Raw genomic sequence first — 144,179 nt, 5'->3', positions numbered from 1 at the left:
TTCTCACTATCAGGTGTCTTGAGGTCTTTCTAGATTCTATGATCTTGGGGGGAGACCTTTCTGCCTCTAGGACATGAATGCTGGTTCCATTCATGAGATTGGGAAAATTTGCATGGAGAATTTGTTCAACTATATCTTCTAGTCTTCTTTCTTTCTCCTCTCCCTCAGGGATTCCAATAATTCTGATGTTGGAATGTTTCATGGCATCATTTATTTCCCTAATTCTGTTCTCGTGGCTTCTAAGCTGTTTGTTCCAGGTTTCTTCCTGATCCTTTTTCTCTATCTGTTTGTCCTCCAGATCACTAATTCTATCTTCTGCCTCAGCTACTCTAGCTTTTAGAGAATTTAGATTAGATTTGAACTCATTGAGAGCATTGTGAACATCATCCCTGGTAGCTTTCACTTTTGCCCTAATCAATTCCATTTTGTCATCCATGGCTTTCTCCAACCTAGCTATTGCCTGGATAGTTATTAGCTTGAATTCCCTTTCCAACATACTGTCTATGTCCATATCCAATAGCTCTGATGCAGAAGGCCCAGTCTCTGAATTTTTCTTCTGTTGGGCATTCCTCCTCCTAGTCATTTTGGTGAGAGATGGCTGAGCAGATGTGTAGCTGAATGTATCAACCATGGTGCAGGCAAGGTGCACCCTGGAATTCTTCTGAGCAATCAAGAGTCCCCACCCAAAAGAAAGAAAAAGGAAAAATAAAAGAGAGAGAGAGAGGAAAAAAAAAGGTAAAATAAAAGAGAAGGCCCAGCTGAAATGGGCTCCAAGGTAAGATTTATGAAGTATACAAACAGAAACAGACAAACAAAAAGACCGACAAAAGTAGATGACAAGAGAAAAAAATATATATATATAAGAATAAACAAACAAAAAAGAACCTCATCACAAAGAACCCCAAGTATAAGATTTATATACTACCAGGACAAAAACAAATACACAGAACCACTGACAGAAGAAAAAGATTGGAGAGTGGTTATAAATTCCCAGTGTGGGTGAGGAAGGTTATTTTTGTTTTTCCTGGATGTATCTTGATATCTTTGTTAAAGGACTCAACTTTCCTAAGATAAAGGGGGATCAAAAACTGGTTTATTACCCATAGGGATAGCATTAATTGGGGAAAGGGGATTATCTTGAAACTTATCTCTATATGAATATTAAGAAATAATAATAAAATAAAAAAATTAAAAAATAGAAAAGCAAAAGAAAAACAAAGGTATATATATCAAAAAGTTCAGGTTAAAAGGTTATTATGGAATTTGATGTACCAGACATCTCATTGTGATGGTAAATAGGTTAAAAATTTATACATATAAAAAAATAATAAGAACCAGGATAGTGGGAATGAATTAAAAGTGAAAGTTGCATCTATGAAGTAGTGGTGGTTTTCCTCTTGTCTTTTTTTTTTTTTTTTTTTTTTTGGTTGGCTTTTTGGGTGAGGGGCCTGCCATGTGGGTTTTCAGGCAATGATGTTCCTAGAGTTAAGTCCTCCTGCCCCCATCAAGGGGGTGGGCTCTGAGGAAACCGGTTTTTCAGGCTTTTGTTCTCTGGAGGTTTTTTGTTTGTTTGTTCCTTTGTTTTCTCTCCCCTTGGTGACTTTTGATGGTTTTTGGAGGTTTAGAGGAAAGCAAATTATAACCAGACCTCCCTCTCAGAGAGAAGCCTCAGTCTGTTCCCCTCTGGTTGCTCCAGAGCCCATAAATTCCCCCTCTGCTGCTGGCAGAGGACATTCCTAGTCGTGGTCTCTGGGATCACAGGAACTCCCACTTGTACCCAAAACCACAAGAAATACTAGCCTTGGCTGTCTGGGCAGGTCCAGACCACCAGAGAGGTCCCAAGCAGCGATAGCGCACTGAGATTTTCATGCTGGCCAGGGCTGGAAGTGCTCAGACTCTCCAGTCTGAGAGAGCACAGACTGGTGCCTGCACATGTTCCTCTTTCAGGGGAGGGTGTGGGGCACGATTTAGACTCTGGTCACGCAGCGCACGCGTGGACAGTGCAAAAGGCTGTGGTTCTGCTGGCTGGCAAGCCTCCAGCGGCCTCACCCTCATGGGTGCAGCCACCCAGAAGCTCTCAGGGACCAAGACCTGGCTCAGCGCCAATGGTGGTTGTCCTGGCTCGGTGGACTTAAGCCCTGTCCCTAACTGCCCGGTTCCCACAATTTCCCCCTGATCGTTTGCTCTTTTTGAGTGCTTTCAACCAGACTCCATGTTAATGCTGGTCCCCAATCACAGGGCACTCTCGTATTGGGGTATTACTTTCCAATGGGTGGCTTCTGATGGCTCCCTCCCCCTTTTGTTTATCTTCTGATATCAGTCCAATGTTCCCTCTCCACTTTACCTGCCCACTGGCATCTTTTGCCCCCGTAGAGATCCAGAAATGTATAATTCTAATTTCAGGCTGATTTCATGGGTGATCAGAGTTCTTTGGTAGGTAATCAGCTCACTTTAGGGGACAGGTTGAAACAGTGCCTCCTCCTACTTCTCTGCCATCTTGTCTCTCCCATAGATGTCTTTCTATTTATGTAGTTGTTTTTTATTTGTCTTGAGTTTTTATCAATCAGTGGAAGAGATAGGTTTCATTGGGTTTACTTTATCTTCTTTAAAACCAGAAGACTTGGGAATTTTTCTTTGAATTTTCATGAATATTAATAGATGCAGGAATCTTGAAGCACAGCTGAGTCTTTGCAGAATGCCTAGTGATCCTTCTGGAACACTAGAGGATGGGAGACTTATGAAGTGCTGCTATGAGACCATCTTCTACTCACCTTATCTCCCTTGGGAGGCTGTCATGAAACAGTTTTTCATTGCTTACTGGAGTCTGATGAGATATGGGCTTTGCTGTTCTGCATCTCCTCAGAATAGAGCTGCAGAATGTAGAATCACTTAGCTGCAGTCAAGAATTAGCCCCTCAGCAATGGGATATCTCACAACTTACCTTGCAGTCATCTGGTTCTTTTTATTTTGATGTCATCTTTTGGTGTGTGGGACAAGTACCACAGGGAGCTGGCACTTATGCCAACACTTCTTTTTGCTCTTTATGTAAGTAATTATCTGAATCTAAAAGTGGCTCATTGTATCTTTATTGACTAAAGTTGTCAGGCCTTGATCTTTGCTTTGTCTTGTCTTGTTTGTGCTTGACATCAGTTGTTATTACAAATGGCATCAGATGCTTACTAAAACCCATAATTGAAGATTAAAAAATATTTTATTTATTTATTTGACACACAGAGAGAAATAGCAAGGGAGAAAGCACAAGCAGGGGTAGTGGCAGGCAGAAGGAAATGGAGAAGAAGCCTCTCCACTGAGCTAGGAGTCCAACCAATCCCAGGATCCAGGGATCATGACCTGAGCTGAATCAACTGAGCTTAACTAACTGAGCTACCCAGGTGCCCCAAGTTGGACAATTTTTTAAAAAACATTTTTTTTTATTGTGGGAAAATACATATAAAACAAAACTGATCATTTTAACCATTTTTAGTGTGCAATTCAGTGACATTTATTATGCTTTAAATGTTAGGCTGTTATTACCACTATCCATTTCAAGAACTTTTTCAACATCCAACACAGAAAATCTGTACCTATTAAGCAATAACTCCATTCTACTCTCCTTTCATCCTTTGGTAATCTCTACTCAACTTTCATCTCTGAATTTACCTCTTTTAGATGCCTCAATATAAGTGGAATCATACAATATTTGTACATATATATGGCTTATTTTGGTTAGTATAATGCTTTCAAGGTTCACTTTCTTTGAACTTTTAATTTTGACAGAATTTTGGGGTGCCTGGGTGGCTCAGTCTATTAAGTGTCTGCTTTTGGCTCAGGTCATGATCCCAGGGTCCTGGGATTGAGCCCCACATCAGACTCCTTACTCAATATTAGGGACCTGCCTCTCCCTCTCCCTCTGCCCACTGCTACCCCTGCTTGCGCCTCTCTCTCTCTGTCAAATAAATAAATAAATAAAATCTTTAAAAAATAATTTTGACATAATTTTAAACTTAAAAAAGTTGCAAGAATACTAGTCCTTTATCTGATATGTCGTTTGCAAATATCTTCTCCCATTCTGTCAGTTGTCTTTTGATTTTGTTAACTGTTTCCTTTGCTGTGCAAAAGCTTTTGATCTTGATGAAATCCCAGTAGTTCATTTTTTCCCTTGCTTCCCTTGCCTTTTGCGTTGTTCCTAGGAAGATGTTGCTGCGGCAGAGGTCGAAGAGGTTGCTGCCCGTGTTCTCCTCAAGGATTTTGATGGATTCCTTTCGTACATTGAGGTCCTTCATCCATTTTGAGTCTATTTTTGTGTGTGGTGTAAGGAAATGGTCCAATTTCATTTTTCTGCATGTGGCTGTCCAATTTTCCCAGCACCATTTATTTTAAAAAAAAAAAAAAAAAAAAAAAAAAGTTGCAAGAATAGTACAAATAATTCTCACACACCCTTTACCCAAATCTTCCAAATATAACATTTTATCACACTGGCTTTTAATTTTCTCACATTCTCTTTCCTCTCTCTCCATATATATGTATATGAGTGTGTATATACACACACACACAAACACACAAATGATTTTTTTTCTGGCCCATTTGAGAATTAATTGTAGGTATGATACCTCTTTACCCCTAAATACTTCAGTGTGATTTTCTTTTTTTTCTTTTAGAGAGGGAGAAGTGGGGGACGTGCAGAGGGAGAGAAAGAATCTTAAGCAGGCTCCATGCCCAGTGTGGAGCCTGACATGGGGTTTGATCTCACAACCCTGAGATCATGACCTGAGCTGAAATCAAGAGCTGGATGCTTACCCAACTGAGCCACCCAGCTCCCCCTATGGTGTAATTTTCTAAAAGTAAGGACATTATTTTTACAAAACTACCACAAATCAGGGATTAACATTGATGTAATACTACTAATACTACTAATTTATAATTAAATTATAATTTAATTTATAAATATTAAAGTAGTAATACTACTAATTTACAGACATTACTCATATTTTGGCAAGCATCCCAAGTGAAAAGAAAAACCCAGATCATGTGTTGCATTCAGTTGTCACATCTCTTTTTCTTTTCATCTTGAGTAGTTGCTTAGTCTTTGTATTGCATGATATTGCTATTTCTGAAGAGTAAAGACCAATTTTGTTGACCTGAGAGAGTTTTAAAAACTACTCCTGGCCTTCCCTTTACAATTTTCTACTAAATTGGGTAGGGGTGAGACTTGCACACTGGTATGTTAAAACTACAACAGATACAACTGAAATTTCCAGTTGGTTATAATATGGAGTCAGGCTGAGAAAGCCTGGGCTTTGGGACTTTAGAATAAGGGCAGAATCCTGCAGGGTGGGGTCGATTAGGTAAGGTAGGACTTTGACTGGGCCTTGAATGGTGGTTAGTTGGGCCAAAGGCACAGACTAAGATATAAATTCAGATGACAGCTATGCCTCTTACTACCTGTGATTTGGGGGCAATTTACTTCACATTTCTTCATCTGTGAAACCTGGTAATAAAGCTTACCTTATAGGATTATTGCAAAAACTAAACTAACCAATATATTGAAAAATGAGGTTGGGGGAAGATGAACCATAAGAGATTGGACTCTGAGAAACAAACTGAGGGTTTTGGAGTGGAGACGAGGGGAGATGGGTGAGCCTGATGGTGGGTATTAAGGAGGGCACATATTGCATGAAGCACTGGGTGTGGTGCAGAAACAATGAATCTTGGAATACTGAAAAAACAAAATAAAATGAAAAAAAATTAAGAGTGATAAAAAAGTGAAAAAAAAAAAAAAAGACTAGCCTAGTGCCTAACACACAATTAGTAGCTGCCATAATATTAGCATGGTAGGGTTAGTATTTTCTTTCATTATTGGATGGAAGAGCATCTGAGGAGGAGTAAAGCTGTTGAGGAAGGAACAGTGAGTTATATAAGGAACATTTCTCCAGTAAGATGAGGGCTGTATATAGTTGACTCATCCTTGGTTTCCCCCAGCTGAACGATATGCAAAGTGTGTTCAGGACAGGCTGGTGAGAATCAACAATGGGGTAGTTAAGGGAAGAGTGCTCTACCAGAGGAGTAGTGTCTAAAATTATTGGAAATGGGCTTCATGAGTAGTAATCAGCTGGTGTTGTGAGAAGTTGTAGGAGGAGCATGGGGACCCTTTTTTAGGAGTGAGGGCACAGCAAAATGTACCAGACTCTGAGAATTCTTTTGATGTGTTTCTCTTTTAAATACATACTGGGAGACTATGAGAAAGTTTATTTAAATACAAACCCACAAGATTATATGGTGGCCAAGAGTTTCTTTTTCAATTCATGACTTTTCACAAGACTATGGGACGTGACTCTTCAGCATCTGGCTTGGCTGCCTCCTCCTGACTGGATATGGTTTAAGACAGGTCTGTTAGCTGCTCATGGCTTCCCTGCCCCAGGAGGGTGAATAGTGGGTCCCAAGGATATTCACATTTGAATCCCCAGAACCTGTAAATGTTACTTTATATGTGATTTTGCAGATGTAATTAAGGATTGAGTTGGGGAGATTGTCCTGGGTTATCCCAATGAGCCCAGTGTCATCACAGGTCTTCTCATAAGAGAGAGACAGAGGGAGACTTGACACAGAAGACAGCAATGTGGTCACTGCAGCAAGATGGTCAAAGCTTTTGGCTTTGAAGACGGGAAAAGGCACAATGAACTGCAAGTAGTGAAGTTCTAGAAGCCAGAAAAGGCAAACAAATTCCTCTGGAGAAATTGAAGTCCTGCTGATAGCTCGATTTCATCCCAGTGAAACTGATTTTAGACTTCTGACCTTAGGGTCAAAATTGTAAGAGAATAGATGTGTATGTTTTCATTTTCAAATACAACTAATAAAAGAAAAATTTTTATTAAAAAGTGCTGAGTAACAAAATCAGGGTACAAAATTAAATGTACATAATTTGCTCCCCAAATTATAATTATATATGCCTCTGTGTGTGTGTGTGTGTGTGTGTGTATGCATACAAGTTGGGGGGAAGTTATATGTGCATACAATAACATAAATAAAACCTGTAAGGAAAATAGTAGAGTTTAACTTTGGATGTCAGATGATTTAAAAATACTTTTCAATAATCATATTCCATACCCTATGGAAATACTCAGCCACAGTTTGACAGTTGACATAGACTAAGCAGAGATGAGATCCACAGAATGAGGGATTTTTTTTTTTTTAAAGAACAAGGGCGTCTTGATATCATTTGGCTTTCTGGATCCAGTCATGCATAAATCTAGCTCCCTTATTGCTCCTCCCATGATTTTGTTCAATATACAAATATGTTGTTTACACTTTGTTTTTTGCCTGTTTTGTTTTGCTTATATAGATTTAAACTGGGTTTTATCTCTTGAATCTAATCTCTGTGTTGTTTTAGATTACCAGGTTTGTGGTAATTTGTTATAGCAGTTATAGGAAACTAATACATGTGCCCACTGCCATCTTCATGCTTCTTCCTTCTTGGAGCAGCTGATAGTCAAGATGCCACTTTTGCATTTGTCAATCATAACATTGACTGTGGTTGAGATCTGGCCTATTACTTCTTCTCTAGGGCCACGTGCAATACTGAACCGGTTAATAAATGGAAAAGAATGAACCAGATATTTTGGGTTATATGATGCAAATAATTCAGATGGATTCAATGACTTTTTTTTCCCTAAGTAGCTAATTTAATGGGTTAAACTATAGTTAAGAATACTCTATTATAACTTGAGAGTTGCTTAGAAAATAGATCTTAAATCTACTTTTGTTCTCAGCATGGTACAAAATGGTAATTATGTGAGGTGATGGAGGTGTTAACTAACTTTATTATGTATGCCTCTGTGTGTGTGTGTGTGTGTGTATGCATACAAGTTGGGGGGAAGTTATACGTACATACAATAACATAAATAAAAACATATTTATTATGGTTATCATTTTGCAATATATACATGTATCAAATCACCACATTGTACACCTTAAACTTATACAATGTTATATGTCAGTCATATCTCAATAAAACTGGAAAAATACTGAATCAACAAACTTGACTAGTATTATATTAATCAGGACTTTCCCCTTCAAAATGATTGTTTTAAAATGTAATTTATTTGTTTCTCATCAGATTAATCAAATTTATACTCACTGATGTTGCTTATTTTTTTTTTTTAAGATTTTATTCATTTATTTGACTCAGAGAGAGAGATTACAAGTAGGCGGATAGGCAGGCAGAGAGAGAGAGAGAGAGAGAGAGAGAGGAGGAAGCAGGCCCCCCGCTGAGCAGAGAGCCCGATGTGTGGCTTGATACCAGGACCCTGGGATCAGGACCTGAGCCGAAGGCAGAGGCTTTAACTCACTAAGCCACCCAGGTGCCCCTGATGTTGCTTATTTTTACCTTGAATTCAATGATTGCTCCTGTTCCGCTCCAGTGCTCTGTGAATAGACTCTGAGACCATGTAGCTCCCTGAAATATCTGGGCTCCTCACCTTAGCTGTGAAAAGGAAAATTTCCTTTTCAAAAGGTGTGACAGTGCTCATAAGGTGATCAGTGTTTTTTCTTCAGAGACAGGTTTGACCTGTAGAGGGTGGTGCCAGCCTCTTAGGCCAAATTCTTCCTGAATCGAGCAGGTGAAAACATGCTCCTGCCTGACTCAGCTGGAGGAACGGAGGAGTGCTATCCCAAAGCCTGATGTTCCTTTCCAAATAAAGCATCATGGAACTGGGGGTACCCTCATGAATCATCTGAGCACAATGAGCTCAGGGCAGAAGTGAGACTTTCCAAGTTTATATGCCATGATTAAGAGAGAATCCCAGCTCTGCTCTTGACCCAGGCTGTCTCTTATATGGTAAATACTTATTGAGCACCAGTTGTGTGCTCCAACTTGTCTCTATGCTCCTAGTCACAGCTGTACCTTCTTTCCCTCTAGCCCAGTTAGCTCCCGTCCCCTGGGTCATTATCACTGATCTTTTGTGACACTGCTTATATCACTCTTCTGGGGAGATTTTTCTAACTCCCTGGCTTCCAGGACACAGCCTTCATTCAGTGCCCTATCAGAAAGCTCTAGAGCACTGTGTGGGTGTCTTTTTCATAGCTCTGACTTATCAAACCTGCTGAAGGGTGAAATGGGGGCCAATATCAAGGTGATGGCATGGGAGCGGAAGCCTTGAGTTCTGGTTCCAGGTAAACCAGGAGACCTCATTGGGCCTCAGTGTCCCAGTGGAGATAGTTATGTCCTCTCTAGTGAACTTTCCAGGGATCACATTCAAGCTATGTAATTTCCATGTCTTCAAGGAGCTTAGCGAGTTGTAACCAAGGAAAGCAGATTTATAAATGTAGACCAGTTGGCTTTCTGGGTGCAGTGAGCTGGTTTTCCCAAGACTTTAACTCTGGGCTCCTCAGTGAGGTAACTGAAGATCCATGATGGCTTTGTTACACATGTATAATCAGGGAGCTGTGATAATGGGTATTCAATACTCTGCTCCAATTACACATTTTTGCAGTGGGGTATGTTGGCATGACTTAGATTATCACATAAATTGTGTACCCTCTGAGAGGGGAGTGTGTGGTAAAAGAACCAGACTCATTATGTGATAAGGCTTAAGTTATGAGCCTTGCTAAAGGTCACAGGGAAGGAGCCAAGTGTTCTGAGCTGAGCAGAGCTCCCTGGAATCTCCTCTCCAACCCTCCACCCACAGGCCACCAAGACTTTGGACCCACATCAGAATCTGAGTCTGGTGCAGCTGGAAATGTGGGAAAAGGTGTGGTAGCAAGATGTTGGGATCTCTGAGAGGATGAAGGAGGCCAGTGAATCAAGGAGGTAGGGAGATGCTGGTGGAGCTGTGTTGCTGAGAATTTGATGGTTTCACAGAGGACCAGTAGGTCAGAGAGGGGAAGAGATTTGTTGGAGTGACATGGTGAGTGAGGAGTGGAGCAGGCACTGGAAGCCAACATTCTGAGTTCTTGCCCAGGGCTATTTTTTTCCCCCTTCCCCTGGATACCTTCTCTGGGCACATTTTTAATTTCCTACTCCCTACCCCCTTTAATTAGATATAGTTGACAAAAACATTTGTATATATTTAAAGTGTGCATTGCAATGATTTGATATTATGGGCACATATTTTTAATGTGTGTTTAAGAGAAATGGGTTCAAATTCTAGTTCTGTCTTTTATGAGTTTCTTAATCTTTCCAAATCTCAGTGTTCTTATCTACATATTGGGGATAATATTGTCTATCACATGGGGTGTTGTAAGAATTAAAGGGGGGTAATGTTTATAAAGCACTTGTTACAGTGGTCAATAAACGATAGCAAGCCATTGCTTAATGATAATTCTTTTGTTGTTATTCTAACAATGGTCTCCAGAGAATCATCCCCTGGACCTAAAGGAGTGAAGGTTTGATTCAAGGCCTTGAACTTCATCCTCTCTCTGGCTCTGCTCTCCTGCCCTGTATACTTTATCTCCTTTCTCTTACAGATTAGGACTTGTCCTGGTTGTGGCCATCCCCTAACACACACACACAAATGATGCCAGAAATCTGGAGGGCTCCAGGCCTTCTCAGGTCATATAAACATTTTTGAGGTGGTTTCCATAGATGGTTTCTTGTACTTTCTGAGTCCTGCACTCTGGCCTTGAGTGGGGGCTGCAAAGTGATTTTGGTGATATTCGTGCTACCTCTTCCTTCCAACTTTTAGGGCAATTGACTTCCTCATTTACCACCCCTTTTAAAAGAGAGATTTCTTCCAAATGTTGAGGATCCCTTGTTCTCCCAGCCCTTCTATGGGTGTCACAGTCATATCCTTTCCCTTTTTTTTAAAATTAATTTTTTATTTTTTATAAACATATATTTTTATCCCCAGGGGTACAGGTCTGTGAATCACCAGGTTTACACACTTCACAGCACTCACCAAAGCACATACCCTCCCCAATGTCCATAACCCCACCCCCCTTCTCCCAAACCCCCTCCCCCCAGCAACCCTCAGTTTGTTTTGTGAGATTAAGAGTCACTTATGGTTTGTCTCCCTCCCAATCCCATCTTGTTTCATTGATTCTTCTCCTACCCACTTAAGCCCCCATGTTGCATCACCACTTCTTCATATCAGGGAGATCATATGATAGTTGTCTTTCCCTTTTTGAAGAGAACTGTGCCTGTTCTTAACGGTTCCACACACTCCACCTTCCTTTGAGACTCCCCTGAAGATGGAGAGTTGCTTGCATTTGACTCACGTGGAAACTGAATCTCAGAGAGTTGAAACACTAGCCCAAGGTTAAAAAGCAAGTTAGAAGCAGACTCAGGACTTGAATTCAGGAATCTTCATTCTTATTCCAAAGTTCTTGCCTTGTGTTAAAGTCCTGGAAGAATTCCTGCTACTGGATTAAGGGGCATCCAAGGCCTTTAATAACATAGTCTGGAGTCTGTCTCTCAAATCTTTATTCTCGTTCTCTTCCTGTTCACCTCTCAGGGGGCTTGCATTTGCACTCTTTTTTTAAATTAACATATAATACATTATTTGTTTCAGGGGTACAGGTCTGTGATTCATCAGTCTTGCACAATTCACAGCACTCACCATAGCATGCACTCTCCCCAATCTCCATCACCCAGCCAACTCATCCCTCTGACCCTCTTGCCCTCCAGCAACCCTCAGTTTGCTTCCTGAGATTAAGAGTCTCTTATGGTTTGTCTCCCTCTCTGGTTTAATCTTATTTCATTTCCCCCTCTCTTCCCTATGGTCGGTCCTCTGTCTTGTTTCTCAAATTCCTAATATCAGTGAGATTATATGATATTTGTCTTTCTCTGATTGACTTATTTTGCTAAGCATAATACCCTCTAGTTCCATCTGCATTGTTGTAAATGGCAAGATTTCATTTTTTAAAAAAATTTTATTTCTTTTTAGCGTAACAGTATTCATTGTTTTTGCACCACACCCTGCTCCATGCAATCCATGCCCTCTCTAATACCCACCACCTGGTTCCCCCAACCTCCCACCCCCTGTCCCTTCAAAATCCTCAGATTGTTTTTCAGAGTCCATAGTCTCTCATGGTTCACCTCCCCTTACAATTTCCCTCAACTCCCTCTCCTCTCCATCTCCCCTTGTTCTCCATGCTATTTGTTGTGCTCCACAAATAAGTGAAACCATATGATAATTGACTCTCTCTGCTTGACTTATTTCACTCAGCATAATCTCTTCCATTCCCGTCCATGTTGCTACAAAAGTTGGGTGTTCATCCTTTCTGATGGAGATATAATACTCCATAGTGTATATGGACCACATCTTCCTTATCCATTCGTCCATTGAAGGGCATCTTGGTTCTTTCCACAGTTTGGCGACCATGGCCATTTCTGCTATAAACATTGGGGTACAGATGGCCCTTCTTTTCACTACAAGATTCCATTTTTGATGGCTGCATAGTATTCCTGTGTGTGTGTGTGTGTGTGTGTGTGTGTGTATGTATTACATTCATCTGTTGATGAAATCTAGGCTCTTTCCCTAGTTTGGCTATTGTGGACATTGTGGCTATGAACATTTGGGTGCACGTGACCCTTTGGAACACTACATTTGTATCTTTAGGGTAAATACCCAGTAGTGCAATTGCTGGTCATAGGGTAGCTCTATTTTTAACTTTTTGAGGATCCTCCATACTATTTTCTAGAATGGTTGCACCAGCTTGCGTTCTCACCAAAAATGTAGGAGGGTTCCCCTTTCTCTGCATCCTCGCCAACACCTATCATTTCCTGACTGGTTAATTTTAGCCATTCTGACTAGTGTGAGGTGGTATCTCACTGTGGTTTTGATTTGTATTTCTCTGATTGCATTTGCTCTCTTACCTGGAAGGGCCTTCCCCCAGACATCACATGGCTCAATCCCTCATTCCTTCCATACCATTCATAAGGGGTCCCGCTTGATCACCACCCCGTTTTCTGACCATCTTTATCTCTGTATTCTGCTTTATTTTCCTTTCTAGGACCTATCATTGCCTAATATATTATATGCACTATTTGCTTATTTTTTTCAAAATTTATCTTCTACAACTAGAACATGATATGAATAAAGACCATATCTTCTTCACTGTGGTTCCTCTAATGCCTAGAGCAGTGTGTGTGGCACAGAGAAATTATCCAATAGCAGTTTATTCAATTATATAAACAGATACAGTAAGTTTCCATCCAAACTGGACTATTCATGTTTCCTGGCTTTTGTCCATGCAGTGCCTTACCTGTCATACATGATGAGCTTTATACATAAATTAGCTATTTTTAATTAGATAGATTTCTTTCTTTCTTTCTTTTTTAAAAATTGAGGTATAATTGGTATACAACATAATGTTAGTTTCAGGTGTACAATGTTCATGATTTTACATATATGTATATTGCAAAATGATCATCACAATAAGTCTAGTTAACATGTATGACCACATATAGTTACAGCTTTTTTCCCTTGTGATGAGAACTTTAAAAAAATACTCTCATACTCTCTTAGCAACTTTCAAATATGTAATACAGCATTATTAACTATAGTCCCAATAATGTTTATTATATCCCCAGGACTTATGTATTTTAAAACCGAATTTTGTACCTTTTGACAACCTTTACCCATTTTGTCCACCCCCAAAGCTCCTGCCTTTGGCAACCACCAGTCTGTTCTCTGTGTCTATAAATTTTTCTTTTTGGATTTCATGTACAAGTGAGATCATATGGTATTTTTCTTTCTCTGTCTGACTTCTAAATGGGTATTTTTATGTTGCCTTCTCTGTAAAGCCTTTCTTGGTTCTCCCAAAATACTAATAAATCTGTGTTAAACTCAGAATAAAAAATCAGTCCCTGGGATTATCTTCTGCCTACACCTGTGTTTATATAGGTGTACACTTAGGTACACCTTCCTCTATATAAGGCGTTATAAAAATCACAGCCTTGGTCTCATGAGCCCAAATGTCAGGTTACTTTTTTTATTGATTGCATCAGAACAAATCTTGTGAACAGAATCACTTCTTGTCTTACAGATAGCCCGTTTGACATCCAGCAGTATAAGGACAGATTAGATGCAAGTCTTGTCTATATTCATTTGTTTTTTTTTCTAATTATGCCTGTAATACATAATTTTATTAGGAAAAAAAAAGGCCATATAGACAAGCCAAAAGAAAAATAAAAGTTATTCTTAAGCCCATATCCTATAAGTTGTCACTGTTAACATTTGGTCCTTTCAGACTTTAAAATATGTATTAAATGCAATACACCTACATGTTAAACATATTCATATTTATATTATCTACTTATAAATAAGCATCGCATGTGGACAAAATGAGATTGCACTATGAATAACATTTTGTAGATCTAAACATCCCTTTTATGACCACAAATTATTTTAGCATATTGATATATTTATATTTATTTAATAAACACCTTGGTTTTGGATGTTTAGGCCATTTTAAGTTATCATTGTAGATAATACTGAGATGAATGTCTTTCACACTTGTCTGATAACTTTTTTAAGGATGAATTCCTAAGACAGGATCTGTTAGTCAAAGGGCTTGATTATTTTTAAGATTTTTTAAAAAAGATTTTATTTATTTATTTGACAGAGAGAAATCACAAGTAGATGGAGAGGTAGGCAGAGAGAGAGAGAGAGGGAAGCAGGCTCTCCGCTGAGCAGAGAGCCCGATGCGAGACTCGATCCCAGGACTCTGAGATCATGACCTGAGCCGAAGGCAGCGGCTTAACCCACTGAGCCACCCAGGCGCCCCTATTTTTAAGATTTTTAAGAGATTTTATTTATTTATTACAGAGAGAGCACAAGCAAAAGCAGGGGAGGCAGAGGGGCAGAGGCAGAGGGAGAAGCAGGCTCTCCACTGAGCAGGGAGCCCCAACATGGGGATTGATCCCAGAACCCTGGGGTCATGATCTGAGGGAATGCAGACACTTAACCAACTGGGCCACCCAGGTGCCCCTATTTTTAAGATTTTTATATGTGAACCTAAGCTGTTCTGTGGATGACACTTCCCACCACAGAGTGTGAAATTGTGGGTTCTTGCATATTCTTACCCATAGTGGGATTTAGAATTTTCTTTTTGCAGGAATTTTTCTTTTTTTATTGTGGTAGAGTATACATGATGTAAAATTTACCATTTTAACCATTTTAAGTTCAGTGGCATTAAGTACGTTCACACTGTTGAGCAACCATGACTACAAACCATCTTCAGAACTTTTCCATCATCCCAAACTGAAATTTTGTATCCTTGAACCTAGCTCTCTATTTCCCCTCCTCCTAGCTCCTGGAAACCTCAATTCTACTTTCAATTTCTATGAATTTGCCTATTCTAGGTACCCCATTTAAGTGGAATAATACAATGTTTTTACTTGGTAGTTTTCCAGACCAGCAAGGAAGGCCCATGTTCCTCTCCCTCCCACTTTTATTGTGGCAAAATAGACATAACTCAAAATTTACAATCGTAACAATTTTAAAGTGCAAAATTCAATGGTTTTAACTACATTCATACTTTCTGCAACCATCACCACTCATCAACATAGGAATTTTGGGGAGACACATTCAGATCATGGCATATGCTTCGATTTCTCTTGAACAAATATTTAAAAGTGTAATTATATTTGCTTTTGTTTCCTTTGCCTTTGGAGACATATCTTGAAAGAAGTTGCTGTGGCCGATGTCAAAGATGTTACTGCCTATCTTCTCCTCTAGGATTCTGATGGATTCCTGCCTCACATTGAGGTCTTTTGTCCATTTCAAGTTTATCTTTGTGTACAGTGTAAGTGAAGGTCGAGTTTTATTCTTCCACACATAGCTGTCCAATTTTCCCAGCACCATTTATTGAAGAGACTGTCTTTTTTCCACTGTGTATTTTTTCCTGCGTTGAAGATTATTTGACCATAGAGTTGAGTGTCCATATCTGGGCTCTCTACTCTGTTCCACTGGTCTATGTGTCTGTTTTTATGCCAGTACCATGCTGTCTTGGTGATCACAGCTTTATAGTAAAGCTTGAAATCAGGCAACGTGATGCCCCCAGTTTTGTGTTTCTTTTTCAACATATCCTTAGCAATTCAGGGTCTCTTTTGATTCCATACAAATTTTAGGATTGTTTGCTCCAGCTCATTGAAAAAAAACTGGAATTTTGATTGGAATGGCATTGAAAACATAGATTGCTCTAGGCAGTATAGATATTTTAACAATATTTATTCTTCCTATCCATGAGCATGGAATGATCTTCCATCTTTTTGTGGCTTCTTCAATTTCTTTCACGAGTGTTCCTCAAGTACAGATCCTTTCCCTCTTTGGTTAGGTTGATTCCCAGGTATCTTATGGTTCTTGGTGCTATAGTAAATGGAATCGATTCTCTAATTTCCCTTTCTGTATTTTCATTGTTAGCGTATAAGAAAGAAACTGATTTCTGTACATTGATTTTGTTTCCTATCACATTACTGAATTTCTATATGAGTTCTAGTAGTTTTGGGGTGGGTCTTTTGGGTTTTCCTTATAAAGTGGATAAAGAAGATGTGGTGCATATATACTATGGAGTATTATGCCTCCACCATAAAGGATGAATATCCAACTTTTGTATCAACATGGACGGGACTGGAAGAGATTATGCTGAGTGAAATAAGTTACACAGAAAAACTCAATTATCATATGGCTTCACTTATTTGTGGAGCATAAGGAATAACATGGAGGGTATAAGGCGATGGAGAGGAGAAGGGAGTTGGGGGGAATTGGTGAGGTAGACAAATCATGAGACTGTTGACTCTGAGGAACTAACTGAGGGTTTTGGAGGGGAGAGTGTGGGAGGTTGGGTGAGCCTAATGGTGGGTATTGTGGAGGGCACATATTGCATAGAACACTGGGTGTGGTGCATAAACAATGAATTCTGGAACACTGAAAAGAAGGAGAAGATATTTGCAAATGACAGTACAGACAAAAGGTTGATATCCAGGATCTATAATGAACTCCTCAAACTCAACACACACAAAACAGACAATCACATCAAAAAATGGGCAGAAGATATGAACAGACACTTCTCCAATGAAGACATACAAATGGCTATCAGACACATGAAAAAATGTTCATCATCACTAGCCATCAGGGAGATTCAAATTAAAACTACATTGAGATATCACCTTATACCAGTTAGAATGGCCAAAATTAGCAAGACAGGAAACAATATGTGTTGGAGAGGATGTGGAGAAAGGGGAACCCTCTTACACTGTTGGTGGGAATGCAAGTTGGTGCAGCCTCTTTGGAGAACAGTGTGGAGATTCCTCAAGAAATTAAAACTAGAAATTCCCTATAACCCTTCAATTGCACTACTGGGTATTTACCCCAAAGATACAGATGTAGTGAAAAGAAGGGCCATCTGTACCCCAATGTTTATAGCAGCAATGGCCACGGTTGCCAAACTGTGGAAGGAACCAAGATGCCCTTCAATGGACGAATGGATAAGGAAGATGTGGTCCATATACACTATGGAGTATTATGCCTCCATCAGAAAGGATGAATACCCAACTTTTGTATCAACATGGATGGGACTGGAAGAGATTATGCTGAGTGAAATAAGTCAAGCAGAGAGAGTCAATTATCATATGGATTCACTTATTTGTAGCATAACAAATAGCATGGAGGACATTGGGAGATAGAGAGGAGAAGGGAGTTGAGGGAAATTGGAAGGGGAGGTGAACCATGAGAGACTATGGACTCTGAAAAACAGTCTGAGGGTTTTGAAGGGGCGGGAGGTGGGAGGTCGGGGTACCAGGTGGTGGCTATGATAGAGGGCACGGATTGCATGGAGCACTGGGTGTGGTGCAAAAATAATGAATACTGTTATGCTGAAAATAAAAAATAAATTAAAAAAAAGAAATTAAAAAAATAAAAATTAAAAAAATAAAAGTGTAATTATAAGTCATAGGATAGGTATAGTTTTAACTTTATCAGAAATTATAAATTTTTTTGAACAAAGTTTTTGGAGAAGACAGAGCACTGGATTAGGAATTCAGAAACCATGCTATAGATTTGGACAAGTAGCTCTTCCTCTTTGGGTCTCAATTTCCACTACAGAATGAGAGGGTCAGTTGAATGCTTTTCAACCAAAAGAGTCTATTATTCTTAGAGGTTGTAGAAATGGAGAACCTGACATATGCCCAATTCAGGCATTACAAAACTGGTTCTTAAGGCTACTCACTAGCAGCATCCTATGGTCAAGAAAGTACAAACAGTCCTCCCATATCAGGGCTATGTAGGTATAATCATGTTGTATTCAAAGAAGCCTTTGACCCAAAGAGCTCACAACTCTTTCACATGGACTGTGACTTTGGTGAATACTGAAGGAAATCCTCCCAGCCCAGGTGCTTTCCCAAGGAGTGGAAGTGGGAAAAAAGTGGGTAGTGACTCAAAGAGAGTCAAAATAAGACTTTGAAACCAAGACCTGGAATGACTATTGCTGGCTGGAAGGCAGAGCAAATGGGCTTTACAGTGGCCCTCCATTAAAAATGAAGTCCTATGTTTGGGTCCATGGCAGAAGCCCATATAACAAATCCTGTCTTTTCCACTCTGCCCAAGCACAACCCCTAAACCAAATCCCTCCCCTAATATCAGTGACAGTTTTATCAAGGACCAATTCCTTGTCCTGCCTTCCTCTCAGAGCTGAATCTGGAAGGTCAACCAACAGGCACTCCTCCAATTACGGAATCAGCCAAAGACAGAGATTTTAGGATTTTGTATTTTGAATCATCACGGAAGTGTAGAAAATAAAAAATTAATGGTTCTTTGTCTCAGATTTATATTTTGTGCTTTGGGGTTGACATTTGTGTATATGCCTATATAGGTATATATGTATTTCTGTACGTACAGTTTCACTCTTAAACATGTTATATAATAATTTAATCAAAACCAACGACATCTTTGTCATCCAGGGTAGTGAAAATGACACTTTTTTTGCTTCCTGGTAGGATTTCCCAAACTTGGAAAAAACCCATTGAGGAGTTTGCCCAAGACTTTTAGAAAATCCAAGAGATCAGGGACACTTGACTGTGGGTTAGGTTTTCCCCTCTTGTTCAGACAGAAGATCATTTTTTAACTGGGTCTCTGCTTTATTGTTTTTCTTTAGTATTTTTCATGTCTCAGCAGGAGCAGATGAATCATTGTTTGGAATGGTGTGTGTGTGTGTGTGTGTGTGTGTGTGTGTGTGTGTCTGTGCGCGCGCGCGCGCATGCGTGTGAACAGTAATTATTTATAATCACTCATAAATAATTGTATGAGTATAGGATGAAGATAGTATTAAATAGCATTGAGAGATCTTTTCTTTGGCTGGCAATGACTATTAGCAAGTTTTCTATGGGGCGCCTGGGTGGCTCAGTGGGTTAAGCCACTGCCTTCGGCTCAGGTCATGATCTCAGGGTCCTGGGATCAAGTCCTGCATCAGGCTCTCTGCTCAGCAGGAAGCCTGCTTCCCCCCCCCCTCTCTCTGCCTACTTGTGATCTCTCTCTGTCAAATAAATAAACAAAATCTTAAAAAAAAGTTTTCTAATGTGTAGGAAAGGAAAGCTCTTTCTGAGAAGCCAGTTTTGTGGTTATCTCCACACTCGTAAATATTGTGTAATCAAGTCCATTCCCCTTGCTTTATTTAAGCCCAGGGGAGATAATGAAACCAAACAGGAGCCAATAGACCTGGGTTTCAGCCCTGACTCTTCCACCAACAAATTGTTTGACCTTGACCAGGGTCCATCCATTCTCTGGTCTTAGTGCCTCACTGGTAAACTGTAAGGCCTTTCCCCATTAGATTGTATATCTTTGTACCTTTGCATCTTGCTATCTATGGCAGCTGGAACAGTGCCAGACATGTACAGGACACTTAAGATAAATTTTTTGAGTGAGTGAATATATTACTGAGTCAAGTCTGAAGATCTCTGAGGTTCCTAACTGCTTGGATATTCAGTGATCCTAGTGTAGTATTTATTCTCCTTCTCTCTCTTGACTTTCTTCCCTACCTTCCTTCCTCCTGCTATCTATTGATCCAGTAAACAATAAATTTCCATGATTCATAAAATACATAAATATATATAGAGAAAGCCTCCAAGTTATCCAACTTTTCTCCCTAAAGCCAATCAATTTTGCCAGTTTCCTGTGTATCCAAGAGATTTTTAATGTACTTGTAAGCAAATCTGTACCTATATTCTCCCCACCCTCTATTTTATACTGTTAGTATACTATATATATTGTTCTGCAAACTTTGATTTTTTTAACCTAAAAAATCATTTTGAGATCGATCCACATTCATACACAGAGTTTTCTTTTCCTTTTTTTTTTTTTTTTTTTAAAATGGTTGCAATGTATCCACTAAGTGGATAAACCATAATATATTCAACCAGCTGTTTATGGTTGGGTGTTTACATTGCTTCTAATCTTTTTCTATTACAAACAGTGATGCAATAAATAATTTTGAACACAGGTCATTTTATCTTTATGTAAGCCTATCTGTAGTATAAATTCTTACAAGTAGATATGGTCCATATATACAATGGAATATTATGCCTCCATCAGAAAGGACGAATATCCAACTTTTGTATCAACATGGATGGGACTGGAGGAAATTGTGCTGAGTGAAATAAGTCAAGCAGAGACAGTCAATTATCATATGGTTTCACTTGCTTGTGGAGCATAAGGAATAACATAGAGGACATTAGGAGAAGGAAAGGAAAAGTGAAATTGGGGAAATCGGAGGGGGAGATGAACTATGAGAGACGGTGGACTCTGAGAAAAAAACTGAGGGTTTTGGAGAGGGGAGGGAGTAGGGGAGTTAGGTGAGCCTGGTGATGAGTATTAAGGAGGGCACATATTGCATGGATCACTGGGTGTGGTACATAATAAATCTTGGAACACTGAAAAAATAAATAAAAAATGTTATCTCCTGATTCCTCAAGAAATTAAAACTGGAACTTCCCTATGACCCTGAAATTGCACTACTGGGTATTTACCCCAAAGATACAGATGTAGTGAAAAGAAGGGCCATCTGTACCCCAATGTTTATAGCAGCAATGACCATGGTCGCCAAACTGTGGAAAGAACCAAGATGCCCTTCAACGGATGAATGGATAAGGAAGATGTGGTCCATATACACTATGGAGTATTATGCCTCCATCAGAAAGGATGAATACCCAACTTTTGTATCAACATGGACGGGACTGGAAGAGATTATGCTGAGTGAGAGAGAGAGTCAATTATCATATGGTTTCACTTATTTGTGGAGCATAACAAATAGCATGGAGGACATGGGAAGTTAGGAGAAGGGAGTTGGGGGAAATTGGAAGGGGAGGTGAACCATGAGAGACTATGGACTCTGAAAAACAATTTGAGGGTTTTGAAGGGGTGGGGGGTGGGAGGTTGGGGTACCAGGTGGTACTATAGAGGGCATGGATTGCATGGAGCACTGGGTGTGGTGCAAAAATAATGAATACTGTTATGCTGAAAATAAATAAAAAATAAATTAAAAAAAAGAAGAAGAAAATGTTATCTCCTGAAAAAAATTCTTACAAGTAAAATTTTTGGGTCAAAGTTTTTATATATTTATAATTTTAAAAATAGGCTTTATATTTTGATCAGTGTTAAGTTATAGGAAAATTGAGTGAAAAGTATAGAGTTCCCATATTACCACCCCTTACCCCATTCTCAGCCTGTGTCACCATCAATATCCTGTATCAGAGTCATACATTGGTTATAATTGATGAATATACATTAACACTTCATTATCACCTAAAGTCCATAGTTTACATTAGAGTTCACTCTTGGTATTGTACATTCTACGAGTTTTTTTAAAATTATATTCAGTTAGCCAACATATGGTACATCGCTAGTTTTTGATGTAGTTTTCAGTGATTCATTAGTTGCATATAACATTCAATGCTCTTTAACCTATGAGTTTTGACAAATGTATAATTACATGTATCCACCATTATAATAGCATACAGAGTAATTTTACTGCCCTAAAAATTCTCTGTGCTCTGGTATTCATCTGATTTTCCTCTCTAACTCCTGGCAACCATGGATCTTTTTACTACTTCTATAGTTCTGCCTTTTATGAGATTTTGTATAGTTAGAATTATACAGCATATAACTTTTTCAGATTGGATTTTTTCACTTATTAATACACTTTTAACATTCCTCCATATCTTTTCATGACTTGATAGCTCACTTTTTTTTTTTATCATTGAATAACATTCTGTTTTCTGCATGTACCACACTTTACTTATTAATTCACCTACTGAAAGACATCTTGATTGCTTCCAAGTTTTGGCAATTATGAAGAAAGGTGCTATAAACATCTGTGTGAAAGTTTTTGTGCAAACATATTTTCAGCTCCTTTGAGTAAATACCAAAGAGCACAACCTCTGGATTGTATGATAGGAGTATATTTAGTTTTGTAAAAAACTGCCTTTCTTTTCTTTCTTTTTTATTTTTTTGATTGATTGATTGATTTTTATTATGTTCAATTAGCCAACATATAATATATCATTAGTTTTAGATGTAGTGTTCAATGATTCATTAGTTGTGTCACACACATGCCCTCCTTCATACTCATCACCCTGTTAATCAGTCCCCCTACCCCCTCCCTTCTGTAACTCTCAGTTTGTTTCCCAGCGTCCAGGATCTTTCAAAATAGCTGTACAATTTTTCATATGTACCAGAAATGAATGAGACTTTCTGTTGTTCCACATCCTTGCCAGCATTTGTTATTGTCAATGTTTTGGGTTTTGGTCATTCCAATAGGTGTGTAGTGGCATCTAGTTGTTTTAATTTGTAATTATCTGATGACATGATGCTAAACATCTTTTCATATGCTTATTTGCATATCAAGATATCTGTATATCTTCTTTGATGTGGTGTCTGTTTAGATCTTTTGCCTACTTTTTAGTTGGGTTATTCATTTTCTTATTGTTGAGTTTTAAGAGTTCTTTGATAGTTTGGTTTGCAGTCCTTTATCAGATATGTCCTTTGTAAATATTTTCTCCCAGTCTTCAAATTGTCTTATCATTCTCTTGATATAATGTTGTTGGATATTCTCAAATTATCCGTTGGAGATGGTACCAAGTCATCCTGTATGTGTGCAAGTATATGTTTTCTCTTATAACACAATGTATTATTAATTTGTTTGTGATTTTTTTCAGTCTGATAGGAAAAAATAGTATCTCACTGTAGTTTTGCATTTGTAATTTTGGAAAGAATTTGGCCATCTTTTAGTATGTTTATTTGTCATTTGTGTTCCTTTTTTTTTTTTTAAAAGAGAGATAGTGTGTGGTGGGGGGAGGAGATGCAAAGGGAGGGGGAGAAAGAGGATCTTTTAAAAAAAGATTTTATTTATTTATTTTAGAGGGAGAGAGAGAGAGAGAGAGAGAGAGAATCTCAAGCAGACTCCACACTGAGTGTGGAGCCTGATGTGAGGCTCAATCCCAAAACCCCAAGATCATGACCTGAGCTCTCAATTCCACAATGCTGAGATCAAGACCTGAGCTGAAATCAAGAGTGGGACACTCAATCCACTGAGTCATTCAGGTGCCCTGAGAAAGAAGATCTTTAAGAAGGCTCCATGCCCAGCACAGAGCCTCATGTGGGGCTTGATCCCATGACCCTGAGAACATGATCCAAGCAGAAATCAAGAGTTGGCTGCTCGATGGCCATGGTCGCCAAACTATGGAAAGAACCAAGATACCCTTCAACAGACGAATGGATAAGGAAAATGTGGTCCATATACACTATGGAGTATTATGCCTCCATCAGAAAGGATGAATACCCAACTTTTGTAGCAACATGGATGGGACTGGAAGAGATTATGCTGAGCAAAATAAGTCAAGCGGAGAGGGTCAATTATCATATGGTTTCACTTATTTGTGGAGCATAGCAAATAGCATGGAGGACATGGGGAGTTATAGAGCAGAAGGGAGTTGAGGGAAATTGGAAGGGGAGGTGAATCATGAGAGACTATGGATTCTGAAAAACAATCTGAGGGGTTTGAAGTGGTGGGGGGGTGGGAGGTTGGGGTACCAGGTGGTGGGTACTATAGAGGGCACGGATTGCATGGAGCACTGGGTGTGGTGAAAAAATAATGAATACTGTTATGCTGAAAAAGAAAAAAAGAGTTGGCTGTTTAACCAACTGAGCCAGCCAGGCACCTTTGTATTCCTTTTGTATAGACTATATATATATATATATGTGTGTATATATATATAGAGAGAGATCGATCTAGGCTGTTTATATTTTTTTGTTTTTCCTTTGGGGTTGGTTCTTACAGTTGTTATGCATGATGAGATTATGGAGGAACAAATCTTGTGGTCAGTTCAGAGTGGAGCTTAATATCCTCAAAATCTCCTCTCTCTATATCCTGCATTTATACATACTTCTTGGGCATTTGGATCTGTTTACTACCAGTGTTGTCTTCTGCTTCAAGGTCCTGAATTTTTGGTGACTCTATCATTGTTATTTTTTTAAAGTTCTTCCTTCTTTATATTTTTAAAAATATTTTCTTTGACACACAGAGAGAGTACAAGCAGGGGGAGCAGGAGGCAGAGGGAAAGGGAGAAACCGGCTCCCTACTGAGTAAGGAGCCTGATGTAGGGCTTAATCCCAGGACCCTGGGATCATGACCTGAGCTGAAGGCAACTGCTTAACTGACTGAGCTACCCAGGTGCCCCTGTTGTTGCTATTTTGACTCATGTTTCATATTTGATACAGAATGTGTTTTTTTTTTTTTACCCAACTAGAATCTCTTCCTTTCTTTCCAGGGTTACCACTCTTGGAAACCCCATTCTTCTTAGTCAGCAACACCTTCAAGTCTGGTACATAATCCTTTTACTGACACATGCCAATTGTGATCATGAAAAAGCACAGAGTTACTCATCTTTTTATTTTGTGAATGGATAAAGAAGATGTGGTCCGTATATACAAAAGAATATTACTCAACCATCAGAAAGGACAAATACCTACCATTTGCATCAACATGAATGGACTGGAGGGGATTATGCTAAGTGAAATAAGTCAAGAAGAGAATGACAACTATCATATGGTTTCATTCATATGTGGAACATAAGGAATAGTGAGGAGGACCATAGGGGAAGGGATGGAAATCTGAAGGGGGAGAAATCAAAGACGGAAATGAACCATGAGAGACTCTGGACTATGAGAACCAAACTGAGGAATACAGAAGGGAGGGGAATGGAGGGATGGGTTAGCCCAGTGATGGGTATTAAAGAGAGCATGTGTTGTGATGAGCAATGAATACAATGAATGAATCGTTGAACATTACATAAAAAACTAATGATGTTGGCAAACTGAACATAAAAAATATTTTGATATTCTCTTTAACACAATACTAATGCCATTGTTACAATGGGGGGCACTGTTACTTCACAGTATCCCTGACATCTGGTGTGTCATGGAGATGGAGAGTGTCACGGTCAGGATGGGAAACAACTCTGCTTGTGGACTTCAAAGCACTTAAACTTATCTATCCATCCATCATCCATTTATGTATCTATCCACCCTCTTATCATTATATCCATCCATTATCCATTTATCCACTCACCCATCCTCTGACTACTCTTACTTCAAAAAGGACTAAGAAAGTACTCATACATCATGTTCATAACAGCATTATTCAGAATGGATGAAAGATGGAAACAACCCAAATGTTCTTATCCATTTATTGAAAAGACTGTCTTTCCACTGTATACTTTTTCCTGTTTTGTCGCTTCAATAAATGGTGCTGGGAAAACTTGGCAGCTATATGTAGAAGAATGAAACTCGAACATTCTCTTACACTGTACACAAAGATAGACTAAAAATGGATAAAAAACCTCAACGTGAGACAGGAATCCATCAGAATCCTAGAGGACAACATAGACAGTAATCTCTTCGATATCAGCCACAGCAACTTCTTTCAAGATATGTCTCCAAAGGCAAAGGAAACAAAAGCAAAAATAAACTTTTGGGACTTCATCAAAATCAAAAGCTTCTGCACAGCAAAGGAAACAGTCAATAAAACAAAGAGGCAAACCACGGAATAGGAGAAGATATTTGCAAATGACAGTACAGACAAAAGGTTGATATCCAGGATCTAAAATGAACTCCTCAAACTCAACACACACAAAACAGACAAGCATATCAAAAAATGGGCAGAAGATATGGACAGACACTTCTCAATAAAGACATACAAATGGCTGTCAGACACATGAAAAAATGTTCATCATCACTAGCCATCAGGGAGATTCAAATTAAAACTACATTGAGATATCACCTTATACCAGATAGAATGGCCAAAATTAGCAAGACAGGAAACAACATGTGTTGGAGAGGTGTGGAGAAAGGGGAACCCTCTTACACTGTTGGTGGGAATGCAAGTTGGTGCAGCCTCTTTGGAGAACAGTGTGGAGATTCCTCAAGAAATTAGAAATAGAACTTCCCCATGACCCTGCCATTGCACTCCTGGGTATTTACCCCAAAGATACAGAGGCAGTGAAAAGAAGGGCCATCTGTACCCCAATGTTTATAACAGCAATGGCCATGGTCGCCAAACTGTGGAAAGAACCAAGATACCCTTCAACGGACGAATGGATAAGGAAGATGTGGTCCATATACACTATGGAGTATTATGCCTCCATCAGAAAGGATGAATACCCAACTTTTGTATCAACATGGACGGGACTGGAAGAGATTATGCTGAGTGAAATAAGTCAAGCAGAGAGAGTCAGTTATCATATGGTTTCACTTATTTGTAGCATAACAAAAAGCATGGAGGACATGGGGAGTTAGAGAGAAGGGGGTTGGGGTAAACTGGAAGGGGAGGTGAATCATGAGAGACTATGGACTCTGAAAAACAGTCTGAGGGGTTTGAAGTGGCAGGGGGTGGGAGGTTGGGGTACCAAGTGTTGGGTATTATAGAGGGCACAGATTGCATGGAGCACTGGGTGTGGTGAAAAAATAATGATACTGTTATGCTGAAAATAAATAAATGAAAAAAAAAAAGAATTTGTTTGAAGCAGCAGGGGGTGGGAGATTGGGGGGACCAGGTGGTGGGTATTAGAGAGGGCATGGATTTCATGGAGCACTGGGTGTGGTGCAAAAACAATGAATACTGTTATGCTGGAAGTAAATAAATAAATAAAATGAAAATAAAATGGGCAGAAGATATGAACAGACACTTCTCCAATGAAGACATACAATTGGCTTTCAGACACATGAAAAAATGTTCATCATCACTAGCCATCAGGGAGAGTCAAATCAAAACCACATTGAGAACCACATTATGCTGAAAATAAATAAAAAATAAATTAAACAATATGTATATCCATACAATGGAATTATTTAGTCTTAAAAAGGAAGGAAATTCTAACACATGCTACAACACAAATGAACTCTGAGGACATTATGCTAAGTGAAATAAGCTAGTCACAAAAGGATGAATACTATATGATTCTACTTTTTAAAAAATTTTTTTAATTTTTTTGAAGATTTTATTTATTTATTTGATGGAGAGATCACAAGTAGACAGAGAGGCAGGCAGAGAGAGAGAGGGAAGCAGATGCGGGACTCGATCCCAGGACCCTGAGATCATGACCTGAGCCGAAGGCAGCGGCTTAACCCACTGAGCCACCCAGGCGCCCTCTTTTTCTTTTTAAATATGATTCCACTTCTGTGAGATATCTGGAGTAGTCATATAGACAGAAAATACAATGGTGGTTGCCAGAGGCTGGGGAGTTATTGTTTAACGGGTATAGAATTTCAGTTTTGCAAGGTAAAAGGAGTTCTGTGGATGGATGGTGGTGATGGCTGCACAACAATGTGAATGTATTTAATGTCAGTAAACCACACATTTAAAAGTGGTTAAGATGGTAAATTTTATATTATGTATGTTTTACCACAATTAAAAAACACACACAGTTAGATTCATTTAGCCAACAGATATTTATTGAGCTTTATATATTCCAGGCCATGTGTAATAGGCACCAGAGATAGAACCTTGAACAAGACAAAGTCCTCTCAGGTGAAAATAAGCAGTAAGCAAGTAGCAAAGAAATCAGCAAGATACTTAAAATTTTTTTTTTTTAAAGATTTATTTATTTATTTATTTGACAGAGAGAGATCACAAGTAGGCAGAGAGAAAGAGAGAGAGGAGGAAGCAGGCTCCCTGCTGAGCAGAGAGCCCGATGCGGGACTCGATCCCAGGACCCCGAGATCATGACCTGAGCCGAAGGCAGCGGCTTAACCCACTGAGCCACCCAGGCGCCCCAAGATACTTAAATTTTGTTATAAGTACTATGAAAGTCACTGAATTGGAAGAGGGATGAGGCTGTTTTAGTTAGGGTGGTCAGGGAAGGTGCTGGTTCTTAATTTTTTTGGAGTCACTGATCTGAGAATCTGACAAAAAATGGAAAACATAAGAAAACACAAATCTGACCATAATTGTACATGCAATTTTAGAATCCATGGAAGTTTAAAATCCATCTCTGATGGGCGTATGAGGTCAGAAATCCCTGCTTTACTGGCTTCCCAGTATTCTATGGGAGAATTCCAGGATGCTTAATATGCCACAAAAAATCTCCTGTGGTCTAATTTCTGCCCACATCTCTGGCCTTATCTCCTGCTATTCTACCCAGTCATGCAGACCACAACTACTTACCATTCTCTGAATGTGCATACTGTGTGTTCTCACATCTCAAAACCTCAAATTAGCTGTGTTACCTCAGGAACTCCTCCTACTTAGCCCTAAAGATTCAGTGCAAACATACCGTCTTAATGATTATTTCTCTCACCCCTCTCTCCATATCCCTTAGCAAGATAAAGTAAAGCATGTTCTGTCTCACCTTCCCTTACTGCTAGAGCTTCTATCACATTACAGTTGTTCATGTTCTTTGTTTTAATTCACATATGCACCCAACTAATATCTATTGAGCATCCACTATATGCCAACCCCAGTATTAGCACAGTGATGGCTAAGAGACCCTGGCACTTCCCTCATGATGCTAATAGTCTTGTGGGATTCATAGACAGTAAATACAGCTATGCAACTAAATGTGAATTATAAACTGAGACAGGAAGGATGAGAATAAGTCTTGGAAACTGAGTTCTCTGAGACTTTCAGGCTAAGGGAGGGATGCCGGTCAAGAAGCTTCTTGGAAAAAATTTAAGTTAACATGAAAGAATTATGACAGTTAGCCAGGTGAAGAGCAGGAAAGAAAGTGTCCTTGCATAGAGAACAGCATGTGCATATCAGATGTAAACTTTCTTTGATGAACTGGAAGGGCCCCAAGGCAGAGATTGTTTCTTTTTTTTTCTTTTGGCTAGTGTGTATTTTCTTCTTTTCTCTCCCCTTACTTTCTTGAGGTGTAATTGGTAAAATTGTATGCATTTAAGATGTACAATGTGATGTTATATATATATATATATATATATATATATACACATACATATTAAATGTATGTATGTACTAAATGTGTATATATACTATATATACACATATTAAAATGTCTACTATAATTAAGTTAATTAATACATTCACCACCTCACATTATTTTTTATTTTTTATTTTATTTCTTAAAATTAATTAATTTATTTTCAGCATAACAGTATTCATTATTTTTTACCACACCCAGTGCTCCAAAATAATTTTATTTATTTATTTGAGAGAGAGAGAAAGAGCATGAGAGGAGAGAGGTCAGTGGGAGAAGCAGAATCCCTGCCGAGCAGGGAGTCTGATGTGGGACTCGATCCCAGGACTCCAGGATCAGGACCCGAGCCGAAGGCAGTCTCCCAACCAACTGAGCCACCCAAGTGCCCACCTCACATTTTTAATATCTAAAAAATGTAAGGGATTCTGAGAGGTCAACAAGTACATGAAGTGTGCTTGACATCACTAATCAATGGGGAAATGCAAATCAAAACCACAATTAAATATTATCTCATGCTTTTTAAAATGGCTATTATCACAAAAACAAGAGATAATTGTTAGTGAGGATGTGGAGAAAAGTGAAACTTGAGCACTACTGTAATGTAAATTGGTGTAGCCTCTATGGAAAACATGGAGTTTCCTCAAAAAATAAAGAATAGAATCCACATATGAGTAAAATAATATGGTATTTGTCTTTTTCAGTTTGACTTATTTCATTTAACATAATAATCTCTAGGTCCATCCATGTTGTTGCAAATGGCAAGATTGCATCCTTTTTTATTGTCTGTGTAATATTCCAGGGCGTGTGTGTGTGTGTGTGTGTGTGTGTGTGTGTGTGTGATGCACATCACATCCTTATCTGTTTGTCTATTGATGGATACCTGGGTCACTTCCATATCTAAAATACAAAACAAGCGAGAATCAGACCTATAGATACAGAGAACAGACTGATGGTTGCCAGGGGGAAGGAGGGTCGAGGAATGAGCAAAATGGGTGAAGGGGAGTTGGAAGTACAGGCTTCAAGTTTTGGAATGAATAAGTCACAGGAATGAAAGTCACAGCATAGGGTGTATAGTCAGTGATACTGTCAAAGTATTGTACGGTGACAAATGGTAGCTACAATTGTAGCTAACATAGAGAGAAGTTAAATCACTATGTTAGAGGGAGAGAGAAGAGAGAATCCCAAGCAGATTTCACGCTGAGTATGGAGCCTGACTTGGGGCTTAGTCCCAGGACTCTGGGATCACAACCTGAACCAAAGCTGAGAGTTGGATCCTTAACTGACTACACTACCCAGGCACCCCAACCCAAATAAAAATATTTTTAAAAAGATAAATATAATAAAAATAGAACTGCTATATGATCCAGCAGTTCCACTTCTGGGTATATATACCAAGAAAGTGAAATCAGTATCTTGAAGAGATAGCTGCACCTTTATATTCATTGCTGAGACTGTCTTATTCAAGGTTGTAACCCCAATATAAGTTGTAGAATGGATACTGAAGGAATGCATGAATGAAGTTTCTTAATGTAGAATTATGAGGGCAAGCCATTAGATGGGAGAGGATATTCTTTTGATGGCGAGATAAATTCACCTTTTCATTCCCCTCAAATGACTAGTTGAATAAATGAATGAAACTCATGAAATTTTAGGACCAGTCCATAAGTTGGGAAGAAATTATCTGGGAGGGAATTGACTTTTTATTGTCTCCAGGCATAGTGCCTTGTGCATGATTATGGGTTTTTATTTTTTATTTTTTAATTGAGGTGAAATTCACATAATATAAAATTACTCATTTGAAAGTGAATATTATTCACTGTGGCATCAAGTGCATGCAACTGTTGCTTCTGTCTACTGTCATCATCCCAAAAGGAAACCCCATGCCCACTAAGCACATGCATAGATTTTAAGCTCCTGAAAGACAGGGGCTACATTGATTTTGCTTCCTTTGTACCTCTGATGTCTAGACAGATGTGCAACTAGTATTTGTTTAATGAATTAATGATTTGCCTTTCCCACTGTTACCTTTGTGGATTTTCCAATGCCCAAGGATTTTTGAGCCTGGTTTTCATGTTCCTGGAATCCTAGCCTCAGTGTGGATTGATGGATGGGTGGCAGTTAGCTGTGTGGGGATAAGGTTCACAGGTGAGAACACTGGCTGAGTTCCTCAGCCAGTACCTGCAGGCCTCTGGCTACCTGGGAGTTGCTGCTTCATTGTCTCATCTCTTAGAGGGAATTAGAACACAGGGGGTGATGGTCACAATGAGGTGTGGCTGTCAGAAAGCTCTCAGAAAGCCTTCTCTGGGACTTGAGTTACAGTTAACTTTGCTACGTCACCTGCTCTCATTCTGGGCTGTGGATTTTCAGGGTGTTTGGCAGAAGATAGTGCCTGTAATATTGCTGGCTTTTGCCTGCATCTGTTATAACTAGTGACTCAGTGAAATGTCTCACACCTACAGGGAGTTGGGGCCAAATGCCAACCCTGGATGAAGCAGGGGAAGAATAGAGGGATGCTACCTGGGGAGTAGGCTTGGAATCAGGGCTAAGGTTTCACTTTCTCTTCTTCTCCCCTTCTTTACCTACCTTCTTGTCCAGTAGTTAAAATATAAGCTTTGATGTTACACTACAGGGGGTAAGCCCCAGCTTGGCCAAGTTACTTAACCACTTTTGAGTTTCAGCGCTTTATCCATAAAATGGGATAACAATAGGGTCATTGTAAAGCTTAAAGTTGTACCACTTGTCCCAACATAGAGTATAAGTTTTCATTTTTATTTAGATCTGTCTTCTCTCTTTGAGGGCAGGGCCCCAGCTCAAATTCCCATGACTTTGAGTCTAGATAAGTGATGAAGTCGAAGATTAAAGTTAACATTTGATTAAGCACAAAATATGTGCTTGGTAGTGTGCTGAAATATTTTCCATACAAGGCACAATTCCAGCCAGGTAGGCTTCCCACACTGCTTTAGAGCTTTAGGATGAGGTGGGATTGGCATGCTTCTGACATGCAACTATCCAGGGCTTACTATCCCCAGTTTATAAATGAAAGATGGAGGTACAGGGAAATTCAGGGCCCTGACAGGAGTCATAGAATTGGTACCAGGATCTTTCTTAAGAGACAAGTTGGTCAAATTCTGCCAATTTGATAGTTAAGAAAACAGTTTTAGAGGGTGAAGTGACTGTCTAAGGCCACTTGGCAGAGTAACCAGTGTCTGAACCCAGGTCTCCTGATTCTGGGCCATGTGCTATTCCTGCTGCCCTGGGCTAAGGACCAGGGCTGATTCAGTACCCTGTGAAAAGCTCTGGGGAAGGTAGGCTAAGACCTCTTGCAGCATCTAATCCTGCAACTTCTTCCTGAAGCTTTTCTGGGATTTGGAATATAGAGGAAAGAGCTACAGCCCACCACCAACCAACCTGGGTTTTGGTCCCAGCCCAAAGCTGACATGCATGGTGGGAACTCAGCAAGCCTCTATTAGTTCAAATTGAATCCCCACGGTAGAGGTGATTCCCAACAAACATTGGGGGCTTTCCCAACATGACCCAGCATGGCAGAGGCCTCGCTAGGGCTCAGATGATTGGATGGAGACCACCAGGGGTCAACTCCTTATTGATTTCAGCTCTAGAGGGAGGACCAGGAGCATTTTGTCCTTCTCTTTACTCCCTTCATGCCCAGATACCAGGTTAGGGGGCTGTGGAGGAAGGGCAGGCAGCCTGGGGCCACCTCACTGATTCCCTCTCCTAGCCCTTCTCACTTATCCTCACTTCCTCTTTGCCTGACAGCTTTTTGGCTTTTACACTTCTGGACCTTGACTTATCACCTCCAGCAGTGCCCTCTTCCTCACTCCACCCTTCCGAAAGCATCTCCAATCCTACTTCCTCCATCAAATCCTTCTACATTCATACTCTTTCACCATCACTGATTGCAGTAACTGAATAATGGCCATCCAAATATACCAGGTCCTAAATGTTGGAACCTGTAAATGCTACCTTATTTAGAAGAAGGTCTTTGCACATATGATTAACTTAAGGATCCTGAGATGAAGATAGATGATCCTGAATTATTGGCGGACCCTGAACACTATTACAAATGTCCTTAGTGACCAAGGGAGATTTGACAGATGAGGAAGAGAAGACAATGTGAAGATAGAGTAGATTGTATGATTCTTCTTGTGTAAAAGTACCTAGAATAGTCAGATTCATAGAGACAGAAAGATGAATGGTGGTTTCCAGGGGAAGGCGAGAAGTTAGTGTTTAATTGATGTTTCTGTTAGGGATGATGAAAAAGTCATGGGGTATGGGTAGTAGTGATGATAGCACAACATTGTGAATATATTAATGTCACTGAATTGTGCACTTACAAAGGGTTAAGATGGGCAATCTTATGCTATGTGTATTTTACACACACACACACACACACACACACACACACAAACACACACAGAGATTGAAGAGATGTGACCACAAGCCAAGGAATGCTGGCAGCTACTAGAAGAAGCAAAGAAGGATCTTCCCCTAAAACCTGAACAATACAGCCCTGTTGACACCTTGGTTTCACTGGTATAATCAGTTTTGGACTTCTGACTTCCAGAACCCCAAAGGATACATTTCTATTGTTTTGAGCTGCCACTTTGTGGTAATTTTTTAAAAATTTTTTATTTTTTATAAACATATATTTTTATCCCCAGGGGTACAGGTCTGTGAATCACCAGGCTTACACACTTCACAGCACTCACCAAAGCACATACCCTCCCCAATGTCCATAATCCCACCCCCTTCTCCCAAAACCCCTCCCCCCAGCAACCCTCAATTTGTTTTGTGAGATTAAGAGTCACTTATGGTTTGTCTCCCTCCCAATCCCATCTTGTTTCATTGATTCTTCTCCTACCCACTTAAGCCCCCATGTTGCACCACCACTTCCTCATATCAGGGAGATCATATGATAGTTGTCTTTCTCTGCTTGACTTATTTCACTAAGCATGATACGCTCTAGTTCCATCCATGTTGTCACAAATGGCAAGATTTCATTTCTTTTGATGGCTGCATAGTATTCCATTGTGTATATATACCACATCTTTTTTTTTTTTAATTTTTTTTTTTTTTTTAGACTTTAATTTTTTTTATTTTTTATAAACATATATTTTTATCCCCAGGGGTACAGGTCTGTGAATCACCAGGTTTACACACTTCACAGCACTCACCAAAGCACATACCCTCCCTAATGTCCATAATCCCACCCCCTTCTCCCAAACCCCCTCCCCCCAGCAACCCTCAGTTTGTTTTGTGAGATTAAGAGTCACTTATGGTTTGTCTCCCTCCCAATCCCATCTTGTTTCATTGATTCTTCTCCTACCCACTTAAGCCCCCATGTTGCATCACCACTTCCTCATATCAGGGAGATCATATGATAGTTGTCTTTCTCTGCTTGACTTATTTCGCTAAGCATGATACGCTCTAGTTCCATCCATGTTGTCGCAAATGGCAAGATTTCATGTCTTTTGATGGCTGCATAGTATTCCATTGTGTATATATACCACATCTTCTTGATCCATTCATCTGTTGATGGACATCTAGGTTCTTTCCATAGTTTGGCTATTGTGGACATTGCTGCTATAAACATTCGGGTGCACGTGCCCCTTTGGATCACTACGTTTGTATCTTTAGGGTAAATACCCAATAGTGCAATTGCTGGGTCATAGGGCAGTTCTATTTTCAACATTTTGAGGAACCTCCATGCTGTTTTCCAGAGTGGCTGCACCAGCTTGCATTCCCACCAACAGTGTAGGAGGGTTCCCCTTTCTCTGCATCCTCGCCAGCATCTGTCATTTCCTGACTTGTTTATTTTAGCCATTCTAGCTGGTGTGAGGTGATATCTCAATGTGGTTTTTTTTTTTTTTTTTTTTTTTTTTTAGTTTTTTTAATTTTTAATTTTTTATAAACATATATTTTTATCCCCAGGGGTACAGGTCTGTGAATCACCAGGTTTACACACTTCACAGCACTCACCAAATCACATACCCTCCCCAATGTCCATAATCCCACCCCCTTCTCTCAAACCCCCTCCCCCCGGCAACCCTCAGTTTGTTTCGTGAGATTAAGAGTCACTTATGGTTTGTCTCCCTCCCAATCCCATCTTGTTTCATTTATTCTTCTTCTACCCACTTAAGCCTCCATGTTGCATCACCACTTCCTCATATCAGGGAGATCATATGATAGTTGTCTTTCTCTGCTTGACTTATTTCGCTAAGCATGATACGCTCTAGTTCCATCCATGTTGTTGCAAATGGCAAGATTTCATTTCTTTTGATGGCTGCATAGTATTCCATTGTGTATATATACCACATCTTCTTGATCCATTCATCTGTTGATGGACATCTAGGTTCTTTCCATAGTTTGGCTATTGTGGACATTGCTCCTATAAACATTCGGGTGCATGTGTCCCTTTGGATCACTACATTTGTATCTTTAGGGTAAATACCCAATAGTGCAATTGCTGGGTCATAGGGCAGTTCTATTTTCAACATTTTGAGGAACCTCCATGCTGTTTTCCAGAGTGGCTGCACCAGCTTGCATTCCCACCAACAGTGTAGGAGGGTTCCCCTTTCTCCGCATCCTCGCCAGCATCTGTCATTTCCTGACTTGTTGATTTTAGCCATTCTGACTGGTGTGAGGTGATATCTCATTGTGGTTTTGATTTGTATTTCCCTGATGCCGAGTGATATGGAGCACTTTTTCATGTGTCTGTTCGCCATCTGGATGTCTTCTTTGCAGAAATGTCTGTTCATGTCTTCTGCCCATTTCTTGATTGGATTATTTGTTCTTTGGGTGTTGAGTTTGCTAAGTTCTTTATAGATTCTGGACACTAGTCCTTTATCTGATATGTCGTTTGCAAATATCTTCTCCCATTCTGTCAGTTGTCTTTTGATTTTGTTAACTGTTTCCTTTGCTGTGCAAAAGCTTTTGATCTTGATGAAATCCCAATAGTTCATTTTTTCCTTGCTTCCCTTGCCTTTTGCGTTGTTCCTAGGAAGATGTTGCTGCGGCAGAGGTCGAAGAGGTTGCTGCCTGTGTTCTCCTCAAGGATTTTGATGGATTCCTTTCGCACATTGAGGTCCTTCATCCATTTGAGTCTATTTTTGTGTGTGGTGTAAGGAAATGGTCCAATTTCATTTTTCTGCATGTGGCTGTCCAATTTTCCCAGCACCATTTATTGAAGAGGCTGTCTTTTTTCCATTGGACATTCTTTCCTGCTTTGTCGAAAATTAGTTGACTGTAGAATTGAGGGTCTATTTCTGGGCTCTCTATTCTGTTCCATTGATCTATGTGTCTGTTTTTGTGCCAGTACCATGCTGTCTTGATGATGACAGCTTTGTAATAGAGCTTGAAGTCCGGAATTGTGATGCCACCAACGTTGGGTTTCTTTTTCAATTGTGGTAAATTTTTAACAGCAGCCACAGGAAGATAAATCACTGATCAAACAGTCTGCTTCCCACAACTGAGCTTGCAACAAGGAAAAGGAAAAAGAGAAAATCATAGCAGCCCTCTCAGTCCCTCATCTTTGCCTTTTTGTTGTCAATGAGGCCTCTTTGCACCTTCCTCTCATTTGGACCTCATACATACAGAAAATAGTCTTTGTCTATGACATTTTACAGATGTTCAAATGGAAGATCATAGGTGTCAAATGAGCTATCCATGGTCTGCTGCTGGTTGATGACTGAGCTAAGATTCAAACCAGCCATGTGGTTTCCCCTCTTCAGATAACTTCCCAAACTCTTAGCCTCTGTACATAGACCGTTCATTTCACAGTGTGGCAAGAATTCAGAGGCTGGCCATCACACCATGGGATTTCTTGCCATGGAGAACAGTTTGGTCAGTGAGAGGTGGACACTGAACATTTGAGGCCTGCTGGGGAAGAGCTCCTGGGCTGACAAAAGTAGGTAGGGACCCCTGTGGGACCTGGACAGATGAGTAGTGTGGAAGTGAGGCCAAGAAGAGGAAAGAGAATTTCCACTCAGTGATGAGTCACTATGCTTCAAATCTGGTTTCCTCCCTTGCCATCTGTAGATGTTACCTTAGTGACCTCAGAGTCATTTGAATAATCTTCTTTCAACAGTCAGGTTTAATTTTTAATCTGTGAGCACCTGGTTTTTCAGGCTTAGGACTCCAATCTGACTCAAGTTTGTGAACCTGTATGGACTCAGATGAGGTCAGCATCTTGCTTTTAAGTCTATCTTTCCTCATCACCCTCATCTTTCCCACAGCCTGTCTGTTTGGCCAGCTTTTTTCTTTCTCTTGGTATTCTGGTAGTAATGTCCCTTTTTGTGACCAGATCCTGATTTGGGTTGGTACCAGTGAGGGGAGGAGAGAGGCCAAAATGATCTTTACTAATTAGCAGTGGTCCAGCAGCTCTGGCCAGCTTTAGGGGGCATGTAGTACATCATATTGTGTCCCCCTGGAAGCATCTGCATAGGAGAAATAATTCTTTTCTTTAAAAATGAGGCTGTACAGCATGGTTTCTAAAAAGGTGTACAATGTGGTGATTTAATATATGCACAATACATGCATCCAGCAGCTCACATAGTTACCATTTTGTGTGCTTGTGTGTGTGCATGTGTGTTCATGGTGAGAACACTTAAAATCTCCCTTAGCAACTTTCAAGTATACAATATAGTATCGTTTACTATAGTCATCATACTGTACATTAGATCCCAGAACTTATTCATCTTACAACTGTAAGTTTGTAACCTTTGCCCAACTTCTCCCCATTTTTCCCACCCTCTAGCCCCTGGTAACGTAACCATCATTCTTTGGTTCTATGAGTTTGACTTTTTTTAGATTGCACATACCTGTCTAGCTCATTTTATTTAGCATAATGTCCTCCAGGTTTATCCGTAGTGATGTAAAGGGCGTCATTTCCTTTTTTTTTTTTTTTTTTTAAGATTTCATTTATTTATTTGACAGATGGAGATCACAAGTAGGCAGAGAAACAGGCAGAGAGAGAAAGGAGGAAGCAGGCTCCCCGCTGAGCAGAAAGCCCGATGAGGGGCTTTATCCCAGGACCCTGGAATCATGACCTGAGCCGAAGGTAGAGGTTTAACCCACTGAGCAACCAGGCGCCCCGATTTCCTTATTTTTTTAACTGAATAATATTCCACCACACACACACATACACGTATGTGATACATACACATATCACATTTCCTTTATCCATTCATCTGTTGATGGACACTTGAAGTTGTTTCCAATTTGGCTATCGTGAATAATACTTCAATGAACATGAGAGTGCTGATATCTCTTTGAGATACTGATTTCATTTCCTTTGGATATATACCCAGAAGTGGGATTCCTGGGTCACATGGTAATTCTATTTTTAATTTTTTTGCAGAATCTCGGTGCTGTTTCCTTTCTTTTTTCTTTTTTTCTTTGTGCTCTTTTCTTGAGTTAAATTGTCCTTTTAGAGGAGATCAGTGAGGAACAGAAACTGCAGAGGGACATCAGGCATTCTGGAGATCTCTTGCCCCTGTCCTCCCCACCCACGAAATGGGGAGGTTACTTGCTGGTTACATGCTTATTTATTTATTTATTTATTTGGAGGGAGAGGGAGGGACAGAGGGAGTGGGAGACAGGGAATCTTATGCAAGCTCCAGGGCCAGTGTGGAGCCTGACATGGGGCTCAATCACATAGCGCAGAGATCATAACCTGAGCCAAAACCAAGATTGGTGTGCTTAACCAACTGAGCCACTAGGTGCCCCTATTTATTTTTTATTTTTACCCCCAGCTTGTCCTCTCCTGGTATCCCTCCTTCCCACCTTACCTGGCTCACTCCTCTTGCATGAACAGAAACTTCCAGGCCTTCTCCCAACTCCACCTCATTCCCAGGTCAAAATCCTTGCTACACATTTGGAACATATGTCTCTTTCAAAGCACATACCACAATACTAAGTTTATAGGTATTTGTCTCATTTTTGATGATGGTCTATCTCCCCCACCAGACTAGAAGACTTGTGAGGGTGAAAACCCTATGAATTTTGTGCACAGTTGTATCCCCAGCATTGGCACACATGACCTGGTAACACAGAAGGTATTTTTCTGTTGCAAGGATGAATGAATGAAGGAATGAAGTGAATTCCGTTTTCTGGTCTCTTCCAAGGTGCCCTTTCTTTCCTTCTTTGGCCATGTTGTCCTGTCTGAAAAAGATTAGATGATAGCTCTCTCTCTCCTTTGAAGTCTTTTAGTACTTCAGGTCCTTCCTCCTGCTCACTTTTCAGATTTGCTCATTGCCAGACTTCATTTTTGGAATTTAGCACAGGCTGGCTGCCTGCAGCTGGGCGTTCAGGGCTGGACTTTTGCTGTGGATGAGCTCACTTCCAGACCAGACCAGATGTTCCCTGAGGGCAAGGGCTTTGCTTGGTCAGAGCCAGGTGAAAATGCTCTGCCAAATTTGGGAACAGATGCACGTGGATGAAAGGCAAGTTGCTCTAAGCTGCGGCTGATGGCTAAGCTCAGAGTTTTGGAAGGCATCCATGTTGAAGAGTCTCTGCTTCCAGGTTCTCCAGAAGAGGAATTCCTTATCCTGTGGCCAAGCATTATGATGGGTCCTGGCCAATGGGTGGGGGGAAATGGGGAAGACCTACACGGACGCTGCATAAATAATGATTCTCTGACTGCAACCTCAATAGGAAGAACAAGTACTGATGGGGGGGAAGGGGACTGGACCTCAGATTCAGTGAGGTACAAAGGAATGAGTTGCTGGTGTTTGGGCATTGGATGATTGTCTAGTGGTGGGAAGGGAGGGCTTGAGGCAGAACAGAGTCCTAGCAGGGCTTATGTGGTTACATATCACACCAGCATGGTTCCCCTCTCTAAAGTGACTGCTCTATGACCTCCAGCGCCAGCTCCTGAGAGCATCTCCAACCCTTCTCTGAAATAGGCCTGCCATGGCCTAGACCATCGCTGTCCAGCTGTCCATGTCCTAGACCAGCGCTGTCACTGGCTTACTTACCTTGGGTGAGTCATGCCTCCTCTCTCAGCCATCTCTGTGTTGAGCCCTGACTTTCAGCTTAGACATGTGTCTCCAGATGGGCAGGTTGAGTTCCCCAAAAGGGTCAGCGTTTGATGAGCTCCATGGAAAGGATTCTCTAGTATCTTCCCTCAAACCTGGCTCATAAGGGCCCCAAATCACATTGCTGGGGGAGGCAAAGGGCAAGGAAATAGCTCCCAGCAGGATCTTCTTTCTTTATCCTTACCAGGAGTGGGGGCGGGGTGGATAACATTGCCTCTGGGGGCTGCAGGGGAGTCAGAAAGGTGGGTAGGGAGGTGGCTGTCCCTGTGGTCAAGAGACTGCAATTGTTCTGAATTTCTTTCCAGCAATATTTGACAACTGATCTTCCCCAGAATTTTCTCCATAGAGACCAATAACTTGGCTGATTCCTAGGAACAGTCTTGCACCCATTTTACACATGAAGAAGCCGGTCTACAGAGGGCTTGGTACTGATCCAGTGGCAGGTGACCTGAAGCCGTTAAGCCCCTGGCCTCAGGCAGCCTGGTTCTTCAATGAAGCCGCACCCTCTCTGCACCCCAGCAGAGCAGGCGAAGCTGCTGAAGCTGCCGGGCCAGGTGCCCGCTGCCGGAGCACAGCGGGCCTTTGTGCTAGGCGGGCACCGCCCCCTGGCCGGCCCCTCCCCACTCACCGAACAGCCCTTACCTGCCCGCCTGCCACCTTTCTGCCAACAGATCCGTCTACTCCTCCTTCAGTGTGGTTTGCGTCCAAGGCTGCTTCCCGACGGCGCGGTGCAGGAGATCCGGGGCAGGGACGTGACTTCGAGGGTGCCTTCTCCCCGCCTAGCAGGGGCTGATCATTAACCCAGAGGCAGTATAAAGAGCAAGGGGCCTGGGCTGGAGGAACGCATCGCCGCCGCCGCCGCCGCCATGGACAGTATCACCTGGAGCTCCATGACCAACGCCACTGCCGCACCCCTCGCGCCCCACGAGCGCATCCGCAATGCGGCCGACATCTCTGTCATCGTCATCTACTTTGTGGTGGTGATGGCTGTCGGGCTGTGGGTATGTGAGGGCCCTGAGACATGGGCTAAGGGGACAAGGGCCACCAGGAGGGACAAGGGCCATCAGGAGGGACAAGGGGGGCACACAGAGGAGCGATGGCACCGGTGAGCTGTGAGGAGGGGATGATGGGCTTAAGGGTCTGTGGAGCGGGTTGAAAATAACTTGGAAGCGTTTGAGAGGGGTTTAAGGGGGCACAGTGTGAGGTGAGGGGGCAGGCAAAGATGAGCAGAAAGAAGAGGGTTGCCCATGGGAGCTGGTGAGGAAGATCCAAGGAGGATACCCCTGGCCTGTGAGCAGAGAAGGAGGTGGGGAGCAAATGGAGAGGCTGGGGGCCAATGTGAGGGACAGCTTGAGGTGCAGGGAAGATATTTTGGCTTGGGAGATAAACCCCAAGGAGTCTAGGACTATTCTGCCTCTTCTTAGTCATACAGTTTTGATTGGAAAATAAACAATTCAGAGCAGGAAGGACACAAATCTCTGCCAACTGCAGGGGCTGTGGCTGTAGGGGTCCTCCTGGGAAAGGCTGACCTGCGGGTGGAGGGGCTGGAATGAGTGAGAGTTGGCAAAGTTGGGTGGAGGAGGAATAGGAGGAAGACCGGAAGGTGGCCTGGTGCTGGGGAGAGGGAAGTGTCTGTGGCTCCCCTTGGGGACTGAGGACACACCAAACCAGAGAAACTTGTTCTTAGCAGCCTTGGAAATTGGAACTTAGAAATTTCACTATGACAGTCTCTGGCACACCCAGCAACTAGAAGATGAGGTGTTTTAAATGTGCACATATTCCAGGGGCGCTTGGGTGGCTCAGGCAGTTGAGCCACCATCTCTTGGTTTTGGCTAAGGTCATGTTTCATGGGTCATGGGATTGAGCCCCTCTTTGGACTCCAGGCTCGGGGCTCTACAATCCAGGAGTCTGCCCGAGAATTCACTCCATCTGCCCCTCCTCCCACTCCTGCATGCACTTGAGCTCTCTCTTAAATAAATTTTATAAAAAGATTTTATTTGTCAGAGAGAGAGAGAGAGAGAGAGAGAGAGAAACTAATGGTGGGGGGACAGGCAGAGGGAGAAGCAGGCTCCCCACTGAGGAGGCAGCCAGATATAGTACTTGATCCCAGGATCCCAGGATCATGACCTGAGCCAAAGACAGACTCTTAACCGACTGAGCCACCCAGGCATCCTTGAATAAATAAATCATAAAAAAATATAAATGAGCACATATTCCAGACACTCTCAGTGGCTTTGGTTGGGGTGTTGGGCCAGGAGGCTGCGAGGGCAGCAGGTAGTTGAACTCTTGATTTAGAGGGGAGGAGGGTGGACATTAGCCCTTCCATGGCCACAGAGTTTTGTTTCATTTTTTTTTTCCTTAGGGATAAAAGGAAGTTGTTTTTTTTTTTGTTGTTGTTTTGTTTTGTTTTGTTTGTTTTCTAAGTAATTATAGAAACCAGATGTGAGTAAAAACCTCTTTTAGTGTTCCAAGGGGTCAGTGTGACTGACTGTTCCCCAATAGTCTCACCTTCCCAGAAGTGTCCAACTAGGAACCAGGATTCTCAAGTTTTTTTTTTTTAATTTTATTTTTTTCAGTGTTTCAAGATTCATTGTTTATGCACCACACCCAGTGCTCCATACAATACATACCCTCCTTAATACCCACCACCACGCTCACCTATCTCAAGTTTACCACTGGCTTTGACATGGTTCTAGCTCTATGACCTTGGGAAACCCACCTCAACCTCAGTTTACTCTGGTGTAAATAGGTACAATTTTACCTATTATTATGATTCCCCAAGGTTGTTTTAAAGCTCTGCAGAGATGAACCTGAAAATTCTCTATGGAGAAGTCTTTTAAATACTATTAATCGGGGCACCTTGGTGGCTCAGTTGGTTGAGTAGCTGCCTTCAGCTTGGGTCATGGTCCCAGGGTTCTGGGATAGAGTCCCACATGGGGAATCCTTGCTCACTGGGGAGTCTGCTTCTCCCTCTTCCCCTGCCCCATTTCTGCTTGTGCTTCCTCTCTCTCTCAAATAAAATCTTAAAAGAATACTATTAATCATTTGCCTTCCATGATATGAAGCAAGCCCTGAATTGTTTTTGTCCTTTTAAGTAAAATGGGCAAAAACGATCAACCGGGTAGTGCATCTTTACAGGAAGCCTCAAGAAAAGGAGGGCAGGAATGCTAATCCCAATTTAGAAGAAGGAAACTGAAGGCCCATGTGGTTGTGGTTTGTCCAACGTTGCAGTACATGGAATTGTTCCTGGAACTCAGGTCTTTTGACTCTTGGTTTTCCACGGTACCAGGGGCTTTGCCACCTTGCCTGCCTTCCTCCTCACCCCTCCCCACCTTATAAGTGCTGTAGTGAAGATGCAAATCCATCATTTGCTAGCTGTGCCATACTGCCTGTTTCCCAGACAATCACTGATAATCTCTCTTTCCCTAACCAATCTTATTTTAGCCTCTGCCAATCCTGTTGATTATGGTGTTTACACTTTTCAAATATCTGTGAATCAGTATCACTTGTCCTGTTAAATGTTACTTAATGAGTCTGCTGATATTTGTCTACATTTAATCTTCCCCATTTGTCAGTGTTTCTGGGCCCCGATCATTTAACGTGCTGGATTTCTTCCAGTTTACATTCCTCTTTTTTTCTACTGTATTATCAAAAGTGCCTTGGTTTAGGGATAGGCACCTTGATTCCTGCATGATCTCTGGGCTGCCCAGAGAGAGCAATCCTGGCCTGTTGTGCTTCCTCATCTTAGAAAAGACACTCACAGCTAAAGTCCCTCTCACCATCCTCATCTCTTCCAACATTATTTTGTTCTGTTTTACCCTCTTCCAGGGCTGCCTCATCCAACTATACAATACGGTATTATAAACTATGGTCACCATGATGTAAATTAGATCTCCAGAATTTATTCACATTATAGTTTTACCTTTCACCTTTTAAAAAATTTTTATTTATTTATTTTTAGAGAGAGGATGAGAGCACAAGCATGAGTTCACGGAGTGGGGAGGGGCAGAAGGAGAGGGAGAGAGAGAATCTTGAGCAGACTCCCCACTGAGTGTGGAGCCTGACTTGGGGCTCCATCTCATCACCCTGAGATTATGACCTGAGCCAAAACCAAGAGTTGGCGGCTTAACTGACAGAGTCACTCAGGTACACTTACCTTTTACCTCTTGATCAAAATCTCTCAGTTTCCTCCACCCCCAGCCCCTGACGATGAGTATGTATTTTAAAATATCACATTGTATCTCTTAAAAACAAATAATTTTTATTTGTCAATATGCATTAATAAAGCTGGAAAAATTGTAATATGGTAACACAGAGTAAAAAAAAAATGTAGGGGCTGTGAATGAGGTATGGAGGAAGTTCTCTAGATGTTTACAGAAGAGAGATTATTTTTGTTTGGGAAGGGGAAGAGGCCATAGGAGAGGAAGAAGTTTCTGTGAAGGAGTGTCAGGTAAAGTTTTATGGGGGAAGGTCACATTTAAGGGACCTTGCAGGATGGCTATGCAGGGTCTGGGCTTGTGGAGAGGAGGGGATGAACATTCTAGAGAAGAGAAGTCCTGCTTTAGAAACACCTCTCCTTGTCTTTTATCCATCCCCAACATCTTTCCTGAATTATCCAGTTCCCCACTCTAGTCTCTACTCTTACATTCTTCCTCTAAGCTCTTTATTTCTGAGACCAGCTTGGAAATGTTGTGTCTGGGCCCCAAATCCACTTTTTGTGTCCCTCTGATACCACGTGGGGCATATCCATATGCTTTGACTTCAGAGTGACTTTCAGAATGGCCTTTCCCTGGCAAACTTCCATAGCCTGAGTCCTTGGGACATGTTTGTTGAGCCCCTAGCTACCCTCTTTGCTCCTTGGGTCTGTTAACCCTTTTGTTATTAGAGAAACCTCTACGGAAACCCTAAGAGTATGTCCTCTGGGAGGGAGGACCCTGCCCGGAATCCAGAAATATCTGAGCATGATCTCGCTGGCACTGCCTGGCACACAGGGGTGCTTACCAATCTATGTTGGTTGTTGAATGTATGAATGACCCTGCTTCTAAAGGACTGAGTCCAGTCCATCTTTGGAGTCTGAGCACTCAGCAACATGCAATCTGTAGTAGACATGTTTGCTGAATAGATGGCGAGTTTCCAGTGTTTGAAATGTCCCATCTGAGGTTAATTCCTTTGGACCAGTGATACTCTTTGGCCTCAGGGGTCATGTGTGAAAATGCAAACACCTTTAAGAAGACTAAGTTATGATCTCCGGCTAGCAGACATTTCTGCAAAGAAGACATCCAGATGGCGAACAGACACATGAAAAAGTGCTCCATATCACTCGGCATCAGGGAAATACAAATCAAAACCACAATGAGATATCACCTCACACCAGTCAGAATGGCTAAAATCAACAAGTCAGGAAATGACAGATGCTGGCGAGGATGCGGAGAAAGGGGAACCCTCCTACACTGTTGGTGGGAATGCAAGCTGGTGCAGCCACTCTGGAAAACAGCATGGAGGTTCCTCAAAATGTTGAAAATAGAACTGCCCTATGACCCAGCAATTGCACTATTGGGTATTTACCCTAAAGATACAAATGTAGTGATCCAAAGGGGCACATGCACCCGAATGTTTATAGCAGCAATGTCCACAATAGCCAAACTATGGAAAGAACCTAGATGTCCATCAACAGATGAATGGATCAAGAAGATGTGGTATATATACACAATGGAATACTATGCAGCCATCAAAAGACATGAAATCTTGCCATTTGCGACAACATGGATGGAACTAGAGCGTATCATGCTTAGCGAAATAAGTCAAGCAGAGAAAGACAACTATCATATGATCTCCCTGATATGAGGAAGTGGTGATACAACATGGAGGCTTAAGTGGGTAGAAGAAGAATAAATGAAACAAGATGGGATTGGGAGGGAGACAAACCATAAGTGACTCTTAATCTCACAAAACAAACTGAGGGTTGCCGGGGGGAGGGGGTTTGGGAGAAGGGGGTGGGATTATGGACATTGGGGAGGGTATGTGATTTGGTGAGTGCTGTGAAGTGTGTAAACCTGGTGATTCACAGACCTGTACCCCTGGGGATAAAAATATATGTTTATAAAAAATAAAAAATTAAAAAAAAATTAAATAAAAAAAATAAAAAAAATAAAAAAAATAAAAAATAAAAAAAAAATAAAAAAAAAATAAAGAAACTACCTAAATGTAATCAATAAAAATACATGAGAAGCAAAAAAAAAAAAAAAAAAAAGAAATAAATTATACAGTTCTAAGTTATATTCAAAAATTCTCAGCATTTATATATACATATTAATTTTCACATTTGCATTTCTAAAGGGGAAAGTCTGCATTTTTAATAAAATAATAATTATTACAGTAAAAAAAAAAAAAGAAGACTAAGTTATTATCAGCCATTAACATTTTCAGGAAGATTAGCAGCTAAGAGAATGCCACAGACATAGATAGTGGGAGGGCTGTACTGGCTAATGGAATTCAAGTAAATAAATTAAAACAAAAAGAAAGAGAGAGGAGGAAGGAGCCCATGGACAGAGGCACTGTCCCAGTTTTGAGCTGGAAGACTGGGCCTGGGCCTGAGCTGCGCCGGGAATAAGCTGATGGTTGAGAAGGAACATTCCAAGGGTGCTGGTGGTCATTTGTTGAAGATGCATGTCATTCTTCTCCTCATAAACCTTCAGTGGCTTCCACACTGCCTATGGAATAAAGGCTATATTTTTCAGCCTGGCATTTGAGGGTCTGTGATCTGCTCTCACTTCTCACCCTTCTCCTCATTCATATGCCTCGGCCAGGTTCACCAGGTAATACTGTTTACTCTTCCCTTCCTCCCCACACTGCTGCTGTTGTGTCTCTGGGTTATTGCTCATGCTGTTCCCACCGTCTAAAATGTTCTTTCCTTCTTTTCTCTAATAAATCCCATTCTATCTTCAAGACTTGTTGAAGTGCTGTTCCTTCTGTGAAGGTTTCCTGACACCGCAATCAGAAGGAATCCCCTCCTTCCTCTGCATTTATAATAATCATCATTCTACAGTACTCACAATATGTTGTAAAGTAATGTTTCCAGCAAGCTCCTACCGACATCATGGAGAGGAAAGTTTTGATTGAGTTTGAATGTTCCATCTTTAGTGTATTTAGTACGAGCACCAAGCATTCCTATAGCATTTTTCTTTTTCTTTTGATAACTTATAGATATATAGTTCACATACTGTATAGTGCTTTTAAAAGGAATGATATTTCATTGGGCACCTTGGGTATGCTTGTAAAAAAATGCACAAAAAGTTCCATTTCCCTTTTTTTAACAAATAGGTCCGGGTAGGGTGATTTGCTTGGAGCTGTACTGTGAACTCATTTCAGAGCTAGCACAAGGGCAAACTGTTTAAACCTTTTGAGCTCCAGTCTTCTTGTCTGTCAAATCTAGATCCCTGCTTCCTTCTAAGTATAGAAGAGCTCCAAGGGAGTAAGGAATGTGGAAGTATTTCAGCACATGAAGTGGATAAAAGAAAGTGCAAGTATATGTGGATGGAGAGGTGGGTCATTTTGGCTGGCAAAGCCACTCTGTTCTAGTTTACTATTAAATTTTTGACCTTTCCTCCTCAGGCTATGTTTTCCACTAATCGTGGGACTGTTGGAGGCTTCTTCCTGGCAGGACGAAGTATGGTGTGGTGGCCGGTAAGTTTTCTCTGACAAACCACCTGCTTAACTATAATATTCTTCATAGGAGGCCCTTTTCTTCTTGGTTTTGGGAGGCACTGATTCTTCCTTCCTGCCTTAAGTCTCTGAAAATAGGTCTTCTGATCACCAGGTCTCCTGGGTACCCTTAATCTCTTATGGTAAGGGTAAATAAATAATGCTTGGAATCTTTCACGGTTTACATAGAGGAAGAGACTGCACAAGGTGGACAGTGTGGAGAAGCAAAAAGAGCACACAGACTGAGATGATCTTGGGTACATTTGAGCTTCCATTTTTGTATGTATAAAAACAGGATGGTAATAGTTGCCTTCTAGGAGTGTTATGAGAAATGGATAATTTTTTGTGGGGTGGAAACTCAATAAATAGCTCTTTCACTACAGTAACCTTTTTGTTACTTTATGTCTCATGATAGAGACACTTTATTTGTCCCAAGTTGGGAGCCTAATGCAATGCCTGATACACAAGGGAACCTCAAGAAGCACTCATAGAACAGATAGAGGAGGAGACCCCTACTGTTCTTACAGTTTTCTTCATCTCTTTGGGGATTTTGTGTTTTGTATATTTGAGAGGTATTTTTCTTGTACATGGGCAGAACTATCTCAGTCAAAGGACATGTACATGCATGGAAGAGAAACTGGGAAGCCCCTTCCATCCTATCAGCACAGAGCTCTGGCTAGCTTATCAGTTCAGTCCAATGACTATCTCAACTCAGAGTTCTCTCCAAAATGACTGGTTGACCAGATTGGCCAAGTTGTCCAGTTCCTTGGACATAAGATACAAGCAAGACTAGCTGGTGAAAGAGGTGGGTAATGAAGCATAGAAACAATTAGAAGAAAGTGAGTGTGAGTTGGCTGGAGGAAGAGAAGAAATTTAAAATTGTCACAGTCATATGCAGAGCATGAGAAGAGTTGCAAGGAAATCACACCACACCCTGCAGTTGGCCTTTGATCAGCTGTTTTGGGATGGACTTTAATAACTGAAATCTTCACAGTTGCTTGGATTATCCCTGAAGTCATTTCTGTCTTATCCCTAAGGTGGCCAAGAATACTGGGCAGATGCTGATTTATATCATGGGTCCCTCATGGTGCTCTCTCCTGATATATTTTATCTTCTCAAGCTTTGTACTTTGGTGCTTTCCTAAAAGTTGGTGTTGAATAGGCAGCTCTGATCACAAAGTTCAAGACAAGTCTAGGGTAGTCCCTCTAGAACTGCGCTGTCCAGTATAGTAGCCACTAATCTCATGGGCTACTTAAGTTGAAATTAAAATTAAATAAAATTAAAAATTTCTTTACTCAGTCCTACTTGCCATATTCCAAGTGCTTAATAGCTACATGTTTAAACCTGGTGATTCACAGACCTGTACCTCTGGGGCTAATAGTACATTATATGTTAATAAAAAAATAAAAAATTAAAAAAATCTTAAGTTTAATAGAGAAAAAAATAGCTACATGGGGGTAGTGTCTGCCATATTAGACAGTACAGATCTAGAATGTTTCTATCATCATAGAAATTTCTATTGGACAGGGTGTTGTACAGATTTCAGGGCCAAGGCTGGATGAAATCTTAGTGGACTTGAGATTTGCTGAATTACAGAGCCGGATAGGAAGTTCATTTTTAGTTATTTCGAAAGCAGTGCACCCCCACTCCTTCTAATGCGTCAGTAAACCTGCCAAGTACTCAGCTGCCCTCAGTTTGATCCAGAATTGCTTAATCTCCCCTCCCTACACTGTGACAAGAAACTCTCATATCTCTTTATATAAAATTTCTAGGGCTGATTTATTGAGGGTAAGACATCAACTTCTAATCTCTGGGTCGTGGAGAAGCCAATGAGAGTGTATGTGTGGGGCTAAGAATGGGACAGAACCATCCTTAGGAAATTTGCATTTTGGGCTTGGTCTGGCAACACATCACATCTTAACTAGCAATGATGTTTTTCTTCCTGATAGCACCTGGGAGTGCGTCTGGGCTCAGATTTGGTTGGTGAGAGGAATTAGTTCTTCCCAAAGCATGTAGGGTCAATGATTCATGTGGGCTTTCCCGTAGGTGTTGCTTTCATTGTTAGATTATGTTTCATTGTTAGATTATTCTAACTAACAGAGAAACATGGCATCATTATTCTTTTGTACAGAAGTCACTACTTCCTTGATGGGGCTGAAATTCAACTTCTTCTTCCAATAATGGTTTCCATCTAAGGCTTTGTGAGATTGCATAAGTGGTTTGCAAACTTGTCCATGTATCAGAATTATCTGGGTGTGCTTACCAAAGGTACAGATTTCTAGGCCTTACTCCAGACCTATTAAAAAAAAAAAAAAAAAAAAAAAAAAAAAACCAAAACCAAAAACCAACCAAGCAAGCAAAAAAACTTTGGAAGAGAGGCCTAAGAATTTGCATTTTAAAAAAGCGTCCAGATGCTTTTTATTATCAGGCAGGTTTGATAATTACTGGTTTGGGTAGACTCTTATCTATCTGGTCAGATATACTGAAAACATCATCTGCTAGGGATGCTGGAGAGAGGAATTTTGAATGGAGGATCAATGACTTCTAAGTCCTTCTCAATTTTGAGAATGATTTAATTCTAAAAAATTCTATAGAGAACATGTATAGGCTTTGAAGTCATCATATCTGATCTGCCACATTTATTAATTGTATGCTTTGGCTAAGTCACTGATCTTCCCTGAGCTTCAGTTTCTACCTCTAAAAAGTAGGAGAATAGTGCCTACCAAATTTGGAGTGTTTTTGTCAGGATTAAATGAGATAATCCATGTACTCCATTCCGCACTTGGCAAGTACTCAGTAAATGAGACTATTAAGAAATGGAAGGAAGGTTAGGAGCATTAGGGCAGCCTTCCCGTTGGCATTTGTTTGGGGGCATAGCACTTAGTAATGCCCAATAAATGAAAACTATCATTTATGTGAAGCTAGAGCTGTTGCTTCACTTAAATTTAGCTTTCAGATTGACCATGTCAATAAATGAGCATGATTTCTATTTATCTTTATTTATACTACTATAATCATCAATCCCAGCTACACACTGACCTCATTTTGACATCTTTGAGATTGGCTTGTGTGTTATAATCCATCAGTGGCATGCCATAGCTTAAGTGGCAATGCTTTTTCTTTCTTGGTGCTACATGGTATGTCTTATAGTAGTTGGTGTCTTAGATTCAATTAAGTATGGTTATATTCTAAAACAGTGTGTTTGCAAATATGTTCACTGCAGAAATATCTCAAAGGCTGCCCTCTTCCTCTTTCCCAGCTAACTGACTTTTATTTATTTTATATAAGGTGAATCTGCAAAGATTTTGTTTGAGAACAAGGTTCTACTAATTTATAAAATTTAAAAACTGTTAATTTATAAGGAAAATAAGCATGATAATTTTTATTCTAAAATTTTAAATGGTTTTAAATTATATTGCAATACATGCTTGAAAGGAGGAGTTAAAAGAGAAGATGTGAATCTAAGGACTTTCCCTCTAAAATTGAAAAAGAATTGATACTATATTAAACCTATACATCTATATTTCTCTTCATGTTAAAATACAAAGTCAATTGGGGCGCCTGGGTGGCTCAGAGGGTTAAGCCGCTGCCTTCGGCTCAGGTCAGGATCTCAGGGTCCTGGGATCGAGTCCTGCATCGGGCTCTCTGCTCGGCAGGGAGCCTGCTTCCCTCTCTCTCTCTCTCCCTGCGTGCCTATCCATCTACTTGTGATTTCTCTCTGTCAAATAAATAAATAAAATCTTAAAAAAAAAATACAAAGTCAATTCAGTCCTGTCAGGCTTGGAAGTTAATACTTGTAATATAAATTCCCAAAAGTGCAAGCCTAAGGAGAACATTACAGAGATAACAGGCTTCCCAGGAGCTCACATCTCTGTCAGTAACCTACTGGGACACTTTGTCCCCTCCATCTGCCTTTAGTCATGTTGTTTTGTGATGTAGTAGGAGTGAACAACCAGAGAAGTTTTGGGTAAATAGTTCTTAGGTGATTTGAGGAAGGGAGGACCTGGGATTAATACACCAGAGGCCAGGAGGACTTCGGTACTCACCCACAAAAAAAGTAGGAGGAAATTGTACCTTGCAAAGTCTGAAAAGAGATTGAAGAAAGAGGTCCACTGGGGACATTCTTAGGAGCTTAGGAGGCTGAAGGAGAAGTTATGACCTGTAACCAGTGAATATTTAGGAGCTCTGGAAAAAGACCCTATTCCTAAAAAGTTAATAAGCCTGAGAGAGAGAAATCATTTGTGCCTTGCCTTAAGAAAAGAAGAGCCATCCATTCCCCAATGTTTATAGCAGCAATGGCCACGGTCGCCAAACTGTGGAAAGAACAAAGATGCCCTTGAACAGAGGAATGGATAAGGAAGATGTGTCCATATACACTATGGAGTATTATGCCTCCATCAGAAAGGATGAATACCCAACTTTTGTAGCAACATGGATGGGCATGGAAGAGATTATGCTGAGTGAAATAAGTCAAGCAGAGAGAGTCAATTATCATATGGTTTCACTTATTTGTGGAGCATAACAAATAACATGGAGGACATGGGGAGATGGAGAGGAGAAAGGAGTTGAGGGAAATTGGAAGGGGAGGTGAACCATGAGAGACTGTGGACTCTGAAAAACAATCTGAAGGTTTTGAAGGGGTGGGGGTTGGGAGGTTGGGGTACCAGGTGGTGGGTATTATAGAGGGCACGGATTGCATGGAGCACTGGGTGCAGTGCAAAAACATGAATTCTGTTACGCTGAAAAGAAAAAAAAAAGAATAGAAGTGAGGGACAATTGAAGAGGAAGAGCAAGCACTCCAAGGCTGGGTTACAAGAGGAGATAGCTTACACAGTGGGCCAGGCAGGGAGGCCTCCAGAAACCCGAGTCACACTTGAGCAAGCCAAGCCAACTGAGTAATATGAAACCATGAAGCTATACATTTTGTAACTTTAGGTTGGTTGATGGCTCAGGATTCCCTTCTGTGGTTGGCAGCTTTTAACAAACAGTTGCCTGTATGCTATGTTGTAATGATTATTTGGGGATGTGGGAAATGGGGAAGCAGGAATGTGAGCATTGAAGGGGAAATTCCCTACTCCTTGTCTAGTGGTAGCAGAAATTAATCAGAGAGGCTGGGCCTCAGATACACCGCCCAGTGGAGAATTCTTATTTTGGAGGAGGATTTGATTATACTTACCTGAGTCAGCTCCAAGGGAGAAGTGGGTTATAATGGGGTTGATTAAACCCTTTGACAACCTCCTTCAAGGCAGAAATAAGCACTTCAGAAGGAGTGGGAACCTCACAAAGAAACCAAAGGACTTGGCTTGTCCCAGCTTTGTGACATCGGGCCAGTCATTAACTTCTCTGAGTCTCAGAGTTTCCACTGTAATGGAGGACAGTCAGATTGAGGATCTCAAAGTCTCCTCCAGTACTAAAAGTTTACTAGTCCACACCACAGGGAAGGAACCAAGAATGAGTGTGGGCATGTTAGCCAGTCTATTGCCAAAGAGGATCTGGAAAATTGAATGGCTGTGGATCTCTCAATAGCCACAGTTCCTTTCCTTCTTTTATTATTAGAGAATCATCAGAGAGGAGTATACCGCAGTGATGTAGGGTGAGGGTTGAAAAACATTCTCTGTAATGCGCCAGATAATAAATATTTTGGCTTTGTAGGCTATATGGTCTCTGTCACAACTATTCAACTCTGCTATTGTAGCATGAAATTAGCCATGGACAATACATAAATGGATGGCCATTACTATATTCTAAAAAAACTTTATTTGCAAAAAGAGGCAGAGGGCCAGGTTTGGTCTATAAGCCCTAATTTGTCGACCCCTTTTTCGGGCCTAGGATCTGGAGTCAGGCTGCTAGAGTTCAAGCCTAGCTTCTGCCCCTTAATTGTTGTGTGACCTTGCTTGAGTTACTAAGCATCTCTGTGTCTTACATTTGCTATCTCTACAGTGACAATAATGGTACTTACTTAAGATTGTTGCTGAAAACTTTTTAAGACTATCATCGTATCCCTTATCTGAGTGATCCAGCAAGAATGAAGATTAACCCCACGGGTTGCCCAAGTTCATACAAGATAATTACAGAGCTAGGACTCTTTCTCTTTTTCTTTCTCTTTCTCTTTTTCAGCTCCTTTCTTCCTATTCTTTGGGTTGGAAATTTGTTAGATCAATAGGTATAGTCTAAAGGTTTATCTGAAAACCAAGAAATTCTTTTCTTTAGGATTGAGTAGAGACCATGATGAACATTTTCCCTCAGGAGAGAAGACAGATTCCCCCTACCTCCATTTTATTTATTTTATTTTTCAGTGTTCCAGGATTCATTGTTTATGCACCATACCCAGTGCTCCATGCAATACGTGCCCTCCATAATACCCACCACCAGACCCACCCAATCCCCCCATCCCCCTCCCCTCCAAAACCCTCAGTTTGTTTTTCAGAGTCCACAGTCTCTCATGTTTTGTCTCTCCCTCCAATTCCCCCCAACTCACTTGTCCGCTCCATCTCCCAATGTCCTCTGGGTTATACCTTATGCTCCACAAGTAAGTGAAACCATATGATAATTGACTCTCTCTGCTTGACTTATTTCAACCAGCATAATCTCTTCCAGTCCCATCCATGTTGAAACAAAAGTTGGGTATTTATCCTTTCTGAGGGAGGCATAATACTCCTTAGTATATATGGACCACATCTTCCTTATCCATTCATCCATTGAAGGGCATCTTGGTTCTTTCCACAAGTTTGGCAACTGTGGCTATTGCTGCTATGAACATTGGGGTACAGATGGCCCTTCTTTTCACTATATCAGTATCTTTGGGGTAAATACCCAGTAGCACACTTGCAAGATCATAGGGAAGCTCTATTTTTAATTTCTTAAGGAATCTCCACACTGTTTTCCAAAGTGGCTGCACCAACTTGCATTCCCACCAACAGTGTAAGAGGGTTCCCCTTTCTCCACATCCTCTCCACATTGTTTACTGAGAAGACAGCTTTTTATACTCACTAAACTTTCTTGAGTAAAATATATCTGATTTGATATTTAAGTCTTTAAATCCTAATGATCAAATATCTATTAAGATGCTACTGGAGTGGGTCTTGAAAGAGTCCAGCAGGCCTAAGACCTAGGTGGTAACTCATAAATGAGAGAAAGAGCATGAACTATGTGAATGGATACAGAAGAGGCCGAGAGCTCACTAAGGGAACAAAGTTCAGGAAGATGTGAGACCCAGGACAGACAAGCACTTGACCTTCATAAGATTTAATAGAAGTGACCACTAGGTCCAGTTGACCCTTTCTTCCTGCTCTGATTGTTTTCTACTTGCATGTAGCTCTGTGTGCTTTTGTTTATCCCAGGGCTGAGGCTATGTTTTTCTTAATCTTTTTTTTCTTCTTCTAATACCTAGTCTAGGACCCTGCATCTAGTGGGCATTTGAGAAATATGTGCTGAATTAAAGAAATAGGAGGGAGGAGAAGGACATGTCCTTAGACACTCTTTTTTTTTTTTTTTTTTAAAGATTTTATTTATTTATTTATTTATTTGTCAGAGAGAGAGAGAGAGCGAGTGAGAGAGCGTGATAGTGCACAAGCAGGCAGAGTGGCAGGCAGAGGAGGAGAGAGAAGCAGGCTCCCTGCTGGGCAAGGAGCCCGACGCGGGACTTGATCCCAGGACCTGAGCCGAAAGCAGCGGCCCAACCAACTAAGCCACCCCGGCGTCCTGTCCTTAGACACTCTTGCTGGATCCCCTTGTTGATGTCACCTAAGACCTTAACCTGCATTCTGCTCTCTGGCCACTGGCCACAGAGTGTAGGCTGTAAGAATTTAGGAGGTTAAGAGGGCGCTGGGTCCAAGTCAAGCCTTCGTCCAGCAGTGCTCCACATTTGTGTTTCTGTGTACAGAGAAAAAATTTTTTTCTTTGGACTTTTACTTTTCTTCTTTTTTACTTTGGTAGTAAAATTGAAAAAGCAAACAGGCCCCATTCAGAGTGCCTGATTTCGGCCCTATTGGACCCCTTGGAAAAGTCTGGTATGACTATGCTTCCTTAATGTCTCAAACATTTGGTTTTTCTCAGGTTGAGTCAAGATTTTGTAAAACTTGACTGTTTACATAGATATGTATCCCTTTTCTGATGAGAGTTTTTTGCTTAATGTGACAGTTGCTGCATTGCTCTTGAATAGCCTGTTCCCTCTCTTCTTCTTCTTTTCATCTCCTACCACCAAGTCATTCTTCTCCTCTTTCTTTTCCTTCCCTCACTTTCTCTCCCTGCCTTTCTTCCTCTCTTTTTGATAGGGCCATTTATTTCCCAGTCGCTCTTCATGGCTTAATCCCCTCTGAGGAGTTTCTCTGATTAATGCACAGCCACTCACCACCCCATGTATTCTTTGTGTTCTTAGGCATCAGTTGATGGGTGTGTAGCCAATTTCCTGTCATCTAGTTGGTGCATAAACTCTTGATTTTTCCTTTCTCTCTGGATACCTTCCTAGCATTTTTTTTTTTTTTAACACATCAGCACTTTCTCAGACAGAGAAAGAAAAAAGTAAATTATAATCAACATTTCTAGTCGTGTTCAAGTCAGAAGAGTGCTGAAACTATCAACTAAGATGAAGACTTTGGGTTATTCATGTTAGATATATATCTGGGCTTTCCCATTCTACCACTGGCATGGCACATTTTAGGTCACCTATGTTTCTCTTTGTTTGGGTAAATTTTATATTAGTGAGGTGATTTAGAGTTTAGACTAAGACCGGGGGCCCTGGAGCCAAGCTGCTTTATTTTGAACTCTAGTTCCCCCATTTCTAGCTTAAATGTCGGGCTGAAACTCATGACCCTAAGATCAAGAGTCATATACTCTACAGACTGAGCCAGACAGGTGCCCCCATCGTCATCGTTATTATTTTATCTCATCTCCAGACCTTCCTTCTTAAACTTAATTCTTAAACTTAAACTTCCTTCTTAAAGCAAATTCAATTATTTATCCATTTATGCATTGTTATTATTTCATTCTGTATTTACATGTTGATTACCTACTATGTGTTATGTTCTATGTTAGGTGCTGGCATGTATTTTTGTGTGCATGACACACATTCTTACAAAATATATCCACAATTACAAATAGTGATAAGTGTTAAGAAGGAAGTGTATTTGAATCAAGGGTAAGAGGGAAGGAAAGTGGTCTTTCTCAACCTACATAAGAGGATCAGGAAAGGCCTTTCCGAGGACAGAGTACTTAGGTTGAGACATGAAGAATCAGGAGGCAGTCATAGAAAGATTGGGGAAAGAATAATCCAAGAAGAGGGAACAGAATGGTCAAAGGCCTGAGATGAAGAATCTTGGGATAGTTGAGGAACTGGAAGGGGGCCAGAGTAGGGGAGATAATGCATATGGATCAGACCCTTTGAGTGAGGGACCCCTAGTGTTGATGATCCCAAAGAAGAGCCCATCTGAATTGGTGAGAGGGTTGATCTCTAGCCTCCTTGACCTATGAATGCCACCAGGAGACCTCACCTGCCTTTTGTGCCAATAACCTGTGGGAAAGTGCCAGCCTTGGCAGTGGTTTCCTGATTTCCTGCCCTTTTGGTTCTTAGGGCAAGGAGAGAGATTTAAGAAGATAATGAGTGAATGGCCACCATTGTTCATGAAGGACATAAGCTGATATAAAGTAAACAGAGATTATGATGGCTCTGGAGCAATGTGTGTGTCTAAATATTTACCAGAATCTCAAATAAAATGGTCTGAATATATGAGCCTCACCCTCTTTTTTGTCCCGGTCCAGGAATTGTGATCCTTAAGAGATGGCAAGAGTCAAAGTTTAAATCTTTCCAAACCTCTCCTATGAAAAGATATAATAGAATCAAAATACTAATTCAGATTAAAGACCATTTCCCCAGAGGATGAGGGAAGAATCTGAAATATAAGCATGATGCAGATGTATACATGCTGTTTCTAAATTTATAGTGAGATGGATAGGGGAATCTGACCCTACTGTGACCCTTCAGGGATGTTCAGAAGCGAATGTCTGGGGAAGAAGGGGAAAGTCAGAGCAGTGGTATGGCCTCCCTTTCTCTCTCCTGGATGTTGGTCAATTTGGCTATGGAACCTTGGGCACATCACTATTCTGGTTTTCAGTCTTCTCACCCGTAAAATGAAGATGAGAATAATTCTTATTTCACAGACTATAGTGAGTATGATGTAAGTTAAAGTGAATGAGGTGCCTGGCCCCACACTTGGCCTAGAGGAGGCACTGCGAATTTTAGTCATTTCTCTCCCTTTCTTGTTCTCCCAGGACAGGCCTCTCAAAGTGTGGTGCCCACAACAGCAGCAGCGGCAAGACCTGGGCTCTAGTTAGGCAAAATTTCCAGCTTTAACCCAGACCTGCTGTATCAGAAAGTTGAAAGGATGGGATTCAACCGTCTGTGGTTTAACAAAATTTCCAAATGACTGTGCTTAGAGTTGCCAGATTTAACAAATAAAAAAATAGTGGCTCATTAAATCTGAATTTCAGAGAAACAATGAATACTTTTTTAGTGTAACGTGTCTCATGCAATATTTGAACATAATTTTATTAAAACTGATTTTGTTTATCTGAAATTCAGATATAACTGGGTGTTCCATATTTTTACTTTAGATTCTGATGCATGCTCCAGTTTGAGAACAGTTGAAGGCAATCATCTAGCACAGCCCAAAGACAGGATGGAGAGGAAGCTCTGGGATATTTTGTTTCATTCCTTAAAGGGAAGATAGAAACTGGAGCAAAAAAGCCATCTCCAGAGGTCTGGGCATTCTGGGTATTATATGGTCCATTAACAAAGAAAAACAGTTTCTTGAAATTAAGTGAGTTTATTTTCCATTTGAGCCGTGAAGATCTTGCTCCCTCTAAGAGAAAGTGACCACTCTGTCTCTTTCAGGAAATTTGGGGGCACTCCATAAAAACATGGGCTGTATAAAAGCATCATCAGTATTTCTCCAGAATAACATAGCTTTGTGGAACAAAACTTTTCTTTTTATAAATTAAATTTCAATTAGCCATCAATAATACATCACTAATTTTGGAAGTAGTGTTTGATTCATTAGTTGTATATTACACTCAGTGCTCATCCCATCAGAGGCCCCCCTTAACTTTCCTTTCTTTTCCTTCCTTCCTTCCTTTCTTTCTTCCCTGTTCCTCCCTCCCCCCTCCCTTCCTCCATTCCTCTCTCGCTCCCTCCCTCCCTCCCTCCCTTCCTTCTTTCTTCCTCTATCATCTATCATCTATCTTTCTTCTTTCTTTCTCCTTCTTTTTTTCTTCCTTTCTTTCTTTTCCCTTCTTTCATTTCTTCTTCCTTTCTCTTTTTATCTTGCCTGACACTTCCCTCATACAGTGGGAAAACTTTCTTGAAGACGTATCTTATTGGGCGCCTGGATGGCTCAGTGGGTTAAAGCCTCTGCCTTAGGTTCAGGTCATGATCCCAGGTCCTGGGATGGAGCCCCACATCAGGCTCCCTGCTCAGCGGGGAGCCTGCTTCCTCCTCTCTCTCTGCCTGCCTCTCTGCCTGTTTGTAATCTCTGTCTGTCAAAAGAATAAATAAATAAAATCTTAAAAAAAAGATGTCTCTTATTCATCATGTCATTTAAGCCTGACAACCTTCTTGTTGTCAGGATTCTTTTTTTTTTTTTTTTTAAAGATTTTATTTATTCATTTGACAGACAAAGATCACAAGTAGGCAGAGAGGCAGGCAGAGAGAGAGGGGAGGAAGCAGACTCCCTGCAGAGCAAACGCTGGGCTCAATTCCAGGACCTTGGGATCAGGGCCTGAGCCAAAGGCAGAGGTTTTAACCCACTGAGCCACCCAGGCGCCCCAAGCTAAGGATTCTTATCCTTAGTTTATTGTGGAAGAAACTGAGGTTCAAGGCAAGGAAGTGACTGGCTCATGGTCATAAAATTTGTTTTGACAGAACCAAGATTAGAACCAGTTTGGAAGTCTCCCAGTGTTCTTGGATGGAAGGAAAAACAGTGGGGTCCCTACCACTTATTTATATTTTCAGGCATGATTATTGATCCAGGATACTTTTTGCAAATCCATTGGCTGCCTCCGATGGTGAAATAAGGAAGACAGCCATTGTCTTTTGCCATAAGCAATTCTGGACTCTTGGGTGGGTGGTTTGGAGTGTCATACTATCCTACTTTCCTAAAGGTGTGAAACTAATTGTAGCATTAATGGTAAACTTGAATCACATTCTTCCTCAAGGCTATAATTTTGTTTTCATTTGAAAATAACAAGGTTGACCTTAATTATTTCCAAGGTAATTCCAGCTCTACCATCAGATGACTGGATGTTGGCAAGTAAATAGGCTGTTCCATATAGTTCCCATTTTCTTTTTCTTGTCACACAAAACACAATTTTTAGGTAGCATTTTATGACATTTTCATATCTTTTCTTATATTACCCCCACCAAACACAACTTTCCTGCATGTTTTGTTCTCAGCTTCTGCAAATGAATCTGAGACAGCTCTGGAATGATTTCCCTTTATTGTTAAAGGTTTTACAAATTGTGGTCTGCTTATAAAATTACACAAACTGATTGTGGAAAGATTAGAAAAGTACAAAAAAAGTACAAAAACACATTCATTGTTTTCTCTTTCAAAGATAACCACTGTTAAATGTGGAAGTGTATCCCTATCTCTATCACTATCTCTCTCTTTAAAAATTTGTATATTATTTTTTATTTGACATTTTATCACTTTCATCTTCCCATCATAACAGATTCTTCAAAGGAATGATTTTAATGGCTGTGTAATAGTCTATCACAGCTATATACCTTCATCTATCTGGTTGTCTACCTATTATGGGGACTTTATGTTGTTTCCAAACTTTCCTGTATTATAAGTAACATGGCAATGAACATACTAAGAAATACTTTTATATAAATGTTTGTCTGTATTTTTGATAACTTGCATAAGGTAGAGTACTAAAAGTAGTATCATATGGTGGAGGGAGATGAAATTTTGATATGTACCAACAAACTACTTTCCAGAATTACATTTATGTCAGAAATATATGGGAGAACCTATTTACTTGGCTCTTTGAGGGACTAACTCAGAAGGTCAGATTCCACTTGAGGTCTTGTTTCTTGTTCTTACTAACACTGATCTTACAGGTCACCATATTAACATCTCAGAGTAGTGCATAGTCCTAGCATGCCCCATAGTTCCCCTGGGTACCATCTGGGCCTGGCAGGCCAAGTTGATTGCCTCTTCCTCAGGAGAGAGCCATCCTTGACATGTCACTATGAAGAGTCCCAACTCTATGCAGACAGTGGGAATAAATACAACTCTAAGGCAATTTGTCGCCACCACCCTAGGAATTGATACACTCACTCACTCACTCACTCACTCAGTCAGCAGACTCTTACGGCATGCTTGTCATGTGCAAGAAAGGTTCTGTGCTAAGCAGAAGCAGAAATGCTCTTTGAGGACTAGAAGATATGGGAGGGGGGCAACACTTGTGCGGAAGCAGTATGATGCCCAGGAGAGTGCAACAGATGAGGAGTGGGAGTTAGAGATTGGAGGAGGAAGAGATCAGCTCTGAATGGTGTCAGTGGAGAGATGGGATTGGGATTCCTTTTGAAGACTGGGTCAGTGTTTTGGGGACATCATAGTTTGATGGAGAGGAGGTTCACGTAGAGGGCAATGGCATAAATAGATAAAAACAGAAGGTAGGAAAGCCCAGAGCATATCTAGGAAACTGAATCAGTGTAATTTAACTGGAGTGCAGGGGATATGAAATAGTATGGAGAGGCTTCTGGGGATGGAGAAGGAGGAGGGGGTTGGATTGCAGACAGCCTAGAAGGCCTGTAATTTCTAGTGAGATAGATTCAAGTCCATGGCTAGTGAGAAGCAGACATATGAGAAGGGGAAGCTTAGCTTTGAGAAGATTTGTGGGGAGGCACAACCCCTTTCCTTAGATATTGGAAGAGCTGGCTTACGGGAGAGAGATTTGACTTGTTCTCTATCGCTCCAGAAGGCAGAAATAGCCAGATGGGTAGACTTGAGCTCAAGGTAAAGGAGAACTTTTTAACCATTAGAATTTTTCCCATATGGTTTCAGCTGCCTTGTAAAGTGGGGAGCTCTCTGTCACTAGAAGTATGCATTCAGAAACTGACCATCACTTGCTGGGTGTTGCAGAGGGAATTCAAGCCATGACATTTGTGGGTCCAATACAACTCTGGAAGACTTACAATTCTCTAATTTCTCCATATATTTCCTCTCCTGCCAACTTTCTAGGGTAGGAAGTTTAGGAAGTCAAATGTGATTATGAATTTCCCCAAATTCAAAGGAAAACATAGTCTTTTTGCCATTTTCATTGTCACATTATGTTATTTCCCCAATTACCTTGCTATCAAACCTGTTGAGTGTGGTCAGACCCAGCTCAACTTGCACAGTGACGGCAAAACCATCTAAATACTTGTAATGGCTTCTTGAACCCCATCAGGGGATGAGAAAGTCTTGGAAAGAAGTTAGTCAGAAGCAGGGTCAAGCTGGGGAAATTTTAGATGAAGTCTAAAGTCCTGAACTCAGAGGGACTGTTGGAAGAAATTATAGAGAAGAACATAATTATTCATATCACTGGGTCACCCCCTGGATGGGACATGTTTCTCAAATGGGCATGAATGTGAGTGAGGAGTAGACAGAGAGTGTTTGGGAAATCAGAGTGATGAAAGCATTGTTAATGAACTTTAGTGAGAGAAAGGGCAGAGTAAAAACCTGGCAGGGGAGTGGAAGTGATGAAGCAGTGGTGTCTGTTACTACAAGCCTGCTTGTACTGCCCTGACAAAATACCATACACTGGGAGCTTTAAACAAGAGGAATTTATTTATCCACATTTCTGGATGTTTTCCACATTTTCCACATTTCTGGGGGGTTGGTTTCTGGTGAGACCTCTTTTTCTGGCTTGTAGATGATTGCCTTCTATCCATGCATTCACATGGCCTTTTTTCTGAGTAGAGAATGAAAGAGAGGAAGAGAGGAATGGTGGGAGGGAGGGATGCAGGGAGAGGAAGAGGGAGAGGGAGGGAGAGGGGGGGAGAGAGAGAGAGAGAGAGAGAGAGAGAGAATGATGTCTCTTTCTTATAAGGATCAGTCCTATCATATTAGGGCCTCACCCTTATGACTTAATTTAACCTTAATTACCTCCCTAAATGACCTATCTCCTAATAAAGTCACATTAGAAGGTTAAATTTTGGGGGAACACATACATTTTGGGGAACACAATCAGTCTATAACAGTGTCCATTGTAGGTCTTATGAATTGTCTTTGTCCTCTTGGAGGAGAGAAAGGACTCTGATTGAGTGCTGGCTAAATGTCAGTCATTATTGACTGATAATCTCATTTGACTCCTGAATAACCGTGTCATGAAAGAAGATTGAAGCTCACAGATATTATGATCACCCAGATAGTAAGAGGTCAAGAAAGTATTCAAACTGTAATTTTTAATTTCAAACTTCTCACTGGAGGGGACTTTAACTTGAAATCTTGTTGAATTCCTAAGACTACATCTTTTTTTAAAATATATTTTTAAAAGATGCTATTTATATATGTATTTAAGAGAGAGAGAGAGAAAGAGAGAGAGAACATGAGCGGGGGAGGGAGGGCAGGAGAGGGAGAAGCAGCCTCCCCAGTGAGCAGGGAGCCAGACATGCGACACTGGATCCCAGGACCTGGGGGTTATGACCTGAGCCAAAGGCAGATGTTAACCGACTGAGCCACCCAGGCACCCTGAGGACTACCTGGAACTTCCAGGAAGACTACCTTGGCAGGCCCATCTGGGGGTTGGGGAGGGTCTCTAAATATGGAAATGTGGTTTTATCAGAGCTGTACTTTGTGGAACCAGCCATGTGGGTAGGGGAGAGTGGAGATCATCTAGAAGCCTACCGAGAGATAACCCCAGTCTTTACAGGGGCAGTATAAGAAGTGCTAGATGCCTTTAACATTGTGAAGACAGAGTCAGGGTTTTGGTAAATGATTGAGTGAAGGCCAAGGAGTGAAGGGAGGAAGTCCAGAATGAAGACAGGGTAAGTGACTGGGAAAATAGTAGTGACCATGACAGAAATTAACTGACTCTGGGCAGGACATGTGGTACCCCCAAAGCTCTCCTGATCCCCATTCTATCAGATGGTGAGGGGGTACCTCAGGAAAGCCTGCAACTGCTTAAAGTCCAATGTTCCTCTTTGGAGGGATGTTGGAGAGGACTTGAACTTAAGGTTAATCTAATGCAGTTAATCATTACTGGTAATTATGCCCTTAATAGTACAACATTATGCTTAATAATTTATCAAGTGAGAGATGATAAATAAAAGGATAATGGGCCAGGACAGGCAGAAGGGAATTCTTTTTTTTTTTTTTTTAATTTATTTTCAGCGTAACAGTATTCATTGTTTTTGCACCACACCCAGTGCTCCATGCAATACGTGCCCTCTATAATACCCACCACCTGGTACCCCAACCTCCCACCCCCCACCCCTTCAAAACCCTCAGATTGTTTTTCAGAGTCTGTTTTTAATGTGTGTTGTGTTCACTGGATGAAGTAGTTCCCATTGAAATCTCCAGAGGAGAAAGAATAGAAAAATGGAAGTAGCATGTCTATCTCCTGGAATCTCATTCTCTGATGCATCTGCTTTTCTTCATCCATGTGGTAGAGCTTTCTTTGAACTTAGTGAATGTTCTTTGCTATACAGTGATAAAGGGGAGTATGGAAGTGATCATAGTTCAGTGCACGGAGTGAAGAACAAGAGTATTTGGCTTCAAAAGAAGTCAGTTTTCAAAGTTTTATCTCCCTTCAATGACACACTCTTACCAAAGGGCAGACTGTCACAGAAAAGACCAATGAAGTAAATGAGTAACTGAAATTCTCACATTAGAAACAGAAAAAAAAATTCAATTGATGGCAGGTTCTCTTCTTTGTTCCTTAAATTGCAATTAAAATATTGATACATACTAACAAATATTAACCTCCAAAAATAAAAAGTAAAAGTGGACTGTTATCTCCACCAAGCTTTGCTAAGAAAGAGGTGAATGTCTCTGAACAGTCTGTTTTCCTCCCATTTCCCCTTCTTCTTTTTAAAAATTCGAGTATAATTAACATACAGTGTTATATTAATTTTAGGTGAACAATATAATGATTCAACAATTCTATACAATTCTCAGTGCTCATCAAGATAAGTGTACTTTTAATCCCTTTTATCTATTTTACCCATACGCTCCAAACTTCCCTCTGGCAATCCCCAATTAGTTCTCTGTATTTAAGAGTCTGTTTTTTTCCCCCTTCTTTTTTCTTTGTTTTGTTTCTTAAGTTCCACATATGAATGAAATCATATGGTATTTGTCTTTCTCTGACTGACTTATTTTACTTGGTATCATACTCTCCAGGTCCATTCAAGTTGTCACAAATGGAAAGATTTCATTCTTTTTATGGCTCAGTAATATTCCATTATATATATATCATATATACATATGGTTATACATATAATAGAATATATATATATATATACAAATATATATATATATACACATATATATATATGTATTCCATTATATGTATAATCAAATCTTCTTTATCCACTCATCTATGGATCCATTTTTCCCCTTAATAAATGGTATCCACCTACCAAGTCCTGAATCTAGGAGTTACCTTTGATTACTCTCTCACTCATTTCCCACATCTGATCCATTAAGAGTAATTCCGAGAGTCAGGACTCCTGTCAACTTTATTTCTAAAACACACTCCAATCTCTACACTTGCCTTTGTCTTGACTGCTATTACCAGAGACCAAGCCACTGTCCTCTCATGCATATAGAGCATTAGCCTACATACAGTTTCTCTGCTTCCTCCCTTGCCCCAGCGCTACATTATCCACATGCCTGAGAACAATCTTTAAAAGGAAATTAAGTTCTGTCTCCACTGATTAAAACACTCTAGTGGTGGGGTACCTAGGTGGTTCAGTTTGTTAGGCATCTGACTTGATTTTGACTCAGGTCATGATCTCAGGGTTGTGCTGGGTGTGGAGGGAGCCTGCTTAATATTCTCTCTCACTCTCTCCCTCAGCCTTCCCTATCTCCTTAAAAAACTCCAGTAGCTTCTCACACTTAGAATAAAATCCAAACCTCCTATCCTTGTCTGCTAGGAGCTACATGATGTATGCCTGCCTAACTTCCCAGCCACATCTCACAACACCTTCCTCCTTGCCAACAATACTCCTTTTGGCCTTCTTTCTGCTTCTCAACAATGACAACCTTCCTTCTGATTTTGGGATTATGGACTTCTTTTATCACTTCAGTCTTAACTTAGAGGTCATCCACATAGAGGGATCTTGCCTGACTCTCCAGTTGTAAATAGCTACTCTATTACATCCTCTCTACTCGCCTTTTTCTGATCTCTCTTTTTAAAAAAACTATATATATTTCCTCTGTTAGAATTCAAACTTCTGGAGAGTAGAGATTTTGTCTGTGCTACTCACAGCAGAATCTCCAGGGTCTAGAATAGTGCTTGATACATCGAGTCAATACCAAATTAATATTCATTCAGTGAATTAATGAATGTGCTTTTATACAATTATCTTATCATTCCAGAGACCTTCTGGCCTGGCCTTCAGTGGACTCCTTTTTCTCTGACTAAACTATTTGGTACTAAGCAACCATTGCCTCATATTGGGGATAGGGGCTAATATATTTAGGACATTTTCTTGGAGTAATCTGTCTTTTGGGAAATGGCATTCTGTGTTTTGTTCCAGATTTGTTACATGTTAGGGATATTAGACAAATAATTACCAACCTTCTCTCACTGCTCAGCAAGAATGGGGATAATTATACTAGTTTGGTACTTATCAAACTATGCTATGCCTCTCCTCCTGGGTATGGAAGGACTCTTGAACTTTCTAGAGTTCTCTTGGACTTTAGATGCATTTGAGTTGAGCACACAGTATCATCACTGGTTAGTGCAAGATCCCTCTCTTGTTTTACTGGATGTTTTCTCCTTCATCTCCCATTCACAGTTTCATTCTCATTTTTCCTTCTAGGCTTCTAATCTTGGGTCTTTAATATATATCCTTCCTGTCTTCTAACATATATATATATATATCTTGAAAAATTCAGTGTTTTGGGAGACAAACCATAAGTGACTCTTAGTCTCACAAAACAAACTGAGGGTTGCTGGGGGGAGGGGGATTGGGAGAAGGGAGGTGGGGTTATGGACATTGGGGAGGGTATGTGCTTTGGTGAGTGCTGTGAAGTGTGTAGACCTGGCGATTCACAGACCTGTACCCCTGGGGATAAAAATATATTATATGTTTATAAAAAATAAAAAATTAAAAAAAAATGCAGTGTTTTGTGCATGTGTCCGTGGGGTCTAGGAGACCTTTATAAAAAATAAAAAATAAAAATACTATATTGTTTTAGAGAGTTATTATTATTTTTTTATTTTTATTTTTTTTTTAAATTTTTTATTTTTTATAAACATATATTTTTATCCCCAGGGGTACAGGTCTGTGAATCACCAGGTTTACACACTTCACAGCACTCACCAAATCACATACCCTCCCCAATGTCCATAATCCCACCCCCTTCTCCCAAACCCCCTCCCCCCGGCAACCCTCAGTTTGTTTTGTGAGATTAAGAGTCACTTATGGTTTGTCTCCCTCCCAATCCCATCTTGTTTCATTTATTCTTCTTCTACCCACTTAAGCCTCCATGTTGTATCACCACTTCCTCATATCAGGGAGATCATATGATAGTTGTCTTTCTCTGCTTGACTTATTTCGTTAAGCATGATACGCTCTAGTTCCATCCATGTTGTTGCAAATGGCAAGATTTCATTTCTTTTGATGGCTGCATAGTATTCCATTGTGTATATATACCACATCTTCTTGATCCATTCATCTGTTGATGGACATCTAGGTTCTTTCCATAGTTTGGCTATTGTGGACATTGCTGCTATAAACATTCGGGTGCATGTGCCCCTTTGGATCACTACATTTGTATCTTTAGGGTAAATACCCAATAGTGCAATTGCTGGGTCATAGGGCAGTTCTATTTTCAACATTTTGAGGAACCTCCATGCTGTTTTCCAGAGTGGCTGCACCAGCTTGCATTCCCACCAACAGTGTAGGAGGGTTCCCCTTTCTCCGCATCCTCGCCAGCATCTGTCATTTCCTGACTTGTTGATTTTAGCCATTCTGACTGGTGTGAGGTGATATCTCATTGTGGTTTTGATTTGTATTTCCCTGATGCCGAGTGATATGGAGCACTTTTTCATGTGTCTGTTCGCCATCTGGATGTCTTCTTTGCAGAAATGTCTGTTCATGTCCTCTGCCCATTTCTTGATTGGATTATTTGTTCTTTGGGTGTTGAGTTTGCTAAGTTCTTTATAGATTCTGGACACTAGTCCTTTATCTGATATGTCGTTTGCAAATATCTTCTCCCATTCGGTCAGTTGTCTTTTGATTTTGTTAACTGTTTCCTTTGCTGTGCAAAAGCTTTTGATCTTGATGAAATCCCAGTAGTTCATTTTTTCCCTTGCTTCCCTTGCCTTTTGCGTTGTTCCTAGGAAGATGTTGCTGCGGCAGAGGTCGAAGAGGTTGCTGCCCGTGTTCTCCTCAAGGATTTTGATGGATTCCTTTTGTACATTGAGGTCCTTCATCCATTTTGAGTCTATTTTTGTGTGTGGTGTAAGGGAATGGTCCAATTTCATTTTTCTGCATGTGGCTGTCCAATTCTCCCAGCACCATTTATTGAAAAGGCTGTCTTTATTCCATTGGACATTCTTTCCTGCTTTGTCGAAGATTAGTTGACCATAGATTTGAGGGTCTATTTCTGGGCTCTCTATTCTGTACCATTGATCTATGTGTCTGTTTTTTTTTTTTTTAATTTTTTTTTTTATAAACATATATTTTTTATAAACATATATTTTTATCCCCAGGTCTGTGAATCACCAGGTTTACACACTTCACAGCACTCACCAAATCACATACCCTCCCCAATGTCCATAATCCCACCCCCTTCTCCCCAACCCCCTCCCCCCGGCAACCCTCAGTTTGTTTTGTGAGATTAAGAGTCACTTATGGTTTGTCTCCCTCCCAATCCCATCTTGTTTCATTTATTCTTCTACCCACTTAAGCCTCCATGTTGCATCACCACTTCCTCATATCAGGGAGATCATATGATAGTTGTCTTTCTCTGCTTGACTTATTTCACTAAGCATGATATGCTCTAGTTCCATCCACGTTGTTGCAAATGGCAAGATTTCATTTCTTTTGATGGCTGCATAGTATTCCATTGTGTATATATACCACATCTTCTTGATCCATTCATCTGTTGATGGACATCTAGGTTCTTTCCATAGTTTGGCTATTGTGGACATTGCTGCTATAAACATTCGGGTGCATGTGCCCCTTTGGATCACTACATTTGTATCTTTAGGGTAAATACCCAATAGTGCAATTGCTGGGTCATAGGGCAGTTCTATTTTCAACATTTTGAGGAACCTCCATGCTGTTTTCCAGAGTGGCTGCACCAGCTTGCATTCCCACCAACAGTGTAGGAGGGTTCCCCTTTCTCCGCATCCTCGCCAGCATCTGTCATTTCCTGACTTGTTGATTTTAGCCATTCTGACTGGTGTGAGGTGATATCTCATTGTGGTTTTGATTTGTATTTCCCTGATGCCGAGTGATATGGAGCACTTTTTCATGTGTCTGTTCGCCATCTGGATGTCTTCTTTGCAGAAATGTCTGTTCATGTCCTCTGCCCATTTCTTGATTGGATTATTTGTTCTTTGGGTGTTGAGTTTGCTAAGTTCTTTATAGATTCTGGACACTAGTCCTTTATCTGATATGTCGTTTGCAAATATCTTCTCCCATTCGGTCAGTTGTCTTTTGATTTTGTTAACTGTTTCCTTTGCTGTGCAAAAGCTTTTGATCTTGATGAAATCCCAGTAGTTCATTTTTTCCCTTGCTTCCCTTGCCTTTTGCGTTGTTCCTAGGAAGATGTTGCTGCGGCAGAGGTCGAAGAGGTTGCTGCCTGTGTTCTCCTCAAGGATTTTGATGGATTCCTTTTGTACATTGAGGTCCTTCATCCATTTTGAGTCTATTTTCGTGTGTGGTGTAAGGAAATGGTCCAATTTCATTTTTCTGCATGTGGCTGTCCAATTTTCCCAGCACCATTTATTGAAAAGGCTGTCTTTTTTCCATTGGACATTCTTTCCTGCTTTGTCGAAGATTAGTTGACCATAGAGTTGAGGGTCTATTTCTGGGCTCTCTATTCTGTTCCATTGATCTATGTGTCTGTTTTTGTGCCAGTACCATGCTGTCTTGATGATGACAGCTTTGTAATAGAGCCTGAAGTCCGGAATTGTGATGCCACCAATGTTGGCTTTCTTTTTCAATATCCCTTTGGCTATTCGAGGTCTTTTCTGGTTCCATATAAATTTTAGCATTATTTGTTCCATTTCTTTGAAAAAGATGGATGGTACTTTGATAGGAATTGCATTAAATGTGTAGATTGCTTTAGGTAGCATAGACATTTTCACAATATTTATTCTTCCAATCCAGGAGCATGGAACATTTTTCCATTTCTTTGTGTCTTCCTCAATTTCTTTCATGAGTACTTTATAGTTTTCTGAGTATAGATTCTGTGTCTCTTTGGTTAGGTTTATTCCTAGGTATCTTATGGTTTTGGATGCAATTGTAAATGGGATTGACTCCTTAATATCTCTTTCTTCTGTCTTGCTGTTGGTGTAGAGAAATGCAACTGATTTCTGTGCATTGATTTTATATCCTGACACTTTACTGAATTCCTGTATAAGTTCTAGCAGTTTTGGAGTGGAGTCTTTTGGGTTTTCCACATATAGTATCATATCATCTGCGAAGAGTGATAATTTGACTTCTTCTTTGCCGATTTGGATGCCTTTAATTTCCTTTTGTTGTCTGATTGCTGAGGCTAGGACCTCTAGTACGATGTTGAATAGCAGTGGTGATAATGGACATCCCTGCCGTGTTCCTGACCTTAGCGGAAAAGCTTTCAGTTTTTCTCCATTGAGAATGATATTTGCGGTGGGTTTTTCATAGATGGCTTTGATGATATTGAGGTATGTGCCCTCTATCCCTACACTTTGAAGAGTTTTGATCAGGAAGGGATGTTGTACTTTGTCAAATGCTTTTTCAGCATCTATTGAGAGTATCATATGGTTCTTGTTCTTTCTTTTATTGATGTGTTGTATCACATTGACTGATTTGCGGATGTTGAACCAACCTTGCAGCCCTGGAATAAATCCCACTTGGTCGTGGTGAATAATCCTTTTAATGTACTGTTGAATCCTATTGGCTAGTATTTTGTTGAGTATTTTCGCATCTGTGTTCATCAAGGATATTGGTCTATAGCTCTCTTTTTTGGTGGGATCCTTGTCTGGTTTTGGGATCAAGGTGATGCTGGCCTCATAAAATGAGTTTGGAAGTTTTCCTTCCATTTCTATTTTTTGGAACAGTTTCAGGAGAATAGGAATTAGTTCTTCTTTAAATGTTTGGTAGAATTCCCCCGGGAAGCCGTCTGGCCCTGGGCTTTTGTTTGTTTGGAGATTTTTAATGACTGTTTCAATCTCCTTACTGGTTATGGGTCTGTTCAGGCTTTCTATTTCTTCCTGGCTCAGTTGTGGTAGTCTATATGTTTCTAGGAATGCATCCATTTCTGCCAGATTGTCAAATTTATTGCCGTAGAGTTGCTCATAGTATGTTCTTATAATAGTTTGTATTTCTTTGGTGTTAGTTGTGATCTCTCCTCTTTCATTCATGATTTTATTTATTTGGGTCCTTTCTCTTTTCTTTTTGATAAGTCGGGCCAGGGGTTTATCAATTTTATTAATTCTTTCAAAGAACCAGCTCCTAGTTTCGTTGATTTGTTCTATTGTTTTTTTGGTTTCTATTTCATTGATTTCTGCTCTGATCTTTATGATTTCTCTTCTCCTCCTGGGCTTAGGGTTTCTTTCTTGTTCTTTCTCCAGCTCCTTTAGGTGTAGGGTTAGGTTGTGTACCTGAGACCTTTCTTGTTTCTTGAGAAAGGCTTGTACCGCTATATATTTTCCTCTCAGGACTGCCTTTGTTGTGTCCCACAGATTTTGAACCGTTGTATTTTCATTATCATTTGTTTCCATGATTTTTTTCAATTCTTCTTTAATTTCCCGGTTGACCCATTCATTCTTTAGAAGGATACTGTTTAGTCTCCATGTATTTGGGTTCTTTCCAAACTTCCTTTTGTGGTTGAGTTCTAGCTTTAGAGCATTGTGGTCTGAAAATATGCAGGGAATGATCCCAATCTTTTGATACCGGTTGAGTCCTGATTTAGGACCGAGGATGTGAGATATTCTGGAGAATGTTCCATGTGCACTAGAGAAGAATGTGTATTCTGTTGCTTTGGGATGAAATATTCTGAATATATCTGTGATGTCCATCTGGTCCAGTGTGTCGTTTAAGGCCTTTATTTCCTTGCTGATCTTTTGCTTGGATGACCTGTCCATTTCAGTGAGGGGAGTGTTAAAGTCCCCTACTATTATTGTATTATTGTTGATGTGTTTCTTTGATTTTGTTATTAATTGGTTTATATAGTTGGCTGCTCCCACATTGGGGGCATAGATATTTAAAATTGTTAAATCTTCTTGTTGGACAGACCCTTTGAGTATGATATAGTGTCCTTCCTCATCTCTTATTATAGTCTTTGGCTTAAAATCTAATTGATCTGATATAAGGATTGCCACTCCTGCTTTCTTCTGATGTCCATTAGCATGGTAAATTCTTTTCCACCCCCTCACTTTAAATCTGGAGGTGTCTTCGGGCTTAAAATGTGTTTCTTGGAGGCAACATATAGATGGGTTTTGTTTTTTTATCCATTCTGATACCCTGTGTCTTTTGACAGGGGCATTTAGCCCATTCACATTCAGGGTAACTATTGAGAGATATGAATTTAGTGCCATTGTATTGCCTGTAAGGTGACTGTTACTGTATATGGTCTCTGTTCCTTTCTGATCTACCACTTGTAGGCTCTCTCTTTGCTTAGAGGACCCCTTTCAATATTTCCTGTAGAGCTGGTTTGGTATTTGCAAATTCTTTCAGTTGTTGTTTGTCCTGGAAGCTTTTAATCTCTCCTTCTATTTTCAATGATAGCCTAGCTGGATATAGTATTCTTGGCTGCATGTTTTTCTCGTTTAGTGCTCTGAAAATATCATGCCAGCTCTTTCTGGCCTGCCAGGTCTCTGTGGATAAGTCAGCTGCCAATCTAATATTTTTTCCATTGTATGTTACAGACTTCTTTTCCCGGGCTGCTTTCAGGATTTTCTCTTTGTCATTGAGACTTGTAAATTTTACTATTAGGTGACGGGGTGTGGGCCTATTCTTATTGATTTTGAGGGGCATTCTCTGAACCTCCTGAATTTTGATGCTCGTTCCCTTTGCCATATTGGGGAAATTCTCCCCAATAATTCTCTCCAGTATACCTTCTGCTCCCCTCTCTCTTTCTTCTTCTTCTGGAATCCCAATTATTCTAATGTTGTTTCGTCTTATGGTGTCACTTATCTCTCGAATTCTCCCCTCGTGGTCCAGTAGCTGTATGTCCCTCTTTTGCTCAGCTTCTTTATTCTCTGTCATTTGGTCTTCTATATCACTAATTCTTTCTTCTGCCTCATTTATCCTAGCAGTGAGAGCCTCCATTTTTGATTGCACCTCATTAATAGCTTTTTTGATTTCACCTTGGTTAGATTTTAGTTCTTTTATTTCTCCAGAAAGGGCTTTTATATCTCTTGAGAGGGTTTCTCTAATATCTTCCATGCCTTTTTCGAGCCCGGCTAGAACCTTGAGAATTGTCATTCTGAACTCTAGATCTGACATATTACCGATGTCTGTATTGATTAGGTCCCTAGCCTTCGGTACTGCCTCTTGTTCTTTTTTTTGTGGTGAATTTTTACGTCTTGTCATTTTGTCCAGATAAGAGTAAATGAAGGGGCAAGTAAAATACTAAAAGGGTGGCAACAACCCCAGGAAAATATGCTTTAACCAAATTAGAAGAGATCCAAAATCGTGAGTGGGGAGAAAGGGGATAAAAAGAGGTTCAAAAAGGAAGAAAGAAAAAAAAAAAAAAAAGAAAGAAAAGAAAAAAAAAAAAGAAAAGAATTTTAAAAAAAAGAATACACCTAAGAAAAATGTAAAAAAGAAAAAATATATATATTAGATAAACTAGTATAAAATCGTTAAAAAAGAAAAAGGTAACAGTTAAAAAAAATTTTACCCGAAGGCGAGAAAAAAAAAAAAATGAAAAAGAAAAAATTAAATTAACTGCAAGACTAAAAAAAATCACAGGAAAAAAGCCATGAGTTCCGTGCTTGGCTTTCTCCTCCTCTGGGATTCTGCTGCTCTCCTTGGTATTGAAACCGCACTCCTTGGTAGGTGAACTTGGTCTCGGCTGGATTTCTTGTTGATCTTCTGGGGGAGGGGCCTGTTGTAGTGATTCTCAAGTGTCTTTGCCCCAGGCGGAATTACACCGCCCTTACCCGGGGCCGGGGTGAGTAATCCGCTCGGGTTTGCTTTCAGGAGCTTTTGTTCCCTGAGCGCTTTCCGTATAGTTCCGGAGGACGGGAATACAAATGGCGGCCTCCTGGTCTCCGGCCTGGAGGAGCCGAGAGCCCAGGGCCGCACTCCTCAGTGCGCGCTCAGAGAACCGCGCCCAGTTACTCCCGTCTGCCTGACCTCCGGCCGCGCTCCGAGCTCACCGAGCCTGCGACCGGTTCAAGGTAACACGGAGCTGCGAGCTTACTGTCGGCTCTGTCTCTGTAGCCGGCTTTCCCGTTCCAATACCCGCAAGCTCTGCGACACTCAGACACCCCCGATCCTTCTGTGACCCTGCGGGACCTGAGGCCACGCTGACCCCGCGTGGGCTTCGCCCCGGTTTAGCCTCTGGAGCGATGTCCCTCAGCGGAACAGACTTTTAAAAGTCCTGATTTTGTGCACGGTTGCTCCGCCGCTTGCTGGGAGCCGGCCCCTCCCCCCGGGGTCTATCTTCCCATCGCTTTGGATTCACTTCTCCGCAGGTCCTACCTTTCAGAAAGTGGTTGTTTTTCTGTTTCCAGAATTGCTGTTCTTCTTCTCTTCGATCTGCCGATGGATTTTCAGGTGTTTGCAATCTTTAGATAAGCTATCTAGCTGATCTCCGGCTAGCTGAAGCAGTCTCAGCTTGCTACTTCTCCGCCATCTTGACTCCTCCAGAGAGTTATTATTAGTAGCATCTCATGTTACTTGGGGGCACATGGGATCATAGAATTTTAAAAAAATTTTTATTTAAATTCCATTAACATATAATGTAATATTGGTTTCAGAGGTAGAGGCCAGTGATTCATCAGTCTTATATAATATCCAGTGGGGATCATAGAATTTAATAATTAGGAATCATTTGTTCTACCCCTTGCCTTCTCTAATAAGTAAGAGGACTAAGGCCCAGAGACTTCCTTTTAATGAGTCCTTTTATCAAAACTGTCCACATTTACTGAAAGTCAGTTTGGTCAGGGTCATATGTCAGAAGTGTTGAGGACACAGAGATGAATGGCACGGGGCCTGCTTATGAGCAGACAACCTCTTGGAAGTCTTATAAGGAAAGCTCAGTGGGCTGTGGGTCCTCTTTGTTATTGGCCATTGGATTGACAAAGGATCCACAGATAATCTACTTAGGGGATACACACTGCTTCTTCCCCAATCCTCTCTTTTTCATCTTCACTATTACCCAAGACCCCACATCCACCTTGTGCATCAGTGGTCTCTACAGACATACAGTCAAGTTTCCAGCCTGCCTCTGCTCTTTCTTGTCCTTCTTGTGGGTGATATGCCTCTTCTCTGTTTAGTCTACCTTTGAGTGTCCTGATGGAGCATAGAGTCCTTACCAGACTTTCTCTTTGTGTTTCCAGATTGGAGCATCTCTCTTTGCCAGTAACATAGGAAGTGGCCACTTTGTGGGGCTGGCCGGGACAGGAGCTGCTGCAGGCATTGCCATGGGAGGCTTTGAATGGAATGTGAGTAACATCAGAGACACTGGGTCTTGGAGGTGGAAGGAAGTTTAGCAGTCAGCCAGTTCAGTCTGTTCTTGGAGATGCTCTAAGTGTTAGGGAATCAACCAGGGCCTCCCTCTGATGTAGATGGAAAAGGGGCACAGCTTCAGGAGCTCCATGGTCCCATTCCACTTCCACCAGAGTAGTGTGAGAAAACTATATAATGATATAATGGCAATAGTATTTTTTTCTTCTTTTAAAAATCCAAGTCCTCTTATACCCTTTTGGCCATATTGGAGGTTTTGAAATTCTTACCACCAGATTTCCATTATCATTATTATTATTATTATTTGAAAGTTCTCTAAGTAGTATTTTACTCCTTGTAAACCTGAGAAGAGGCCAAAGGGGCTATGTTGTCAATGGCGGCCCCCTGGGGTCCCTCTGCTATTGCCCAACTACCATTCCTATGGGCCAATCAGGCAGCAAAGGCCTCTTTCATTTTCTGATGGCCACTTGGGGAGTTGTCCCCAGAGCCCCAAGAGAATATGCTTGGTGATTTTCCTGTAGTAATTGAGGGCAGATAGCAGAATGGGCTAAGGTTCCTCCTGGTTTGATTCTACCTATTGTTTTGTTTGTTTCAGGCACTGATTTGGGTGGTTGTCTTGGGCTGGGTGTTTGTTCCCATTTACATTAAGGCTGGGGTAAGTATCTCCTCTGTTATTCCATTTCATGCAGTATATATATATATATATATATATATATATACACACACACACACACACACATACATACACACACACACACACCCCACACCCACATATATATAATACAAATATATTATATTATTATTATTATATATTATATTATAATACAAATATATTATTATAATATATAATATATAACATATTATTATGTATTATATATAATATAAATATTATATATAATATGTATCTCACACACACACACATACACACACACATACAGTATGAGCTCCATCCTCCTGAAAGACAAAGGAGACTTGGAGACTTTATAGCATAAGTGGCAGAGAACACCTGTGGCTTGGTTCTCTTTTCCAGGATATAAAATTTTTTTTTTTTAAAGATTTTATTTATTTATTTGACAGAGAGAGAGATCACAAATAGGCAGAGAGACAGAGATTATTTATTTGACAGACATCACAAGTAGGCAGAGTCAGGCAGAGAGAGATGAGGAGAAGCAGGCTCCCTGCTGAGCAGAGAGCCCTATGCGGGACTCGATCCCAGGCCCCTGGGATCATGACCTGAGCCGAAGGCAGAGGCTTAACCCACTGAGCCACCCAGGCGCCCCAGGTTATAAAATTTTTGACCACTTTTAGGGACATTCAATAGATCCACTCAGCCATGACTTGACTGTCTAAGAAGGCCCCTAAACAACCTCATTCTATGCAGCGCCCTCTTAAGCATCACATCCCTTCACCTTGGGTCTACACTTGCAAGACACTGCCATGCATTTGCTCATGTGTGCCTCTGCTCCTGGAAGGGAAGCAGCATGTGAAAAGAACTGTATTTCCCTTTCAGTAGCTCTTGCAGCTGCTACTCAACTATTGAATGCATGCTAAGTCTCTTGACTAAATATCTCTGACATTTTACACAAGACAGCTTTGGTAGTATCTGTTTAGTGAGATATAATGAATACCTACATTAGGAGCTGAAAGCAATACAGAAAGAACACAGGACAGACTCCACATCTTTTGGAGGCTTATGGACTATTGGTGACATGTGTGTGATCCCAGAAGACAGCAGACTCAGGGTTGAGTGAGTGAGACAGAAGTATAGTCAGAATTTGCAGAAAGGAACTGGGAGAACAGTTGAGCAGGACTGCACTGACAATCTTTGGCAAAGCCTGTGTGCAAAGCAGAAGAACCATACACCCAGCCTGGCTACTTGTTCACAGTAGGCACTCTGTGTAAGAATGTATATCTATTTCCTCTTCCTTCAGGGTGAAGATCTGCTTTCTTGGTTAGGTGTTCATGTGTCCATTTAAAACAGTGTCTTTTGAGCATCTTCAGTGTCCTGGGATAATACCCTACCCTTGCAGGGGTAGGGCATATGGGAACAAGTTTGGATTGAAGAATGGGGCCATCTGGCTACCTTACAGATTTCTCTGACCCTTCTTCTTTGAGTCTTCTGGTCAATTTGGCTGATGATTACCTTTCTTACATCCCATGCAGGTGGTGACAATGCCAGAGTACCTGAAGAAACGATTTGGAGGCAAGCGGATCCAGATCTACCTCTCTATTCTGTCCCTGTTACTCTACATTTTCACCAAAATCTCAGTGAGTCTACTGCCCTGGGGACGGGCATTAGCTGTCTCAGAATCTGCCCACTCCTGTTCCTCAGCACATACTGGACCACCAAGGAACAGCAGTATTTGTTTTATTAACTTGGTCCCTTAGGTCTTCTTGCTTCTTAAGGTAAAGTCCTATTTCATGCATCAAGAAGTCAACATAGGAACTCCTTACACTCCATCATGTGGAAGGTTAAAAACATAAACAGGCTCGAGTTTCAGTGAAAACTGTTCTTAATAGAACACTGAAAGGGAATTAGCAGTATCTAAGGGCTGGTTCCAACCTTGTAGTTAGCTGTGAGCCTTTGTGCTTGAAGGGATCAGAATCTGGCTTTGGTGATGTTTCTAATACACTTAAACAAGGCCAGTCAGTGACAACTCTTGAAGGGACTTCAGAAATTCTGCCTCTTCTTTTTGGGACGGAGAAATGAAAACTGGGAACTGAAAATACTTGCACAGGATCCTGAATCAAGAGTAGAACCCAAACTTCTGGCTCCACCTCTCTGTCCTTTTCATTGCACGAGGCTTTTCTTCTTTTTTTAATCTTTTTTTTCCCCCTGATGTTGCTCATGCTTTTTGTGTCATTTCTAAGAATCCATTGCCAAATCCAAGGGTTGAGAGAAAAGTGGCATTTTCTGAGACCACATAGGGTGTTACAAAGCACTCACTGCTCTATCAGAGGAGTTTTCTCATTGACTATGATCAGTTTTCCTGTCCTTCCCTATTCCTTGTCCTTCCAAAGGTAAGACTGGATCAATCTCAGCATCTTGGAAAGATCTTTCCTGGATGAAATTTGAGTCAGGTTGGATCTGAAATTAGCCTTCTGCTCTAGCTATGTAGCGTGCTGAAAAAATAGCTGCTATTGCTTTTATTTTCGGGGTCACTTAAAGCCAAGACAAGAGCAATATTAAATAACATTTGCAATTTTATTTATTTTGGAAAATTTCAAACATATACACCCAGAGATAGAATAGTATAATGAACACTAATGGACCAATACTTATCACTCAGCTTTAACAATGACTATCATTTTGTCATTCTTGTTCATCTATTTCTTCTACATTTTCCTCCCAGCAGTACTTTAAGTCAAATCCCAGACATTATGTCATTTTGCTATGAATTTTTCAGAATACAGCTTTGCCTTTTGAAAAACATAACCATTGTGCTATTATCACATAGCAAAATCCAAGGGAATTTTCTAATTTAGGTGTTTTAATACCTGGTCCATATCCAGATTTTCCTGATTATATAAAAAAGGTCTTCTTACAGTTGATTTGTTTGAACCAGAATCTAAATGAAGTATATACATTGTATTTGACTATACTTTCTTTAAAGGAAATATCTATATCTTCAACTTAACATAATTATTTTTTTCTTCTATGCCATTACCTCCCAGCCCTAGTCTGGACCTACAGGCACATACTTTTTTTTTTTTTTTTTAATTGGGTTGTTTTTCTTTTTTTGTTGTTGAATTGAAAGAATTCTTTTTTTAAATATGATTTTTAATTTTTCAATTAACATATAATGTGTTATTAGCCCCAGGGTTACAGATCTGTGAATCGCCAGGTTTACATACTTCACAGCACTCACCATAGCACATACCTTTCCCAATGTCCATAACTCTACCACCCTCTCCCTACCTGCCCCCCTGAAGCAACCCTCAGTTTGTTTTGTGACTAAGAGTCTTTTACAGTTTGTCTCCCTCCCCATCCCATCTTGTTTCATTTATTCTTTTCCTGCCCCCCAAACCTCCCACATTGCCTCTCAACTTCCTCATATCAGGGAGATCATATGATAATTGTCTTTCTCTGATTGACTTATTTTGCTAAGCATAATACCCTCTAGTTCCATCCATGTTGTCGCAAATGGCAAGATTTCATTTCTTTTGATGGCTGCATAGTATTCCATTGTATACATATACCACATCTTCTTTATCCATTCCTCTGCTGATGGACATCTAGGTTCTTTCCATAGTTTGGCTATTGTGGACATTCCTGCTATAAACATCCAGGTGCATGTGCCCCCTCGGATCACTACATTTGGATCCTTAGGGTAAACACCCAGTAGTGCGATTGGTGGGTTGTAGGGTAGCTCTATCTTCAACTGCTTGAGGAACTTCCATGCTGTTTTCCAGAGTGGTTCCACCAGCTTGCATTCCCACCAACAGTGTAGGAGGGTTCCCCTTTCTCTGCATCCTTGGCAGCCTCTGTCATTCCCTGACTTGTTAATATTAGTCATTCTGACTGGTGTGAGGTGGTATCTCATTGTGGTTTTGATTTGTGTTTCCCTGATGCCGAGTGATGTGGAGCACTTTTTCACGTGTCTGTTGGCCATCTGGATGTCTTCTTTTGCAGAAATGTCTGTTCATGTCCTCTGCCCATTTCTTTTTCTTTTTTTAAAAAATTTTTTATTTTTTATAAACATATATTTTTATCCCCAGGGATGCCCATTTCTTGATTGGATTATTTGTTCTTTGGGTGTTGAGTTTGATAAGTTCTTCATAGATTTTGGACACTAGTCCTTTATCTGATATGTCGTTTGCAAATATCTTCTCCCATTCTTTCAGTTGTCTTTTGGTTTTGTTAACTGTTTGCTTTGCTGTGCAAAAGCTTTTGATCTTGATGAAGTCCCAATAGTTCATTTTTGCCCTTGCTTCCCTTGCCTTTGGTGATGTTCCTAGGAAGAAGTTGCTGCGGCTGGGTCGAAGAGGTTGCTGCCTGTGTTCTCCTCAAGGATTTTGATGGATTCCTTTCTCACATTGAGGTCCTTCATCTGTTTTGAGTCTGTTTTCATGTGTGGTGTAAGGAAATGGTCCAGTTTCATTTTTCTGCATGTGGCTGTCCAATTTTCCCAACACCATTTGTTGAAGAGACTGTCTTTTTTCCATTGGACATTCTTTCCTGCTTTGTTGAAGATTAGGTTACCACAGAGTTGAGGGTCTATTTATGGGCTCTCTATTCTGTTCCATTGATCTATGTATCTATTTTTATTCCAGCACCATACTGTCTTGATGATGACAGCTTTGTAATAGAGCTTGAAGTCTGGGATTGTGATGCCACCAACCTGGCTTTCTTTATCAATACTCCTCTGGCTATTCGAGGTCTTTTCTGGTTCCATATAAATTTTAGGATTATTTGTTCCATTTCTTTGAAAAAAATGGATGGGATTTTGATAGGGATTGCATTAAAAGTATTCTCTATATGTTCTAGGTACTAGACCCTTATCAGATAAAGGATTTGCAAATATTCCACTCCCCCCCCACGCCCCGCATGCTGTGGGTTTTCTTTTCATTTTCTTTTTAAAATTTATTTATTTAATTAATTATTTTTAATTTAATTTAATTTTTTCAGTGTTCTAAGATTCATTGTTTATGTACCACACCCTGCCCTCCATGCAAATTCTATAATGTCCTTTGAGACACAAAAGTTTTAAATCTTGATGAAGTTCACATCTATTTTTATTTTTGTTGTTTATGCTTTTAGTGTCATTTCTAGGAATCCATTGCCAAATCCAAGATCATGAAGATTGACTCCTCTATTTTCACTGAAGAGGTTCAAGTTCACGCATGTCCAGTTCTTTCAACACCATTTGTTGAAGAGACTATTTCTTTTTCTTTTTTTTTTTTTTTGTTTTTAATTTTTAGCATAACATTATTCCTTATTTTTGCACCACACCCAGTGCTCCATGCAATCTGTGCCCTCTCTAATAGCCACCACCTGGTTCCCCCAACCTCCCACCCCCCGACACTTCAAAACCCTCAGATTATTTTTCAGAGTCCATAGTCTCTCATGGTTCACCTCCCCTTCCAATTTCCCCCAACTCCCTTCTCCTCTCCATCTCCCCTTTTCCTCCGTGCTATTTGTTATGCTCCACAAATCAGTGAAACCATATGATAATTGCCTCATTGAATGGTCTTGCACATACATTTCTATACCACTCAATGTAAACATGCTTTTGCCTATAAGGCTGATAGAACTTTGTCTTGGAGTTGGGACTGATTCCCAGAGTACTACTTCCTCCTTGCCCAGCTTTTTGACTCAAACCACTACTGCTCTTGACTGGTGCCTATGCGTTTTGCCAGCAATGTGATGATTTTACCACCTTCAGTTTCTTCTCCCCTCCTTCAGGGTTAGTCTTTAGTTATAAGATGAAGATGCTGGGCTTTTTAGTGCTATGTCATTAGATATCAATGTGCAGAGCCTAGATTCAGAAATGCTGTGAGGGGTGGAGAAATCAGGCTTCCTGAGGTAGAGAAGAGCAGATATAAGAGGAGGAAAAGGAATGTAAGCGGGGAGGAAGAGGAGGTTACTCTGGAGCTAGGTGGGGATTGGCAAGGGAACTGCTCCTTGGTTCAGCTTGTGAGGTGGCACCTGTCTAATGAGGGTGTAGAGGAGGCTACTGGGATTCCCCTTCTTTGAATCAAGTCTTCTCCAAGTCCACAGTTCAAGCGGGTAAAATCTGTTGACTAGTTGCCATGTAAGGGTACTCTTTATCCTTGGAGCTGGTGTGGGGTAGTCATATAAATAAACTAAATACCCAATCTCTCTCATTGCCTTCCAATCACCTCATCTATTGTTCAGGTTACTGATTAAACCTTCTGTGACTTGGGAACCCCCAGATAGCTGAGGGGCAGTCTTGCTTAGCTCACGTCCTGATGGAGCTCATTCCCCACCAGTCAGCCTTTTCTGAATTTTGGTTTTGAAAAGTACTTGGTACAGGTTGCTCCTTCTCTGCATGATTTCTGGGCCTCCTTGCTGGAAGCTTTGCCCAGAATCTTACATTCTCCACCTGCTACGCAGAGGCAGCAATCTTTTGAATAATGTGTAAGAAGGATGATAGCTGCCTTTTATTTAATGTTGGTCTCTTTGCTTAGATTCTGATAGAGGTTTTACTTATTTCATCTCCAGTTTACATGAGCATTGATAAGATAACTGAGCCTCAGAGAAGTTAGATAATTTGTCTCAAATCACATAGCAAGTGTGTGGCAAAACCAGGATTGGAACCCATGTCTTTCTAGTCCCAGAGTCTGTGTTCTTCTCACAGTTCTGCTCTATGTTTGGATGCACAGCATGATGGATTGGGATTGATCATCTAGTGCTATGTCCTATGCTCTCATTTTATAGCTGGAGAAACAGGTCCCAAGAAAGGAAGGGACTCTGTGGGGTTAAAGAGTAGCAGAACTATGAACAGCAGGGTAACTGTTATTGACACAAAATCTTTGGCATTATGTGGTTCCTGACTTCTAAATTTTTCATTCCTTTATTACAGGGTCTGTTAAAATTCAAGACCTTGGGAAAAATTAAGATAGCCAGTTAAATGACCTTACAATATGAACAAGTTTCTAAGAGTATGGATTTGAGAGGACTGTGAGGAGAGAACATTGACTGCACACTGGTATATGAAGGATCTGAAGGAGGGACATTTAGGCAGGGGGAGAAGGAGGGAAAGGTTGACACGTGAGACTTTATCTTTATAAGTTTGGCTTACTTCAGGTTCATCATGAGTCATAGAGCACGAAATCATTAAAATAATTACACTGATGTTGAATGTACCTCCTAGGAACTCACATTAAGATACACATGGAATCAAAGTTCATGGACAAAAGAAAATAATTGTTAGCGAACAAAGTAAGATACGTATTTATATTGCACACAAAGATTAATCAGTCTTGTTGGGTGTATGTAGAGGCATGGACAATTTGTGATGGGCAAGAAAGAAGAAGGGTGGCCCTGTGAGATCCAAGTCTCCCAGGAAGTCTTCAGAGAGGATATAGGGATTCAATGTATGTGTAATTGATAGGAGAGAAAAATCATTTCAGTTGGAGAGCCCAGATATAACCCAGCCACTGAGCAGCAGTGGTGTGGAATCTTGACTATGGCCACCATCTTGTGGCTAGGTTTTGGACTCTAAGACTCAGATTTGATTATTTCTCCATGTACTCCTCTGAATTTTCTTGGCTCTCTGCTGTCCCCTTCCTGGAACCCTGCCTTATCAAGTTCTGGATGCATTTTGTTCTATAGAATTTCCCAGTATCATGTATCTTATTTAAGTGTGCGCAATCACTTGAGATAAGCCTCAGATTTTATGAATTACATGTGATGACTGAATGTCCCTGTTTATATTTCCTGGGGCTGTTAACATGACTGCAATAAACTTTTACAGCAACTCCACTGTCCATTTTGGATCCTTGAGTGAAAATAAGAGCTTTGGCTTTTACTTAAGGTTTGAATACTCATTACCTGAGCCATTTGCTTTCACAAATGAAAAGAGAAATTTGAGCAATGTGGCTCTCCATCTCAAATGTCGTTGCCAGGCAGGATTTATTGGGTGCTCAGATATAACTCGGACCAGAATGGGCTGCAAAGCAAACATATAAAATCATAGGATCTCAAAGTGTCAGACAAGTAATCTATGCAAGTCTCATGGTCAGAGACTCAATTACTCTTAAGAGGTTTCCCAACTGAATCTGTAATTTTATTATTCCCCATGAGTCTCATGGACATTGTTCAGACAACTTTTCACCAAAGGGATGGGAATAAAGCCTTTGAGCTGAATCCAACTGCCTGTTTTTGTAAATATAGTTTTTTTTTAAAACAGTTTATTTATTTGAGAGAGAGAGAGAGAGTGTGAGTGAGTGCAGAAGCAGCAGGGAGAGTCTGAGAGAGGAGGAGAAGCAGACTCTCCACTGAACAGGAAGCCTTACTTGGGGCTCAATCCCAGAACCCTGATATCATTCCTTGAGCCAAAGGCAGATACTCAACTGACCGAGCCAACCAGGTGCCCCTGTAGATATAGTTTTATTGGAACATGGCCACACTGATTTGATGTATTATCTATGGCTGCTTTCATGCATCAACTTCAGAACTGAGCAGGTTGGACAGAGACTATATGGTATTTAAAACCTAAAACGTTTATTACCTGAAACTTTATAGAAAATGCTTGCTGAACTTTGGTCTAGAATATGGTAATTTCTATTTCAAGTTGGTTTTGCTTAGCAGCATTGGGGAAATTTGCTTATTTCCTTCCTTCCTTCCTTCCTCCTTGATTTTTTCTTTATTAAGGGCTAAGAGAAATTTAGAGAATGAGCAATCTGGGAAGAGCTGTGAAACAAATGGTCTCATAGGATTATAGGAGAGTTCTTTACTATCATGCTGGTGGTATATGTCCTTAATCATTCTCCTACTTATATAAATAAAAAAATAACAAAATGCTTCAAACATACAGAAAAGTACAAAGACTAATGTAGCAAATACCCCCACCCTGATTCTATAGATCTTAAAAAACTCTTCATTTTTAAAAGGAAACAAATAAAATATTACAGATATTATGGAAGACTTATTTCTACCCTTCTTTTTAAAAAAAGATTTTATTTTTAAAATTTCTTTTCAGTGTTCCAGAATTCATTGTTTATGCACCACACCCAGTGCTCCATGCAATATGTGCCCTTCATAATACCCACCACCAGGCTTACCCAATCTCTCATCCCCCTCCTCTCCAAAACCCTCAGTTTGTTCTTCAGATTTTATTTATTTATTGGAGAGAGAGAGAGAGAGAGTGAGCACAAGAGGGGGAGGGGCAGAGGGAGAAAGAGAAGCAGACTCCTTGTTGAGCAGGGAGCCTGATGTGGGGCTCAATCCCAGGACCTTGGGATTTTGACTTGAGCCAAAGGCATACACTTAATTGACTGAGCCACACAGGCTCCCCTATATCTACCCATCTTGATCCTGTTTCCTTCTTTATTAAAAGTTATACATGTCTTAAACTTACTGTGTTTTCCTCTGGTCTGCTTTTATATTTTTACTACCTATATATGTATATTTATATACCCATAAGGAATATAATGTGTGTTAAAGTTTTTGCTCTCCCCACTTTTGAAACTATAAGAAAGATGGGACAGGAGTATTTAAGAAAGTCTAGAGTGGAAAAGCCTCCTTAATCCCATGACTCTAATACAGATATTTCATATTGTTTCTTTGCCCTTATGTGTGATTTCTTTTATAGAATTACAGTCAGAACATGGGGGCTTAAGTGGGTAGGAGAAGAATAAATGGAACAAGATGGGATTGGGAGGGAGACAAACCATAAGTGACTCAATCTCACAAAACAAACTGAGGGTTGCTGGGGGGAGGGGGTTTGGGAGAAGGGGGTGGGATTATGGACATTGGGGAGGGTATGTGATTTGGTGAGTGCTGTGAAGTGTGTAAGCCTGGTGATTCACAGACCTGTACCCCTGGGGATAAAAATATATGTTTATAAAAAAAAAAAAAAAGAATTGCAGTCAGAATGTGCATACCATTTGTCATCTTTCTTCCCCATCTTAGCATCAAACTGTATACATTTTTCCATGTTTCCATCTTCAAAATTATTATTTTGGGGGGATGTGAACTTAATGATTGATACATAATTTTCAGCAAGACATTTAGAAATCTTCTGGTGGACCAAAAGCTCTCAACAGTGGTCACTGTTGGTCCAAGTGATGGAAGTAAGGACACTTTTACTTTTCAGTGTATAACTTTCTGGGCTGTTGTCCCCCCTGACTATACTCATAAGTTATTTTATTTTAAAAGTAAGTAAAAAATGTTTTTTTAAACAATAAAAGATCTTGCTCTCTGCAGAAAATATTCCAGAAAAGAGAAATTTTACCTTTTAGTGTTGTGGGAAAGTCACTGGATTTGGACACAAAGAGCCGGATTTTAGCTATTGAGTTTGTCATTAATTTTGTGTCTCTCATCTGTAGAGTAGAGCCAATATATTTGTCCTATTACCTTGTCTTGGGGATCAAAACAATGAATGTACCTGAAAACATTTGGTAAATTCCCTGGTTATGGGGGAAAAAAACCTAGTGAAGCTAGAAAAGCTCAGGCACCTAGGATTCAAAGACTAGTATCAGAGCATCTGGGTTAATGTGAGCTTAGGTATGGCCAGTATCCTGAGTCACTCCTCCTGGCTTTTAGAGTTCTAAGGGAAGAATTTATTCCTGAGGTTAGATGTATAATCAATAAGTGGGGCCCCCCCCTTTTAAAAAATTTTTAAAATTTATTTTCAGCATAACAGTATTCATTGTTTTTACACCACATCCAGTGCTCCATGCAATCTGTGCCCTCTCCAATACCCATCACCTGATTCCCCCAACCTCTCACCCCCTGCCCCTTCAAAACCCTCGGATTATTTTTCAGAGTCCATAGTCTCTCATGGTTCACCTCTCCTTCCAATTTCCCTCAACTCCCTTCTCCTCTCTATCTCCCCTTGTCCTCCATGCTATTTGTTATGCTCCACAAATCAGTGAAACCATATGATAATTGACTTTCTCTGCTTGACTTATTTCACTCAGCATAATCTCTTCCAGTCCTGTCCATGTTGATACAAAAGTTGGGTATTCATCCTTTCTGATGGAGGCATAATACTCCATAGTGTATATGGACCACATCTTTCTTATCCATTCGTCCATTGAAGGGCATCTTGGTTCTTTCCACAGTTTGGCGACCGTGGCCATTGCTGCTATAAACATTGGGGTACAGATGGCCCTTCTTTTCACTACCTCTGTATCTTTGGAGTAAATACCCAATAGTGCAATGGCAGGGTCATAGGGAAGTTCTATTTTTAATTTCTTGAGGAATCTCCACACTGTTCTCCAAAGAGGCTGCACCAACTTGCATTCTCACCAACAGTGTAAGAGGGTTCCCCTTTCTCCACATTACCTCCAACACATGTTGTTTCCTGTCGTGCTAATTTTGGCCATTCTAACTGGTGTAAGGCGGTATCTCAATGTGGTTTTAATTTGACTCTCCTTGATGGCTAGTGATGATGAACATTTTTTCATGTGTCTAATAGCCATTTGTATGTCTTCATTGGAGAAGTGTCTGTTCATATCTTCTGCCCATTTTTTTATATGATTGTCTGTTTTGTGTGCATTGAGTTTGAGGAGTTCTTTATAGATCCTGGATATCAACCTTTTGTCTGTACTGTCGTTTGCAAATATCTTCTCCCATTCCATGGGTTGCCTCTTTGTTTTGTTGACTGTTTCCTTTGCTGTGCAGAAGCTTTTGATTTTGATGAAGTCCTAAAAGTTCATTTTCACTTTTGTTTCCTTTGCCTTTGGAGACATATCTTGAAAGAAGTTGCTGTGGCTGATATCAAAGAGGTTACTGCCTATGTTCTCCTCTAGGATTCTGATGGATTCCTGTCTCACGCTGAGGTCTTTTATAATAAATCGGACCCCTTTAAATGAGATAACTTTTTGTGATTTTACAGAGGCATGGAGGGGAGGGTTCAGCATTATGAATACTCATTCCAATTCCTATGGCTCAGTGTGCAGACGCAGGACAGAGTGGCCATTTCACCTTTAGCGAAGCTGATGTGCAGCTGGAGGTCCTTTCTTCCTCTCTGGCTATAGAGGATAGGATGGAACAGATTCAGGACCTGGGAGGGGAATGCTTTCTTTGGCTACAGGGCTTTCCCACTTCCAGCCACTGAGTATCATAAGCACTCAGAGTCAGAGCTTCTTACTTTAAAGATGAGAACACAGAGACATGGAGAGGTGAAATGTTTTATCTAAGGTCAGGCCTATAATGGCAGCACTGGTGTTACAACCCAGATCCTCTGACCACTAACCTTTGTGTGTATGTGTGTTTTCTCTTTCTAAGTCACCATTCTCTCCTTACCTTCTGACTCTGCATCTCCTCCTCCACCAAGAAAGACAATGATATTAGGTCTCCTGGGGCTAGAGAATCTGCAGGGGAGCTAAGAAACCAGTCCTCAGAAGACCTGTCTTGGGAGAGGGAGTTGTGCATTAGCATAAAAGCTTGGAGTTGGTGTGAGGCAGTCTCTCTGCCAACTAATAGAGGCAGAGAATAGGAGATGCGATTGGTGGGGAGCTGAGCCATTGGAGGGCCCCAAGGAGCTTAAGGAGGCTAAGATTGGAGAGGAGATGCAAGGGCATCATTCCCAGGGTTATGACCTGGTGGCCCTTTACACACCCTGAAACATATTAGGTTTTATGCAACAAAACAGCTTGTTCATTGCATCTAGGGGATGTCTATTTTCTTTCATACTTAGCAATTTGGAAATAAAAGATTTACCATGATCCTCCCTTAATACTAACTACCTGTCCTGGTAGTATTTTGGAGCTGCTATGAAAATTCATTTTGGGTGATTCTGGTACTCTCTATTTGGTTTAAATTAGCAGCTCACCATCCTGTCAGGTAGAAGGTTTTTTATTGGATTATATGAGGCAGGGAGGAGAAAGAGAACTGCATCAAGAACATAACTGGTGAATTTGGGGGTGAAGAGGAAACAATTCTTTCTAAAGTTTCATGAGATAATCTAGCTAAAAGCACCTAGAATCAAGCCTGCCATATAAGAGATTCTTGGTGATGTTCTTGTGTTTGAGTCAAGGTGGACTCCATTTGGGTTGAGAAGATAAAACTGATGTTGCTGAAGTTTCTCTCCATTCCAGAGTATGGGTGGGTTTTCCTTCTCATGGACTCTTTAGTACCTGTTTTTGGGAATAGGTCTAATAAACCTTTGCACACTGAGGTGTAAATGATGAAGAATAGCTTAGATCAGCAGTCTACAAGTGGGTTAGGAGGAACTTCAAGGTGTTAATAGTTATTCCTTGGCAAACAAAGTTCTATAGTTAAATAAGTTTGTGAAGAGTCATTTACCATGTTACCCTCCTGGGGAGTCATAGTACATACTGTATATTAAAGGCTCAGGAGAGTTGTGTGGTGAGGAAACTGTCTTAACGTTGCTTAAGCATTTTACAGATCTCTGACTAGGGAATCCTTTTTTTCCGCCCATGGGATATCTATTATCATCTTGAATAAAGCCTGTTGAGAAACTTAGGAATAGAACATGGCTCTGAGGAGTTTCTGTGTTTTTTTTTTAATTAAAAAAATTTTTTTTCTGGTAAGAACACTTAACATGCTATCTGTCCTTTTGACAAATTTTAAGTATAAAATACATTATTGTTGACTATAGGCACAATGTTGTGTGGCAGATCTCTAGAGCTTATTCATTGTACTTAACTGAAACTTTATGCCTGTTCATTAATAATTCCCCATTTCCTTCTCCCCTCAGCCTCTGATATTCACCATTCTAGTCTTTGATTATACAAATTTGAGTGTTTTAGATAGCTTATATATGTGGAATTGTGTAGTATTTGTATCTCATATTCTTATCCAGAGATAAAAATATGGACATTTAATTGGGGTATTTAACCAAAGGGCGAGAGGGGTGTGAACCAACATTGGGCCCAGAAATCACAGGCATTGACAATACTCAGGAGACATCTTCTGCTACTCACTTCCTTCGTTTGCCTCTTTGTCTTTGCAGCTGAAGTGCCTCAACCAGGCTCTGGGTGCAGCCTGCAGCCAGCTGGCCTCCTTAACCCCTAACTCTGCCTCTTTTCTTCTTCTAGGCAGACATCTTTTCTGGGGCCATATTTATCAACATGGCCTTGGGTCTGGATCTGTACCTGGCCATCTTTCTCTTATTGGCAATCACTGGCCTTTATACAATCACAGGTGAGTCCATACAAATGACTCAGCCAAAGCCCAGGAAAGGAGAAGAAAGTAGGAGACATAGCTTTTCCTCTTGAGGAAGAGAGATACACCCAGGAAACAGTTTTAGGATGGAGTGTTTGTTTAGTCTCAATGCTCAGACCCTAACAAGTTATATAGGGACCCCAGAAAACTCTAGTGTTGGCTGGAATAGTCAGTGTAACTTCTTCTAGGAAGTGTGGTTGGGACTGGCCTTCCAGGTTGTGGCTAGAAGTTGGTTGAGTTGGGAGAATCAGAGAGGGAGTGCCAGGTACAGGGACAGGGAGAGCAAAGGAATGGAGTCAGGAATGGGCATGGCATGGCGCTGGGGCAGGGTGAGCAAGCAGGTGCATTTAGTTGGAGAAGGATGGTCAATGGGAGGTAGCTGAGGTGGGTGTGTGTGGAGTGATAAGTCCAGGTAGTTCAAAAAAGGTCACAGTGCAGGGAGTTTGGAAGCCAGAAGAAGGCCTTGGGTTTGATGAGATAGGCACTGGGAGGCACTGTAGGTGGGAAGGGAGGGAGTGATGCACAAAAAAAGAGATTTTAGAGGAAGACTTGAGAGGTGACTAGAGAAGCTGGTGACAGGAATAGCAGTTGGGGTGTTACTCTGCTCCTGATAGTGGGCCAGGGTCAGCAATGGAATTTACTGCCCAACTGCAGCCCCCCAGTTTTGGGGACAAGAAGTTACTTAAATGGTCTGAGTAAAGAGAGAGCAGACATGCATGGAAGTAGCCTTCAAAAAGCGCTGATTCATTAACACCCTAACACCCTGTAGAGATAGACACTCTTTGCTCTTCCTTGCCTTTGTGGGAGAAAGTTCTTACCAGAGCCATCTCCTTTACGCCTTCTTCTGCCTTCAGTCACATCAAACTCTTCTTCCTCAAATAGAGAGAAACATTCTCCTTTTTCCAAGGTCTTCCCAGCATTTCTGTGAAAAATAAAGGTATAGAAACATGTTGGGTAGTAGATTGCTATAACAAGACAAGGGAGGAAAGGAAAGAAAGGCAGACAGGTGACTGAGAGGTGTGCTCAGAGGATGTGCAGAGGGAGAGGGGCAGGGAGTGGGCAAAAGACAGACACAGGTGTTCCTCCTATGTGAGATCACATGTATTATTTCCTTTGCCTGTTTAGGGGGCTTGGCAGCTGTGATTTACACGGACACTTTGCAGACGGCGATCATGCTGGTGGGGTCTTTTATCCTCACTGGGTTTGGTAAGTGGGGCTGGGGCAGACTGAGGAGGCAGGGAGGCAGAAACAGGCCTAGGGAGAAAAAAAGCAAGTGTAGCAACCCTGCTTGCTGCTGGCCCAGGCAGTGAGCTGGGTATCCTCTGCCCTCCCCAGGGGGGTGGTCAAGCCTGGATTGCCTACCATAGTGAATGTCTGGGGCAACTTCCTCAGCCCTGGGGAGCTCAGTCTGGGCCAGGCTCAGGCAATACCTGGTCCCTGCTGCCCTCTTTAAATGAACTGAGCCAGAAGTCCCCAATGTGGACCTCTGATGTTGTGGTCTGCTCTCCGTGGAGAAAGTGGACAAAAAAGGGATATGTTTAAATATGCATCAGGCTAAATATATTCAATGTTGTATCTTAAACCTTAGATTACATCTTGTCTATATTTGATGTTAAATGTCCTTTATTTTATGAATTGATGATAGTAAGTGATCATTTTCTTATTTATTTCCTTATTTGACAAAATTTAAACAATTAGCCAGTCTATATTGACCCCTGACCCCAACTTTGAAATTTTATTTGTCTATAAAAATCCTAAAGAGAAGACTGGAGACTCTAGATCTAGCGATACTAATTATGGGAGAATCTAAAATGCATTTTTAAAAAAATAGGGCTCATACTCTCTGTGGGTCCTGTGAAGCTTCTTATCTACTCTCTATTCCCTGTTTCCAAGAGCTTCCATTTGATTTTCCCCAGTGACGATGGTGGTGGTAGTGGGTTCTGCAGGACAGAGGCTAGAATGACTTATTCAAGGGCACACAGCAAAGCGGTGGTAGGGTTCTAGACTCCTCCCCCTTTCTCTGTCTATCCTACCACACTTCTGTGACCAGGGATGGTATGGCTGAGTCTGTGGATCTCCAGGTTGCTGTGCAGGATTTTAAAGGCTGTTGCTGACAGTGAAGTGTGAGGGGAAAAACATCTTTGAGTCTTCAAAACCAAAGCCTCTCTTTTAATAAATTCAAATACTTTCCCTTTTTGAAAAGGTCTGTGGTTGGAATACTTTCACACATTACTGCTTTAGACCCTCACAGTCAACCCCCCACCCCAGGAAGCTGGACAGGATTAATAATCCCATTCTATGGATGAGAGAGCTGAGGCCCAGAATAAGAAAGTGACTTGCCCAAGATCACACAGGGAGGATGGTTTCTCAGGCATTCATAGGAAGAAACCTACATGAAGAGCTGAGAGTTTTAGGTTGCTTGTTGCTGATGTTTTCCAGCTTTTCGCGAAGTGGGAGGGTATGATGCCTTCATGAAAAAGTATATGAAAGCCATTCCAACTGTGGTTACTGCGGAAAACATCACCATCAAAGAAGAATGTTATACACCAAGAGCTGACTCCTTCCACATCTTCCGAGATCCCATCACAGGAGACCTGCCGTGGCCTGGGCTCATCTTTGGGTTGTCCATCCTTGCCCTGTGGTATTGGTGTACAGATCAGGTACCCATGTTGGATGTGTGGGGTGGACAGGGTGTTTCCAGGTCTCTACAGGGACTCTTATCTAAGGCTTGTGGTGTTGGATACAGTAGGGCAGGGCTTATATGGTCTGGGGTCACTGAACCTTGCGACAAGGGAATTCCAAGGACATGTGGGCGGGGAGCTGAAGGTAGCCAGAGAGCAATGAGAGGTCTCTGGCCTGTACCCCTCTCTTACGGTCTTTCCCTGGCAGGTCATTGTGCAACGCTGCCTCTCAGCCAAAAACATGTCTCATGTGAAGGCCGGCTGTATCTTATGTGGGTACATGAAGCTGCTGCCCATGTTCCTCATGGTGATGCCAGGAATGATCAGCCGCATCCTATACACAGGTGATGCCTCTTGCTGGACTCAGCAGCCACTCTCTCCCACTTTCCTCTCTCTGTGTCACTTCTAAAGCCCTGTAGCTTCCTGTTCTTTCTCTTCTGCCCTCTTCTTTTTTTCTTGCCACAATTACCAAATATTATTGTTTCCCCTTTATATAGCAAAAACTTGAGGTCACAGGACCTGTGGGGTTGTCTTCCCTGGTTCCTAACATTGACAATGACTTTAGACCCTTTTGCAAATTTTCTGAAGTTATGATACACCTCCAGCTGCAGTTTCTTCCAACTAATATTTGCTAACTTTTTGCTCAGTCTTCCTCAGGTTCTGGTAGTGTGTACGATGTCTTTAATGTCAAAGGACCCTGGCCAGTCTCTAACCCCGTTTCTTGGGCCATTTCTTTGAAGAGTCCTGAGCCTTGTACTTTACTATCTAGGGTATTAGAGTCTTTTTGACCATTTTGTGGCTTCTTCAGCTTTGCCAGTTGCATTTTTTTGGTCAGCCATCATAGGTCCAAACTGTTTCTTGGAATGTGAAATAATGGCAAAAAAAGAGAGTGCCAGGGAGTAAAACTTTGGTGAGCTCCCAAAATGAAGATAGGACAGTCTGGGGCACTTGCTGCCATTGGCTCCTTTTAGGTATACTCCTATACTGGCTCACCTGTCATGAGAAAAATATTTGTAACTGAATAATTTATATTTGTAACTGAATAATTTATGTTGTAATAATAATATATAATTGTAAATTATATATTATATGATTTATATTGTACAACACACACAAAAATATTTGAGATAGTGCTATAATGAATCGGCAGTCTCTATTGAGCAGCACTAAATGATATAACTGTAGTAGGTACCTAATAAATGTTTATTGATTTAATTCTAAAGAAGTTACTGGAATTTTCTCTAAGTCTCTAGATCATTTTCCCTTCCCATATCAGGCTACTTTTTATCTTTCTCTAACCCAGATTTTTCACATTTTGGAAGTATTGCCCAACATCCCCCCACTGAAGTAAAACTGGGTGTTCAATCCTACTTGTAAAAATGCTGCTGCAAATAAACCTCAAATTAGGAGCCATGGGTCACTATGATCATCAGGAGAAACAAGACAATAGTCACTGCTATGTTGTAGGGAGGTCTAGCTAAAGTCTGAAGACTGTGCCCCCTCTCTATCCACCCTGAGCATTGCTTTATTTTCTCCCTCCTCTACCTAAGAACTCTTTTCCCCCAGTCAGATCTTGGATATGGTCATACCAGTAGGGCAGGGGCATGGTGTTGTAGGGCTCAACTTGAAGTTGCACTCTCTGTGGAACCAATTCAGGGCCTTGGGCAGGAATGTCCTGTTTGAAGTCTTATTTTAAGAAAGTGAATCTTGGAAATACTTCCTTGATTTCTGCTTGCTGACATGGCTCTTCATCTTTTCCCAGAAAAAGTTGCCTGCACCGTCCCCTCGGAATGTAAGAAATATTGTGGTACTGAGGTTGGCTGTACAAATGTTGCTTACCCGACGTTGGTGGTGGAGCTCATGCCCGATGGTGAGAGTCATTTTTCTGGAAAAGTCTTTCTTTGGAGGCTGATTTGGCTTCCTCTTTACGTAGATTTCTGTGGCCCTCTGGGGAAAAGCCATTTCTGAGCTTGGGAGCCCAGTAGGGAAGGCTTTCCTCTGGTGTCCTCAGCTTTTGAACACATCTTCCCTCATTGGAAAAGAGACATATGTTTAGGTTGAGCTCTATGAGGTCTAGCATGTGTTCATCAGTCAGGTGTTGGAAAAGAGGTGAAAATGCGCTAGTGAAAAACACAGCTTTTCTGTGCTCATCTAGAAGATCTTTCAGAACTCTCCAACAGACATTAACATGAAAGCTTGAACTAAGTGGAATTTTCCCTTGGAAATGCATTGATATTCCAAGGAAAAACCTGGAGGGAAAGGCAAAGCAGTTTTAACTACAGAATAAGGAAGTTTTAAAAACTTCCCAAAGAGGCAACTTACGGAATGGGTGAAGATTTTATTTGCAAATGACACTACATATAAGGGGCTGGTATTCAAGATCTATAAAGAACTTCTCCAACTCAAGACACAAAAAACAAAGAATCAAGTCAAAAAATGGGCAAAAGACATGAACAGACACTTCTCCAAATAAGACATACAAATGGCTAACACACACATGAAAAAGATGTTTGGCATCATTAGCCATCAGGAAAATTCAAATCAAAACCACATTGAGATACCACCTTATAACATTTAGAATGGCAAAAAATGAACAAGGCAAGAAACAGCAAATGTTGGAGAGGTTGTAGAGAAAGGGAACCCTCTTACACTGTTGGTGGGAATGCAAGTTGGTGCAGCCACTTTGGAAAACAGTGTGGAGGTTCCTTGAAAAGTTAAAAAGAGAGCTACCCTTTGACCCAGAAATTGCACTACATGGCATTTACCCCAAAGATGCAGATGTAGTGAAAAGAAGTGAAAAGACATGCACCCAATGTTCATAGCAGCAATGCCCAGAATAGCCAAACTGTGAAAGGAGACTAGATGCCCTTCAACAGGTGAATGGATAAAGATGTGGTCCATATAAACACTGGAATATTACTCAGCCATCAGAAAGGATGAATACCCAACATTTGCATCAACATAGATGGAACTGGAGGAAACTACACTAAGTGAAATAAGCAGAAGCCAATTATTATATGGTTTCACTTATTTGTGGAAAATAAGGAATAGCACGGAGAACATTAGGAGAAGGAAGGGAAAAATAAAGGGGAGGATAACCAGAGGGGTAGATGAACCATGAGGGACTATGGACTCTGGGAAACAAACTGAGGGTTTTAGAGGGGAAGGGCTTGGGAAATGGGTTATCCCAGTGATGGATATTAAGGACACATATTGCAATGAGCACTGGGTGTTATACACAAACAGTGAATCACGGAACACTACATCAAAAAATAATGATGTACTGTATGGTGACTTACATAACATAATAAAAAAATTAATAAAGAAATAAAATAAACAACAACAACAACAAAGGATGAGGAAGTTTGAGGCAGTAGATGGATGGGCCACAAGGGGGCTACAGAGAATGTGTTATCCTTGGAGTCCAGAATAATTAGAGTTTTGGGGTAGGCCTGTAGGGTTACTGTTCATATTTCATGTCGAAGAAAAAATCTAATTCTGGATCAAGGGATGTAAACTTAATTAGGTTAAGGGGTCTCAGGAGACCAAAAATTCAAAGGTACTGAACAGGAAAACTTGCAATAAACTTACAAAATTTTATCATTGAGAAGAAACCTAGAGACTAGTCAAACCTCTCCATTTCATAGTTAGGGGAAACTGAGACCTACAAAAGGAAAATGATTTTTTCCAAGGCCACAAAGCAACTCAGTATCTGGCTTGCTTAACTGTGCTCAAGGCTGGAATTGAAGATTTTTTTTTTTAAACTGCAAACTGGATGTGTGACCTTGTACAAACCATTTGCATTCAAATTCTATAAAAATGGGGGTAATCGTTAACAATTCCACTGAACCAGGCTGCTTATTAATTAAGGTTGCAATAAGAAGAGTCACATGGCTGGTTCTTTTAGAGTTCTGGTTTGGATTACACTGTAATTTATTTATGTTATTTTTCTTTCTCTCCTTTTTTTAGAAAAATTTAAATGATTTACTTATATTTATTTATTTATTTTAAAAAGCTTTTATTTATTTATTTGTCAGAGAGAGAAAGCACAAGCAGGGGGAATGGCAGGCAGAGGGAGAAACAAGTTCCCTGCTGAGGGACCCTGATGTGTGGGACTCAGTACCAAGACCCCAGGATCATGTCCTGAGTCAAAGACAGGTGCTTAAGGGACTGAGCCACCCAAGCGTCTCTACTAAGTTATTTTAGAGAGAGAGCATGAGTGAATGGGGGAGCGGCAGTAGGAGAGAGTGAGAGACCCTTGAAGCAAACTCTGCTCAGCGCAGGGCCCCACATGGTGGTCAATCCTAGGACCCTGAGATCATGATCTGAGGCAAAACCAAGGAATCAAGTGACAGAGCCACCCAAGTTCCCCTAAAATTTTTTTTTTTAAAGTAGGGGCGCCTGGGTGGCTCAGTGGGTTAAATCCTCTGCCTTATGCTCAGGTCATGATCTCAGGGTTCTGGGATGGAGCCGCACATTGGGCTCTCTGCTCAGCAGGAGCTGAATTGTGTGCCTTAAGTGATGAATCATATGTATGTGAATTATAGCTCAGTAAAGATTTCAATGGAGAAAAAAAAAAAAAAAAAAAAGACAAGGCTGTATTCCCAGCTCTGACCCTAAGCAAGTTATGCCAACCTGGGCCTCACTTCTTGGTGTGTTGAATGGAGATAATACTACCATTCCCAAATCAGAATAAGGGATTGTTCTTTTAAAATTTCTCCCAATCATGGGGGCACCTGGGTGGCTCAGTGGGTTAAAGCCTCTGCTTTCGGCTCAGGTCATGATCCCAGGGTACTGGGATCAAGCCCCATATCAGGATTTCTGCTCAGCAGGGAGTCTGCTTTCCTCCTCTCTCTCTCTGTCTGCCTCTCTGCCTACTTGTGATCTGTCAAATAAATAAATAAATTAAAAAAAATTTCTCCCAATCATGGCCAACATGGTTTGCTACAATCTCTATTACTACTTCCACACCAAGGAGAACATAAAGGTGTCCTTGCTAGGGAATTTTTGTTAGTATATTCAGAGGTGTGCAACCATCACCATAATTTTAGAAAACTTTTATCACCTCTAAAAAATCCTGCACCTATTATCACCCCATATTTTATCCCATCCCCTAGGCAACCATTCATCTACTCCCTCTCTCTATGGATTTGCTTATTTTGAGCACTTAACATAAACAGGGTTATACGATAGTTGTTCTTTGTGTCTGGCTTATTTCACTTAGAAGAATGCAAGGTTTATCTACATTATAGCATGCATTAGTACTTCACCCTTTTTTATTGATAAATAATATTCCATTGCATGGATATATCACACTTTGTTTATCATCAGTTGATAACATTGTCTTGTTTCTACTTTTTAGCTATTATAAATAATACTACTATGAACATTCATATTTGAGTTTTTAAAAAGATTTATTTATTTATTTTAGAGGGAGAGAGAGTGGGGGGCACAGAGGAAGAAGGAGAGAGAAAATCCTAAGCAGACTGCCCACTAAGCATGGAGCCCAATGAGGGGCTCAGTTTCATGACTCTGAGATCATGAGCTGAGCCAAAATCAAGAGTCAAACACTCAACCGACTGAGTGTTGTTCACGTCCAAGTTTTTATGTGAACATGTTTTTATTTCTTTTGAACAGATACCTAGGAGTGAAATTAATGGGTCATATGGTAACTGTTTGATTTGAGAAACTGCTAGAGTATTTGCAACAGTGGCTGTGTCCTTTTACATTATTGCCATCAATATGTGAGGGTTCCTATTTCTCCACATCTTCATCCACACTTGTTATCTGTCTGTCTTTCTTCTTTTTTTTTTTTTTTTTTTAAATTATACCCACCCTAATGGATACAGAGTAGTATTTTATTGTGGTTTTTGGTTTGAATTTCTTTGATGTTGAGCATCTTTTCATGTGATTATTAGCCACTTGTTTATCTTCTTTGGAGAAGCTTCTATTCAAGTTCTTTGTCTATTTTTAATTGGATTATTTGTCTTTTTTTATTATTCAGTTATACACGTCCTTTTTATATTCTGCATGCTAGACCCTTATTAGACATATGAATTGCTAGTATTTCTTTCCATTCTATGGAGATTTCACTTTATTGAAAACATCATCTTTTGAATCATAGTTTGAATCTTTCTGCTATACCATGAATTTTTTAAATAAAAGACCTTATAAAACTCCTCTTAGATGGAATCACACATACCATCAGCACCATCACCATTAACCATTATCACCCCATCACCACCACCATCATCATCATCATTCAGTTGCAAAGTATTTACTCATATATATTTTGTCCTTATCTCTTTGTTGACTGCTTTGGGCTTACAGTATAATTTAAAGCCACAATTCATTCTTGAAATACCTAGTCTTTCTGGAGAGACAAGTTGGAGAACATGGCATGGTATTGGAAGGCAAACAGACCTTGAGTTCTCACAATTTCCAAGTACAAAAGAGCTGAGTTGTGTGTGCCACTCAGATCCTCCTTCTCTTTCAGGACTGAGAGGCCTGATGCTGTCAGTCATGTTGGCCTCTCTCATGAGCTCCTTAACCTCCATCTTCAATAGTGCCAGCACCCTCTTCACCATGGACATCTACACCAAGATCCGGAAGGGAGCATCTGAGAAAGAGCTCATGATTGCAGGAAGGTAAGTGCAGCATCTTCTTGCCACCTACCATGAAAGTTTGAATGATCTGTACTATCCTTCAAGGTAGAGAAGACTGGTACATGCTTGGGTAGAATGGCAGTAACCTCTGTCATTAGTTATATTTACACTTTAGTGACATTTAACTTTAAATTGAGGATCATCAGGGTGCCTGGGTGGCAGATGGTTAAGCCTCTGCCCTTGGCTCATGTCATTATCTCCAGGTCTTGGGATCGAGCCCCATGTTGGGCTCCCAGCTTGGTGGGGACTCTGCTTCTCCCTCTCCCTCTGCTTCTCCCCCTGCTTGTGCTCTCTCTCTTTCTCTGCTTGTATCTCTCTCAAATGAATAAATAAATTAAAAAAAATATATAAATTGAAGATCATCAAACAATGCCTGTCTGGAGTAAGATACGACATCAGAAATCATCCAATCTAACCCTCAGTTTATCAACAAACAAAAGGAGGCTTGTCTTGCCTAAATCCATGTAGTCTGGACAGTGGCAGAAAGAGGACTGGAATTCAGGCCAACTGAGTCCTTGTTCACGTCCCTTTATGCTACCCCATGTGGCCCTCCTCAGCCCTCTACACTGTAGGTCTTCACATGGGCCATCTTCAAGGCCCAGACGCCTCTGATGCCTTGACCATTTGCTGCAACATTTTTGTATTTGACTGTGAGGGTCAAGTGATACTGTGCTTGGGAACATGCTCTGTAAAGTCTAAAACACCATGCTATATGTACATTTGTTATTGCAAATGAGATAGTGGACACAACAGAATACTGAAAGACAGAAGGGTTGATACATGGCTCAGAGGTACTCATAATCTTGACTATCCATTGAGCAGATACTTGGAGAGAGGACTAACTAAAGCTCTGCTGTGTCTCTTTCTGGGGCTCTGGCAGGTCAACTTCCTCGGAGCAGAGGAATCAAGTCCCTGTGAGGTCAGTCAAGGAAAAGTTCCATAGTGAGTGTGGGAGGGGTATGGGCTGCCACCTCATAGGCCCCATCAATAAGATTAGGGCAAAGGAAGGAAAGGGGACAGGCCACTGTCAGGTGTTGAGACACCTAGCACTCAGGGCATATCTAACCAGGCCTGAGTCTACTCCTTTGCTTCACAGAAATCAGAACCATCATCCTGACTGGTTTTCCCTTAGAAAGGACTTTAGTTTTTCCTGTTTCTCCCCTCCTCCCTTATATCTATAAGATGCAACATGAGAAGAGAACCATTTTGTTGCTTTGCTCGGGGATGGCCCCCTTGGCTCTGAGATTGTTGGGGCCCACACTTTTGTACATCCCACGACTGCTGCCCTGGATTTTATCCCTGCCCTAGTTGAGCTTATAGAAAATAATTCCAGACTTTGCTATGGTGACTGTAAGAGCAATCAAGGGCTCAAAGCAGGAAGAGGTGAACATGGCATGCAGTAGTTGGGGAAAGCTCCTGGAAGAGGGAAGCCTGACCTGAGGCCAAAATGGTAGGTAGGATTTGGGTATATGGGGGCAGTGGAAGGGGATTCCAGGAGAAATATATGAGTGAAAACACTGCTTTGTAAAGGTTAGTGTAAGATTCTTTTGCCTTAAATTCATGTAAGATAAAGGAATCATAGCCATCTTTCTAATTAAATCAAAAGCACAAGTAAGGGGAGCTTGTAAGGGAACCCTCCAATCTCTTCATGACTTGAAGTGAAATTCAAGAGGAGGGCTGGAAATACTTGGTAGTGTCCCTTTCTTTCTAGACTGTTTCTTTATAAACTATTTTTCATTGTGGCCTTCACTTTATTATGAAGAAGAGGAGGAGAAGGGAAAGGAGGAGAAGGAGAAAAAAATAAAAATTATGGCCTTTACTATTTACTGTTTGCTAGGTGTTTTATTATAGCTGATCCTTATTCTAGAATTGCAAGGTCAGTCTTATTGTCCCCAATTCACAGACAGAGAAATTGAGATTCAGAGAGGTTAAGCAACGTATCCTATGTCACACATAGAAAAGAAAAATTTGAGTCCAGGACCCTTGTTCCTACATTCTACTACTTGTCAAAGTGTGATTCTCTTATGGCAGTTACTGGTTTAGGTTTGTCAAGTGCATTACATTTATTCACAGGCACAGATGACTTTCTCATAGAGGCAGAATACAGATGGAAAAAAAGCCTCAAGAATGAATTTGCTAATTATTTTTCCTTGCCTATGGTAATATTACACACACACACACACATAATATGTATATATAATATACAATAAATAAAATGATACACACACATATAAATATCTACATTTGTGTGTATATATATTTGCTATATATATTATATATATACACACATCTGACATATAGTAATCATACACATATGATACATATATATATCATACATCTGACACATAGTAATATGTATTTATTCATATAGAGCCATTTATTGACGTTGTATTGGGGGATTTTGATTTCAGGTTGTTCATCCTGGTGCTGATAGGTGTCAGCATTGCCTGGGTACCCATTGTGCAGTCAGCACAAAGTGGGCAGCTCTTCGATTACATCCAGTCCATTACCAGTTACTTGGGACCACCCATTGCAGCCGTCTTCTTGCTTGCTATTTTCTGGAAGAGAGCCAATGAGCCGGTAGGTTTCATTTTTGCATGTCCTGAAAAGCCGCTCTGACACAGAAGGGTCACAGCCCCACCTGGAGCACCATATTCTGTATGGGAGGGATTCTATTTCCCAGAGATCTCAAGCAGAAATAGATGTGCTGCTGAAGGTTTTTATGGCAAAGCCTTCAGGGACTCTCCTGGGTATACATTCTTTTGGATTCACCTCCCCTCCTTGCTGCAGGTTCCAAACTCATTCCCAACTAATGATATACATGTTCCATCCAACCTGAATGACTTTGGCCTGTTAACATGGTACTAGCCGGGAAGTTTGTATCCCAGGCGAGCAGCTCCAGAGGAAGTCCTAGCACAGGCTCCCTCTAGTGGTTCCTTTAAAAAAAATTTCCTTTTTAAAAAAAGTTATATTCAGCCACTGTATGGTACATCATTAGTTTTTGATGTAGTGTTCCGTGATTCATTAGTTGCATGTAACACCTAGTGCTCATCACAACACGTGCCCTCCTTAATACTCATCACCGTTACCCCATCCTTTCACCCCCTTCTCCTTCGTAAACTTCAGTTTGTTTCCCAGGGTTTGTAGTCCCTCAGGGTTCATCTCCCTCTCTGATTTCTCTCCCTTCTGATTTCCCTCCCTTCCCTAATGATCCTTTGTGCTATTGTTTACATTCCACATATGAACAAAGCTATATGATAATTGTCTTTCTCTGCTTGACTTATTTCACTTGACATAATCCCCTCCAGTTCCTCCCATGTTGATGCAAATGGTGAGTATTCATCCTTTCTGATGGCTGAGTAATATTCCATTGTATGTATGTACCTCTAGTGGTTCTGCAGTGAGCTTGGCTTTCCAGCCAGCACCTCTCAAGGCCCAGTGAAAAACGATGTCCTGGTGCTCAAGCAATGTATATGCAAAACAACATAAGGTAGATAATAATTAAGGGATAAAACATAGCATAGAATATGAGAAGGATTCACAGAAAGACTATATTAGCATGGGCTGAACTAGAGGGAAGAGAGGGTGTGCAAAGCAGAGAGAGAACAGCACCAGAACTTGGAGGCAGAAGTGCAAGGATAAGCATGAGGATGAGGAGTGTGAAAGGCATTTCACATGACTTGAGAAGGAGTTTGTGTGTATGGGTTAATGGAAGAAATGCTAGACAAGAATGTTGAAGTTAAATTAGGAATGGCTCCTTTGAAAAAGCCAGGCCAGAGGGTTTGGATTTTCATTGGGGTGCTGTTACAGGTTTTGAAGCACCATGAAAAGGATGCCTCTGGATATGGCTTCTGACTGGGGTGTTGCTCACCTGTCTCTGTATTAAACCATCTGCACACTCAGGGAAGGCTGGGATCGAGTGGGGGTAATAACTGTGTAGCCCATTTTCTGAAGCAGTATCAATGATGACATATTTTTGGTTAGAGACAACCCCTTTCTCCCAATAGGACAGAAACAAATATACACTTGGGAAATACCTCACTGGAATGACCCAGCTTTGAAGTGTAAAATTATGTGTGTTTCTCTTCATTCAACATTTGACATTAGGAACATAGTCCAGATTTGCTGGCAACACAAAACTGCATGCACAGATAAATACCCTTGAGAGATCAGAATTAAACCCGCAAGTGATCATGACTGGTTTGAGAAATAGGCACACTCTTCAGATTTATTTCAATAGGGATTGGCAGAAGCTGAGAGATTTCTAAAATACAAGTTAGTATAGTGTGGCTAGAAGCCCATCTGGGTATTGCTGTGGACTAAAAACAGATTCAAAAAAATAAGGCTAAAAATTGGGATAGAGTGTAGTGGTTCTCAACTGGGGGAGATTTTGCCCTTCCCCAAGGGAACTTTTGGCAAAGTCTGGTAACATTTTGATTGGCTTTGATTCAGAAAATGCTACTAGTATCTATTGTGTGGAAGCCAATACACAGGACAGCTCCCCTCAGGCTCAACCCCCAGTCACAAAAGAATTATCCAGCCCAAATGTCACAGGTCTGAGGGTGAGAAGCCATTGCTAGAGTCTCTGGAGAGCAGCACATAGAGACTACAAAATGATTCTCAGGACCGGTCAGGGATTGTGTTTAATAAGGGGTGACTCACGGGACGCCTGGCTGGCTCAGTTGGTTGGACGACTGCCTTCGGCTCAGGTCATGATCCTGGAGTCCTGGGATCGAGTTCCGCATCGGGCTCCCAGCTCCATGGGGAGTCTGCTTCTCCCTCTGACCTTCTTCTCCTCGTTCATGCTCTCTCTCACTGTCTCTCTCTCAAGTAAATAAATAAAATCTTAAAAAAAAAAAGGGGTGACTCATTAAAATCTTGAGGAAAATGTCAAAATTTCCCAGATTTTTCAAGAGCCTCTTGAGAATAAACTGAAAGGAACAGGAAGATACTAATTGCCAAAAGAGAAGGACTATATGTTGGCTAATTCAATTAAATAATTAATTGAAATGAAATGAAAATTGAAATTAAATTTAAAAAGTTTTATTTATTTATTTGTCAGAGAGAGAGAGAGCGCACGCACAAGCAGGGGGAGAGCCAGGTAGAGAAGGCAAAGGGAAAAGCAGGCTTCTGGTGAGCAAGGGACCCAATGTGGGACTCAATTCCAGGACCCTGGGATCATGATCTGAGCCAAAGGTAGACACTAACCAACTGATCCAGGCATCCTGCTAATTGAATTTAAATAAAAATAAAAAAAAGCAAAAAATCAAAAGAGAAGAAAAACTTTATAGCAGATTTTATCAATACTATTCATACAAACTAAAGTAAAAAAGTAATTTTTGAATGAATATGTGTGTGGGGAATGAATGGGGGACATCTTTTTCCTCATCTATCTATCTATCTATCATCTATCTATCTGTCTATCTATCATCTATCCTTTACCATCTACCATCATCTATCTACCTAGCAGATACTTCCAGATGTCAGACGGAGAGCTGACAACACAAAGGGAATAAATCTTGGTTCCTTCCCTGGGCAAATTCCCAGTTCAGATGGGGAGAGAGAGAAGTGATTGAGTGATTCCACAGAAGGGGAATTGGTGCTGGAATTGGAGGTGTGTCTATAGTGCAGTCACAGCACGGAGGATGGGTCCATCCAATTCTGTCTTAGGAGAAGAGGGGACATGTAAGCTAGAACAAGGTTACCAGGAAGGGAGGAGCTTGTGTTCTCCCAGATAAAGAGTGACCTCTACAAAGATATAGGACATGAATACACTGATAATTGAACACACCTGGGATATAAAGTGCAGGGGTACCCATGGCTAGGAAAGTTCAAGGATCAACATTTGACATGAAAGCTCTTTTTTACCACCCTTCTATGAGCTCACTGTACTTTGTCACTGATCCTTTTAAAATGTGGCCTCTAGATTTAGACCTGGTTCTCTAGGTGAGGCCTGACTGAAAAGGAAGCAAGAAGGAAATAAGGAAGGAAGGAAAGGAGGGAAGGGGTTTAAAAAAAACCCTGAAAAATTGTACCCCTGTATTTTTAGTCTCTTAAAGGATTTCCATATTTTTAATATGCAAACCCAAAACTTAATGTAAAGACACATAATATAATCTTGTGTTTTCAAATTAAAAACAGTGACTTTGGATCTATAAAAGGGACTATGAAGAAAGTAGTATTTATATTTTGATGGAAACATTCTTTTCTCTTCCATCCCTCAAAGACCCAATTTGTTTTTCAAAGGCTTCAAGGAAAACAAATTATTTCATAAGTAATTACATTACCTTTGAATGTGCTTAAATCTGGAGGCTGATGGTGATAGCAGCTACAGGAACCAGAGTCAAATTATTTATTTATTTAATTTTTAAAAAAAATTTTTATAAACATATAATATATTTTTATCCCCATGGGTACAGGTCTGTGAATTGCCAGGTTTACACACTTCACAGCATTCACCATAGCACATACCCTCCCCAATGTCCATAACCCTACCCCCCCTTCTCTCAACCCCCCTCCCCCCAGCAACCCTCAGTTTGTTTTGTGAGATTAAGAGTCACTTATGGTTTGTCTCCCTCCCAATCCCATCTTGTTTCATTCATTCTTCTCCTACCCACTTAAGCCCCCATGTTGCATCAACACTTCCTCATATCAGGGAGATCATATGATAGTTGTCTTTCTCCGATCAGAGTCAAATTATTATTATAGAGGGCACGGATTGCATGGAGCACTGGGTGTGGTGCAAAAATAATGAGTACTGCTTTTCTGAAAATAAATTAATTAATTAAAAAAATAAAATTAAAAATTAATTTTTGGAATTAAGGCTTTGGGTTGACACTAGACACAAGTTATTAGACATTGTTACCCCATTATATTATGAATCTTGTTTTATGACCCAGGTAAAATCATCACTGAAACATGATAAACACACCTTTAGGCTTGGCCTGACATCACACTCTTAGCCATATTCTGAACGCCAGCATTCTGGCTTCAGAAGGCCTGAAGCTATCATTTGTCTCATTTTTATTCCTTTTTCTCTGTCTCCCAGGAATGCCCTGATGTTTTGTGTGTTTGGTGTTAATTAACCCAAGGTTTTCTTTCACAGGGAGCCTTTTGGGGACTGGTCATAGGATTTCTGGTTGGGGTGTCCCGTATGGTGACTGAATTTGCCTATGGAACTGGGAGCTGCATGCAGCCCAGCAACTGTCCCACGATTATCTGTGGTGTGCACTACCTGTACTTTGCCATCATCCTCTTTGTCATATCTGTCATCGTCATCGTGGTTGTCTCTCTCTTCACCAAACCAATTCCAGATGTGCATGTGAGTATCCGTTTTGGGGAATGTGTCCTTCCCTTGATTCATGCTCATGCTACAACACCCACCTTGTTGCCCTTTCCTCAATTAAACATCTCACACTCACATGACTAAAACAGTCCTTGCTTACCGTTGGTTTTACATAGAAAGACACAAGCCAGAAAACACGATGTGCTAGCAAGGTGGTGTCAAATGTGTGTCTTCTGTAGGAGTCCTCACCGCAGTTATTTCAGTCCAGGGCCTAATCTCTGGATCCTGCTCACCAAGTAACAGCACAGGTGCAAGGGAATGAGATCACTTGGGTGAGTACAGGGACTAGCCTGTTTTAGATACTCAAGTCTCAAATAGAAACTTAGATTTCTTCTAGTAGACCCAAGGCATAACTTTCAGGGGTCTCAGCAAGGGACATAGTTACAAAAAAACCATGCTCAGGGAAATCTGAAGTATGATATACTCTTAATTTTTTCCCCTATTAACCCTCCAAACAATTATCCATATAATTTGAGGAATTTCAAATATCAAAGTCCAATTGATTCAAGACTCCAAAATGGCAAATAGTCTTCTTTAATTCTAGATGTCACCCTTGGTTTAGGATTTATTCATAGCTCTCCCAATGCAGATGAAAATTTCTAATTATAGGTCACTTTTACCATAAACAATATAATTTGGGCATCCAACACAGCTAATACTTAACCTTTTTCAGGTTTCTAAGAACAGAGCTAGAGTTTACCCAAGATCATGTTAGTCCATAGAGAAAGAGAAGGTTTTTTTTTTTTTTTTTTTTAACTTTTTACTCATGCATATACAAATACAGGGACTTATGGAATCCCGAAGAGACCTTCGACCTCCTTGCCAAATTTTCAAAACTGTACCTAATCTTAATGTCAAACAAAGACTGCTTTTATAAAAGAAGAATCACCATTATGTTTATTGGCTGAATCTGTCAATAGGCTTTCTTTGTGCTGTATTAACTGCTTCCTGATGTCTCAGTGTTTGCAAGTATTGCAGCCCTAAACACATTTAGCCCCAGGATTCCTCTTTTTTTTTTTTCCTTAAAGATGTTATTTATTTATTTGACAGAGAGAGACACAGAAGGAGGGGGAGTGGGAGAGAGAGAAGCAGGGTTCCTGCTGAGCAGGGAGCCTGATGCAAGAAGGCTCCTAACTAGGACCCTGGGATCCTGACCTGAGCTGAAGGCAGACAGCCAGGCACCCCATCCATGATTCCCCTTGAAGTAGAGAAAGCAACGTAGTCATCGAAGAGGGCATAGCTGGAATGAATACATTTCATTGACTTTCAGACTTCTTCAAGTTTCTGGTTTCATGTTCATAGAAACTGTCTCCAGTGTTACTCAATTCTAATATGGTTCATGATTCTACAGATTATTTTCTTATAATGTGACAAACACACGGTGCAAACTCTGCTCTACACTTCTGGTCTGGAGAAATGGGTTTTTGGTCTTCTTTCTTAGCACCAATGCTAAAAGGAACAAATTTAGTCATCATATATAAGAAGAGTTCATTCATTCAAGACAGACATTTCTTTATTCAAGGCAATCTCTTAGTCTTTGAATATTATATTCATGTGTGTAATTTACATCGAAGTGCTCAACTTATTTAGAGATAATGTGGATAGAAACTGTTATCTATGTTTTGGTCAGTACTGAGAGACCACAGTACCTTTTTGTTGTTGTTGTTTGCATTTTTAAAAAATTTTTTATTTTTTATAAACATATATTTTTATCCCCAGGGGTATAGGTCTGTGAATCGCCAGGTTTACACACTTCACAGCACTCACCAAAGCTCATACCCTCCCCAATGTCCATAACCCCACCCCCCTTCTCCCAACCACCCTCCCCCCAGCAACCCTCAGTTTGTTTTGTGAGATTAAGAGTCACTTATGGTTTGTCTCCCTCCGAATCCCATCTTGTTTCATTGATTCTTTTCCTACCCACTTAAGCCCCCATGTTGCATCACCACTTCCTCATATCAGGGAGATCATATAATAGTTGTCTTTCTCTGCTTGACTTATTTCGCTAAGCATGATACGCTCTAGTTCCATCCATGTTGTCGCAAATGGCAAGATTTCATTTCTTTTGATGGCTGCATAGTATTCCATTGTGTATATATACCACATCTTCTTTGTTGTTTGCATTTTTAAATGAGTTTCATTCAGCAAACACTGACCAAATCAATGTTTTAAAAGGGGCATCTCCAGTATCCTCTGTGTTCTAGAGCAATAACTAATCATTCACTGACACCTTTAGGAAATGATGCACTTTTTCTTTTCTTGAGCACATTTCTTTTTTTCTCTCAACTTCTTGGCACCAGACACTGGTTCTTTCTGCCAACCTGTTTTGCTTTTTCCACAGCTCTACCGCCTGTGTTGGAGCCTGCGCAACAGCAAAGAAGAGCGTATTGACTTGGATGCAGGAGAGGAGGACTTTCAAGAAACCCCAGAAGAGACCATTGAAATAGGTAATTTGTGATTTAGAGCCTATCCCAAGCCCTAAAATGTTACTCCTCCAACAGAAAGACTACCTTACTGAAGTCTTTACAAAATGCCTACATCAAAGCTCAGATCTCTCTTTTTAAGTGAGTGAGGTGGGGGGATGAGATAGATAAATGGATTTTGGGAAGTTCAATCTGAGGTCTAGTCAAGAGGAATAGAGAGGTGCAGAATCTCCTCAGCCTCCTTATACCTCATAGTTCAGAATGCTCTCTAAGTATGAGTGGTGTATTTTCTACCCTGACTTGACTGGGGCATGACATGGGAGAAGGAAAGAGTCAGAGCCTGTGAACTGAAAGCAGATGGAATCTAAGCTATGGTCAGTCTAGTGACACCAGAAGGATGGTGAGAGGCTCATTGGTGTCTTATATCCACATAAGATTTAGAAAATTAAATTTCTCTGAAGTCCAGTAAGATAATGCTTAGTCAGTATTCAGAGATTTATCCTGATCATGGAGAAAAGTTTTCCTCAGCTTATGTATTAGAACTTTTTCTCTTTAGTTGGGACTGGATGGAGGATGGTTGTGGAGATATATGATGTGCTAAGGTGTGGGAGTACAAGGTCATAGGTGCTTTATCTGCAGGACTAGAGGTCTCATCACTCCATCTGAAGGAAAGTACAAGTACAGCAGAATAAATTCTGAATATGGCCATTAGAAATATCAGAGAGTCCTAGCTTTGGAAAGGGCCCTAAAGATCATTTATTCTTATGGCCCTATTTTACAGATATGTAAATTGAGGTCAGAGCCTATTATCCCAGCTCTGATATAATCTGCTCTTAACCAAGACATTTTAGTTCTGAAACCTGCAACTCTGCATGTACTGGAAGGAACCTGGAGCCATAGGCAGTTGACCAGGTTGTTGAAAAAGATAGACCTTTTCTGCTTCCTTGGAGCAGGGAGGCATCAATATGCTGCCTGCTTCTCCCACCTCCAAAAGTGTCTCCACACTGAAGGAGAATATAACAGATTTGAAAGACTGACTTATTTCATTTAGCATTATACACCATCCATGTTTTGGCAAATGACAAAATTTTATTCTTTTTTATGGCTGAGTAATATTCCATGGCATCTATCATGATATATATCTCACATCTTCTTTATCCATTCATCTATCAATGGACTTGGGCTGCTTCCATAAATTGGCTATTGTAAATAATGTTTCAATAAACATATGAATAAGTTCTTCATATGTTTTGGATACTAACCTTTTATCAGATATATCATTTACAAATATCTTCTCACATTCACTAGGCTATCTTTTAGTTTTGTTGATTGCTGTGCAGAAGCTTTTTATTTTTTTATTTTATTTTAATTGATTTATTTATTTTCAGAAAAACAGTATTCATGATTTTTTCACCACACCCAGTGCTCCATGCAATTTGTGTCCTCTATAATACCCACCACCTGGTACCCCAACCTCCCACCCCCCCGCCACTTCAAACCCCTCAGATTGTTTTTCAGAATCCATAGTCTCTCATGATTCACCTCTCCTTCCAATTTCCGCCAACTCCCTTCTCTCTAACTCCCCATGTCCTCCATGCTCTTTGTTATGCTCCACAAATAAGTGAAACCATATGATAATTGACTCTCTCTGCTTGACTTATTTCATTCAGCATAATCTCTTCCAGTCCCGTCCATGTTGCTACAAAAGTTGGGTATTTATCCTTTCTGATGGAGGCATAATACTCCATCGTGTATATGGACCACATCTTCCTTATCCATTCGTCCGTTGAAGGGCATCTTGGTTCTTTCCATAGTTTGGCGACCGTGGTCATTGCTGCTATAAACATTGGGGTACAGATGGCCTTACTTTTCACTACGTCTGTATCTTTGGGGTAAATACCCAGTAGTGCAATTTCAGGGTCATAGGGAAGTTCTATTTTTAATTTCTTGAGGAATCTCCACACTGTTCTCCAAAGAGGCTGTACCAACTTGGATTCCCACCAACAGTGTAAGAGGGTTCCCCTTTCTCCACATCCTCTCCAACACATGTTGTTTCCTGTTTTGTTAATTTTGGCCATTCTAAATGGTGTAAGGTGATATGTCAATGTGGTTTTAATTTGAATCTCCCTGAGGGCTAGTGATGATGAATTTTTATTTTGATGTACTCCCAATAGTTTATTTTTGCTTTTGTTTCCCTTGCCTCAGGAGACATATCTAGAAAAATATTGCTATGGCCGATATCAGAGAAATAATTGCCTGTGCTCTCCTCAAGCATTTTTAGAGTTAAGGTCTCACAGTTAGGTCCTTAATTCATTTTGAGTTTATTTTTGTGTATGGTGTAAGAAAATGGTCTAGTTTCATTCTTTTGCATGTAGCTGTCCAGTTTTCTCAACACCGGTTGTTGAAGATATTCTTTTTCCCATTGCATATTTTTGCCTCCTTTGTTGAAGGTTAATTGTCCATATATTTATGAGTTTATTTCTGGGCTTTCTATTCCATTCAGTTGATCTATATGTCTGTTTCTGTGTCAATACCATATGTTTTGATTACTACAGCTTTGTACTATATCTTAAAATACAGAATTGTGATACCTTCAAGTTTGTTTGTGATCCTTTCAGTTTTTTTCTTCTTTTTCAAGTTTGCTATGATGATGTGAGGTTTTTTGTGGTTCTATACAAATTTTAAGATTATTTATTCTAGTTCTGTGAAAAATGCTGTTGGTATTTTGATAGAGGTTGCTTTGAGTAATATGGACATTTTAACAATATTTATTCTCCCAATCCATGATCATGGAATATTTTTCCATTTCTTTGTACTGTCTTCAATTTCTTTCACCAGTGTTGTATAGTTTTGAGAGTACAGGACTTTCACTTCCTTGATTAAGTTTACTCCTAGGTATTTTATCATCTTTGGTGAAATGGAATGTTTTCTTGATTTCTCTTTTTGCTACTTCATTTTTAGTATATAGAAATGCAATAGATTTCTGTATATTGATTTTGTATCCTACAACTTTACTGAACTCATTTATTAGTTCTAGTAGTTTTTTGGTGGAGTCCTTAGGATTTTCTACATATAGTACCATGTCATCTGCACATAGTGAAAGTTTAAGTTCTTCCTTACCAATTAGATGCTTTTTATATCTTTTAATTGTTTAATTGCTGTGGCTAGGACTTTCAATACTATGTTGAATAAAAGTGGTAAGAGTGGGCATTTTTGTCTTTTTCCTGACCTTAAGAGAAAGGCTCTCAATTTTTCTCTAGACTGTAATACCTGTAGGTTTTTCATATATGGCCTTTATTGTGTTGATATGTTCCCCTAAACTTGCCTTGTTGAGGGATAATCATGAATGGATGTTGCACTTTGCCAAATGTTTTCTCTGTTTCTTTGAAATGATCATATGGTTTTTGTTCTTTTTCTTATTGATGTGTTGTACTATGTTGATTGATTTGTGATAAATGAACCACCCTTGCATCCTAGGAATAAATTCCACTTAATCATGGTAATGATTTTTTTAAAATGTATTACTGGATTTGGTTTGCTAATATTTTGTTGAAGATATTTTCATCTATGTTCATAAGCATTATTGACCTGTAGTTCTCCTTTTTTGTGGTATTGTTATCTGGTTTCGGTGTCAGGATGATACTGGTCTCATACAATGAGTTTGAAAGCTTTATTTCCTCTTTTGTTTTTTGGAACAGTTTGAGAAGACTGGGTATTGACTCTTTAAAAATGTTTGGTAAAATTTACCTGTGAAGCTCTTGGTCCTTGACTTTTGCTTTTTGGGAGTTTTTTGATTACTGATTCAATTTTATTGCTTGTAATTGGTCTATTCAAATTTTCTTTTTCTCCCTGATTCGGTTTTGGGAGTTCTATGTTTCTATGGAGGTTTATCCATTTATTTTAGATTGTTCAATTTTTTGGCATATAATTTTTCATAATATTCTCTTATAATCCTTTGTATTTCTGTGGTGTGGGTTTTTTTCCCTCTTTCATTTTTGATTTTGTAGTCTTGAGTTCTCTCTCTGTCTTTATCTCTTCTTTGATGAGTCTGGCTAAGGTATGTTAAGTTTGTTGGTCTTTTCAGCAAACTTGGTTTCAACAAACCTGACTCTCGTTTCATTGATCTGTTCTATTGTGTGTGTGTGTGTGTGTGTGTGTGTGTTTTAGTTTCTATTTTGTTTATTTCTGATCTAATCTTTATTATTTCCTTCCTTCTACTGGCTTTGGGTTTTGTTTGTTCTTCTTTTTTCTAGCTCCTTTAGGTGTAAGATTAGGTTGCTTATTTGAGATTTTTTCTTGCTTCTTGAGATAGGCCTGTATTGCTATAAACATCCCCCATAGAACAGCACTTGCTGCCTCCCAAAGATTTTGGACTGTTGTGTTTTTAATTTCATCTGTCTCCATGTAGTTTTTTTATTTCCCCTTTGATTTCTTGGTTGACCTATTCATTGTTTATAGCATGTTATTTAACCTCCATGTTTTTGTGCTTTTTTCCAGATATTTTTCTTGTGGTTGATTTCTAGTTTCATAGCATTGTGTTAAAATGGATGTATGATATGAACTTTTTTTGTTGTTTTTGTTGTTGTTGGGGCTTATTTTGTGGTTTAATATGTAATCTATTCTCGAGAATGTTCCATGTGTACTTGAGAAGAGTGTGTATCCTGCTATTTTAGGATAAATGTTTTGAATATGTCTGTTAGATTCACTTGGTCCATGTGTCATTTAAAGCCACCAATTCCTTGTTGATTTTCTGTTTGGGTAATCTGTCCATTAATGTAAGTGGGGTGTTAAAGTCCTCTACTATTATTGTATTGTATTGTATTACCAATTACTTTTTTTATGTTTGTTTTTAGCTGCTTTGTGTATTTGGGTGCTCCCAGGTTGGGTTCATAATTATTTGCAATTGTTATATCCCTTGTTGGATTGTTCCAACATGTTCCCTTTATGATTATATAGTGCCCTTCTTTGTCTCTTGTAATATCCTTTGTTTTAAAGTCATTTTTTTCCAATGTAAGTACTACTACTCTGGCTTTCTTTTCACTTCCATTTGCGTGATTAAATCTTTTCCATCCCTTCACTTTCAATCTGCCTGTGTCTTTCAGTCTGAAATGAGTCTCTTATAGCAGCTTACAGATGGGTCTTGCTTTTTTATCCATTCTGCCACCCCATGTCTTTTGACTGGAGCACTTAGTCCATTTACAGTCGAAGTAATTATTGATAGGTATGCACTTATTTCCATTTTGTTCCTTGTTTTGTGGTTGTTTTCGTAGCTCTTCTCTGTTTCTTTCTTCTCTTGTTCTCTTCTCTCATGGTTTGTTGGCTTCCTTTAGCAATATAGTTGGAATCCTTTTTCTTTATTTTTTGCATATCTATTACTGGTTTTCGATTCGTGGTTACCGTTAGGTTTGTATATTACATTTTATGCCTATACAGTCTACATTAAATAATGGTTGCTTAAACTTGAACCCAGTCTTTATTCCTCTCTACCATGTTTCAAGTATATGGTGTCATATCCTTTTATTTTGTGAATCTCTTGACTGATTTTTATAAATATACTTATTTTTATTGTTTTTTGTGTTTCTTATTTTTCTTACTCCTACTTTCTTTTCCACTCAAAGAGTGCCCTTTTAACATTTCTGGTTTTGTGGTCATGAATTCCTTTAACTTTTGATTATCTGGGAAACCCTTTATCAATTCTGAATGATGGTCTTGCTGAATAGAATAGTCTTATCTGTAAGTTTTTTTTCCCTCTCAGCACTTTGGGTATATCATGTTACTCCCTTTCAGCCTGAAAGTTTCTGCTGAAAAATTAGCTGATAGCCTTATGGGGTTTCCTTTGTACATAGTTGTTTTGTTTTATTCATTATTACTATTATTATTATTTTGCTGCTTTAAAAATTATCTCTTGACCATGGACTCTGAGAAACAAACTGAGGGTTTGGAGAGGAGGGGTTTGGGGCGTTAGGTGAGCCTGATGCTAGGTACTAAGGAGGGCATGTATTGCATGGAGCACTGGATGTGGTGTATAAACAATGGATCTTGGAACACTGAAAAAATAAAATTAAATTAAAAAATAAAAATTCTCTCTTTACCTCTACTTTTTGCCATTTTATTTATTTTTTATTTTCAATTGTATTTATTTATTTTTTAGATTTAATTTTATTTTTTCAGTGTTCCAAGATTCATTGATTATGCACCACACCCAGTGCTCCATGCAATACATGTGCTTCTTAATACCCACCACCAGGCTCACCCATCACTCCATGCCCACCCTTCCAAAACCCTCAGTTTGTTTCTCAGAGTACATAGTCTCTCACCAAACTGTGGAAAGAGCCAAGATGCCCTTCAACAGATGAATGGATAAAGAGGATATGGTTCATATATACAAGGGAATATTATGCTTCTATCAGAAAGGATGAATATTCAACTTTATATGAACATGGACAGGATTGGAGAAGATTATGTTGCATGAAATAAGTCAAGCAGAGAAAGTCAATTATTTATTTTTACATTTTTTGTTTAAATTCAATTTAGTTAACATACATGTATTCCTATGTATTATTAGTTTCATGGGTATAATTTAGTATCACTTACATATAATACTCAGTGCTCATTATATCATTACCCAGTTTCCCCATCTGCCCCCCCACCTCCTCTTCAGCAACCCTCAGTTTGTTTCCCATGATTAAGAGTCTCTTATGGTTTGTATGTCTTTGGAGAAATGTCTGTTCATGTCTTCTGCCCATTTCTTGACTGGATTTTTTTTTGCAGGGGAGGGGTGTTGAGTTTGTTAAGTAATTTATAGATTTTAGATACCAATTCTTTTTAAAAAAAATTTATTTATTTATTTATTTGACAGAGATCACAAGTAGGCAGAGAGGCAGGCAGAGAGAGAGGAGGAAGCAGGCTCCCTGCAGAGCCTGATGTGGGGCTTGATCCCAGGACTCCCGGCCCATGACCTGAGCCGAAGACAGAGGCTTTAACCCACTGAACCACCCAGGCGCCCCTAAATACCAATTCTTTTTTTTTTAAATATTTTATTTATTTGACAGAGAGAAATCACAACTAGGCAGAGAGTCAGGCAGAGAGAGAGGAGGAAGCAGGCTCCCCACCAAGCCGAGAGCCCGATGCGGGGCTCGATCCCAGGACCCTGGGATCATGACCTGAGCTGAAGGCATTAGCTTTAACCCACTGAGCCACCCAGGCGCCCCCCTAGATACCAATTCTTAATCTGATAAATCACTTGCAAATATCTTCTCCCATTCTCTGGGTTACCTTTTAGTTTTTTTCCACTGTTTCCTTTGCTGTGCAAAAGATTTTCATCCGGATGAAGTCCTAATAGTTCTCTTTGCTCAAAAGACTGCCTTTAGTATTTCTTGCAGGATTGGCTTTAGCCAAGCCTGGCTTGCAGGCTTCCTTTAGTTTTGTTTGTCCTGGAAACTCTTTATCTCTAACTTTAACTCTTTATATCTATTCTGAATGACAGTCTTGCTGGATAAAATATTCTTGGCTGTGTATTCATGCCAGTCCTTCTTGGCCTGCCAGATCTCTATGGACACAAATGCTGCCAACCTTATGTACCTTCCCTTGTAGGTTAAGGACCTTTTGTCCTGAGCTTCTTTCAGGATATTCTCTTTATCTTTGTAATTTGCAAACTTGACTATAATATGTTGAGGTGTTGATATATTTTTGTTGATTTTGGGGGTGATCTCTGTGCCTCCTGGACTCGAATGCCTCTTTCTTTCCCCAGATTAAGAAAGTTTTCAGCTGTAGTTTGTTCAAATAAACCTTCTGCCCCTTTCCTCTGCCCCTTATCTTCTGGGACTCCTATAGTATGAATAATATTTCACTTTATGGAATCGTTGAGTTCCCTCAGCCTGCCTTTGTGCTCCAGTAGGTTTCTTACCCTCTTCTTTTCAGCTTCCTTATTTTCCATCATTTTATCTTCTGTATCACTGATTCTCTCTTCTGCTTCTTTCATCTTCATTTTTATGGCTTCTACTTCGGACTGCATCTTGGTAATAGCATTTTAAATTTTGGCCTGACTAGATTTTAGTTCTCTTGATCTCTACAATAAGGGATTCTCTAGTGTCTTTATGCCTTTTTCAAGCCCAGTTAATATTTTTATAATCATTGTTTTAAATTCTAGTTCAGAATTTACTTAGGGCGCCTGGGTGGCTCAGTGGGTTAAGCCACTGGCTTCGGCTCAGGTCATGATCTCAGGGTCCTGGGATCGAGGCCCGCATCGGGCTCTCTGCTCAGCAGGGAGCCTGCTTTCCTCTCTCTCTCTCTACCTGCCTCTCTGCCTACTTGTGATCTCTCTCTGTCAAATAAATAAATAAAATCTTTAAAAAAATTATTAAAAGAATTTACTTATATATGTTACTTATATATGTATTGATTAAATCTCTGAAAGTGAGTACTCCCTCCTCTTCTCTCTTTTGGGGTGATTTTTCTCCATTTTATCATTTTGTCCAGAAAAGAAAGGAAGAAAGAAAGAGAAAACAACCAAAACAACAGTAAGCAGCAGTAGAACAACAACAACACTCCACTAGATTCTGGGATTCTGGGTGTGTTTTGGTCTGCTTGTTAAAAGAAATTAGGTCTCAAATAAGAAAGAAACACACACACACACACACACACACACACTACAATGTAAGAAAAAAATTTTAAAAATATAAAGTATATATAAAAATAAAAATTAAGAATAAAAAAGAACTGAAAAGAGAAAATAACCAAAAAATAATACTAAGAAGACCAAAAAATAAGAATACAAAGAATGCTATATACTATTTTCCCCAAGAGCTGAAGCTTTGCAGCCCTCAATGATCAGTAAACTTGGTGAGAGTGAGTTGTTTGTGCTGGTCTTTTGTGGGAGTGGTCTGTTGCCTGAATTCTCAGGTGGACTTCCCTAGTGGAAAAGAGGCTGCAGTGAGCAGAGGCAGAACCTGGAGTAAGTGGTCCCAGACTCTACTAGCTGGTGCTGTTTTGTTCCCTGAAGGCTTTCAGCACTGATAGGTGGGATGAATATGCCTGTGTCCTGTTCTCTAACCCTGGAGCTGAAAATTGGCACCCGCCCTCTTCAGTGAGCTCTCACAGAAAAGCAACCAACTCACCTTGTCTTCCTGGTTTCTGTCAGAACTCTGTGTTCACCTGGTCTGTGACCAAGCATTTTTTTTTTTTTTTTAATCTTAAGCATATGAATGAGTTTCAAAACTCCAAATTTTATGGACTCAGGCAGTGTGGACCCACACTGTTCCTTCCAGGGGAATGGGGGCATCTCATGAGACTTCTGCCTTTTGCTCAACCCCTCCCAAGAATGTGGTTACATGACCATTCAGTGGTTCATAGTTTATGACAACATAGCAGAAAGCCAGAACCTAGAGTTGTTCTCAGCCGGCTTCCCCACTCCTATGCCAGGGAAGTAAGCCACACAGGAACCACCTGTTTTTCTTAAGACCCCAGGGATCCTCTGACCTCACTGTCACACCTAGGATTCTGCCCTGCTTCACCACCTGAGCACCTTTAAGCCAGGCACATGCCCCACCATAGAAGATTTCTAAAAGTTCTGTTGCTTATAATGCTTTTTGGTAGCCTCCTTAAGCAGGGTCCCTCCTCTGTGCTATATCCTCAGCTATATCACACCAGATTCAAGTCTCCACACCTCCTGTCTTCCAAACTGTGGTTCACTGGTAGACTTGAAGCATTTGTTTTCTCAAATCTCTGATTTCTCGAGTGTTCAGAATGATTTGATAACTATCTGGTTGTACTATCTGGTTGTATGTGAGGAACAAGGCAAACCGGATCCCCTTACTCCTCCACCATCTCAACTCCTCTACATTTTGCCATTTTTATTACTATGTGTCTTGGTGTGGACCTCCTTGGGTTGATTTTGTTGGAGGTTCACAGTGTCTCTTGGGTCTGGATTTCTGCTTCCTTCCTCAGATTCAGGAATTTTTCAGCCATTTTTTCTTCAAATAAAATTTCTGGCCCCTTTTTTCTCTCTTTTCATTCTGGGATCTCTATAATGCAAATGTTATTACACTTGATGGTGTCACTGATTTCCCTAAGCATATTTTTATTTATTGTTATTATTATTCATTACTATTATTATTATTTTTCTTGCTCTTGTTCAGTTTGATTGCTTTCCATTACTCTGTCCTCCTGGTCACTGGTCTGTTCTGCTTCCTCTAGTCTACTATTCATTCCCTCTAGTGTATTTTTAATTTCAGCTATTGAGTCCTTCATCTATGATTGGTTCTTTTTTGTTTTCTATGTCTTTGTTAAGGGTCTCACTGAGGACCTCCACTCTTTCTCAAGTCCAATGAGTATTTTTATGACCATTACTTTAAATTCTCTATCAGGTATATTACTTATCTTCATTTTGCTTAGGTCTCTTGCTGTGGTGTTGTCCTGCTCTTTCATTTGGGACATATTCCTTTGTCTCCTCATTTTGTCTAATTCTCTGTGTCTGTTTTTATGTATTGGAAAATCAACTATGTTTCCTGCTCTTGAAAGTAGTGACATTATGAAGAAGAGGTCCTGTTGTGCTTTGCAGTTCAATGTCCTCTGTTCACCAGAATGGAAGTCATCCAATCTTAACTCAATGTGAGGAGGCAGGATAGTGCAAACACATAGTGTGGGATTGGGATTCAAGAAGAGCTGGGATTGAATCCTCACTTCTCTATTCACTTCTTGTGCAAGTGATTCCATTTTTTCCTAAAGCTTAGGTTCTTAATATAAAAGCATTCTAAATGATAGCCTATACCTTATAGTACTGTTGGGAATATTGAAAGAGATAATGCTTCTTTATAAGAATTGACTATAATTATTACCATTATGATTGCTACTAAGGAAGAATTTTCTGAGTTGATTTGAAAAGGGTGAGCAGCAAGTGTACATCTATCAGAGATTCCGTAAAGGAGATTCCCACTGGCTAGAAAATTGGCTTAGTGACTTCTGAGGTTCATGGCAACACTTGAATTCTGTTGTTTCTTGGTCAATTCATGGTGAAAACAGATGGAAGGCCCTGGCTCATTAAAGTAAAATAAATTAAGATATCTTGAAGGCTTTTATAGATAATGGTTGTCACCATCTCCATTATCTGAGAAACAGGAGCATGAAGCTGTATCTTCAACCCCATATTGTTATCATCACTGTCATTGTCATCATGATTGATTATGATATGATCATGTCATATTTTAATTATGAATACCTTACTCTAGTGATTAATTTAAGCACCATATCTTACTTGTAAGGTAACACAAATATAATTCTTTCAACTTTACAGATGGGGAAAATGATATATAAAGACTTTCTCAAGGCCACTCAGATAACCACTCATTTCTCCCTTGGGCTGGTCAGTGAGTCCAACTATTGTTATTCCTTCTCCATGATTCTATTTTGGTGGGGTGGCCAAAGTGGAGGGGTACATGGAGACTTACCTCTCTTTTTTTATGTGCATGGGAGAAAAGAGAATAGGACACTATTACTTCTTGACATCTATTACACACTGGGCATTCTCTCATAAAATCTTATAATGAAGAAGGTATTATTTATCCACGTTTTACCTGAACTTGAAAATAAGACAGGTGAATTAGCAAAACCATAAACATGAGTTTTGATTCTGGTATATGTATGTGCTTAATTACTAAGGTTATTTGCAATTCTAAAAGTCTGTGACTCTTAAAGATGGGAGAGTATAGATCAGTCGTCTCTGACTACAGTGTTGAAAACACAGTGGGCTTGATTTCTAGTGAGCTGTAGACCTGGGATTCTATTAATACCACACCTTGGCTCAGAGTAGAGAATAAGTTCCCTTGGTGGGCACCCACTTTGAATGGCAAGACCAGTTAGGTGGTTTGATTCAGCAATATTGTTATGCAACATCAGATCTTAAGCTCTGGAAGTGTTCATTGTTGCTAGCCTGTATCAGGGAGTATTCAGACCAATCATTACCACATGGCTGGATCTGTTGTAAAGATTTGGAACTTTCAGGTGTAGCTTAATATGCTCCTGAGTCATGCAAGTCTCACTGCTTTCCAATGATGTGGTAAACAGATATTTTTATGTGATTCAGAGGTAGATTTTCCATGTTGTTCTATGTCATAGTTTCCCAGCCCATTGTTAACATTTCTTCTCATAGACTATTATTGCCTGGTTGATTCTGACTTTTTAAAATCAAAGTGTATTTGCATTGGTCTGGTAGATATAGGCTTAATTTAGTTGATCATAAAGATATAGAATCCATCTATTATCATCGTCTTATAATTAAGTTCATTCAAATATTTTGTACCATTTCCATCCTTGCAAATAAGAAAATTGGGAAATATCTGCAGATTGCAGATGTTTCCCTTTTGTGGTGTCTTTCCTGAAACCTTTCCTTGTATCTCCTTCTTCTGTATCTAACCATCTTTTTTTTTTTTACCTTTTCCCTGACACAGAAGTTCCTGAGGAGAAAAAAGGATGCTTCAGGCGGGCCTATGACCTATTTTGTGGCTTGGACCAGCAGAAGGGCCCCAAGATGACAAAGGAAGAGGAGGAAGCTATGAAGCTAAAGATGACAGACACCTCTGAGAAGCCTTTGTGGCGAACAGTAGTGAACATCAATGGCATCATCTTGCTGTCTGTGGCTGTTTTCTGCCATGCATTTTTTGCCTGAGCCTTGCCTTCTGTGGCAGGTTGTATTCAGGAAGGCCAGACTTTTTACTCTGCCTTCTTTAGTTCTATTCTGTGGTGTTAAGCTGGTGATAAAACCGTCAGTTGTAAATTTTGCCTTGTTGATAAGTGTGTACAGCTGAAATTACTGGGCTAACTAAAGAAAATCATTAATTTGCTGTTAACTTATGTTTTTGAGGCCAGTGTGGTATCATCAGCTGTTCATATTAGAGCAGCAGAAAGAAAGCCCAACTCAGTCATGTCCAGGAAAATGAGCACCAAGAAAGAAACCCTGCCATGTGTGATGCAAGTTTTTCTCAGGTAGATTCAGAATGTCAGTGTTGTTTGTGATTATTGAATATTATTTTAAGATTGTGATCTCCCTGGCTCATGTTCTTTTCCCTTCATGACCATCTTTTCTTAAGAAAAATATTTACCCTCTCATTATATCCTTGCCAAGTTTTTCCTGGCACAAGAAAAATCAATCTGATAAACAGACGAAATGCATTGAAGCTGAAGATGGGAACTTGATAGGGTCCCTGTCCTGGATGCTTTGCTCTCTGAAGGGAAAGCTTGAGGATGGCAGGACTTACCCCAAATGGAGGAACCCAGGCACCAGCCTTAGGCCAGTATGGAAAGTGCATAATCTTGAGTCAAGGGGATTTTCTGGCTTTCTTTAAAATGTCTGATGTGAGTTCTTTATGTTTGCGATTTCACTTGTCATTTGCTTTGTCTAGAATGTCTTGGGCACTCAGTAATGCTTATGGACCAAAGGAATGATTTGGGCACTTACTTATAAATACTTACTTTATTTTTATGTAAGCCTGGCCCTTGGTTAATCTATGTGTGTGTGTGTCTGCACAAAGTACCCAGTACACAATCTGATGACTTTTATCAATTGGAAGGCATTTTCTAGAGGCCACTCTTCCCCACAGCGTGGATGCTGACAAATGAGCTTACTGATCTATCTCACATAATAGAACAAAGGTACCTCTTAGGGCATCTGTCTTCTCAAAGCAGCCACATTCTCCTGTAACATGGTAACAATTATCCCAAGATTCTCCTCTCCATGAATTCATGTGACCACAGCCTTTCCTTTTTGGGTGTCTTAAGTGGTGATCATCTATTGACCAAAGTTAGGGTAGGTGGTCTCTGTTCTGAGTGGTAACATTGAACATTTTCAGTTGACAGACGTATATTTGTTCAACCTAGGGAGACGTTTTAAAATATAATTGTAATTAATTAATTAAATTCTTTTAGTCCCACCTATGAAATCTCAATTATGTTGTAATATAAATGTTGAAATTAAGAAAAATTTGCATTAGTATTGACCTACTTCAAGCTAGTTTAGGAAAGAGCTGGAATATGAGATTCTGTGTTGCTGAGAGTGCTTTCTAGGCATATAAATGGTTCAACAGACAAAGGGATGGCTTGTTCTTTTAGAAGGTAAGACACTATTTGATACACCCTCCATATTGCCCTTAAGTGAGGCACAGAGGAGGCAAACATGGAGAATTTCATGTGGCTGGCATTACTCAGCAGACTCAGTTTCATGTGAAGTTTGCGGTATTTTTGAGCTTTGAGAAGATAAAGGGAAAGGATTGAAAGCAGGTGGATGAAATGAGCACAAAGTAGATTGTCCTGGATTAAGTTTCTGGCATTGCCAATGATTCATGTGTATATTGTGGTAAATTATTTTACCTCAACTGTGTATTTTTCTCTTTGAAAAATGGGGACCTTGGTGCTTATAGCATCTACCTACCTCCTCTGGATGTGACTAGATCACTTTATAAATGGTATGAAAGATACATACCTGAAAGATGCAAAACAGATGTTATATTAAGCTTCATTTAGTCCCATAAATTAAAATGCATTACTTTAATACTAATAAAAAACATTAAAAATGTAACATCCGGGTTTCCTGTTTTCTAGATATTCTAAGTACTGACCATGCATGTGGTAAGCTTTAGTTGGCACAAGATGTGGATTAGGAAATAGGAGCCCAAAAAAGGTGAGAATGGAGTCTGGCAAATTGAATAAAAGGTAGCAAAGGAGATGATGTCAACCTCAAGTTCTCTAGTAAATATGAGGTAATTCTACTTTCAATGCATAATGTCTTTTTAGGACAGACTAAGTTGTTTGGGTGACCAGGGGCCAGTAAGAAGTACAGAGGAAGTATAAAGGAGTACAAAGAAGAGCTACTTTTTCCCCCCTGAAATGGAAGATGGGTATAGAACTGAAAAATCAACAAATCCAAAAGGAAATCAAAGAGAAGAGCAGCAATTCTAGAAACTGAAAACCAACCACTTTCTGAAAGGTAGAATGTGCAGAGAAGCGAATCCAAAGCAATGGGAAGATAGACTGGCTGCCAGCAAGTAGTGGAACAATGGAACACAAAATCAGAAGTTTTAAAAGTCTGCTCCACTGGGGGACATTGCTCCAGAGGCTAAGCAGGGGTGGAGCTCTTGTGGGGACAGCATGGTCTCAGGTCCTGTGGGGTCACAGAAGGGTTGGGCATGTCTTAGTGTAGCAGAACTCACAGGTATTAGAGAGGGGAAGCTGACTACAGAGATGGAACCAAGGAGTGAGCTCTCAGCTTGGAGTTACCTTAAACTGTGATCCGTGGCACAGTCAGTCCACTGCTCTTTGTGGCAGATCTGGGGAGACCTCCCTGGAAGAGCAGAGCAGCAGAAATCTCCAGGGCTTGGGGACTCCAAACAGGCTGTTTGCCAGAGACAGAAACGCTCGGTCACAGGCTGGGTGAGTTTGGAGTGTGTCCAGAGACTAGGGAGAGGCATGTGATTGAGTGCTTTTCTCTGAGACTGTGCTGAGGAGTGAGGCCCTAGCTCTTGGCTCCTCTCGGCCAGAGATTAGGAGGCCGTCATTTTCATTCCTGTCCTCCAGAGCTCTACAGAAAATGTTCAGGGAACAGAAGCTCCCGAGAGTGAACCCAAGCAGATTACTTAGCCCAGTCCCGGGCAAGGGTGGTATAATTCTGCCTTGGGCAAAGACACTTGATAATCACTATAACAGGCCTCTCCCCCAGAAGATCAGCAAGAACATCCAGCCAAGACCAAGCTCACTGTTCAAGGACAAGAGTGGAATTCCAGAGGAGGGGAGAGCAAAGCATGGAATGCATGGCTTTTCCCCCATGATTTTTTAGTATTGCAAAGTAAATTTAATTTTTTAATTTTTTTATTCTTTTAATTTTTATTTTAAAAAATTTAAAAAATTTTTTAATTAAAAATTTTTTGAACTTCTACTCTATCCTCTTTTAACTTTTTAAAACTAGCTTATTGTAAAAATAACTTTCTTCCAGTCCCATCCATGTTGCTACAAAAGTTGGGTATTCATCCTTTCTGATGGAGGCATAATACTCCATACTGTATATGGACTAGAAGAGATTATGCTGAGTGAAATAAGTCAAGCAGAGAGAGTAAATTATCATATGGTTTCACTTATTTGTGGAGCATAACAAATAGCATGGAGGACAAGGGGAGTTAGAGAGGAGAAGGGAGTTGAGGGAAATTGGAAGGGGAGGTGAACCATGAGAGACTATGGACTCTGAAAAACAATCTGAGGGGTCTGAAGGGGTAGGGGGGTGGGAGGTTGGGGGAACCAGGTGGTGGGTATCAGAGAGGGCACAGATTTCATGGAGCACTGGGTGTGATGCAAAAACAATGAATATTGTTATGCTGAAAATAAATAAATTAAAAATAAATAAAGAAAGAAAGAAAAAGAAAGAAAGAGAAAATTAAAAAAAGAATAACTTTCTTAAAAATCTTTTTGAAACTTTATTATTATAGTCATATTTCATCCTTTATTGTATCTAACTTTCTCTTTGTATACATATAGGGTTTTTCTTCTAAAAGATTTTGGGATACAACTTCTTTTCATTGATCAAAATATACTCTAAATCTAGCATAGGGCTTTGTTCTAGTTTTCAGCCTGAGCAAATTCTCTCCACTTTCTTTTTCTTTCTTTTCCCAACCAACTTATCTTATCAACTCCTTTTTTAGAATTTATTTTTAAAAAATTTTTTATAAACATATAATGTATTTTATTCCCCAGGGGTACTGATCTGTGAATCGTCAGGTTTACACACTTCACAGCACTCACTGTAGCATATACCCTTCCCAATGTCCATAACCCCACCCCCCTGTTTTGACCCCAATCCCCCCAGCAACCCTCAGTTTGTACTGTGAGATTAAGAGTCTCTTATGGTTTGTCTCCCTCCTGATCCCATCTTGTTTCATTTATTCTTCTCCTACCCCCCTAACTCCCCACATTGCATCTCCACTTCCTCATATCAGGGAGATCATATGATAGTTGTCTTTCTCTGATTTACTTATTTCACTAAGCATGATACCTTCTAGTTCCACCCATGTTGTCACAAATGGCAAGATTTCATTTATTTTGATGGCTGCATAGTATTACATTGTATATATATACCACTTCTTCTTTATCCATTCATCTGTTGATGGACATCTAGGTTATTCCATAGTTTGGCCATTGTAGACATTGCTGCTATAAACATTCGGGTGCATCTGCCCCTTCGGATCACTACATTTGTATCTTTAGGGTAAATACCCAGTAGTGCAATTGCTGGGTCATAGGGTAGTTCTATTTTCAAGTTTTTGAGGAACCTCCATACTGTTCTCCAGAGTATTTCCACCAGCTTACATTCCCACCAACAGTGTAGGAGTGTTCGCATTCTCCACATCCTCGCCAGCATCTGTCATTTCCTGATTTGTTAATTTTAGCCATTCTGACTGGTGTGAGGTGGTATCTCATTGTGGTTTTGATTTGTATTTCTCTGATGCTGAGTGATGTGGAGCACTTTTTCATGTGTCTGTTGGCGATCTGGATGTCTTCTTTGCAGAAATGTCTGTTCATGTCCTCTGCCCATTTCTTGATTGGATTATTTGTTCTTTGGGTGTTGAGTTTGCTAAGTTCTTTACAGATTTTGGACACTAGTCCTTTATCTGATATGTCGTTTGCAAATATCTTCTCCCATTCTGTCAGTTGTCTTTTGGTTCTGTTAACTGTTTCCTTTGCTATGCAAAAGCTTTTGATCTTGATGAAGTCCCAATAGTTCATTTTTGTCCTTGCTTCCCTTGCCTTTGGTGATGTTCCTAGGAAGAAGTTGCTGAGGCTGAGGTCGAAGAGGTTGCTGCCTGTGTTCTCCTCAAGGATTTTGATGGATTCCTTTCGCACATTGAGGTCCTTCATCCATTTTGAGTCTATTTTCATGTTTGGTATAAGGAAATGGTTTGATTTCTTTTTCTGCATGTGGCTGTCCAATTTTCCCAACACCATTTATTGAAAAGGCTGTCTTTTTTTCCACTGAACATTCTTTCCTGCTTTGTTGGAGATTAGTTGACTATAGAGTTGAGGGTCTATTTCTGGGCTCTCTATTCTGTTCCATTGATCTATGTGTTTTTGTGCCAGACCATACTGTCTTGATGATGAGAGCTTTGTAATAGAGCTTGAAGTCTGGAATTGTGATGCCACCAACTTTGGCTTTCTTTTTCAATATTCCTTTGGCTATTCAAGGTCTTTTCTGGTTTCATATAAATTTTAGGATAATTTGTTCCATTTCTTTGAAAAAAGTGGATGGGATTTTGATAGGGATTGCATTAAACATGTAGATTGCTTTAGGTAGCATAGATAATTTCACAATATTTGTTTTTCCAATCCAAAAGCATGGAACATTTTTCCATTTCTTTGTGTCTCCCTCAATTTCTTTCATGAGTACTTTATAGTTTTCTGAGTTTAGATTCTTTGCCTTTGGTTAGGTTTATTCCTAGGTATCTTATGGTTTTGCGTGCAATTGTAAATGGGATTGACTCCCTAATTTCTCTTTCTTCTGTCTTGTTGGTGTAAAGAAATGCAACTGACTTCTGTGCATTGATTTTATATCCTGACACTTTACTGAATTCCTGTACAAGTTCTAGCAGCTTTTGGAGTGGAGTCTTTTGGGTTTTCCACATATAGTATCTTATCATCTGCAAAGACTGATAGTTTGACTTATCCTTTGCCGATTTGGATGCCTTTAATTTCTTTTTGTTGTCTGATTGCTGAGGCTAAGACTTCTAGTACTATGTTGAATAGCAGGGGTGATAATGGACATCCCTGCTGTGTTCCTGACCTTAGCGGAAAAACTCTCGGGACACCTGGGTGGCTCAGTTGGTTAAGCCACTGCCTTCGGCTCAGGTCATGATCCTAGGGTCCTGGGATCGAGTCCCGCATCGGGCTCCTTGCTCAGTGGGGAGCCTGCTTCTCTCTCTGCCTCTGCCTGCCGCTCTGCCTGCTTGTGTTCTCCCACACTCACTCTCTCTCTCTGATAAATAAATAAAATCTAAAAAAAAAAAAAAAGAAAGAAAGAAAAACTCTCAGTTTTTCTTCATTGAAAAGATATTCGCTGTGGGTTTTTCATAGATGGCTTTGATGATATTGACGTATGTGCCCTCTATCCCTACACTTTGAAGAGCTTTGATCAGGAAGGGATGCTGTACTTTGTCAAATGCTTTTTCAGCATCTATTGAGAGTATCATGTGGTTCTTGTTCTTTCTTTTATTAATGTGTTGTATCACATTGATTGATTTGTGGATGTTGAACCAACCTTGCAGCCCTGGAATAAATCGCACTTGGTGGTGGTGAATAATCCTTTTAATGTACTGTTGAATCCTATTGGTTAGCATTTTGGTGAGAATTTTCACATCTGTGTTCATTAAGGATATTGGTCTCTAATTCTCCTTTTTGATGGGATCCTTGTCTGGTTTTGGGATCAAGGTGATGCTGGCCTCATAAAATGAGTTTGGAAGTTTTCCTTCCATTTCTATTTTTTGGAACAGTTTCAGGAGAATAGGAATTAGTTCTTCTTTAAATGTTTGGTAGAATTACCCTGGGAAGTCATCTGGCCCTGGGGTCTTATTTGGGAGATATTTTTGATGACTGCTTCAACCTCCTTGCTGGTTAAGGGCCTGTTCAGGTTTTCTATTTCTTCCTGGTTCAGTTTTGGTAGTTTATATGTCTCTAGGAGTGCATCCATTTCTTCCAGATTCTCAAATTTGTTTGCGTAGAGTTGCTCATAGTATGTTCTTATAATTGTTTGTATTTCTTTGGTGTTAGTTGTGATCTCTCCTCTTTCATTCATGATTTTATTTATTTGGGTCCTTTCTCTTTTCTTTTTGAAAAGTCTGGCCAGGGGTTTATCAATCTTATTAATTCTTTCAAAGCACTAGCTCCTAGTTTCATTGATTTGTTCTATTGTTTTTGTTTGTTTGTTTGTTTCTATTTCATTGATTTCTGCTCTGATCTTTACTATTTCTCTTCTCCTGCTGGGTTTAGGTTTTATTTGCTGTTCTTTCTCCAGCTCTTTTAGGTGTAGGGTTAGGAACCAACCCTTCTTGGTTCTTGAGAAAGGCTTGTATCGCTATATATTTTCCTCTCAGGACTGCCTTTGCTGTGCCCCACAGATTTTGAACAGTTGTGCTTTCATTATCATTTGTTCCCATGAATTTCTTCAATTCTTCTTTAATTTCCTGGTTGACCCATTCATTCTCTAGAAGGATGCTCTTGAGTCTCCATGTACTTGGTTTCTTTCCAAATTTCCTCTTGTGATTGAGTTCTAGCTTGAGAGCATTGTGGTCTGAAAATATGCAGGGAACGATCCCAATCTTTTGATACTGGTTGAGACCTGATTTATGACCCAGGATGTGATCTATTCTGGAGAATGTTCCATGTGCACTAGAGAAGAATGTGTATTCTGTTGCTTTGGGATGGAATGTTCTGAATATATCTTCCATGTCCATCTGGTCCAGTGTGTCATTTAAGGCCTTTATTTCCTTGTTGATCTTTTGCTTGGATGATCTGTCCATTTCAGTGAGGGGAGTGTTAAACTCCTCTACTATTATTGTATTATTGTGGATGTATTTCTTTGATTTTGTTATTAACTGGTTTATATACTTGGCTGTTCCATGTTAGGAGCATACATATTTAAAATTGTTATATCTTCTTGTTGGAAAGACCCTTTGAGTACGATATAGTGTCTCTTCTCTTCTCTTCTCTTCTCTTCTCTTCTCTTATTATAGTCTTTGGCTTAAAATCTAATTTATCTGATAGAAGGATTGCCACCCCAGCTTTCTTTTGATGGCCATTAGCATGATAAATTGTTTTCCACCCCCTCACTTTAAATCTGGAGGCATCTTTTGGTCTAAAATGAGTTTCTTGTAGACAGCATATTCATTGGTTTTGTCTTTTATCCATTCTGATAACCTGTGTCTTTAGGTAACTATTGAGAGATTTGAATTTAGTGCCATCATATTGCCTGTAAGGTGACTGTTACTGTATATTGTCTCTGTTCCTTTCTGGTCTGCTACTTTTTGGCTCTCTCTTTGTTTAGAGGACCAATTTCAATATTTCCTGTAGAGCTGGTTTGGTGTTTACAAATTCTTTTAGTTTTTGTTTGTCCTGGAAGCTTTTTATCTCTCCTTCTATTTTCAATGATAGGCTAGCTGGATATAGTATTCTTGGCTGAAAATTTTTCTCATTCAGAGCTCTAAATATATTATTCCAGTTCTTTCTGACCTGCCAGGTCTCTGGATAAGTCTGCTGCCAATCTACTATTTTTACCATTGTATGTTACAGACTTCTTGTCCCAGACTGCTTTCAGGATTTTCTCTTTGTCACTAAGACTGTAAATTTTACCATTAGATGATGGGCTGTGGACCTATTCTTATTGATTTTGAGAGGATTTCTCTGCATCTCCTGGAATTTGATGCTTGTTTCCTTTGCCATATTGGGGGAATTCTCTACAATAATTCTCTCCAATATACCTTCTGCCCTCCTCTCTCTTTTTTTCTGGAATCCCCATTATTCTAATGTTGTTTCATTTTATGGTATCACTTATCTTTCTAATTCTTCCCTTGTGGTCCAGTAGTTGTTTGTCTCTCTTTTGCTTATCTTCTATATTCTCTGTCATGTTGTCTTCTATATCACTAATTCTCTCTTTTGCTTCATTGATTCTAGCAATAAGGGACTTAGTTTTTTATTGCACCCCATTAATACCTTTTTTTAAAATTTCAGCTTGGTTAGATTTTAGTCCTTTTATTTCTCCAGAAAGGGCTTTTATTTCTCCAGACAGCATTTCTCTAATATCTTCCATGCCTTTTTCAAGCCCAGCTAGCACCTTGAGAATTGTCATTCTGAGCTCTATATCTGACATATTATCAATGTCCATATTTATTAGGTGCCTAGCCTTTGGTATTGCCTCTTGTTCTTTTTTTTTGTGGTGAGTTTTTCAGCCTTGTCATTTTATGCAGATAAGAATATATGAACGAGAGAATAAAATACTGAATGGGTGGGAAAGACCCCAGAAAAATGTGTTAACCAAATCAGAAGAGACCCTAAACTGTGGGGAGAAGAAATGGGATACAAAGAACTTCAAATTTTTTTTTAAAAAAATTAAAAAACAAAACAAATATATATATATATATATATATATATATATATATATATATATATATATGACTAGTGAATAGAACAGAGCTGCCCACTTGATTTTGGCTGTATTTTGGCCTCTTAGAAGAAACTACCTCCCACGATTTAAATATATATATATATATATATATATATATATATATATATGAGTAAACATAATGAAGGGATGGAATATGACTGTAAAGATAAAAATTTTAAAAAATTCTTAAAAAGGAGGGGTAGGAGTCAAGATGGCAGAGAAGTAGCAGGCTGAGACTACATCAGGTAGCAGGTGATCACCTACATAGCTTATCAAACCATTGCAAACACCTACAAATCCAACGAGAGATCGAAGAGAAGAAGAACAGCAATTCTAGAAACAGAAAATTGACCACTTTCTGAAAGGTAGGACTGGTGGAGAAGTGAATTCAAAACGCCAGGAGGATAGACCACAGGGGGAGGGGCCTGCTTCTGACAAACAGCGGAGCAAAGGAATACAAAATCAGGACTTTTGAAAGTCTGCTCCACTGAGGGACAAAGCTCCAGAGGCTAAACCAGGGTGAAGCCCACGTGGGGCCAGCATGGCCCTAGGTCCCGCAGGGTCACAGAAGGATCAGGGGTGTCTGAGAGTCGCAGACCTCACAGGTATTACACCAGGGAAGCTGGCTACCAAGACAGAGCTGAGGAGTGAGCTCTCAGCTCGGGGTTACCTTGAACCGGTCGCAAGCTGGGTGAGCTTGTAGCACAGCCAGAGGCCAGGGAGACGGGAGTGATTGGGTTCTTTTCTCTGAGGGTGCACTGAGGAGTGGGGCACCAAGCTCTGCTCCTCCAGGTCAGAGACTTGGAGGCCGCCATTTTCATTCCCATCCTCCAGAACTCTACGGAAAGTGTTCAGGGAACAAAAGCTCCTGAAAGCACATCTGAGCAGATTACTTAGCCTGGCCCCTGGGAAGGGTGGTGCAATTCCACCTTGGGCAAAGACACTTGAGAATCACTACAACAGGTCCCTCCTCCCAGAAGAGCAACAAGAAATCCTGCCAAGACCAAGTTCACCTACCAAGGAGAGCAGCAGAATTCCAGTGGAGGAGAAAGCAAAGCACAGAACTCATGGCTTTCTCCCCATGATTCTTTAGTCTTGTGGTTAATTTAATTTTTTAAAATTTTATTTTTTTTCTTCTGCTTAGTTTTTTAAACTTTTACCCTTTTCTTTTTTAATGTTTTTTAACTAGTTTATCTAATATATTTTTTCCTTTTTTATATTTTTTCTTTCTTTGTTTTCTTTTTAAAAATTTTTTTTATGAACTTCTTTTTCTCCCCTTTCTCCCTCCCATGATTTGGGGTCTCTTCTGATTTGGTTAAAGCACATTTTCCTGGAGTCTTTGCCACCCTTTCAGTATTTTATTTGCTCCTTCATATACTCTTATCTGGACAAAATGACAAGGCAGAAAAACTCATCACAAAAAAAAGAACAAGAGGCAGTACCAAAGGCTAGGTACCTAATCAATACAGACATTGATAATATGTCAGATATAGGGTGCAGAATGACGATTCTCAAGGTTCTAGCCAGGCTTGAAAAAGGCATGGAAGATATTAGAGAAAACCTCTCAGGAGAGACAAAAGCTCTTTCTGGAGATATAAAAGAACTAAAATCTAACCAAGTTGAAATCAAAAGTTATTAATGAAGTGCAATAAAAAATGGAGGCTCTCACTGCTAGGATAAATGAGGCAGAAGAAAGAATTAGTGATATAGAAGACCAAATCACAGAGAATAAAGAAGCTGAGAAAAAGAGGGACAAACAGCTACTGGACCATGAGGGGAGAATTTGACAGATAAGTGACACCATAAGATGAAACAACATTAGAATAACTGGGATTCCAGAAGAAGAAGAAAGAGAGAGGGGAGCAGAAGGTATATTGGAGAGAATTATTATAGAGAATTTTCCTAATATGGCAAAGAGAACAAGCATCAAAATCCAGGGGTGCAGAGAACCCCCTCAAAATCAATAAGAATAGGTCCACACCCCATCACCTAATAGTAAAATTCACAAGTCTTAGTGACAAAGAGAAAATCCTGAAAGGAGCCTGGGACAAGAACATTCAATGGTAAAAATATTAGATTGGCAGTAGATTTATACACAGAGACCTGTCAGGCCAGAAAGAACTGGCATGATATATTCAGAACACTAAACAAGAAAAACATGCAGCCAAGAATACTATATCCAGCTAGGCTATCATTGAAAATAGAAGGAGAGATAAAAAGCTTCCAGGACAAACAAAAACTAAAAGAACTTGTAAACAACAAACCAGCCCAACAGGAAATATTGAAAGGGGTCCTTTAAGCAAAGAGAGAGCTGAAAAGTAGTAGATCAGAAAGGAACAGAGACAATATACATAACAGTCACCTTACAGGCAATATGATGGCACTAAATTCAAATCTCTCAATAGTTACCCTGAATGTACATGGGCTAAATGTCCAAATCAAAAGACACAGGGATGTCAGAATGGATAAAAAAACAAAACCCCTCAATATGCTATCTACAAGAAACTCATTTTAGACCCAAAGACACCTCCAGATTTAAAGTGAGGGGGTGGAAAACAATTTACCATGCTAATGGACAACAGAAAGAGATCAACTAGATTTTAAGCCAAAGACTATAATAAGAGATGAGGAAGGACACTATATCATACTCAAGGGTCTGTCCAACAAGAAGATCTAACATTTTAAATATCTATGCCCACAAAATGGGAGCAGCCAACTATATAAACCAATTAATAACAAAATCAAAGAAACACAATGACAATAATATAATAATAGTAGGGGACTTTCACAACCCTCTCACAGAAAAGGACAGATCATCTAAGCAAAATTTCAACTAGGAAATAAAGGCTTTAAGTGAAACACTGAACCAAGTAGACATCACAGATCTATTCATAATATTCCATCCCAAAGCACAGAATACACATTCTTCTCTAGTGCACATGGAACATTCTCCAGAATAGATCACATCCTGGGTCATAAATCAGGTCTCAACCAGTATCAAAAGATTGGGATCGTTCCCTGCATATTTTCAGACCACAATGCTCTCAAGCTAGAACTCAATCACAAGAGGAAATTTGGAAAGAAACCAAGTACATGGAGACTCAAGAGCATCCTTCTAGAGAATGAATGGGTCAACCAGGAAATTAAAGAAGAATTGAAGAAATTCATGGGAACAAATGATAATGAAAGCACAACTGTTCAAAATCTGTGGGGCACAGCAAAGGCAGTCCTGAGAGGAAAATATATAGCAATACAAGCCTTTCTCAAGAACCAAGAAGGGTTGGTTCCTAACCCTACACCTAAAAGAGCTGGAGAAAGAACAGCAAATAAAACCTAAACCCAGCAGGAGAAGAGAAATAGTAAAGATCAGAGCAGAAATCAATGAAATAGAAACAAACAAACAAACAAAAACAATAGAACAAATCAATGAAACTAGGAGCTAGTGCTTTGAAAGAATTAATAAGATTGATAAACCCCTGGCCAGACTTTTCAAAAAGAAAAGAGAAAGGACCCAAATAAATAAAATCATGAATGAAAGAGGAGAGATCACAACTAACACCAAAGAAATACAAACAATTATAAGAACATACTATGAGCAACTCTACGCAAACAAATTTGAGAATCTGGAAGAAATGGATGCACTCCTAGAGACATATAAACTACCAAAACTGAACCAGGAAGAAATAGAAAACCTGAACAGGCCCTTAACCAGCAAGGAGGTTGAAGCAGTCATCAAAAATATCTCCCAAATAAGACCCCAGGGCCAGATGACTTCCCAGGGTAATTCTACCAAACATTTAAAGAAGAACTAATTCCTATTCTCCTGAAACTGTTCCAAAAAATAGAAATGGAAGGAAAACTTCCAAACTCATTTTATGAGGCCAGCATCACCTTGATCCCAAAACCAGACAAGGATCCCATCAAAAAGGAGAATTAGAGACCAATATCCTTAATGAACACAGATGTGAAAATTCTCACCAAAATGCTAACCAATAGGATTCAACAGTACATTAAAAGGATTATTCACCACCACCAAGTGCGATTTATTCCAGGGCTGCAAGGTTGGTTCAACATCCACAAATCAATCAATGTGATACAACACATTAATAAAAGAAAGAACAAGAACCACATGATACTCTCAATAGATGCTGAAAAAGCATTTGACAAAGTACAGCATCCCTTCCTGATCAAAGCTCTTCAAAGTGTAGGGATAGAGGGCACATACGTCAATATCATCAAAGCCATCTATGAAAAACCCACAGCGAATATCTTTTCAATGAAGAAAAACTGAGAGTTTTTCTTTCTTTCTTTTTTTTTTTTTTTAGATTTTATTTATTTATCAGAGAGAGAGAGTGAGTGTGGGAGAACACAAGCAGGCAGAGCGGCAGGCAGAGGCAGAGAGAGAAGCAGGCTCCCCACTGAGCAAGGAGCCCGATGCGGGACTCGATCCCAGGACCCTAGGATCATGACCTGAGCCGAAGGCAGTGGCTTAACCAACTGAGCCACCCAGGTGTCCCGAGAGTTTTTCCGCTAAGGTCAGGAACACAGCAGGGATGTCCATTATCACCCCTGCTATTCAACATAGTACTAGAAGTCTTAGCCTCAGCAATCAGACAACAAAAAGAAATTAAAGGCATCCAAATCGGCAAAGGATAAGTCAAACTATCAGTCTTTGCAGATGATAAGATACTATATGTGGAAAACCCAAAAGACTCCACTCCAAAAGCTGCTAGAACTTGTACAGGAATTCAGTAAAGTGTCAGGATATAAAATCAATGCACAGAAGTCAGTTGCATTTCTTTACACCAACAAGACAGAAGAAAGAGAAATTAGGGAGTCAATCCCATTTACAATTGCACGCAAAACCATAAGATACCTAGGAATAAACCTAACCAAAGGCAAAGAATCTAAACTCAGAAAACTATAAAGTACTCATGAAAGAAATTGAGGGAGACACAAAGAAATGGAAAAATGTTCCATGCTTTTGGATTGGAAAAACAAATATTGTGAAATTATCTATGCTACCTAAAGCAATCTACATGTTTAATGCAATCCCTATCAAAATCCCATCCACTTTTTTCAAAGAAATGGAACAAATTATCCTAAAATTTATATGAAACCAGAAAAGACCTTGAATAGCCAAAGGAATATTGAAAAAGAAAGCCAAAGTTGGTGGCATCACAATTCCAGACTTCAAGCTCTATTACAAAGCTCTCATCATCAAGACAGTATGGTCTGGCACAAAAACACATAGATCAATGGAACAGAATAGAGAGCCCAGAAATAGACCCTCAACTCTATAGTCAACTAATCTTCAACAAAGCAGGAAAGAATGTTCAGTGGAAAAAATACAGCCCCTTCAACAAATGGTGTTGGGAAAATTGGACAACCACATGCAGAAAAATGAAACTGGACCATTTCCTAAACCACACATGAAAATAGACTCAAAATGGATGAAGGACCTCAATGTGAAAAAGGAATCCTTCAAAATCCTTGAGGAGTACTCAGGCAGCAACCTCTTGGACATTGGGGAAGGTTTGTGCTATGGTGAGTGCTGTGAAGTGTGTAAACCTGGAAATTTGCAGATCTGTACCCATGGGGCTAATAATACATTATATGTTAATTTAAAAACTATTAAAATAAAAAACCTTCCAACAAAGAAACATTCAGAATCAAATGGCTTTCGGGTGAATTTTACCAAACATTTAAAGAAGAGTTAATGGCAATTCTCAAACTCTTACAAGAAATTGAAAAGGAGGGAACACTCCTACTTATAAAGCCAGCATCACCCTGTTGCCAAAGCTAAATGAAGATACCATGAGAAATGAAGACTACAGGCCAACATCCCTGATGAATATAGGTTCAAATATTGTCAGCAAAATACTAGTAAACTGAATTCAATAGTACATTAAAAGGATGGTGTCCATGGTCTAGTCGGATTTATCCCTGGGTGCTAGGATAGTTCAACATACATGACAAAAAAATGTGATATATTACATTAATGGGATGAAGAGAAAATCGTATGATCATCTCTCTCTATATATAAAATGCATTTAACAACATTCAACATTCCTTCATGACAAAATCTCAGTAAATTAGGTATAAAGGACCATATATGACAAACTCACAGGTAACATCATACTACTCAGTGGTGAAAGTCTGAAGCTTTTCCTTTAAGATCAGGGAGAAAATAGTGTTCCTATTCTCACCACTCACATAGTACTGGAAGTCATAGGCAGAGCTTTTAGGTGAGAAAAATAAATAAAAGTCATTCAGATTGGAAAGAAAGAGATAAATATATATTTGTTACTGATAAGATGATTTTTTTATATAGAAAACTTGAAAGACTCTGAAACGCTCTTAGACCTAATTAAAAAATCTAGTAATATTTTAAAGATAGAACAATCAAGATACAAAAAATCAGTTGTATTTGTACATACTAACAATAAAGTATCTGAAAAAGAAAAAGAAAATAATATCATTTATAATAACATCAAAACAATCAAATACTTAGGAAAAAATTTAACCAAGGTAATGAAATATCTATACACCAAAAACACTGATGAAAGACACTGATGAAAGAAACTGAAGAAGACACAAATAAATGGAAATATAGCTTATGCTCATGGATCAGTAGAATTAATATTTTACTAAAAATTTTACCCAAAATATTATACTCCCCAAAGTAATTGACAGTTTCACTGCATTTTTAAAAAAGATTTTATTTATTTATTTGACAGAGAGAAATCACAAGTAGATGGAGAGGCAGGCAGAGAGAGAGAGAGGGAAACAGGCTCCTTGCTGATCAGAGAGCCCGATGCGGGACTCGATCCCAGGACCCTGAGATCATGACCTGAGCCGAAGGCAGCGACTTAACCCACTGAGCCACCCAGGCGCCCTCACTGCATTTCTTTCGAAGTTCCAATGACATTTTTCATATAAATAAAATAAATAATGCTAAAATTTATATGGAAACAGAAAAGACCCTGAATAGGCAAAATATCATGAGCATGAAGAACAAAGTTAGTGGCATCACACTTCTTGATTTCAAGCTATTATAAAGCTACAATAGTAAAACATACAACAGTATGGCATTAGTATAAACACAGACATGGAAATCAATAGAACCTGGCTTGAGAGACCGGAGAGTCAAGAAGGAGCCAAGAATATTCAATTGGGGAAAAATAGTCTTTTCAATAAAAGATGTGGGGAAAATTGGATATCCAAATGCCAAAAAGTGAAATTTGATCTGTATCTTACCCCATTCACAAAAATTAACTCAAAACGGATTATGGACTTAAATATAAGGCCCGAAACATAAAATCCAGATGAATACAGGGCAAACCTTCTTGACACTGGTCTTGGCAACAATTTTTTTAATATGATATAAGTGACAAAGGCAAAACCCAAGTGGGACCACATCAAAGTAAATCTTTTTTAGTTTTGCACAGCATAAGAAACAATAAACAAAATGGGAAGATAGCCTATGGAATGAGAGAAAATTTTGTAAATCATTTATTTGATTAGGGGTTAATACCCAAAATATAAGAAGAACTTATACCATTCACTAGCAAAAAAACAAACAATCCAATTTAAAAAATGGCAGACTACTTGAGGACACTTTTGAAAGGAGATAGACACATGACCAATAAGTACATGAAAAGGTGCTTAACACAGTAATCATGAAGGAAATGCAAGTCAAAATCACAACAGCCTGGTGGTGGGTATTAAGGAGGGTATCTATTGCATGCAGCACTGCATATGGTGCATAAACAGTGAATCTTGGATCACTGTAAAAAAATAAAATAAATGCAAAAAAATAACAATGAGATATTGCTCAAGCCTGTTAGAATGGCTATTATAAAAGAGACAAGATATAAATTCTGGTGAGGATGTGGGGCAAACAGAACCCTTGTGTACTCTTGGTGGGAATACAAATTGGTATGGCCACAGCAGAAAATATATGGAGGTTCCCCCAAAAATTGAAAATAGAATTACCGTATGACCTAACAATCCCACTTCTGAGTATATGCTCAAAGGAGATGAAATCACTATCTTGAAGAAATATCTGCACTCCTATTTTCTTTTTTTTTTTTTTAAGATTTTATTTATTTGACAGAGAGAAATCACAAGTAGATGGAGAGGCAGGCAGAGAGAGAGAGAGAGAGAGGGAAGCAGGCTCCCCACTGAGCAGAGAGCCCCATGCGGAACTCGAGCCCAGGACCCTGAGATCATGACCTGAGCTGAAGGCAGCGGCTTAACCCACTGAGCCACCCAGGCGCCCTGCACTCCTATTTTCATTGCACATTTCTTATGGTTGACGTGGAAACAAACTAAGTGTCCACTGATAGTTGAATGGATAAAGAAAATGTTACACACACACAGAGGAATATTATTCAATCCTATAAAGAAGTAAATCTTATCTTTTGTTACAACATAGATAGATCTTGAGGGCACTATGCTAAGTGAAAAATGTCAGACAGAAAAAGATGACCTTACTTATATGTGGAATCCGAAAACATCAAACTCATAGAAACAATGAGTTGATTGATGATTGCCCAGGGAAACACATAGGGAAAGTGGGGAGATAGTTGTCCAAGGGTACAAACTTCCAGTTATAAGACAAATAAGTTCCAGAAAATCTAATCTACAGAATGGTGATTGTAATTAACAATATTATATTATATACTTGAATTTGTTATGAGACTAGAGCTTTAATGTTCTTGTCATAACAACAGATCCAAAATGGTAATTATCTGAGGTGAAGAAAGTGTTAATTAATGTTATTGTGGTAAACATTTCTGAAAGTGTGTGTGTATAAAATGAAAACACTTTACACCTTAAACTTACACAGTATTAAATGTCATTTTTATCTTAATAAAACTGGAAAAATAGTTTCCAGTTTTGATGTTGTCTGAGGTATCATTTTTTCTCTTATTCTTAGTATTTTTAATGTTCTTTCTACAAAGACATTGTCTATTCCAAGGACATAAAGATAATCTTTCATAATTTTTCTAGATTTCTTATGGTTTTAGCTTTTATAGTTAGGAGTGTGATTTGAATGAAATATCTTTTTGCATGTAATATGAAGCAGTGGTCAAGGTTCTTATTTCCAGACAGTAATTCAATGACTCTTTTAAAGAAAGAAAACACATTATTAACTCAATAAAATTTTGACAAAGCTCAAGATTTGTTTATAATTTTAAAACAACCTCTTAGTATATTGGGAATTAAAAGAAGCTTCCTTAACATAATAAAATAAAATTTTTAAAGATAAAATTTTAATAAACCTAAATAATTTTTGTTGGTTTCACTTAGAAGTGCTCCATTTAAATCAAGGTTAAACATCATGAAACAAAGGAAGGAATCTTTTGTAAAAACTTGTGAAAATAACTTCCTTGGATATGTGCTAATTGATTCTACACTATTTTCTAGATTACAAGAATTACATCACCTACAGAGAAGCCCAAGTCTGTGTCTTTCCTTCCAGTTACAATGTGCCATGATTGGCTTATTTTATGTTTTCTCATTTATTTATGGAATCACTTTCTTTTTATTTTGCTGCAATAGTTTTTAGCTCCATATTTTGACTTCTGTTTGTACTATTCTTAAAATATTTATTTATTTATTTGTTTATTTATTTATTTATTTATTTGACAGAGAGTGAGACTACAAGAGATGGAACACAAGTCAGGGAGTGGGAGAGGGAGAAGCAGGCTTTGCACTCAGGAGGGTGCCCAATGTGGGGCTTGATCCAAGGACCTGAGCCAAAGTCAGATCATGACCTGAGCCAAAATCAGTTGCTTAATGACTGAGCCACCCAGGTGTCAAAAAGATAATGATTTGTTTAGATAAGTACATATTTTCATCTCTTGTGGTTTCTAGGTTTTCTTGTTTTGTGTTAGAATGTTTCTCATCATAAGCCACCAAATGGAAGACTAGAAAAAGATTATAAATAGTCAACTCACTGAAATGAAAATAGATTATTAGAGCACCTATAATTTTTTTTTTTTTTAATCAACCAGACTGGTCGGCAATTTCTGAAATAGCAGCAACTTTTTGTGCTACTAAGCCTAATCATTCCCTGTTGCTAGTAGGAATGGGAACTGCTTCAGCTTTTTGGAAGTTATTTGCTAGTATATACTAAAAGTATAAATAAATGTATTCATTGCTCAGTTATACTGTTTTGAGGACTCTATCTTATAAAACCATCATAATTATTTCAACATTATTCTGGTAAGAAAAGATATTTAGAATATTTAATATATCCATCCAAAGGGGACATTGTTAAAGAAATCAAATGTATTTCATGTTATAAATTATTAGGTGGAAGTAAAAATAAATTCATGTGATTTACATTGGGCTTGATGATGTCCACAACATACTATAAAGAGAGAAGAGTAAATTGCAAAATAATGTAAAAAGATGTTAAAAAAACCATTTTTTAAAAAAAGATTTATTTATTTTAGAAAAAGAGACAGAGATTTCAAGCAGGGAGAGGGGCAGAGGAAGAGGGAGAGAATCTCAGTCAAAATCTCCACTGAGTGCATAGCCTGATGAAAGACTGGATCTCATGACCATGAGATCATGACTTGAGCCAAGATTGAGTCAGAGGCTTAACTGACTGAGCCACCCAGGTGTTCCAAGAGCATTCTTTAAAACAAAACAAAACAAAGCAGTGACAACAAAATCCTCAAAGGACAAAGTAAGCCACTGAAAGTAAGCCAAAAGATCCAGAAACTATAAGGAAAAGAATAAATCTGACTAAATAAAAATGAAAACTTTTGTATAATAAAGGGCAACATAAAATTAAAAGGCAAGTTACAGATTGCAAGAAAAATATTTGCAATTCATATTCAAATGAAGTATAGGCTAAAGAATATAAGTGAATGAAAAATTGGTAAAATATATCAAGAAATTCACAGAAGAAAAACATATAAAAAGTTAATAAATATATGTAAATACAAGCAATCTCACAAAGTGGAGAAACACACATTTAAAAAATTAAATTATTTTTCAATCATCAGATTGATAAAGATGAATTAAGATTGATAATATACTTTCTTTTTTTTTTTTTACAATGGCAAATTATTTTTATTTTTTATTTTTTATTTTCAGCATAACAGTATTCATTGTTTTTGCACCACACCCAGTGCTCCATGCAATATGTGCCCTCTCTAACCCACCACCTGGTTCCCCTAACCTCCCACCCCCTGCCCTTTCAAAACCCTCAGATTGTTTTTCAGAGTCCATCGTCTCTCATGGTTCACCTCCCCTTCCAATTTTCCCCAACTCCCTTCTCCCTAACTCCCCTTGTCCTCCTCCTCCATGCTATTTGTTATGCTAATTAAGGATGTGAATAAAAAGGAACTTTCATACCCTGATGGTGAGAATAAAAATTGGTGAATCCTTTTTGGAACACAACTTTTAAATTTTTATTGAAATATTAAATGTTTATACACTTAGCCCCAGTATTCCATTCCTAAAAATCAATAATTAAAGAAAGCAGAAGTGGTTAATGTGCCAAAAGATGGACACACAGGTACATGTAGTCAAGTATCATTGATAATAGCAATTGAAATTGCTATTGAATAGCAATTGAATAGCTATGGAATAGCAATTGAAATTAAGATGAATGTTTTCAGTAGAAAAGTGTTCAAATGTGGGCAAATAATTTCATAGAATAATGTGCAATCATTGAAAAGAAGGAGAGGTGCCTATATGTACTAATAGGCAAAAATTTCAAGGATTTTTTACATATGATGCATAGTGTAAAAGATATGTGTACAATTTAATAAAAAATTACATAACATAGGCTTTAAAC

The 144,179-nt window shown here is 39.8% G+C and overlaps 1 protein-coding gene across 1 annotated transcript; it reads left to right on the top strand.

The window, feature by feature from the left end:
• The first annotated feature begins 41,130 nt into the window (after nucleotides 1–41,130).
• SLC5A1 (solute carrier family 5 member 1) lies at nucleotides 41,131–123,654 on the top strand. The gene is made up of 15 exons (XM_059140096.1): nucleotides 41,131–41,471; nucleotides 48,082–48,153; nucleotides 76,111–76,215; nucleotides 76,833–76,892; nucleotides 78,401–78,505; nucleotides 90,935–91,040; nucleotides 92,187–92,267; nucleotides 93,501–93,721; nucleotides 93,951–94,086; nucleotides 95,505–95,612; nucleotides 100,239–100,389; nucleotides 102,819–102,987; nucleotides 107,513–107,728; nucleotides 110,094–110,199; nucleotides 122,619–123,654. The coding sequence occupies exons 1-15, from the start codon at nucleotides 41,337–41,339 to the stop codon at nucleotides 122,834–122,836; spliced, it is 1,989 nt and encodes a 662-aa protein (XP_058996079.1). The 5' UTR covers nucleotides 41,131–41,336; the 3' UTR covers nucleotides 122,837–123,654.
• The last annotated feature ends 20,525 nt before the right edge of the window (nucleotides 123,655–144,179 follow it).

This window comes from Mustela lutreola, chromosome 11 (genome assembly GCF_030435805.1).
Source record: "Mustela lutreola isolate mMusLut2 chromosome 11, mMusLut2.pri, whole genome shotgun sequence".
Classification (NCBI taxonomy): Eukaryota; Metazoa; Chordata; class Mammalia; order Carnivora; family Mustelidae; genus Mustela; species Mustela lutreola.
Note: the sequence above shows the minus strand (reverse complement) of the source record. Positions and strands in the feature narration are given on the sequence as shown.

What these genes read in the sequence shown, in the direction of transcription:
- SLC5A1 (XM_059140096.1), top strand. Translation starts at nt 41,337, where the DNA reads ATGGACAGTATCACCTGGAGCTCCATGACCAACGCCACTGCCGCACCC. An exon ending in CCATTTACATTAAGGCTGGG is followed by an intron (nt 76,893 to 78,400) that starts GTAAGTATCTCC and finishes CATCCCATGCAG; the next exon opens with GTGGTGACAATGCCAGAGTA. An exon ending in ACATTTTCACCAAAATCTCA is followed by an intron (nt 78,506 to 90,934) that starts GTGAGTCTACTG and finishes TTCTTCTTCTAG; the next exon opens with GCAGACATCTTTTCTGGGGC.